A 143,668-nucleotide genomic window follows, 5' to 3' on the forward strand; every position below is an offset into this window, starting at 1 on the left:
GAAGTTTAATGGGACATTGGGGGCCATGATACGTAAATTCGTGAATGAGCATTCCAATGATTGGGACCTAGAGTTACAGCAGTTGCTCTTTGCCTAGCGGGCCGTACCACATCCCAGTTTGTGGTTTTCACCCTTTGAACTTGTTTGTGGCTATGAAGTTAAGGGGCCTGTGATGGGTTTGGTAACAGAGCTCCCCTTTGGACTGTCACCTGATGTGCTGAGATTACCTCTGAGCCCATTTTATCTGCCAGTTTGGACTTTCAGAACTCTGCTTTGTCGAGCCAGACACACTAGCCTGCTGCAACACAGACCCAGGGTCTGAACCACGCCCCCAAAGCTGGAGACTTAACTGAAAACAGCTTAAAAAGTTCTCCTGTCTTCAGCACCCAGACACCCAGCTCCTCATGGGATCCAAACCCCAAATAAATCCATTTTACTCTGTATAAAGCTTATACAGGGTAAACTCATAAATTGTCCGCCTTCTATAACACTGATAGAGATATGCACAGCTGTTTGCTTCCCCCAGGTATTAATTACTTACTCTGGGTTAATAAGCAGAAGTGATTTTACTAAGTATAAAAAGTAGTATTTAAGTGGTTAGAAGTAATAACGGAACAAATTGAGTTACGAAGCAAAATAAACCAAAACACGCAAGGCTAACTTAATACACTAAGGATCTAGTTACAAATACTAACTTCTCACCCTAGATGTTATCTCAGGTACAATCCTTTTCAGACCAACATTGTAGTTTATGGCCTGGGTCCAGTAATCACTCACACCCCCGTAGCTACAATCCTTTGTTCCAGTTTCTTTCAGGCATCTCTTTAGGGTGGAGAGGCCATCTCTTGAGCCAGCTGAAAACAAAAATGGAGAGGCTTCCAGGGCCTTTTATATTCTCTCTCTTGTGGGAGGAAATCCCTTTGTTCTTCTGTGTAAAATCACAGCAATAAGATGGAGTTTGTAGCGACCTAAGCAAGCCACATGTCCATGAATGAATCAGCTTTTTTCAGGCCGACGCCATTGTTTACATGTTAGTTTGAACATTCCCAGGAAAGCTCAGATGTGGATTGGCATCTCCCAAAGTCCATCGTTCGTTAAGTACTCCCAATTACTAGACTAGCCCCTTCACAATATGTTGGCCAAACCTCCCTTATGTGTTTCCTACAGCAAACACTTCAAATACAAGGATAGAGCCAATGCTCGTAACTTTAGATATAAAAATGATATGTGCATACAAATAGGATGAATATATTCAGTAGATCATAACCTTTGCAAAGATGTCACATGCCATATCTAGCAAAAAGCACATTCCAGTTATGTCATATTTACACTCACAAGCATATTTCCATAAATATATGGAGTGCAATATCACAGGGTTATTACAGTTCATAAAGCAGCAGTGGGAGGGGGTTACATCTTCTCCAGGAACTAACATTTTGGACTTTGTAACCAACCTGAAAAACACCCTCAAAGACTCTCTAGCTCTTGCTTGAGAAAATCTACACGATGCTCAACAAGAGCAAAAGACCTGGCCAGAGAGCTTGCCAGAGAGCTTTCCTTCAGAGTAGGTGACCAAGTCATGGTCCTAAAAGTGCTCCAGGCCAATAAGACGGAAGTGTCATGGGAGGGGCCATTTATGGTCAAAGAGAGCTTGGAAGCTGTTAATTACCTCATAGTGTTCCCAGACCCTACCCTAAAACCTAAAGTATACAATGTTAATTCTCTAAAGCCCTTTTATTCCTGAGAAAGCAAGGTTCTCCAGTTTACAGCCCAGGAGAGAGACAACGCTGAGTGGTCTGAAGGAGTCTACTGTGAAGGAAAAAGCAATGGTGGCGTAGAAGAGGTGAGCCTTTCCATCAACCTTGGGCGTAAGCAGTGACAGCAAATCCAGGAGCTGTGCACTAGTTTCAGGCCCATGTTTTCAGCCACCCCAGGAAGGACAGAACGGGTGTACCACTCTATTGACACAGGTAATGCTCGCCCATTTAGAGCCCAACCCTAACGGATGGCTCCTCAAGCCAAAACCAGAATAGAAATGGAGACTACGGACATGTTCCAGATGGGTGTAATCCATCCCTCTGAGAGTGCATGGGCCTCTCCAGTGGCTCTCGTTCCCAAACCGGATGGAGAAATCTGCTTTTGTGTGGACTATCATAAGATAAATGCCGTAACTAGCCCAGAAAACTACCCAATGCCATGCACAGATGAGATATTGGAGAAACTGGGATGTGCCCAGTTCATCTCCAACTTAGACTTAACTAAGGGTACGGGCAAATGCCGCTAGATAACCCAGCTGAGGAAAGGTCAGCCTTCATCACCCACATAAGGCTGTATGAATTTAATGGGTTCCTTTTTGGACTGCGACATGCACCTACCACCTTCCAGAGACTGGTATATAACTTTCTGGCTGGATTTGGGGAATTTGCTGTCACCTACCTCAATGATGTGGCCATAGTCTCAGATTCATGGGCAGAACACCTGGAAAACCTCCAAGCTGTCTTCCAGCGCATAAGGGAGGCAGGCATAAGTGTTAAGGCCAAAAAGTGTCTAATAGGCCTAAACAGGGTAACATACCTTGGACACCAGGTGGATCAAAGAACTATCAACCCCCTACAGGCTAAAGTAAATGCTATCCAAAATTGGCCTGTCCCTAAGTCAAAAAAGCAGGTCCAATCCTTCTTGGGCTTGGCTGGGTATTACCGACAATTTGTACCACACTACAGCCAAATTGCCACGCCACTGACAGACCTGACCAGGAAAAAGCAGCCAAATGCAGTTCAGTGGACTGAGAAGTTATGCCTTTAACCAGCTTAAAGCGTCATTTATGTCTTGACCCTGTACTGAGGGCCCCAGACTCCAACCAACCTTTTGTCATAACTACAGATGAGTCTGAGAGTGGTGTAGGAGCAGATTTAATGCAGAAAGGACCATATCAACAATTCCATCCTGTCGTGTTTCTCAGCAAAAAACTTTCTGAGAGGGAAAGCCACTAGCTGGTCTCAGAAAAAGAATGTTATGCCATTGTGTACGCTCTGGAAAAGCTACATCCATACATTTGGGGACGGAAGTTCCACCTGTGGACTGAGCATGCTGCACTGAAGTGGCTTCGCACAGTCAAAGAGTGTAACAAAAACCTTCTTTGGTGGAGTTTAGCTCTCCAAGGCTTTGATATTGAAATACAACACATTTCAGGAGCCTCTAACAAAGTGGCTGACACACTCTCCCGGGAAGGTTTCCCAGAATCAGCAGGGTAAAAATGTCCCTATATTCTAAGTCAATGTAGTCCCTGAAATGTAAAAAGTACTGTTTAGTTCTTCATGTAATTATTAGTAAAATTAGAGGTGCATTAATCTTATTAACTCTGTTTCCTAAACCTCCAGGACCTAACCAGGCGGGCCAGCACTGTCTGTGATTTGGGGGGCATGTGATAAATAAAGTGTGTGTGGGGTGGATAGCTCTCTTTGATGGACACCCAGCCAGCCAGTTAGCTGTAAAATCCCTCTTGGTTAGCTTTTCTTTACTTGCTTTACCTGTAAAGGATTAAGAAGTCCCTCAGGTAAAGAAAAAGTAAAAAAGTGGACACCTGACCAAAAGAGCCAATGGGAAGTCTAGAACTTTTTAAAATGGGGAAAGAAACTTTGCCTTTGTCTGTTGTTCTCTGGTCTGGAGGGACAGAGCAGTCATGCTATAAGCAGCTTTAAGCCAGATATGGTCATAAATAATCAGATCATACCTAGAACTACTTATCTGAACTCCAAATGTGTAAGTAGATTAGAATGTTTAGCTAGATGTGATCAGGTTTATTTCTGTTTATTTTTTAAGGCTTGTGGATCTTCTCTGTGCTAACTCCTGATGCTTTTGTTTGCTTGTAACCTTTAAGCTGAACCCCCAAAAAAAGCTGTTTTGGATGCTTAATTTTTGTAATTGTTTCTTTTAAGATCTAGGGGTGAAAGGGCTTGAAGGTACTCCATAGGGAGGAATTCCCAAGTGCTCCTTCCTGGGCTCAAAGGGTTTTTTTTTGCATTTGGGTGGTGGCAGGATTTACAAAGCCAAGGTCAGAGAAAAGCTGTAATCTTGGGAGTTTAATACAAACCTGGAGTGGCATATATACATTTTTAAAATCTTCGTAGGCCCCTATCTTCTGCACTCGGAGTGACAGAGTGGAGATTCAGCCTTAACATCTGCAGTGAGCCCATCACCCCACACATTGTGGGGGGCGGTCTAGCCCTTTCTCCAAACTGACCCTATCACCCCACACAGTGCAGGGGGTCTGGCCTCCACTGCACTGACCTCATCACCCCACACATCAAAAGGTAGTCTGACCCCTCTACCACACTGTCCTCACACATCGCATGGGTATCTGGCCCCTCCTGTGTATGGTCCCCATCTCCCCAGACATCACAGCTGGGTCTTGCCCCTCCCCCGCAATGACCCAATCACTCCACACATCGCAGGGGGGGGGTCTGGCCCCTCCCCCGCAATGATCCTGTCACCCCACACATTGTGGGGGAGTCTAGCCCTTCCCCAACAATGACCCCTTCACCCCACACATTGCAAGGGGGTCTGGCCACTTCCCCAAAGTGCCCCCATTACTGCAAACATCCCGGGGGGGGGGTCTAGCCCTCCCCCTCAATGACCCCATCACCCCACGCATCGTGCGGGAGTCTGGGCACTCCCCCAAACTGACTCCCTCACCCTATAACTCCTGGGGACATCTGGCCCCTCCCCTGCACTGACCCCATCACCCCGCACATGGCAGGGGGGTCTGGCCCCTCCCCCCGCACTGAACCTATCTCCCCACAAAGCGCAGGGGGGTCTGGCCCCTCCCTGGCGTTCTCATCTCCCCACACATCATAGTGGGGTCTTGTCCCTTCCCCACACTGACCTCAACACCGAACACTTTGCGGGGGGATCTGGCCCCGCCCCCATAATGACCCTTTCACGCCACACATCATAGGGGGGTCTCGCCTATCCACTGAACTGACCCCATCACCCCACATATCGCAGACGAAGGGGTTAGCGTGCTCAGTGGCTTTTCCGTCTGGGGGTAGTGCGGGTGGACGAGTTTGGTATGTTCCGAGGGACTGGCAGGCCTCGGAACGGCGGAGTTAGGGAGGCGCTGGTGGGCGTCTCCCCCCGCTCGGGTAGAGCGATGGGTGGGGCCGGGGGCGGGTTCCCGCGCGTTGGGCGGGGCCGCGGGCGTGTCCTCGTCTGTGGGGCTGGGCGGTTGGGCGCCGGGTTGGCAGACGCGACTGAGTTGCGCCGCGCTGTGATTGGATGTGGCGTGCTCGTGTCGCCGGTTGCTAGGTGCCGTGCGCCGCCCCTCCCCTAGGTACGTGCCCGCGCGGGGTCGCGCTCGCTCGGTGCTCAGCGCTCGGTTGGTGCCGGTGGTGGCCGGTCCCCGGTAGGGAGCGGCCTTTTCCGGGTCCGGCCGGGGCTGTCTCAGCGGCTGCCGCTCTGGTGAGGGCTCTGCGCGGGCCGGGCCTGGGGAGAGGAGGTAGCTCCGGAATTTGTGGCGGGGCCCGCAGCTGCTGTGCGGGGCCGGGCCCGATGGGTTCAGGGGGCGGCTGGGGCTGTGCTCGCCCTGTCCCGTGGGGTGTGGCCGGGGTCCGTGGGGAGCTGGCTGGGGCTGTGCTCGTCCCGGGGGTGGGGGTTGCTCTTCCCCATTTCGGCTCTGGGCTGGAGTTGGGCCCTGTGCGCGCCTAGGGGATAGTGCTCTCTGCCTCCTTCGGCAGTGGCGTGTTGTCGTTAGTGCTGTGCCTTGTAGCGGGGGGATTAGCAATGCTGCGAGGGCAGTCACCTGAACGGGAGGGCTCAGGATTGGGGAGGGGGGGTTCTATCCCTCTTCCCTGGCCACTAGCAGATATTCCTGCACATCCTGTCTAGCCTAAGGCAGGATTAGGGTCTTAAGTGTTTCCTACATTCCCATCCCCTCCCATTTTATGCCCCTGTGTCTTAGGGTGCAGCCCATCTTGAGTTACCCTGCACATGCCCTCTTTTAGAGTCCAGGCATAAAACTCACCCCTTTCTACTTAGCTTGAAGTGCCTCGGGCTGCATTTGGCTTGAGGGACTGGGCTCTGAGGTCACCTCTGTATTTGGATACCCTGGCGATGGGCGTGGTAGACATACTTGGTGGTCTTATTTGGTATTGAGCTGGAAATCCCATCTTCCAGCTCTTGTGACAAAAGTTATCATGCTCTTGTGTGCAGTAGTTACCCCCTTGTCCTTCTAGTTGTGTGTTATAGTTAGGATTGGAAGGATTCGTTTTTTATTGGTATATGTCCGCAAACATCGATTTCACCATGCATGCCAAAATATTTTCCTCAATAATAGGTGAAATTTGCCTATCGGCAAAACAAGAAAAATGCTGCCTGAGAACTTATTAGAGTTTGATTTATGGATATTTGCTTTTTGTTTTGACATGTGATGTTGACAATTTGTGTTTTAACTGTTATAAAACTTTTAACTTTTTGAATCTCAGCATCTCCTGTCATTAAACAGTTATTGTCTATCCTGCCATAATTTCCTGAAACTGTTAAAATTTAAATGAATAAAAATTGAAGAAAATCTTAAAAATAAACCTATTAATTATCAAAATTATAAAAAATAAGAATTGAATTTTGCCAAGGCTGATTGTAGCGTGGCAGGGCCCTACAGTCTGTGCACAGTCCGTCATGCTTGCTGTTCTCTGGTTCGGTTGTGAATGTGGCAAGGTTTCTCTATAAGGACAATAGCTATAACTCTTCCCATCATGTTTGTAGAATCATATTGTCCTGTTCACACTAACAAATGCTGTTAGAATCTGTCTGCTCCTGATTATGGTAGAGCTGTGCTAGTGCAACGAGGCGAGTAGGGGTGGTTGGCTCCTAACCTAACAGTTTTCTCAAGGGTTGACATCTTCATTTCTGTCTGGGGACACCTTGTCCAATGCCATGTTCTGGTTAGTGGTGTTACACTTGTGCACCAGTGCCCACTGGTGCCTAGCTGAGAGCTACTGAGAGGAGAATCTTCCCACCCCTACTCTATCCCTTGTTACAAGGCTTCTCTTGATGTTTATAAACTGAGGGAGGGAGGAAGTCCTGGCCCCTCCAGTCCCAAAGTAGCTCTTGTCCTCTTCCTGGTTATTCTTCATGGAAGATTTGTTGCATGAACCTGTCCAAAATTGGTTTGTAAGAAGTTTTTTACTTGTCAGTTGCTGAGCCACAGATTGTATTAATAATAAGTCAGTGTAGGGCAGGGGTCTCAAAGTCCCGGCCAGCAGGCCATCTGCAGCCCAAGAACCTCCCCAATGTGACCGGCCAGGCTCCAGCAATTTTGGGGCTAGGTCTCTCTCTTGGCCCCACCTGCTGCCCGAGGGCCCCCCAGTGTCCCCTGGGCAATTTAAAACGGCTCGGGGCCCTGCTCACCACCAGCAGTGCGGTGGAGCTGAGCAGCTTTCTGTGCGCTCGCTCCACGGGGCTGCCAGCCCCTCCCTGTGGCCCTGGGGCTGTGCCTCCATGCGGGGCTGTGCCTCCATGCGCTGCCCCCACCCCGAGCACCCCTGCGGCCAATGGGAAGCTGTGCAGGCGGTGCCTGGGGGCAGCAGTGTGTGGAGACCCCCCGGCCTGCCCTGCCTTGGAGCCCCAGGTAAGCACTGCACCCCCACCCCTTCCTCACATACCCCCTCCCCACCCTCCAAACACCCTCCCAGAGCCTGCATCCCCTCCCCACCCCCCAAACTCCCTCCCAGAGCCTGCAACCCCACCCCCTTCTCCTGCACCCACACCCCGTCCCCCAGCCCAGAGGTAGCACCCAAACTCCATCCCAGAGCCTGCACCCCAGACCCCCTCCTCCACCCAAACTACCTCCCAGAGCCTGAACCCCAATCCCCTACCTCAGACGTCCTCCCCCCACCCAAACTCCCTCTCAGAGCCTTAGGCAGATGGGGGGCAGAGTTGGAGGGTTTGGGTTCTGGGTGCCATGAGTGACATTATTGGCCCACTGGGAGGATTTGAGGACTGGCCCTGGCCCCTAGTGTAAACTGAGTTTGAGACCCCTGCTGTAGGGTGTGCGGTGGCAGCAAGAGATGTTCTTGGGGACTTGAAAGCATTTGTCTTTCAGACCTATGTCTTACAGTACAACTGAGGCCAGCACCAATAGACATCCTTTCATGGCTTATTGCTCTTCTAGCCATTCTAATGGATGACCTGGCTTTCGCTGTGGAGATGTACAGATGAAGGTGCTAAAGTGTGTGTTCCTTTTGAATGCAGGGTTTGGTAGTGGCAGAGAGTTTCTTCCTTTTGATATAATTGGATACAGCTTCTTTAATTTTATTAAAGACCTAACTTACACACATACCTGTGCCTTCCGTTGCATCTTTTACCTCTTGTGCCTAGTCTTTTCTTGGACTTCTGCATAGTGGCAGTACCCCTGGGGATCAGTTGGGAGAACTGAGTCTGCGTTCTTGACTCTCGTCTCCTGAGTTTGGTGCAGTACTGTAGGGACTTCGTGTGGGAGTGGAGTTGTTGCACTGCACTGAATGGTGCTATGGCATGTATGAGTCTCCCCTTCTGTCAAACTTCTAGGGTTCATTGACTTGAAAATATCACTGGAGGTGAACTTCTGCCTTCTTGGTTTCCCCAAGCTCCTTTGATCAACTTGCACTGCCCATGCTGCTCTAGTGGAGTCCCAGTTCCAAAATACTTGCTGGCCTTATACAAACTTCCCATTATAACTACTGAGCATGTTGAGCACATATCCAGTATATTTTTCAGTGTGTGGTTTCTTACTCCTAGCTACTTTGGCAAGCATATTGATCTCAAGCCTTGATCCGGCTCTTAATATGGAAGGTAATTGGGAGTGTCTCTGTTCCCTTATAACACAGGCAGATTTTCCAAGATATGTGGTGGCAATGTGTATCTGAATTCTGAAGATATTTCCTGTTTAGATTCTTGGAGTGATAGGCGCCGACTTTTGGTTATCCCTGGGGGTGCTCCATCCCTGCTCTGCCCCTTCCACAAAAGTCCCGCGCTCACTCCGTCTCTCCCATCCCTGCTCCACCCCCTCCTTGAGGCCCCAGCCTGCCTACTGCTTTCCACCCTTCCCCAAACCCCTCCCCGAGCCACTGATCAGCTACTCCAAGAAAGAATCTGATCTGGATCATTTTGGGGTGAATCCTAATACTAGTGATTTCTAGAAAGTAAATAAAGTGCAAGTTTCATGATGTTTTGTTCTTAAGTGGACCATGAGGTAGGGTTTTAGTCACTGAATCTATAGAGTATTCCAGTTTGCATGTTCATTGCAGGTGATGGCATCACAGATCATGTTCGCCAAGAAAACCTTCAGCACTCCACAGGGGTCTCCTCGTAGATCAGTCCAGAGATATGTTTATGGCTTTGCAGCGAGCTGAATAGCTAGCTTTGTTAGCCTAGTACCTTCTGATGGTGCTTAGTGCCACCCTTCCTGAGTCACTTACTACTTTTGCCAGGTCCAGACATCCTAGTACTACTTGCAGACTGTATGTGCTTCTGGATTCTTTGCCTCAAACTTTAAAATACACTTCCATTCTGAAAATGACTCAACAGAAGTTATTGTTCTGTGTTTGAGGTAAAAAGGATTCACTGAACAAGAAAAGGTTTTTGTTTTTTTCCCCAACCCTGCCAAGTGCCAACCCTGCAAACTCTTTCCTGCCCCCCTCATCCCAAGGCTCTGAGAATTAAGCCAGGTTCTTTCCATGTTGTGCATGGCCAGTAGTCAAGGCTCTGCAGGCTGTATTAGACACTTTGTCTTCATTGGGTTGGCACAGATGTAACTGATTGGATCTTAGGCCTGGCCTGTGCAGGGGTTCGAACTAAGATACTTTGACTTCAGCTACGCTGTTCACGTAGCTGAAGTCAAAGTATCTTCGTTCGACTTACCTGGCCATCCTCAACGGCGGCGAGTCGACCGTGGCTGCTCCCCCGTCGACTCTGCTTACTCCTCCTGGTGAGGTATCTAGATGAGACATGATAAATCAATCCCCAATAGATCAATCACTACCTGCCGCTTCAGTGGGTAGTGAAGACGTACCCTTAGTAAACAATTCTGTTGCACAAGAAGGAGTAGATTCCAGTGCTCTCCTTAGGTGTGCTAGCTCATCAGGAGTAAAGGGCAATAAAGCTAATCCCTAGTCAGCAAAGTCTAAATCTGTAGCCCCTAAAGCTAAGCTCTAGTCCCTTCAAATCAGCAGACCTGACTCTGGTGGTGTACGTGCATGGGGCAGTTGTAGAGCAGGGAGGTGCTATTTCTTTGTAGTTGCTTTTCAGAATAGCATTGCTCTTTAGGAATTGGCTGAAGGCAGATAGCAGAATTCTTTGCAAATGGTTAGGATTACCCTGAGCTTTGCTGCCAATGGCCTCTTGCTGGTGGTCCAGGGAGGAAGAATGTAGAGGAAGCCTGTGTTGCTACTGGGAAGAGGTGTGTCGTCTGGACAGTAGCGTGCTCCCTAGATGCTGGCTGAACAGTGTCCTTGGCTTGTAGCCCTGAGAACTGGTGTTGACAGACATTTCCTCTCCTTAAAGCATGACAAAACCCCCTTTTCTAAATACCAAGCACTTACCTAGTTCACCTCAACCCTTCCTGGCAGGAGGTCCTGCTTCTCAGGTGCCCCCTGTGTAATATGGCCTCCAGTGCCTTTTGCCTCAGGCATGCTGCTGCTGCTCTTGTTTATATTTTTAGTTTATATATTGTGCTGTTTTTAAAAAGTTTTAGTTTGATGAATTCCATCCCACCTCCAGGGTCCTCAGTTTAATAGTCTCTAATTGACTGTGAAAAGAAAAGGAGTACTTGTGGCACCTTAGAGACTAACAAATTTATTTGAGCATAAGCTTTCGTGAGCTATCGCTCGCTTCATCGGATGCATCTGATGAAGCGAGCTGTAGCTCACGAAAGCTTATGCTCAAATAAATTTGTTAGTCTTTAAGGTGCCACAAGTACTCCTTTTCTTTTTGCGAATACAGACTAACACGGCTGCTACTCTGAAACCTGTCATTATAATTGACTGTCGGTTTCTTTGCAAAGTGTCTTCTGCTGCTTCTACTCCAAGCATCCTAAACCACTTATTCATTCTTTCTGATACTTGTCATTGCACTCTCCTATCCTAAATATAGGGTAGTGTGCCAGTCCAAAAAAGAAAAAAAAGAATGATAGAAAGATGAAGTGTTTGGAACTCCACTACTTAGAGAGATAATCAGCAAAGCCTAACTTACTGGGTTTTGAATCTTACTTTCTCCTTGGTGCAGGAATTTGCCCTTAGATTCCTGTGAGTGTCTGAACTACTCTTGCATTAGAGGAAAAATTTTTAGCGGGAGCATGTCAGTTTGCAAAATGCACATCTCTCCAATCAGTATATAAATGTAATAAATTCTTGGTAACAGCACTGGACTCACTCTTGAGCTGGAAAAACATGTGCCAGTGGGCTGATACATCAGCATTTCTGCTCTACATTTTGTGGTATAGATTTTGTATGGAATTTTTGAAATGTTAGCACTTATTTGGCGCAAGAAATGGCCTGTTTTCATTGCAGATAAAACCCATTACTAGTTGTCCTACCGTGGAGAACAAATGATCCCTGTCCTCTTTATAACAGCCTTAACATACACCTCTACCCCAATATAATGCGGTCCGATATAACGCAAATTCAGCTATAACGCTGTAAATAATTTGTTCTAGTATCTTTCCAAATACCGAAGTTAGGCTGACTGGTTTATAGTTCCCCTTTTTAATGACAGGTACTATGTTTTCCCTTTTTCAGTCCTCTGAGACATCACCTGTGGTCCATGAGTTCTTGAAGATAATTTGTAACAATTCCAATATTGCTTCAGCTAGTTTCTTAAGCACCCTAGAATGAATTCAATTAGGCCCTGTTGACTTGAATACAGCTAACTTATCTAAATGTTCTTTAACCTGTTGTTTCGGGTTGGCTTCATTCCCTCTTGTTGCTATTAGTTGTGTTAAGTATCAGGTCACCATTAACCTTTTTATTGAAGACTGAAGCAAGATAAGCATTGAACACCTCAGCCTTCTTGATGTCCTCAGTTATTCGCTCTCCTTCCCTGCTAAGCAGAGGACCTACACTTTCCTTCATCTTTCTCTTGCTCCTGATGTGTTTAAAGAACCTCTTATTGCCCTTTACGTTCCTTTCTAGGTGCATCCGTTGAAGTGAGCTGTAGCCCACGAAAGCTTATGCTCAAATAAATTTGTTAGTCTCTAAGGTGCCACAAGTACTGCTTTTCTTTTTGCGAATACAGACTAACACGGTTGCTACTCTGAAGCTTATTTTGTGCCTTAGCTTTTCTGATTTTGTCCCTACATGCTAGTACTATTCTTTTGTACTCATCCGTAGATTTTATCCATGTTTTCACTTTTTCTAGGATTCCTTTTTCATTTTCAGGTCATTAAAGAGTTCCTGATGGAGCCCTATTGCCCTCTATCCTTCCTTTGCATTAGGATAGTTTGATGTTCTGCCTTTAACAATGTCTCTTTGAGAAACTGCCAGCTCCACTGAACAACTTTATCCCTTAGATTTTCTTCCAATGGGACTTTACTTACCAGTTCTCTGGGTTTGTAAATCTGCTTTTTTTGAAGTACATTTTCCTTATTCTACAACTTTCACTTCTTTAGAATCATGAAAGATCTATCATTCATGATTACTTCATCCAAATTATCGTACACCTTCAGAGTCACAACCCATTCCTCCGGAATCACATCTAAAATGGCTGTACCCCTGGTTATTTCCCCCATTTTCTGATACAAAAAGTTGTTCCCAGTACATTAAGAACTTATTGGAAGCTTTGTGTTTTGCCATATTACTTTTTCAACAGATGTCTGGCTAGTGAGCCTCTATATACTACCAGGTCTTGTGTTTTGGTTATTTGTGTTGTTCTGGAAATGCCTCATCCACCTCCCCTTCCTGATTTGGTTGTTTATAGTAGACCTATCATGACATCATCTCTGTTCTCTCCCTCCCCCCCCCCCCATATATCTTTACCCAGGGACTGTCAACTCTCTGCCTCTCATCTCCTTCTGGACCTCAGAACAAGTGTGTATATATACTTGAGATATAGTGTAATACCCCCTCCCTTTTTACCCTGCTTGTCCTTAATGAACAAGTTACGCTTCTCTATACCAATATTCCAGTGATGAGATTTATCCCACCAAGTCTGTGTTGCCAGTTGAGTTGTAATTTAGCTTATGTACTTATATTTCCTGTTTTTATGTACAGACAGCTAATATGCTGAGCAGACAGCCCCACTGATTTCCTTCTTGTTGCTACCATGACCTGATTGTAATATTCCATGTGTCTCCCCCTCTCCCCAACATGTAAGCCCCCTGTTAAAGTTATGTTTTTGTGCTTACCTGTGGGCTTCTGTCACATGCCCCCTTTGAACCTAGTTTAAAGCCCTCCTAACTAGGTTGGTGAGTTGGTGTGCAAAGATGCTCTTTTCTTTCTTAGTCAGGTGGGCCCTGTGATGTTGCACTCTACATGCTTTATAAAAATATGCTTGGAATGTGAATATAATGTAACTGGGATACGATTTATGCAAAAGGTCTCTTGTAAGGGTCAGGTGGGGTATGGGGGGGCGGAGGGCTCTCTGCCCACTGCCAGTGCCTGCAAGCCCCGCCCCCACAGCTCCGATTGGGCAGGAGGGAGCCGGTGCAGCATGCGGAGACCCCCCTCTGCCCCTGTGTCTAGGGGCTGCCCACACTACTGGCTCCTGCCGGTGGGCGGGCGCATGTGCGCCGCCATGCCAGCCCCAGGACTTCGGCGGTGATGGTGAGCAGTCCGTCCTCCATATTGGGACAAAGGGTGTCCCGACCAATGTGCGGTCAGGACACAGGACAAATGGGTTAAAATTGGGACTGTCCCGATGATAATGGGAGATCTGGTCACCCTAGCCATTAATGGTGGCTTGGAATCTTGATGGCTCCCATTAACTAGGACAATTGGTTGTGAATGGTTGTTTACTCGCAAACCTTCCTGGGTATGTGCAGGCCAACCCTGAAAGAATGGAGAATGAGGTCTTACAGTGACATGTGATCATGTCCATCTTAAACCTGGAATCCATCTTAAACCTGGTGCTTTTCCAGTTAGAAGAAAGGGTGGGGACCCAGAGAGACACAAGATTCCTGCCTTATACCAAAGATATAAAAGGGGGTGGAACAGAACAAAGGAGGTCCCAGTCATATGAAATCCCCTGCTTTTCACCTAAGATGTTTGCTGGAATGAACAAGAACTGTACCAGGGGAAAGGATAGGGCCCAGACTAAGAAGGAGTCTAGTCTGTGAAAGAAGCTTATTGGAACATCTGCAGGTGAGATTTACCTATATTCAGTTTCTTCATGTATTAGGCTTAGACTTGTGTGTTTTGTTTTATTTTGCTTGGTAACTTACTTTGTTCTGTCTGTTGTTACTTGAAACCACTTAAATCCTACCTTTTATACTTACTAATAAACAAAAGTGATTTTATTAAACCCAGAGTAAGTGATTAATACCTGGGGGAGCAAACAACTGTGCATATCTCTACGTTATAGAGGGTGGTCAGTTTATGAGTTTACTCTGCATAAGTCTTATACTGAGTAAAACGGATTTATTTGGGGTTCGTATCCTATTGGGAACTGGGTGTCTGGGTGCTGGAAATAGGTGACTTGCTGAGCAGTTTTTGGTTAAAGTCTGCGGCTCTGGGGGCATTGACCAGACTTAGGTCTGTGTTGAAGCAGACTAGCATGTCTGGCTCAACCAGGCAGGGTTCTGGAGTCCCAAGCTGGCAGTGAAAAATGGACTCAGAGGTAATTCCAGCACGTCAGGTGACAGTCCCAAGGGGGTCTCTGACCAAACCCATCACAGACCCGATCTCATCCTAGCAGTTGTCCTTCCCAGAACAGCATCCCATGGTTGAGAAAGCCGAAACCCTCCCATTGTGCCACTATCTGCTCAGCCATGTATTTGTCTCCAGAATGCAGGTGTCTCTGCCTGGGCCCTTACCCTCAGCCAGAAAGATGGACAAAAACACAACCTGTGCCCCCCTTCACCCTGGCTTCCAGAGCCCTGTGGTCACTGCTGATCTGCTCAGGGTCATACCTGGCAGTATCATTAGTGCCCTGGGGATAAGCAGCATGGGGTAGACTTTCCTGCTCTCCCTTTGCCACAGGAGCAATAGTCTTGTGAGGAATTCCTAGATTAACAGAATGAACTCCTGTAAGGGTGAGTCTACACAGGAAAATGCAGGCCTGTCATTCTCCTGCGGTGGTGTTTCATCTGTGTATTAATGGTGGGGATGCTGGTGTAAACAGGGCTCAGGCATTTTTGACGCTAACAAAAGCTAGCATGAAGCAGTGTTAGGCAGCAGGATGGTAAAAATACTTGCACCCTGGTCTACACTACAACTTGTATTCTGTTACTAAACTGTGCTTCATTTTAGACAAGTGGTGAATCTGACATTTCAGAGTACACCTTTACCCCAATATAATGCTATCGCATATAACACAAATTCAGATATAATGCGGTAAAGCAAAAATGGTTTTCTGTCTCGTCTACAACATTGGTTCTCAAACTGGGGGTTATGAGCCCTGACCCCAGCACATGTCTGCAAGTTGCGAGTCCCCACCCCTGCACCAGGTGTGAGCCCCGATCGTGACGCATGGCTGTGAGCCCCGACCCCTGTGTGGAGCTGCGGGGCTACGAGCCCTGACCCAGGCGCCCGGCTGTGAGTTCCAACCCTGACCTCCTGCACCGGGCTGCGAGCCCCGGCCCTGGCAGGGATGCGTGGCTGCAAGCCCTGGCCCCAGGCTTGATGTGAATGACAACATCAGATGCACCCTTTCTAAAACAACACCAAGTATAAAACTTCTTATGTCAAATACCGTATTAATAACGGAAATGCTTGAGGCCAAAGCAAGTTTGATATAACGCGGTTTCACCTATAACGTGGTAAGATTTTTTTTTGGCTCCCGAGGACCGCGTTATATCGGGGTGGAGGTGTATGTTGTGGAATCTGTTCAGATGTCAGAGCTTTAAACTTTGTCTACTTCCTAAAGCTTTCCACACTATCTGATTTGTACTATACAGGCTGCTTTGGTCTTATACTTTGATGCCAAATAGTAGTCCCTTGTTGAGTTCTTGGAACTCTGAATGGCAGTGTGGAAGAACACAAATATGTGGGTAATCAGATTGCCATAGCATATCCAAGGCCGTGGGATGCTGAGAAGGTAAGTTCTGCTTATGCTATTTGCTCAGTGTGGAGAGCTTTGTGTATTGCACATGATTCATAAATTTGATAATCATCCCTTAGACTGGGAAAAATGACAATGATTCCTAAAAGCTTGGATTCTAGGATGTTTAGTTTCTGTGGAAAAGGATAAGTTTCCAGCAGGGGCTACTAGAGTGTTAGGAGCATTAACTTACAACTGCTCCTCTGCCTAGGCTAGTCTTATGACAGTAATGCTATTCTGTAGCTCTCAATCTTTTCCTTGTGGGTTTGTGCTTTGGCTCAGATGAACTCGAGTTATGCTTTTCTGGGACATAATTCTAAACTGCTGATAGAAAATTCAGTAATATTGATTTAAAGTATAAAGAATCCCAGAATAAAACCTGAATGTTTGACCTCTAAGCCTTCAAATTAGTGATGGAAGAAAAGCTTTTTTTGTGGGAATGTGTTGCTGTCTCTCTCATGTAGCTAATGTTGTTTTTCGCTGTAGTTAAACCTGTGAGTTTCTTGCATAATTATAACTGACTCCTGATTTGCTAGCACACAAACAGTTTCAATACTCTTCCTTTCTCAAGCAATTTGAAGACTCAGTCTCTGTTTCCTCTGTGTGTCTTACTCATGGTCGCTTCAGTCAATCGGAGGCACAGTCAAGAGTCCAAACCTAATACCTTGTGCACAGTAGGAAATTTTAGAGAAATTTCAAATGATGCTACACCAGTTCAACTGCTGCACTAGGAGTTGCAGTGTAGACAAGCTTCCTACAGCTGGAGATGTTTTTACCATCATATCAGTTAAACCTGGTGAGGAGCAGGTTTAATTAACACATCATGTGTTAAAAACACTAGAAGATGCTAGACACTTCGCTATGTTAGGTAACACAAGTGCAGCTGATCTGCTGGTAGTGCTGGTGGAAACTTTTCTAAAATTCTCTACACTAGACCTGGTAGTCTGGGAAGAAGTCCCGGCCAACTTTGTAGGTATCATCACACAAGTGGGTCTTAAGAAGAGTTCACTTTCCTCTGAGGCATTCAAAGTTAATCAGTAGCCATGTACTGTATTATACTAAGGTCTTGTGTATTCAGTGGCCATGTAATCAACCCCTTGCTACAGGATTGTGCTCCAGAATCTAAGCTTTCTGTCTTGAAAACAAATAATTTTATATAGCTCCTGTGGTTATGAATAAAGCCTTCAATACAAACTGAGTGTGACTGATACAGTGCTATCCACAGGAGTCAGCAAACAGCCAAAAAAGAGCTAATGCGATCCTGAGATGCATAAAAACAGTAGGAGTAGAGAGGTTATTTTACCTCTCTATTTTACCTCTGATGTGACCACTGCTGGAATAGTGTGTCCAGAATTCAAGAAAGATGTTGATAAATTGAAGAGGGTTCAGAAAAGAGTCATGAGTATGATTAAAGGATTAGAAAACATGCTTTATAATGATAGACTCAAGGAGCTCAATCTATATATTTTAACAAAGAGAAGGTTAAGGGGGGATTTGGTTACAGTCCAGAAGTATAAATGTGGTGAACAAATACTTAATAATGGGCTCTTCAGTCTAGCAGAGAAAGGTATACATGGAAGTTGAAACCAGACAAATTCAGACAGGACAATAAGGTGTAAATTTTTGAGAGAGAGTAATTAACTATTGGAACAATTTGCCTAGAGTCATGGTGGATTCGCCATCAGAGATAACTTTTAAATCAAGATTGGATGTTTTTTCTAAAAGATCTGCTCGAGGAATTATTTTGGGGAAGTGTCTCGGAGTCATAGGGTCCGGTCTAAGCTTCAGCCTGTAACCCGTAACCCGTCTCTTGGGAGTGACCACTTAATGTGTGGGGCCCTCAAAACCCACACAGTTCTGAAGGGGCAGGCCCATGGCCTTCAAGATTGGGCCTTTGGCACCAGCGAATGCTGTCTCACTCCATGGTTCCCTGCTGCGAATCCAGCCAGGCCATAGTCCTGAAGGATGCTTTTACTGTAGCCCTTCAAGGCACAATGCTCTCAGTATTTGCAATGACACAGGCAGCCTTTTGAGAAAAAGTGAACCATTTATTAGTCACCTTGCTAAAGAATCTTATAGTCCCTGAATGTATCTGATGAAGTGAGCTGTAGCTCACGAAAGCTTATACTCAAATAAATTGGTTAGTCTCTAAGGTGCCACTAGTACTCCTTTTCTTTTTGCTTATAGTCCCTAGCTTAGCAAAGTGAGGCAGAAGTTAAGCCATAGTCCATTTGGCCATGCCAGTGCCATGGTGATCCAGCCAAGCTGTAATGGACTCCATCTCTTGCTCTCTCCTCAGTTCCCCTTTTGTCTTCTAGCTGTGGGCTCCTGAGTCCCTCCCCTCCAGTCACCTGACAACTTGTTCCCAAGCCTGCTTCACAAGGCCAGCCTGAGCGTTTCCTGCTGCCAGATGTCGATTGTTTAGTTGGTGAGGTGACTTTGTCTTGCGGGACCCTCTGTTGATTTGAACCAGTTCTTTAATTATTCTATTCATTCCACCCAGATGACACACACCCCTGTCCAGGGGTGACAAATGGGTGTCCATTCAGGCTTGACAAAGCCCTGGCTGGGATGATTTAATTGGGGATCGGTCCTGCTTTGAGCAGGGGGTTGGACTAGATGAGCTCCTGAGGTCCCTTCCAACCCTGATATTCTATGATTCTATGATTCAGGGGCAGTGTGCCCACTTTTGCACCCACTGGATAACAAAGCAGTGTACAGGAGGAAACTTCAGGTATGCCTAGAATTTGTACAAATATTACAGAAAATTTCCACTTTGTCACAGGAAGTTTTTTGGCTATACAGGAGGTCCGACTACATCAGGGGACAGGACAATAAGGTGTAAATTTTTAACTTTGAGAGTAATTAACTGTTGGAACAAAACTTTTGGTGGCCTCAGAGTGCAGCCACCAACTCTTGCTGGTGCCTGCTCTGACACATTTTGCTAAAATACTTAATTAACTTTAGGGAAAAACAAATAAATATGCACATGTGCAAATCATTTATTTATTTACACAGGTTGGGTTTTTTTGCAGGCTCAATAATAAAAATAATGTACTGTTGTATTTTGGTATCCTGGCCCCCGCCACCTCCCCTGGCCCCGTACCCATTGCCTCTCGGCCCTGCTGCTTCTCCCCATTGCCCTGAGGTCCCTTCCATGGCCACGCACCTCACTCCTTGCTTCTTGACCATGGCGCCCGATAAGGCCAGCCCTGCTGAAGCCAGGGGATGTGTGGGCAGGGGGAGCTGAAGCCTGGAGCCCTGAAGCTGGGGCGAAGGCTAAAGCCCTCCTGTGGAGAACCTGGGTGCCGCAGGAAGCTGCTACTGCTTTGCTCCCTCCCCATCTCTGCCTAGAAGGCTGTCGTGGCTGCAGGGAAACCCGCTGATGGCCGCATTTGAGAAACACTGGACTAGATGATCACAAGGCCTTGGAATCTATGAAGAACTGGCTGAAAACACACTGCTCTGAAAATCCCATTGTGAGTGGACATATGAACTTTGTGCATGAGAGAATCAGAATTTCCAGTCTGCCCCACCAGTTTTGCAGAATACCTTGCCACAATATATGCTTCATGGTACAATTTCTTTACAGCCAGTACCACTGCTGAAGTTAGGTGCACTTCAAAGCTAATCTAGGCTACCTAAATCTGCTGCTTTATATGCCAGCAAACTTGCACTATTGTTTGTTTAACTTAATCTGTAGTGTGATGCTTAGTGGATTATTTTGTAATGTTCGGATGAGTACTAAATACTGCGCACGATACATGCATGCCCCTGCCTGCCCTGGAGAGCTCTCACACAAAGGATGGATTTGACAGATAGCTGAGAAATAACATTAGGAATGGGGGTGGGGGAAAGGACCCAGGCTGTAGTAATATGAGGGGTTATTTCTTTTAGGGAAGTGTACTTCTAGGTCGGTGCAGGGTTTTATCTGTGTGCACACTAATTTCTTGTAGGTGGGGCTGTAGGAGTTAAATTTTAAAAGTGATTTGGGTGAAGAGAGGGTGGAAAGACTTTTCTCTTACTGTCTAAAACAGTGGTTCTTAACCAGCGGTCTAGGGGGCCTCCAAGCAGGGCCAGCATTAGACTCCCTGGGGCCCAGGGCAGAAAGCCGAAGCCCCACCTGTTAGGGCTGAAGCCCAGGTCCCTAAGCCCTGCCACCCAGGGCTGAGGCGAAGCCTGAGCAATGTAGCTTCTTGGAGTCCCCAGTGGCATGGGGCCTCAGGCAGTTGCCCTGCTTGCTACCTCCTACCGCTGGTCCTGGCTTTTATATGCAGAAAACCAGTTATTGTGGCTTAGGTGGACTGTGGAGTTTTTATAGCATGTTGGGGGGCTAGAGGGGGAGAGTTTGGGGGCTCAGAAAGAAAAAGGTTGAGAACCTCTGGTGTAAAAGACATTTGTCTGGCAAACAGAGCAGTACACAAGGTGCTACACATCTGCTGAAGGTTCCAGGAAAATATGTATTGTGATAAGCAGTGTATGCTGTGGTTAATATGGACTGTAGCATTGTGCTGCATAACATATGGGGGCAGAATTAAGGTTGCACAGGTGACACTAATTGGTAATTCCTAGTTCTCAGGTGCTGAATATGTAACTTTAGCATTATCTTAATGTAGTTTTTATGCAGTCTCTTGTGTTTTGTGGGAGGGCTCCAGGTGTATAGACCCTGCTATTGTCACCGACTTCTTTCAGAAGGTTCATGCTTTGATAGTGTATCATTGGGTAACAGTTGTCTTGAATAGCAGGGTCTAGACTAGAGGTAGTCAATTATTTTTTTTATCAGGATCCAAATTTCTTGGTCAAGGTATAGTTAAGGTCCAGACTCCAAAGAAATATTTTCCATGCTGCAACATCAATAACAATAATGATTGTGATAATTAAATACAGTTCTTCTTTGAGTGATTGCTCATGTATATTCCACAGAACGTGTGCGTGCTCGCCATGTGCACCGGTGCCGGAAGTTTTTCCCTTAGCAGTATCCGTACAGGGGAGCACCGCTGCGACCCCTGGAGTGACGCCTCTAATATTGCGCTATAAGGGGAGCTGCACACTCCCCCCACCCTCAGTTCCTTCTTGCTGCCAGTGAAGGTAGTCGGAACTTTTGCTCCAACTCTGCTGCAGCCTTTTCCAGTGTTCTTAGTAGTACCTCTAGTTAGTGTTAGCAGTTAGTAGTTTTTAGTTGTTAGTGGGCTCAGGGTATGCCCCTAGCTTCAAGTTGTGTGACTCCTGTCATTCTTCCATGCCAAGGAGTGATCCGCATGCTGAGTGTCTCCGCTGCTTGGGCGAAACTCACGGGAGTGAACACTGCAAGATCTGCAGGTCATTCAAGCTGCAGTCTAAGAAGGAGAGGGACATCAGGCTTCGCACTCTCCTTATGGAATCGGCGCTGGCCCCAATTCTGGCACACTGAGCAGATTCAACACCCAGCACCGCGTCTTCTGTGCGCAGTGAAGTCCCCTCCTCCAGCTGGCACTGCTCCCCCTCCAAGAAGCAGGGGAAGAGCTCCCCTGTCCTTCTCTTGGTGCCTCTGTGAGGCGGAGAGGCTGGTCCTGCGTCGGGCAGCCCTCAATCCCTTCTGCTCCCCCCCCCCCCCCCCCCGGGCCCGAAGCCTCTGACTCATGATGAGCGGAGCAGTCTGGCACTGTCCGCGCGTGCGTCTCTGGCAGTCAGGATGCCATCGACGCCAGAGGCTCTCCAGGCCGCGCGAGACATTTTGAGTTTGCTGGTACCCGGGGCGCCACCAATGACAGGCCCTCGGTCTCGCGGCAAGCCGCCTCTGGGTGCTCACCAGACCTCCCCGGTGCGGCGCAGCTCCCACTCCGAGGACCGCTCCTTGCCTCATTCGACGCGCAGTGGCTGGTTGTCTCACAGCCCTCACCCACCCTCCATGCCAGTCAGGCTAACAGGTTCACCACCCGGGCAGGAGTCTCGAGGTCCCTCCATGCCACGCAGTAGCGGACGCAGTCACTGTGACAGGCGCCGTAGACGCTCCTCCTCGAGGCACAGATATTGCAGCTGGTCCTGACAGCATCGACGTAGATGCTCCCGTTCCAGTTCCCACTCTGCCAGACGTCGCACACAGGACTCGCCAGTGAATTACGAGGAACTGGAGTGAGTACTGGAGCAGCACTTCCGATGGGTACCAGTCCTCGACATCGAGGTCCCGGTCCCGTGAAAGATGGCACCGCAGGCACCATCGCTCCTGCCGCTCCTATGGGGCCATGCGTTCGAAGGTGACCTCAGCCTCGGCACCCAGCTGCCCATCACTGGGTCGCGGGGCTCAGACGGACCAGCCGGCACCGCCAGGGCCCCAACTTGGTCGGGGCAGTGGTGCCAATGGGCACCGTGGCCACAGATGCCCGCCCAGACGGGAACCCCTTCAGTAGCCAAGGCGTACCAGGCCCCATTGGCCTCTCCATCTTGGCCGAGGGACAAGTCTACAGGTCATGAGTCAGCAGCCCCTCGCCCAGACTCCGACCTGGGGGGTCGATTCCTCGGTACCACCAGAGGCCCACGGCTCCGGGCCAGCCCTCTCTCTGGCACCGGATGATGCCATAGCGGCACTGCCGCCCATTATCCCACAGGAGGATTTCATGGCGCATCAAGACCTTTTAAAGCGGGTGGTGTCCAACCTCCAGCTGCAAGCCGAGGAGCTGGAGGGCCCGTCTGACACACTCTTTAATGTGCTGTCGTCCTCGGCACCGGGCCGTCTGGCCCTACCTGTTCACCAGGGAGTAGCCAACACTTTCAGCACCTTGTGGCAAACTCCCTCTTCCTTAGCCCCTATTTCCAAGAAGGCTGAGAGGAAGTACTTTGTGCCGGCTAAGGACCACAAGTACCTCTATTCTCATCCGACACCTAACTCTCTTGTGGTGGAATCGGTAAACCACGGGGAACGACAGGGCCAGCCCACGCCCACCCCGAAAAACAAAGACTCCAGGAGACTGGACTCCTTTGGTAGAAAGGTTTATTCCTCGGCAAGTTTCCAGCTCAGGGTGGCCAATCACCAGGCCCTACTGAGCCAATATAACTGTAACTTATGGGGGTCTCTTCCAAAGTTTGAACCACTCCTCCCGGAGCAGGAAAGGAAGGACTTCAAGGCTCTGGTGGAAGAAGGGGTGGCGGTGGCCAAAGCAACCCTCCAAGCAGCATCCAATGCAGCCGGTACGGCAGCTCGTTCGATGGCTTCTGCCGTATCCATGCGCAGAGCATTGTGGCTCCTCCTGTCCGGGCTGTCGGCAGAGGCCCAGTCCGTCATGCAGGACCTGCCGTTTGACGGAAAAGCATTGTCTGCAGATCAGACGGATGTCCGTCTGCAGGGAATGAAGGATTCCTGTACCACTCTGCGAACCTTGGGACTCTATGTGCCTTCGGCTAAGGACGAGGTCAAGACGCAAACATTGGCTCAACCTGCGCGGAGCAGATATTAGCTGCCGTATAAGAGGCTGAGAGACCAGAAGCGTCTGTCTCAGTGTCAGTCCCGCTCTGCCCCACAGCCCGGGCCCTTCAAGGGCAAGAAGCAGGGAAAGAGGCAGTTTTGACTATCTGCAGGGGGGTACCAGGGCAGTTGCCGGGGAGATCCCCCTATTAATAAAGTTGGTGTTCTGCAACTCCTTGTCTGCTTTCCACATAGCGTGGTCCCGTATAACATTGGACCAATGGGTCCTCAACACCATCTCCAGGGGCTACACGTTGCAGTTTGTCTGACCCCCGTCCAACCACCCACCCCCCGTCCCCCGCCAATGGGCTCGGGGGACCCGGAACATGCCCAGCTCCTAGGGCAGGAGGTGGAACGACTAATGCACCTCGGGATGGTGGAAAGAGTAACGGTAGAATTCCAGGGAAAGGGGTTTTACTCCCGGTATTTCCTGATCCCCAAGGCAAAAGGGGGTCTCAGGCCCATCCTGGATTTGTGGGATCTCAACCGCTTCCTGGTCCGTTCCAAGTTCTGCATAGTGTCCCGGGCCTCTATTATCCCCTCCCTGGACCCAGGGGACTGGTATGGGGCCCTGGACCTTCAGGACACATATTTTCACATTTACATTTTCAAGGGGCACAGGTGCTTCCTCCGCTTCCTAGTGGGGTTAGATCACTACCAGTTTACGGTCCTTCCGTTTGGCCTATCTACAGCTCCCAGGGTTTTCACAAAGTGCATGTCCGTGGTGGCAGCCTACCTCAGATGGCCAGGGGTACAAATCTTCCCATACCTGGATGATTGGCTTCTCAAGGGCAACTCTCGGGCCCAGGTAAGGGACCGTGTGGAGCTGTTCAGGTCCACATGCGCGGATCTCGGCCTAGTGGTGAACGAGACCAAATCAACATTAGTTCTGGTACAGCACATATAGTTCATTGGGGCGCCGCTGGACTCCTCCAGGGCTGCAGCATCTCTCTTGCTGGGCAGGTTCGAGGCCCTACGAGACCTCATCGCCTTGGTCACGTGGTTCCCGGTGGCAATGGCGAGAGTGTGCCTTCGGATCCTGGGACATATGGCGGCATGCACGTATGTGGTCTGCCATGCCAGGCTACGTATGAGGCCCCTCCAGCTCTGGCTAGCCTCCCAGTTCTGCCAGGCTTGGGACGGGCTAGACAAGGTTCTCACAATCCGGTCCCCAATACTTACGTCCCTGCATTCGTGGTTTTACCCGAACAATATGCTGCAAGGGTTTCCTTTCGGGAGGTGACCCCGTCATTAGACCTGGTGTCCGATGCGTCGGACTTGGGCTGGGGAGCTCACACAGGGAGCATGCAAACCCAAAGGAGTTGGTTGGCCTTGGAATTGTCCCTCCACATAAATGTGAAGGAACTCAGGGCGATTCGTTTGGCGTGCATAGCTTTCAGCATGCACCTTCGCGGCAAGGTGGTCAGGGTCCTTACGGACAGCACCGCAGCAATGTACTACATCAACAGACAAGGCGGGACTCATTCCTCAGCCCTCTATCTAGAAGACCTGAGCTTATGGGAGTTCTGTATAGCCCACGATATCTCCCTGCGAGCTTTTCACCTGCCTGGCATCCGCAATGCGCGAGCCAATCACCTCAGCAGGATTTTCTCCCCCCAGTACGAGTGGTCACTCCACTCGGAGGTCGCTCACCTGCTCTTCTGAGAGTGGGGAGTTCCCCAGGTCTACTTCTTTGCAACCTGCCAGAACCGGTGTTGCCCCAAGTTCTGCTCCAGAGGAGGAGTGGGGAGGGGGGCGATCTCGGACGCCTTCCTCCTACAGTGGTCAGGCCAGCTGTTCTACGCCTTCCCACCATTTCTTCTCATTGGCAAAGTCCTGCAAAAGATAAAAAAGGACAGGACGTGTGTCATCCTCATAGCCCCAGCGTGGGCCTGCCAGCACTGGTGCGGGACCATCCTACACCTCCTAGCAGCCCCACCTGAGGAAGTTGCTGCTTCGCCCGGACCTCCTCTCATAAGACTGAGGCCGTCTCCTCCATCCCAATCTATACGTGCTCCACCTGACAGCATGGCTGCTCAGTGGCTAGGCGAAGAGGAGAGAAGGTGCTCGGAGTAAGTCAGGCGGGTCCTCATAGAAAGCAGGAAGCCGTCCACATGCCAGGCATACCTGGCGAAGTGGTCCAGATTTTCCAGATGGGCAGGAGAGCGGGGAGCCTCCACATTGTCCGCATTGCTCCAGCTTATCCTTGAGTACCTCCTGTCCCTTAGGACCCAAGGGCTGGCACCCACCTCTGTCAGGGTACACTTGGCGGCCATATCGGCTTTCCACCTGTCTGTGCAAGGCCACTCTTTTCCCACTCTGACTTCTCATTTTCTGAGAGGCCTAGACTGTTCATTCCTGTATGCTAGTTTCCCCATACCGCAATGGGACCTAAACCTGGTGGTGTCCCATCTCACAGGGTCCCCCTTTGAACCCCTGGCCACGTGTTCCTGGTCTTACCTCTCATGGAAAGTAGCATTCCTTGTAGCAATCACGTCGGCCCGACGTGTTTCAGAGCTCAGGGCCTTGACCTCGGAACCCCCATATACAGTCTTCCACAGGGATAAAGTCCAGCTTCGCTCACATTCCGCATTCCTCCCGAAGGTGGTCTTCACCTTCGATATGGAGCAGGACATTTTTCTTCCAGTGCTGTCCTAAGCCCCATTCCTCCAACGAGGAACGCCGCCTTCATGTGCTTGACGTGCTTGGGCGCTGGCTTTTTATCTAGATTGGACCAAGCCCTTCTGGAAATCCTTGCAACTGTTCGTTGCCTTGGCCGAGCGTATGAAGGGGTAACCCATTTCCACCCAGCGCCTTTCTTGCTGGATCACCTCATGCATACGCACATGCTACGATCTGGCAGGGGTTCCCCCGCCACCAATTGTCCGGGCGCACTCTACGAGGGCTCAGGCCTTGTCAGCGGCTTGTGTAGCCCATGTCCCTATCCAAGACATATGTAGGGCTGCCACTTGGTCCTCAGTCCACACATTTATGTCGCATTATGCGATCGTCACCCAAACTAGAGATGATGCCGGGTCGGCCAGATACTGCGTCCTGGGAACTCATAAACTCCTACCCACCTCCAACAGTTACCTGTTCCGTAACTGGAGTTCTTTGAGATGTGTTGCTCAGGTGTAATCCACATCCCCCGCTCCTTCCCCTCTGTTGGAGTTGTCTGGCAAGAAGGAACCGAGGGTGGGGGGGAGTGCGCAGCTACCCTTATAGTTTGATATAGAGGCGCCACTCCAAGGGTCGCAGCGGTGCTCCCCCGTACGGGTACTGCTAAGGGAAAAACTTCCGGCACTGGTACAAGTGGCAAGCACACACACCTACTGTGGAATACACATCTTGAAGCATCTTGAAGAACGCCAGTTATGGAACAGGTAACTGTCCTTTTTTGTGGTCCATTCAAAAGTGTGTGGTGGTCCGGATTTGGCCATGGTCCACCTATTGACTACTCCTGCTCTTGACTTTAGAGATCAAATCTAATCTTTCCAAAGAAATAATTGCAACTAGAAATAAATATGAATCCTTTCCAGAAGTGCATGCTGCGAGGGGATGCAACCCCATCCTCTGGGTATTCTTAAACATCTGACTGCCAGAAGCTGGGTCTGTACAACAGGGGATGGATCACTTAATAATTGTCCTGTTCTGTTCATTCCCTCTTAAGCATCTGGCACTGGCCTCTGTCAGAACACAGAATACTGGGCTAGATGGAGCATTGGTCTGATCCATTATGATCATTCTTATGTTCTTAAGAAGCCTTATACAGCACTCTTTTGAAGTTGTGCTTTCTTTCATGGAAAATACCCCTTACACCCATTGGATGTGGGAAGGAATCCATCACTCCAGTATAATGTAACTTTACCCATGTTTAGCTGTGGGTCCAAGCTGTCTATTGTGGTAGTAGATGGGGTTGGTACGACTCTTTACTTTGGTATATAGAAATGAGCTCCTTGTGGTTTTGTTGGTTAATTTAGCATTTGGGAGGGTTTGATAAAGAATAACCTAGGTCCTAGATGGGAAGGAGCTCCTCCATATTGAATGTGATCCAAAAGTAGAACTTCAAAGGAAGATTGCATTGGTACCTAAACTGACTTCTCAGTTTGCAGTTGCATTGGCCAAAATATTCAAAAACCATGGAAAGGAGGGCTCGTAAGACCAGATTTAGGTGTATAACCACGGTATTTTAAACAGTGCTTAAGTTAGGAGCACAATTCTCATTCAGGTCAATGGGATTTGTGCTACTAAATCACTTAAGCCATTTCCACATACACTCAACATCTTCAAGGCGGTTGCCAATTGGAATGGCTTCAAGAACTAAACTCGTGGACAGGGCAGCTGGGTTCATGCTGAAGAAAAGCAGAGTCTTCTTTTTGGTGCTGAAAAGATGGTTCTGCTCTGCAATCCTAACTGATGCGATATCGGAGGAAAGGGGAGATGTGTTATCTTCTCTGTCTCCAGGCAAGTCATTCCCAGGTTGAGAAAGTGGCTGCAAAGGTTCCATCCACAGTGTAGCTTGAAGGCTTGAACTTGATGCTAACAAGCTTGTTTGGCCCTCAGTAGGCACTTCATTTCTGCCTTTTGAGCTGACCCCAAACACACTGAGAGGCTTATGAGCATATCATTAGCAACTTTTAAATTAATGAAACAGGCACAAAAGATGGCTGAATCCCAACTTGGGGAGTGGGAGGAGGGGTCCCAGGGTCCCATGACAAAGGCATTGCTCTGAGGAGCCATGACTAAATGGAGGTGAAGAGAATTTGCTTTCTAAAGAGATGGGGGTGAGGGTCAGGGTCAGATCAAAGTATTTACACCCAGGCTAATGTCTATCTGGTTTGGCTTTGAAGCAATATGCAAATGGAGCTGGTTTGCAAAAACTTTCAAAGGCGAACAATTGTCCCATTTACAGTACTCCCCTCCCCCACCCCCTTACTGGAAAGAAATTAGCTTGTTCCCGTGGATAGGAATGTTATTCTCTTTGGTAGACTGGAACTTTCTGGAGGACCTGCAGTGAGCTCACACACTTGAATTCTTTGGGAGTGGCTAGCTGAAGTTCCTGTGATTGCTGCTGTCTTAGAGCAGAAACATAACTGGAGCAAAACCTATTTCCAGGTCAGCTTGTTGGTGCTATCTGCCACCTATATTCTGAAAGGAAATTTGAGTCTTGCTATGTAGTGGTCTTTGGACAGTGTGGTGTTTCCTGAGCAATTAGTGTTTAGCACGCTGTCCTCTGTTCACTCATTCCATGTGGCTGTACTATACAGCAGGGATTCTGAAACAATTCCATAATGTGGCCCACATCTTTGTAGAAAAAGGGTCTTAAAAGCTGCTTCCTACCCTCTATTCACATTCACACATCACTGTGGCAACTATATGCTTACATGGAAAAGCAACAAAGTATTTAATATATTTAGCTGTCCTTAAAGCTGTTTAGCATCTAGAAATAAAGAGAAGCCAACGCCAATTGACTAGCCGCTTCTACACAGTCTGCTCGCAGGTGATTGAGTGGACTGCTTGTGGTCACCAGATCTGGGAACTTCTGCTGTAAAGGAATCACTTCATACGCTGCCAGCATGCAGCCATTTCTGTGAGGCAAGTGCATTACCAGTGCATGCCACTTAGATGCTGGCTTAGGGTAGGAATGGAAGATGGGTATTACACCCCACTGAAACTGCAAGTGCTCCTTATATATGCAACATGTACCATCATTACTCAAGGCAGAATTTAGCCGGGTCACTGGGACTGTTACTCCTCATGTTCGTGGAATGTCATGGGGTTTTGGTCAAGTATTCAGAGACTTGGCTTGCTGTTTTGTGGGAAAGATGACAGCCCCGCCAGAAGTCTGTAGTAGCAGTGTTTCGTTAGCGACCCCTGCAGGGGTAGGTTGGATCAAAGGCATCTTGTTACTATTATTGCTTGTTTGGAATGCCTTAGTTTTCTTGGACAGAGTCCCATCCAACTATTGTGTAGTCCTGATCCTGCTTAGCTTGAGATGTAACAAGATCACTGCCCCTGAGGTGCTACAGTTGCTTGCTTTTATACTGATGTGAGCTTCTTTTTGACATATAAAGAAAAGGAGTATCTGTGGCACCTTAGAGACTAACTAATTTATTTGACCATAAGCTTTCGAGAGCTACAGCTCACTTCATCGGATGCATTCAGTGGAAAATACAGTGAGGAGATTTATATACACACAGAACATGAAAAAATGGGTGTTTATCATGCACACTGTAAGGAGAGTGATCACTTAAGATGAGCTATTGCCAGTAGGAGAGTGGGGTGTGGGGGGGGGGAGGGGGAGAAAACCTTTTGTAGTGATAATCAAGGTGGGCCATTTCCAGCAGTTAACAAGAACATCTGAGGAACGGGGAGGGAGGGAAGGAATAAACAAGGGGAAATAGTTTTACTTTGTGTAATGACTCAACCACTCCCAGTCTCTATTCAAGCCTAAGTTAATTGTATCCAGTTTGCAAATTAATTCCAATTCAGCAGTCTCTCGTTGGAGTCTGTTTTTGAAGTCTTTTGTTGAAGAATTGCCACTTTTAGGTCAGAAATCGAGTGACCAGAGAGATTGAAGTGTTCTCCGACTGGTTTATGAATGTTATAATTCTTGACATCTGATTTGTGTCCATTTATTCTTTTACGTAGAGACTGTCCAGTTTGACCAATGTACATGGCAGAGGGGCATTGCTGGCACATGATGGCATATATCACATTGGTAGATGTGCAGGTGAATGAGCCTCTGATAGTGTGGCTGATGTGATTAGGCCCTGTGATGGTGTCTCCTGAATAGATATGTGGACACAGTTGGCAACGGGCTTTGTTGCAAGGATAGGTTCCTGGGTTAGTGGTTCTGTTGTGTGGTTGCTGGTGAGTATTTGCTTCAGGTTGGGGGGCTGTCTGTAGGCAAGGACTGGCCTGTCTCCCAAGATTTGTGAGAGCGATGGGTCGTCCTTCAGGATAGGTTGTAGATCCTTGATGATGTGTTGGAGAGGTTTTAGTTGGGGGCTGAAGGTGACGGCTAGTGGCGTTCTGTTGTTTTCTTTGTTGGGCCTGTCCTGGAGTAGGCGACTTCTGGGTATTCTTCTGGCTCTGTCAATCTGTTTCTTCACTTCAGCAGGTGGGTATTGTAGTTGTAAGAATGCTTGATAGAGATCTTGTAGGTGTTTGTCTCTGTCTCAGGGGTTAGAGCAAATGCGGTTGTATCGTGAAGCAGGTCCTCAAGGAATCCATTTTGAAGCACTTGGAGGAGATGAAGGTGATCAGGAACAGTCGACATGGATTCACCAAGGGCAAGTCATGCCTGACCAGCCTGATTGCCTTTTATGAGGAGATAACTGGCTTTGTGGCTATGGGGAAAGTGGTGAACGTGACATACCTTGACTTTAGCAAAGCTTTTGATATGGTCTTCCGCAGTATTCTTGCCAGCAAGTTAAAGAAGTATGGATTGGATTAATGGACTGTAAGGTGGATGGAAAGCTGGCTAGATCATCGGGCTCAACGGGTAGTGATCAACGGCTTGATGTCTAGTTGGCAGCCGGTATCAAGTGAAGTTTTGTTTGGGACTGACTGGCTAAGCGGCAGTTCTTCAGAAAAGGACCTGGGGATTACAGTGGATGAGAATGTTGACTCATATTCAGTGGACTGAATATGAGGTCAACACTGTGCCCTTGTTGTCAAGAAGGCTAAGGGCATATTGGGCTGCATTAGTGGAAGCATTGCCAGAAGATCGAGGGAAGTGATTATTCCCCTCTATTCAGCACTGGTGAGGCCACATCTGGAGTATTGCGTCCAGTTTTGGGGGCCCCACTACAGAAGGGATGTCGACAAATTGGAGAGAGTTCAGCGGAGGGCAACGAAAAGGATTAGGGGGGTGGTACACATGATTTATGAGGAGAGGCTGAGGGAACTGGGCTTATTTAGTCTGCAGAAGAGAAGAGTGAGGGGGGATTTGATAGCACTGTTCAACTACCTGAAGGGGGTTTCCAAAGAGGATGGAGCTAGGCTGTTCTCAGTGGTGGCAGATGACAGAGCAAGAAGCAATGGTCTCAAGTTGCAGAGCGGGAGGTCTCGGTTGGATATTAGGAAACACTATTCCACTAGGAGGGTGGTGAAGTACTGGAATGGGTTACCTAGGGATGTGGAGGAATCTCCATCCTTAGGTTTTTAAGGCCCAGCTCGACAAAGCCCTGGCTTGGATGATTTAGTTGGTGTTGGTCCTGGTTTGAGCCAAAGCTATAAAAGGGGGTGGGACAGAAAAAACGGGGCTGCCAGTCATGAGAAATCCCCTAGTTACCACCTGAGCTAGAACTAACAAGGACTGTATGGGGAAAGGATTGGACCCAGACTAGAAAAGGAGTCTGGTCTGTGAAAGAAGCTTATTGGAACATCTCTGAGGGTGAGATTTACCTGTATTCAGTCTCTTAATGTATTAGGCTTAGACTTGCATGTTTTTGCTTTATTTATGCTTGGTGACTTACTTTGTTCTCTCTGTCACTTGAAACCACTTAAATCGGACTTTTTAGACTTAATAGAATCACTTTTGTTTATTAACAAACCCAGGGTAAGTGATTAATACCTGGGGAAGCAGAAAGCTGTGCATATCTCTCTATCAGTGTTATAGAGGGCGGACAATGTATGAGTTTACCTTGTATAAGCTTTATACAGAGTAAAACAGGTTTATTTGGGGTTTGGATCCCACTGGGAGCGGGGTGTCTGGGTGCTGGAGACAGGAGTACTTGCTGAGCTGTTTTCAGTTAAGGCTGCAACTTGGAGGCACGGTTCAGACCCTGGGTCTATGTTGCAGCAGGCTAGCATATCTGGCTCAACAAGACAGGGCTCCGGAGTCCCAAGCTGGCAAAGAAAATGGGCTCAGAGGTAGTTTCAGCACATCGGGTGACAGTCCCAAGGGGGGTCTCTGTGACTGAACCCGTCACAGTAGTGGATTCTCCATACTTAGAGGTTTTTAAGGCCCAGCTTGACAAAGCCCTGGCTGGGATGATTTAGTTGAGGTTGGTCCTGGTTTGAGCAGGGGGTTGGACTAGATGATCTCCTGAGGTATCTTCCAGCCCTAATCTTCTATGATGCAGCCCCATGCTCTAGGTGGCCCTAAGTCTGTTTGCCAGAAGCTGGGAATGGGCGACAGGGATTGGATCACTCGATCGCCAACCCTAATCTTCTATGATTCTATGCGGTCCCACTACAATGCTGTGGCAAAAAGGACTAATGAAATTGTAGGATGTATAAACAGGAGAAGGTAGTAGGAGCAAGGAGAGGTGATTTTACTCTGCATATGGCATTGTGTGCAACCAATGCTGGAATTCTGTGTACTGTTCTGGTGTTCACAAAGGATGTTGAAAACTATAAAGGTAGTGAGTAAGCCTCATATGTCTGGGCTATGAGCTGGGATCTAGCATGGGCTTGGGAAGTTAACGGCTTTCCTGATATGCTGCTGCATTTCTCACCTAAATCAGAATCCCCCAAAGTTACTCTTCTTGCTTTAATTTTAGCCTAGATTTCTGAAGCTGAACTTTAGAGCTGGAATGTGGGAGTTAGAGGAAAGCAACCTTTGTAGCTGGACAGATGCACTGTGGGGACTACCATGGAGTCAGTGTACTCCATGAGAAACATGCCTCTGCATGGGTACGTTAAAATCTTGTTAAAGCATCGTTTGGTCCCTCAACTCTGATACTATAAGTGTTTAGGAGAATGTCAGATTGAAGAGAGTGTTTCTTGTCTCTGTCAGGAGTTCCTTCTCGGCACGTAACAAATGGGCTAGGAATCTCTAATGGGAGGGATAACTTTGACCTGCGGGTTTTCGTTTGTGGTTCTGAGTGGCAAGGTCCATATTGTATGCTGGGCTGTGCTGGGGTGGCTGTTCGTTGGCATTTTAGCCCAGGGATGTTTTTAATGCACCCTAAGTAAATGCTGGCAGTTTTCAGGCTTATTGGAGACTCTTCTCTTGTCCTTTTGCAGAGTGTGTACATAAATAGGTTAGCATTTGCTTAGGGTCAGGCTGATCTATGTTTGAAAGCTATGTTGTGATTAAATTTATGGCAAGATTCTTGTGTAGTGGTGTCTTGCTTTCTTTACTCCAGAAGCCTGTTTTGACTAATTCAGAATCCAGAGGCGGCAGATGCTACCTTTGGACCCCAAAAGATTTAATTAGATGGGACTTCAGAAGAAGGGATTCTTGTTTGGTGTGACTCAATCAAAAAACTTATTTCAAAACTAATTGCCATCTGTGTAGGAAGAAATCTGCCAAGTTTGCTTTGTTTTCCCATGAGTTTGTTGTGACTGCAACATTATTTAGCACTAGTTTCATCAGTAAACACCCTTTGAGATGGGTGTTTTACTTCTGAAAACTATCCAGCCAAGTAAGAACTTCAGACTTATTTCTAACTTTACTTAAACAGAAACTGCCTTGCTTCTAATATAAGGTAGGGTGGATAAAATCAATTAAAAATCAATAAAATCTGACCTCATTTAAATTAGATTTTTTATTTAAATTAAATACAGGGTGTTTTTAAAATAAACTTGCTTAAAATTAAATTTGAAATTAAGCAACCTATGTTAAGGCCTCAACTTACTATAATCTATTGCAGACATTTAAATTAAATTAAAAAATAACATGCTTCCAAGTTTAAAAGAGTCAAGCCACTTAACTGGTGGAAGTCACTAGCTAATCCTGGAATCTGAGTTTTAAGTGCTTAACCAATTTTTAACTGTGCTCCTGCAGGTGCAAAGACACAATTTTCTTCATTTCAGTTCATTCAACTAGTTCAGTTCAGTGACTAGCTTGTTCACAGTCAAGAAAAAGCAATTTGGAGTTGAAAAAGGAGGAGTGCTTGTTTTTCCTCTTTCAATCCATGAATAAAAACTTCATGTGAGAGGATGAGATCTCATCTAAAATCTTGAAGGATGCACATGGTAACCAGAAAGAATCAAAAAAAGAAAAAGGAGTACTTGTGGCACCTTAGAGACTAACAAATTTGTTTGAGCTTGTTAGTCTCTAAGGTGCCACAAGTACTCCGTTTCTTTTTGCGAATACAGACTAACACAGTTGCTACTCTGAAACCAGAAAGAATCAGTTCACTAACTACAATAATACTTCCTCTGTTTAATAAATCAGGTAGTTTTGAATGCAAAACATATTTTGATAGTTTTTTAAATGTATCCAACACACTTAAGGTAGTTTTATTTACTTTAAAAAAAAAAAAGCTGATTTGTGCACTTACAATTGAATTTGAATTTCCATCCAAATAGTTTAACACAAATCAAGTAAAAAATTAATCTCAGTAAATAAGAAATGCATCATTCACCATTTTCTAACCATACAAAATGTAAAAAATAAGAATCTGCATAGATGTAAGTTAAGCTATATAAATGTGCATAGATGTAGTGTATTCTCCTGGTTAGCAAAAAGAAGCATCAAATTTAGTGTAAAATTCTATATTTAGTTGCAAATCAATATGTTTTAATGATTATCAACCAAGGAGAACCACCCTTTATTTAGGAAAAGAACTAAAGTACAAATGCAAAACATGATTAAAATTAGTGATTTAAATCAGGGTTTCCTGCTTGCTTATTTAAGTCATGATTAAAATTGATCTGAATTGCTTTGATGTAAATCAAAGCGCCCTGGTTTAATGGGGCAGTACAGTGCCTGTCCATTTGCCCAGAGGGGGAAAACTGAGCCTAAAAGCCCAGCATTCTGACTTTGTTTATGTCTATACAGCTCACAGAAGCGAGCTTCCCAGCCTGGGTCAACAGACTGGCTCTAAAGCCTGGGCGTGGGGTAGACTTCAGATCCCAGGCTCCAGCCCCAAATGCAACTTCAAAGTGATGTCTACACAACTAATTTTAAAGCACTAGCATGAGCCCTGCTAGCTCAGGTGTGCCAGCTCAGGCTGGGAGGCTACGCTGCATAGACATACCCTTGAGGCAGGCTTGGGAGTTCCTAGAAATTCTCCCGCCAAAACGCACCATCTGTTTCTGCTGTGGTTTAAGGTTTAGGTATTTTTATAGCTAACCTATGAAGATTTTGTCTGCAAAGTGGAGGTCCTGGGAAGGGAGGAAAACCAAACTATTTTTACTGTCACAAATATGGCCTGCCATGTTTATTTTAGTCTCTGGAGTCACTCAGGCCAATGTGAGGTTTTTATATTCTCCTACTGTTACAACAATATGCTAAATATATATTATAAAAACACTGGGAATCAGAAGAAAATATTTGCCACTTATGGAAGCTGAGGTACTGTGTCCTGTTGTAGCGAAGAGCCCGGGAAGGAGACTGCAGGAGGGTTCAGTAATTAAATGATACTTTTGCATTCTTCTGTGTTGTGTGTAGCACTCTCATGTCCCTGGCTCATTAAGGGCCCCTCTGCTAGGCAGCTGGCCTTGATGTCAGTTATGCTCTGTATATGTGCATTTCCATGGCGCGCTCCTCCCTGCAGAGAAGGGACTGCAGTGATAGACGCTGCAGTAGGACTTAAAAATCCATTTGCTAGTGACAAGTAAGTAAACTTTCCCTAGTGCATAGAGAAAGGGTGGAGCTTGGCTATCACTTCCGCAGAATTTAAACTTTCACTTTTAAAGTTCCTAGTTCTGATTGCAAAGAAAAATGTCCAAATGTGATCTGATGTTGTGCTGTCTCCCTGAGTCTCCACACATTTCAGTGTCTCTGCTGCAGCTCAGAGCTTTGCCAGACAGCAGGAGAGTTAATCTATTTAATTGCTGCTATTGAGAACCCTGCAGGCAGCGTGAAAGTGACTATCAGGTCAATTTTACCCTGCTGCTTGGCTAAGTTGGGAGGACTCAGAAACAGATCTCCTAGGTATTGCCTTTGGACATCACTGGTTAGGGATTTTCCTTCATGTGTTTTGGCCTGGCAAGTGGTATCTTGTAAATTTAAGGATTATACTGCCGCTCTCAAATGCTCTCCAAATTTCCTTTTAACACTTGGATCCTGGCAACTACAGGTCTGCTCTTAGTATTGCAGTAGTGCCAAGGGATCCATAAGATCAGGACTTCACTGTGCAGATATGGAACAAAGATGGTCCCTGCCCCATGGAGCTTACAATCGAAACTGCATTGTTGCAAGATGAACCATCAACCCAACTAACATTACGTCTGTGCAGAACACTTCTTCATGAAAGAACCGAGATGTGAGCAGACTGAGGCTATGTCTACACTACAGCCGATGTTGGCAAACTTTAGGGGTGTGAATAGTCTCCTGCCGACAGCTTCTGCCACTTGTAGAGGTGGGTTGTTTATGCTTATGGGGGAACTGTAATGATGCTGCCGTTGGTGGGACACAACTGAGAGTATCAATTCAGGACAAATTGCTCAGGGCAGTCACGGCCCAAGGCTGGGTGTCCATTATTATTAAGGCATGCCAAACCAGCCAAACAGAGAAAACTTTGGTTTTACCCCACTGGCTAACCATAAGTCACACAAGCAATTCCCTTAGATAGTCCAGTTTCCCAGTATCATCACCAGTGCCACTCATTATGGGGATGATTGGTTATGAAAACGGATACCCCAGTAAAAGAAAAAAGAGTTCTCCTGATCCCAAAGGTCCGAGCCCCAGACCCAGCTCAAATGATAACTTAGATCTTACCCAAAATACACGCTTATAGACCATTCTTATTAACTAAACTAAAATTTATTAAAGTAAAGAGAGAGAGAGTTGGTTGAAAGATCAATATACATACAGATTTGAGTTCAATTTCTTGAGGTCCAGTTACATAGTAGAGATGGTGAGTTTGTAGTTGCCAAAAGTTTTTAGAAATAGTCCATAGGTTATAGTCCAATGTCCATATTCAGGGTGACTCCAGTCAGTGACTGGGGATCTCAATTCTTATGGCTTAGGGTTTCCCCTTCTTGAAACCCAAAGCAGATCTGAGATGAAGAAGGATGGTGTCCCAGGATCTTTATACATTTCCAGCAGCCTCTTGGCCTGAGAAAACAATAGGTATAACTTTCCATCTCCCAAACATCATGGCAATTAGCACAGGATAATTTATCCATTAAACAGGTCAGATACAGGTTACCACAACCTTCAAAGAGAAACATAGACAATAATACTATTTCACTCAAGTGTCTTCCTAAATGTTAATACTCATTTTTTGATCTTTGAATCAAAGTCATAGTAATAGACAAGACTTGTTTACTTACATCACAAGACCTGAACAAACAGCTACCCTTCTATCTCTAACAATGCAGGCTTGCATTTCAAAGCTCTATTCATTCACATAGCTTCCTAAAAGGTATTTAAAGTTCGGCCATGGGTCATGTCAGACTGTGAGTTAATTAACTCTTTCATCATCTGGACCCATGGAAAAGAAGCCCTTGAGGAATTCCACCATGATTTCAACAATTTCCAGCCCACCATCAACCTCAGCCTAGACCAATCCACACAAGCGGTCCATTTCCTGGACACTACTGTGCTAATAAGCGATGGTCACATAAACACCACCCTATACTGGAAACCTACTGACCACTATACTTACCTACATGCCTCCAGCTTCCATCCAGGACACGCCACACGATCCATTGTCTACAGCCAAGCTCTAAGATACAACTGCATTTGCTCCAACCCCTCAGAGAGAGACAAACACCTACAAGATCTCTATCCAGCATTCTTACAACTACAATACCCACCTGCTGAAGTGAAAAAACAGATTGACAGAGCCAGAAGAGTATCCAGAATTCACTTATTACAGGACAGGCTCAACAAAGAAAATAATAGAACGCCACTAGCTGTCACCTGCACATCTACCAATGTGATATATGCCTTCATGTGCCAGCAATGCCCCTCTGCCATGTACATTGGCCACACCGAACAGTCTCTACACAAAAGAATAAATGGACACAAATCTGACATCAGGAATCATAACATTCAAAAGCCGGTAGGAGAACACTTCAGCCTCTCTGGCCACTCAGTAAAAGACTTAAGGGTGGCAATTCTGCAACAGAAAACCTTCAAAAACAGACTCCAAGGAGAAACTGCTGAGGTTGAATTAATATGCAAACTAGATACCTTTAACTTGGGGATGAATAGAGATTGGGAGTGGCTGGGTCATTACACATATTGAATCTATTTCCCCATGTTAAGTATCCTCACACCTTCTTGTCAACTGTCTAAATGAGCCATCTTGATTATCACTACAAAAGTTTTTTTTTTCTCCTGCTGATAATAGCTCATCTTAATTAATTAGCCTCTTACAGTTTGTATGGCAACTTCCACCTTCTGTGTGTGTGTATATATATCTATATCTTCTTACTATATGTTCCATTCAGTGCATCCGATGAAGTGGGTTGTAGCCCACGAAAGTTTATGCTCTAATAAATTTGTTAGCCTCTAAGGTGCCACAAGTACTCCTGGGTTTTTTTGCGGATACAGACTAACGCAGCTGCTACTCTGAAACTTAACTCCTTCTGGCTCTGTGTCACCTTTTAATGAGATTATATTACACTCAGAACCTCACAGGAGAGCTCTCACCTGTCAGCATAGAGCATCTTCACCAGATGTGCTGCAGCAGCACTGCTGTGTTGGTACAGTTGCACTGCTCCAGCGCTGTATGTATAGACATAGTGTGCACCTAGATTTTTATTCTTGTGCCTTTAATACTAGCCTAGAGCTTGAAGAGTAGAGACTTTGTGGTAACGATTGCAGGACTGGAAGTCTTTCAGCTTGGTTAATCTGTCTGCAGAAGTCTGGCCTCCAGAAATGTGTAAGGCTACCAGGCTCCAAGTGTTTGTTCTTTAACAGATTAGATTAATATTTATGGTTGGCTCCAAATTAATCTGCTGTGTGTTTTGGATTAAGGAGGTCTGGTCTTAATTGTAAATATTATTGCTTATGTAGTGTGAAGTGCCTATAGGAGCCCACATTCCTAAAGTTAAACTGCATTCAGCTGTATGTCTACTTTGCAATAACATAGCAGCATGCATGTAGTGAAGAGCAGAACTTGTTCCGAGCACTGTATTCCCAATGTGATGGGAATGGGATGGGAAACTGACCACCAGTTTGGATACCTTGTCTGCTCGCAAATTTACCCGTTCTCGTAACCTTGCATTGCACTGAGCGTTTGAGCCTGTCCACTGCTTTCAGGGATTCTTTGAAGCCTGTCCTTATTCAGCCTACTAGGCAAGTGTCATTTCTTGGGGGCAGGTGAGAGTTGTCATGGAACAGTGGAAGTTTGGTGTCAGCATGAATTGAAGCAGGGCTGGATTAAGATAATCTGCGATGCTAGACATGCTCCCATATAGTGGTGCTGTAGCTTTGACTCCTGCCACACCCTCTCTTTAGGGTGGTGGTGGCAGCAAGGGTCACCAGCACAAACTTCTGCTCCCTCTTCTTCCTCCTCCTCCGCGCGCCCCCCCCCCCCCCCCCCCCCCGCCCTCATAGCTCCCTGTCTTCAGGCAGATGGGGGTCCAGGCCAGGATTTGGAAAGCTTCAACTTTCCCCACACACATACCAGCAGACAACCTTCACTGCCCCAAATAGAGGGGTGCTCTCTGCTGGGGTGGATGGTGGTTAGCCCCTCATGGCTGCAGCAGTGGTGAGTTGGGGACAGGACAAACTGGCCTGAATGGAGACAAACTGAGGCTTCATATTTTATTCTTGTCCACCCAAAGAGCTGCAGCAGGGCAACACCCTCTTCCAGGCCAGCACCCAATTGCAGATGTGGAGTGGCAGATCTCCAGGAGGTAGGGGAAGGATGTCCTGTTGCTTGGCTCTGGAACAGACTAATGCATCTCCCTATGGGCTCTAGGCTGTATGTGATGTGAGGCACTTGCTTTACCCCTCCAGCGTCAGGTGCAGCTGCTGCTCTCGGTCTCCCCCTGCTGTAGAGTAATGTAAGCCTCTGTCCAAAGTCCTCCCTTTCTGGGTAAAACAAGTCTCGAAAGCAAACTGCTCCAGTAAAACGGTCCTTCCCCCAGCTCCTCACTCCCTGGGCTGCAGCCTTCAGGAGTTCACCTCTTGTGGTGTAGGGTGGTAAGCATAGTTCCTGTGGGAGAGTCCATGCCCTCCCTCTACCACAGCCTCCAGCCCGAAGGCCCGAACAGGGAAGTGGGCAGCCACTTCAGCCTCAGATGTTTGCCTGCTCTTCCCTCAGACCTACTTCTTGTGCTTGTCTCTTGGGCACAGGAGGTCTGCCAGTGGTGGCTAAACCCCAGACCCTCCCAGGTTCCTTCCCTGGCTCATTCCAATCCCTGGAGATTCTGGCAGCAGGCTGCTGCTCCCTCCCAGTGTCTCATCCTGCGCAGCAAAAGGAAGCACTACTTGCTTCCCCACCAAGCATTGTTTGCAGCCCACGGCTGCCAGTCCCTGCATAACAGCAGTCCCCCAAATGCCTGTCCTGAAAGAGCCAAGACCCAGTAACAAGTGGTGGGCCTGGGCCTGCCCTTAGAGACAGCACGTCCTGCTGTAGGGACTCCAGAAACTGGGGCAGAAGCCCAGTTTATGGTGGTCTGGAAGCAGCTGGAATTGATGCCTGTGCAGTCATGGCAGAATAAACAGGCTTCCAGGGGGCCTCAGTGAGTAGGTCTGTGGCTCTCCTGAAGCCACTGGATGCTCTGCTTTGTGAAGAGTGACTGTTCAGACATTTGGATTATATTGGGGCTATTGAGAGGCAAAATGTCAACTAGCTTGCTATGGACTGAGAATGACTTGGGTTGCCTGGTGAGGCTGGTAGCACTGAAGTATTTAATCCTAAAGGGCCTCACCTTTTCTTTCAGCAGCATAGTTCCCTAAATGCAAGTGCTGAGAGCTCTTGAGGCAGTTCCTAGTCCAATGGTCCCAGGGCACAGGGAGACCTTTCCTGACCTTCAGGAGCGCTGAGACAACACTTAATTTATGCATAGTTAATTTATAGAAAGTTCCTGATTAAATTTCCTCCAGTAGCCCCAAAACCACAGTCTCACATCAGCCAGCTAATCGAATTCTGCTAACTGACTAATGAGTCTGTCTCCTCCTCCCCCCCCCCCACCCCCCCGCCCCAGTAAAGTCATCTCTCTAATGAACTTATCAATTATGCAAGAGAAGTGCAGTCGAGGGCTGACTGGGAAAGCTGTCCTGTGAACAAGTTGTATCTCTAGTATTGAGATTAATATCTGATTCTAGGGTTTTGTGTGAATGAACTGGGAGCCTGCTTGTTAAGCCTGCTGCTGTGATTGGACTGCTTCTTCCAGACTTGAAAATGAATCCAAGGCTGGGAATTAGTAAGATGGGCTATGCACCCTTTGTGCCTGACTTCTGCAGCTTGTACAACTGGGTGTACAAGGTTGCACGTAGACCCATTCACTGGCATCATCTTCCTCTAGGATCTTCTGCTTGCTCATATTCCAGGTAGGGAGAAACATGTATCTGCATGGCCGAAACACAACAGCTAGCCCACTTCAGGTAATGCCTTTGTTAGGCCACGTCTACATTGCTGCAGTCGATGCAGCTGGGGGTCGATATAGCGGGTCTTCACTAGAGCGTTCTCCAGTACTCCACCAGAATGAGAGGCATAAGGTAAGTCAATGGGAGCATGTCTCTCGTTGACTCAGCGCAGTGTACTCTGCAGCAAGTTGACCTAAACGACGTCGACTCCAGCTACATTACGCACGTAGTTCGAGTAGTACAACTTAGGTCAATTTACCCTGGTACTATTGACAAGGCCTTAATGTCACTTTACAAGAAAGCAAGTATCAAAAGTATCTGGGTGTAAGGGAGCAATTGTCTTTAAAGGGCACCAACTTGAAATCTAGTTAATCTTTTTTTAATGGTCAAAAATAGTTAAATGTTCTCCCCGTGTTTCTGAACACTCAATACCAGTTCGAGGTTTTATAGTTTTCCTTGCCCTGGCTGCTGTGTGAAAGACCTACACAAAGGGGAAAAGACTGCAGACTATCTCCAGAGTTAACAAACTGAAAAAAGAGAGCTGTTTCTCTGCTCTCTTTTAGTCACAGGAAACTTGGGTGCTATTTGTCAAAATGTTTTAGGCAGGAGTGTGCTGTTTAAGGTCTCCACCCTTCAGAGCTGGATGGAGAATAACAAAGCAGATACAAATGTTGAGATGCTGTGAATTTCTGACTTTTCTTGTCAAGAATCTAAACTGCAGCTCCAAAGCTGCTACAGACTCAGGTTCATCTAGCTGCTAGGGTGCCTCTGGAAGGTGGGATGGGGAGAGAACTTGTAAGCTGGCCTGCTGGAGTGGGCTGCTCTGCAGCTGGCCTTCTTGCTTTCCCAGCTGTTGGGCAAATTGGCCCCTTCATGCTGAGATGCCTTCGCACCCTCCTTGGGAGGGGTGTGATTTTTCACGCTTATCTCCTTTTGTTCAAGGGTGTGGTTGAACAGTGCAGAAATTAACTTCACACTAGCAGCTGGAGAGTGGAGAGACTGTCTGCAGGGATTTTTAAACAGGTATGTAGGGAAAAGAATGATCAAAAGGGGGGGAATGACATTTAAACTCTCATTGTAACTTCTTGGCAGGGACATGAGAGCCACACAAAAGGCAGCTGTTCAAGAGCCTACCAGGCCCCCTGGAATAAATCCACTTCAGCAGCTCTTCCAGCCTGATGGAAAGGAAGTTTGTTTGGCACACTTGTGACCTGGAATTGCTTAACTTTTTGTAAGCTGGGCCTGCTCCTTCCCCTTAAATCTCTTCTGCATCAGTTGATAAGCAGTTTCTCTTTTCTGTCAGGGAAAATGCTGCAGAAAGAAATGCCAGGAATGCAGACAGCAGGTGGGGACTGACAGATGTGCTTATCAATCATGACAGACTTGGTCACAGAGTGGTTTATTTATTTAAATAGCTACTGTTTGCCTCTGGCACAGTCTATACGGGGCCTCTCAGTCCTTTTTTAGCATATACTGGGGTTCAAGAATGAAAGGCCCTGTATTGCTGTGCCTCCCATCTGAGGGTGAGCTTCCAGGCTTCACCTACTAAAGGAGACTAAGTGAAATGGAGGATTTGGTGAGTGTACTTCTGCCTTGGCTCAGCCTGTGTCCAGCAAACCTCTCACACCATACCTGTCACATCTTAATAGCATGTTTATTTGAAAGCAAATAACGTGGTAGATGTTGGAAGCAGGTTATGGGAAAGATTTGCCTTCCAGAGCAGCAGTGTAGGAGGAAAGAAAATTTTGTTGTGAAGCAAATTACAGTTCAGTGAACTAAGCTCACTGGACTATCTTTGTCAGTTAAAACACTTTCACAGTGGTTAGCAATCCCAAGTACATTTTTTCTACAAGGTGCCCTGTTTTTCAGTGATAGAATCATAGAATATCAGGTAATTAGTTAAATTACATCCAAAGTTCCCATCCGGGGGCAGCCCAGCACAGTCACTTGCACCCCAGTGATTATTTGCCAATTCTTGGGGCTTCCACCACAGGAGGAGTCAATCATTACACTAGGAGAGTCTCTAGGTGCTTCCACTTGCCTTTTCAGGGGGAGGAGGTGAGAGGGGGGGATCTCCTCCCCCACCCCGACAGCTCTGTCTTGTAAGGAGATGCCCACTATGCTACCTTTTAGGATCTGGAGCCTAAATCAGCAAGCTTCTGCACTGGGCACTGCCAAAGGTGCGACAACTAAATAACTCGGGTCCAAATTGTGATCTCTGGGAGGGGGAGAATTCCAGCTATCCAGTTGCCCAATCCCTAGGTTTCACTGTAAGGAAGGCGAAAAAACCCAGCTAGCTGTAGCCAGTCTGGTGGTATGAGGAAAAATTCTTTCCAGCCTCAACACAGTGACTAGCATAGCCAACAACAACCTAGATGAGGGAGGATGCGTTTACTGCTGGAAACCAGCAAACAGGAAGTGGCCCTGAGCAGATGGTTCAATATCTTGTGCCTACCCTGGAAGTCCAGTGGGGGCTGGAAACTTTGTGGGACTGTCCTGTCCTGTCCTGTCCTTTTTGTCTTCTCCCATCGTGGAAACCACCAAAACACACCCTTTTCTAGGTTCGGGGGCCCTCTTACAAGTGGAACAAAGCTAAAGGGGGAGGGATAGCTCAGTGGTTTGAGCATTGGCCTGCTAAACCCAGGGTTGTGAGTTCAATCCTTGAGGGGGCCATTTAGGGATCTGGGGCAAAAGTTGGGGATTGGTCCTGCTTTGAGCAGGGGGTTGGACTAGATGACCTCCTGAGGTCCCTTCCAACCCTGAGATTCTATGATAAAGGACAAGTGACTCTAGAAACTTTATTTGAGCATAAGCTTTTGCGAGCTAAAGCTCACTTCATCGGATGCATTCAGTGGAAAATACAGTGGGGAGATTTATATACATAGAGAACATGAAACAATGGGTGTTACCATACACACTGTAAGGAGAGTGATCAGGTAAGGTGAGCTATTACCAGCAGGAGAGCGGGGCGTGGGGGGACACCTTTTGTAGGGATAATCAAGGTGGGCCATTTCCAGCAGTTGACAAGAACATCTGAGGAGCAGTGGGGGCGGGGGGGGGGGAAGGAGGGGAAACCTGTAAACATGGGGAAATAGTTTTACTTTGTGTGATGATCCATCCACTCCCAGTCTTTATTCAAGCCTAAGTTAATTGTACCCAGTTTGCAAATTAATTCCAATTCAGCAGGAATTCATGAATGCGGGTCACTAGTGCAAAGCGAGTGCAAACCAGTGCAGTAGGGGTCTGACCCTGTGCCTGTCGGCATCCATGGTCATGCTCCCAATGACTTCAGTGGAGCAGGAGCAGGCCCGGAATGCAGCAGGCACAGGGTGACGGAGAAGTGGGCACAAGGGGACTGCTCACATGCACAAGTGTCAGGATCCGAGCAAGGCAGGGTGCAAGGCTGCGGAGGATCAGGTCCAGGGAGAGTGCGGGAGTGTCTCTCCCATGTCCCCAAAGATTCATTCCTTCTGCCCTCTTGTGTCCGCTGGAGCCTGGGATCAGAAACCTGTAATTCGTTACTGTGCCATGGCCTCTCCCTTTGTACCGAGTTCTCCCACTCAGCCAGTGCGTGCGTCTGGAACTCTCCACTCAGTGGATGCTAGAACTGGCCGTTCATCTCTCCCATGGGCCTGTATGAATTCTGCCTATCAAATATTCCAGAAAGACCAGTAGGATGGTGGGTGGTAGCATATCCTGGAAGCTGATGAGAAGCTGCATATGTCCGACTGTTCCTCAGATGTTCTTGTCAACTGCTGGAAATGGCCCACCTTGATTATCACTACAAAAGGTCCCCCCCCGCCCCCCCGCTTTCCTGCTGGTAATAGCTCACCTTACCTGATCGCTCTCGTTACAGTGTGTATGGTAACACCCATTGTTTCATGTTCTCTATGTGTATAAATCTCCCCACTGTATTTTCCACTGAATGCATCTGATGAAGTGAGCTGTAGCTCACAAAAGCTTATGCTCAAATAAATTTTAGTCTCTAAGGTGCCGCAAATACTCCTTTTCTTTTTGTGACTACAGACTAACACCGTTGCTACTCTGAAATCAGGAAACTTTGTTTCCACTCAACGTCCACTCTGACTTACTTGCTGGTACTAGACCCTGAATGAGTCTCTGATCAAAGTGAAGCCCTGTAAAACTAAACTTCTAGACAAGCCAGAGTGGCCCACAGACTTGCAGATGAAGTGACTAGAAGAATTCTCCCTTTTAGATGATTTTCTACATGTAGGCCACTTCAGCCTGTCCGGACAGAAGTCCCTCCTGAGTACTTCCTGCAGTCTTGGAAGGAAACTTGACTATCTTTTGAAAGCCATCAATGTCTGTAGAACTGAAAGGGGCACTGATAACTTGAAATCTAGTCTTTGTTATTTAAAAACTGTTCAAGGTAGTTTTTCACCACACCTGTTCAGAGTCCCTCTACCAATTTTTGTGGCTTTGCAATTGCATTTTTTTTTTTTTTGTAAAAACATCTCATTTGTGGCTGTGTGGAAGACCTGTAGAACAGAGGAGACTAATTTTCCCATGCAGCAGGGGAAGCAAGGAACATGAGTAAACAAAGTACTGTCAAATGCAGCATATTAAGACAAGGACAAAAGATAGCAAGTGTAGCAGCAGATCAAAAGCATTTTCAGGGCTCTGATTTGTTTGAGATGGTGACCCTGCAAACTTTCATTTGAAAAAGTTTCTATCCCTTAAGATTGCCAAGAGCTTTTCAAAAGTGCCCTTGTGCAGCTCTACCCTTGAGTCTGCAGGCTGGCTGCTCTAGGGTTTCTGTTCAGAGCCGCTGCCCAGTGTCTTATGGAGCACAGTTGGGCAGCAATTTAAAAAGTAAGGATAATCATACTGTCATTTGCCCTGATACCCACGTTACCCATTATATTCCATGCCCTGCTCAAAGTTGTCAATCAGCAGCAGAAGGAAATGAACAAAACTGCTCAGTTTCACAACTGCTGTGGCCAGTAGCGACACTGCAGAATCATCAGTTTCACTGTACTGCTGCTAGGGAAAGTGCTGAAGATGAGCAGAGGCACCCACACAGAGCTATTTTCAAGACAAGATCCATCAAATGGAAGTTGGGAAGTGGAGCAGCGGTTGCTGTTCCAGCAGCCAGAAAGGGCCACCTGTTCAGAGGTTTAGCTATAGCTGCCAGGCAGGGCCCAGAGATTATACTCAGCATCAGATTGGAATCTAGGCCTCTCACCAGGGTGTTGATTGCTCCCTAGAGCTCCCTAGTGGGAGCTGTTCCATTGGCTTCTGATTAATAAGTCATTGTCATAGAGTGTAAGGCCAGAAAGGACCACCAGATCATCTAGTCTGACCTCCTGTATATCACAGACCACCAACACTAGCCCTCACATGCTACACTCAATAACTGAAACGAGACCATGGTATAACAGACCACAGGAGATTGTGCCAGAGGCAGGGAATAGGAAGGACTGAAGTACACCAGTGTCAAAGGCCACTGCAGTGGCTGGGAAATAATTGAATTGTCTGGTAAACTTTTCAATCCTGTTCTTAAACTACTTTGCAAATGATCAGTGTTAGAGCTTATCACGGAGTGTGGGGGAGTCAGGGCCCTGCACTTCCCACTTCCTGCAATTCACTGTGACTCTCAGACAGCCAGTAAAACAGAGAGTTTATTAGGCGACAGGAACACAGTCTAAAACAGAGCTTGCGGGTACAGAAAACAGGACCCCTCAGTCAGATCCCTCTTGGGAGGTGGGAAGCCCAGACCCAGGTTCTGGGCCTCCCCCCATCTCCCCAGCCAGCTCCAAACTGAAACCCTTTCCGACTGCCTCACCCAGCCACATGCCGGCCCCTCCTCCAGCCTTTGTCCAGTTTCCCAGGCAGAAGGTGTCACCTGGCCCCAACCTCTGGCTCAGGTTACAAAGGACAGCTGCCATCATTTACGTGCTGGCAGTCAAGTATCATCCCTCAGTGAAGTCACACCCTTATTTCCCATCACCATCTAGTACTGGTGCAGTACCCCAAGGAAACAGAGGCACTCTGTGTGTTAGCAGAAAACCGTAAACTAATAAAACTCTCATGAACATTACCAGGTGACTATGCCCTACTCTGTCACAAAGCTCCCTCGAAGGCCTCCTGTATATAACGCTGAGGTCAGGGGGCCTAGTTAAGTTAATGTAGACAGAACCTAATCCTGTTGCTCTAATGGGTTAAACTCTGAACAGTCCAAAGTTTGACCTTGGCTACACTATGGTGTCGTGGCTCAGTTATTGAAATAGATACAGAAGTTTTATCTTCTGATTGCAATTTGTATTAGAGGGGAAGCTGGTAGCACCACTTGTAATTAAGTTTGTCCAGCACTTCTCATTTAAGACCTTGCTTTCTGTTGCTTCTAACTTTGCAAACTGTAACTGTTAGGGCTGGAATTTCCTCTGCTGGGTGTCTGCCTCTTGCTTAGTTTGTTTCAGCAAATACTGTTCAGCCATTTCCAAGAATTAGGGAAAAATACATTATTTTGCCCATGCTTTAAAAAAATAAAGTCTTACAACAGTTTTGTGGAGAAGCTGTAGCACCTTCATGTTTGAAATTTGGCAGTTGGATTGCCCTGGTATCAGGGATCCGTCTTTTGCCAGCGTCACAAAAACTCACCCAAATTTGGCCAAGTTATAAGCATCTGAAAAATTTGAGTTTGTACATGCTCGTCATAGACTTGTTAGTAAGGCAGCTAAATTCTCCAGCAATTCCATCTGCACTGGAAATTCTCCAGGCTGGGGGTGCAGAGCAACTTTCCCTCAGTTGCTGCTCATGGCAGCTGGGGGCTGTTCTGGCACCATGCACTGAACTGAGAGCAGGGAGCTTCTCTCATGTGCTCTCAGTGCTCGTAGAGCTGGTGCCCAGGTAGCATGGAGGAGGAAACAGCCTCATTTGAATGTAGAGAGGGCAGGAGCAAGATTGACGGCAGTGAAGGGGAATGAATTGTGACAAAGGGGTGCAGGTTGTTAAAAGCAGGCAGCAGGTGGCTACTGCAGCAAGTTGCACGGGCAACCTTAATTCTGGCATTTCTGAACTTTTGAGTGCTTGACTTTGCAATCTTAAGGTCTGCTTTCAGTGGTTGTTGTATTAGATCTGAGTATGTCCTTGTGAGAATGCTTTAGAACAGGGGTGGGCAAACTTTTTGGCCTGAGGGCCACATCGAGGTTCTGAAATTGTATGGAGGGCTGGGTAGGGAAGGCTGTGCCTCCCCAAACAGCCTGGCCCCCAACCCTTATCCGCCCCCTCCCACTTCCTGCCCCCTGACTGCCCCCCTCAGAGCCCCTGACCCATCCAAGCCACCCTGCTCCTTGTCCCCTGACCGCCCCCTCCCGGGACACCATCCCCTATCCAACCCCCCCTGCTTCCTTTCCCTGACTGCCCCGACCCCTATCCATACCCCTGACAGGTCCCCCAGGACTCCCACACCTATCCAACTGCTCCCTGTCCCCTGCTGCCTCCTGAACCCTCTGCCCCTTATCTAACCCTCTCGTTCGCTGTTCCCTTACCATGCTGCTCAGAGCAGCATGTCTGGCAGCCACGCAGCCCGTCTGGAGCCAGCCGTGTCACCACACTGCCCGGCAGGAGCTCGCTGCCCCACCACTCAGAGCACTGGTGGCATGGTGAGCTGAGGCTGCAGGGGAGGGGGAATAGCAGGGGAGGGGCAAGGGGCTAGCATCCCTGGCCGGGAGCTCAAGGGCCATGCAGGACAGTCTTGCAGGTTGGATGTGGCCCACGGGCCGTAGTTTGCCCACCTCTGTTTTAGAGGCTCTTGTGGGTTTAGGAGTGAATGGGAAGGAGGAATTAGATGTTTGAGACCTTCAATAAAGGCTCTGAGGAAATGAGCTCCATTCCCTCATTCCTGGGTGTTCTTGCTGGGAGAAGCACTGTGGTTGCTTTTGGATGTGTTTTCTGCGCTCTCTTTTGGGAAGGTCCATGGATATGTCCTGGCTGAAGTTGCTGTAGACTTGACTCTGCTACTCAATTTCCATTCCTTTGAGGACCAGGCTTCACTCTAACCTGTGATTAGATATGAGAAGTCCCAATAGTGCAACATCCTCTGCCTTTATTTGCTTCTTTCTCCTTATACTCAGTATTGCTGTTGTAGCCATTTTTATTTATTGCTTGTTGCAGTGCCATAGTTAGCCAAGGCACTTTCCAGACATCAGAGACAGGATCTTGTCTGAGGAATTCACAGTCCAAATCAGACATAACAAAGGGGGGAAGGCAAGGGTGCGCTTGCACAGTGACCTTGGTTAGATAAGGGAGAAGTGGATTTTTAAACAGGTTGCCAAACACAACTAAGTGCTGTTCAAAAATATTCCCACCCTGTGTAGGAGCCTGTTAAAAATGTTAGCTGCATGTGGTCATAGCCATCAGTGCAGCAGGTAGCAATGGCGAAGCACTAGCATAGACAGGGCCAGGAACACCTTTTTCTGACCAGCAAGGGGGCAGGTATTGAATGTTCAGTGAGTCTCAGTAACCTGTGAAGCTGAAATTATTTTTGGTGTAATCTGGCACATTTGGGGATTGGGGGTGGGGGTGGGAGGGAGATTTCCTGATTGCGCACAACTCAGACTCTTCCTTTATGGAACCAGTTTGGAACCAAAACTGGAAAGGGGTAAAGCAGCATCCCAGAGTTTTGATGGGAAATAGGTTCTTAGGTGAGACCCAGTTTTGTAGTCTGCTGAACTAGTTATACTGCATAGTTCTCCATCATGCAAGTCTGTGTTCATGGCTGGATCTACCATGCTTAGCAGTGCAGACGTCAACCCTGCCCTGCATAGGGTGACCAGATAGCAAGTGTGAAAAATCGAGATGGATGGGGGGTAATAGGAGCTTATATTTAAAAAAAAAAAAAAGCCCAAAATATCAGGACTGTCCCTATAAAATTGGGACATCTGATCACCCTGGCCCTGCAGGACAGGAGCGATCTAGCTGGAAATACTTTAGCTCTTGCCAGTACCTGTAGCTCTTGCCAGTACCTGCAAATCTTGTAAAGCCAGCAAGCTGGGGAAACATTGCACAACCATTGGGGGAAAACAGGGTAATCTGCGAATCTGTGCTCTTAATGAGTACCTAATTCCTGCTGCTGCCCCCCAGGGGATTGGAATCCCACTCCAGCACTGCAAAACCAGAATGGGCCAGCGTGCAGTAAGTAGGTTCCTTTGGTTTGAAGCATATGCAGAAGGGAGTTGTAAAAAGAAAGGAAGCTAAATAGACCTTCAGTGGTTGTTGGTTTCTTCTCTAATGTTTGTCCTTTTCCATCTGTAGCTGTATTCTTCCTGTGAGTTTTCCTGAGCACCTGGAGGGTCACTGCCTGTATAGCCAGGTCTGCATACTCTTTGAATGTCTAGTTTGCTTCTGTCTAATATTATTTTCAATGGTGCAATGTGGTGGTAGAAGTGCTTCAGACTCATTCAAATTGACTTACCTGTGAGCTCTGTCACATGGGCCAAAAACTTGTGGTAGGAATATAAACACAGGGCAAAGAGCAGTGGGGAGGGTGCTGGTAAAATAGGTTTCCTCTAAGTTAATGGTTGGGGAGAGGGAGAGAAGCAACACCGTAGATCTGTAATGTTGCGACCAACAAGGACAGAACACTATGCCAGGGAGTTTAGAAATACAGATAGGAAGCAAAGCAAGATTAAATGTGGGATGGTGGGGGGGGGGGGAGAGAGATGAACTAACAAATCTGTGAGGGCAATAAACAGTGAGTAAAAGGAAGAAACCTGGAGGGCAGCAGTGCTAAGAGAAACCTGTAGTGCTTGTGGACACCGCTCCGCATTGTGCTTGGAGTATATGCACCCAAGGATAATAATTAGGATTGCTGTGTTTTTTGTTTTGGCTGCCTCAGTACCAGAAAGATGGCAGCTAAATGAAAAGAATTCAAAAGAGCAACAGTAATAAGGGGCTATGGGGGGAGGGGTGGCTTACGAGGAGAGATTTAAAGACCTAAATGAAGAACTTTGCTAAGACACTGGGTGGAGAGTGGAGGAGGGGGATGGATGGCCACAAGAGCCTGTAAGTATTTGAAGTATGTAAACAGTGAGCTTGGAAAAGGCTAGGGAATGGTCTGACTGGGAGTGACAGGATGAAATTGCATAAAGAAAAATCTAGGCTGGCTGGCAGTAGAAACTTCCTTACAGTGTAGCTTGGAAATTGTGCCCTCCCCCTTGATGTTGAATAGTGGGGAGCTGTCTTGTGACTTCTCTTACAGTCCTCGCGATGGCACATCAGTTTAATTAGACACAAGGAGAGTTACCAAATGCTTAATTTCTTTCTATCTCAGTGTTGGGGGAGAAGTTAGCATGTACACCAGGACTGGGGTTGACAACTTTTCAGAAATGGTGTGCCGAGTCTTCATTTATTCACTCTAATTTAAGGTTTCGTGTGTTAGTAATACATTTTAATGCTTTTAGAAGGTCTCTCTCTATAAGTCTATATTATATAACTAAACTATTGTTTGTATGTAAAGTAAATAAGGTTTTTAAAATGTTTAAGAAGCTTCATTTAAAATTAAATTAAAATGCAGAGCCCCCAGACCGGTGGCCAGGACCCAGGCAGTGTGAGTTCCACTGAAAATCAGCTCAAGTGCTGCCTTTGGTATGCATGCCATAGGTTGCATACCCCTGGTGTACACTCAATGCATCCGTTGCCTCTCTGCCCATTACCTTCCTTCCCACCTTTAAAAGAAGTCCGTGCTTTAATTAGGTAGAGCCAGCTTGAGTTGGAGCACCTCTCTGACCAGGGAGAAGACACAACTACCGAAGAGCTGAGTCCTGTTTCCTGCCTTCTGTCTTGTCACAGCTTTCCGCTTTGGAACCAACATGGAGGAGGAACTAAGAGGATAGTAGTTCATATGTGGATGGAGGGGAGTAAATGATCTGCTCTTTCATGAAACCCTGACTCTCCTCCCAGGGTTCTCTAGGAAGATCACAGTTTGATATCAAGGTGCAGAGGCACCGTGTTGTGCCCTCAGCATAGATTAAAACCTCCAGCACCAGTCTTTACTGGCTTGCAATGGAACTGTTGGAACACTTGGTCTTCTGACTCGCCAGCCTCATTGTCTGCTGCTGGAAATCTTTCTGGCCAGAGCTCCTCTCCGTGGAGATGTTACTAACCCCTTCTCGCCCCTCCAGCAGAGATTGGGTGAGACTGGGAGCTAATATCCTGAAGGAGTTTTACAATTGTCTCTTGCCCTGCAGGTGGACCTCGCCTTCCGTCTTCATAGTCTCTTAGGTGTTGTACCACTGAGCTAAGGTACTGGAGTAAAGCAGAGTAACAGAGAGACCTAGATTCAGTCTCCTACCACAGACATGCACCTTCTAAGTTTAAGAGGCTAATGGAACTGGTTGGGCTTCAGATTGCTCTGAGGAAGGCGACTTGTTAGTGTCTGAGCATCTTCTTTGGCTCAGTCATCTATGTAGTCTTCCTGCTACACGAGGAGCCTGTAGTCTCTGAACAGGTAGAGGCGAGAGTGCCAGTGCACATGGCAGTCAACCCAGCCCATCAATTACTGAAACCTCTTGCTGTGGCTGTGTGCGAGGAGGCTTTTTACCCCCACCAGCATCCACATGAATCCTCTCCATGGAACTGTTCTTGGTGGTGAACAACCTGTTTAATTCAAGCTGTCTCCTCTCAGCCAAGTATTGAATCTCTCAGCTCCACAGCTACCAGGTAATATTCATGTGGACAGGCTTTATGCTTGAGTGGCTCTGTTCTTGGAAGGGAATCAAAGGGAAGTGCTGTGTCCTGAGGGAGGTTCACTCTGTGTGTTTGAGGCTGTGGTGATGTCCATGAATAGCTCTACAGTGATATTTTATTGTATCCTGAGGTTGCAGTTTGTTAGCTTCCCCATTGTCTATCAGAGAACAGGGTTTGGAGTCCTAGATCATTTGAAGTCCAAGGACCATTGTGATCATTTAGTCTGACTGTATAACCCAGGCCAGAGAACGTCCCCAGCCCGTTTCCTGGGGCAGATCTTTTAGAAAAACATCCAATCTTGAGTTAAAAATTGTCCGTGGTGGAGAACCCACAACAGCCTGTGGTAATTTTTTCCAGTGGTTAATTACTCAAGTTTTTGCAAGTTTGCAGATGACGCTAAACTGGGAGGAGTGGTAGATATGCTGGAGGGTAGGGATACGATACAGAGGGACCTAAACAAATTGGAGGATTGGGCCAAAATAAATCTTATGAGGTTCAACAAGCACAAGTACAGAGTCCTGCACTTAGGAAGGAAAAATCCCATGCACTGCTACAAACTAGGGACCGAGTGGCTAGGCAGCAGTTCTGCAGAAAAGGACCTAGGGGTTACAGTGGACGAGAAGCTGGATATGAGTCAACAGTGTGCCCTTGTTGCCAAGAAGGCTAACTGAATTTTGGGCTGTATAAGTAGGGGCATTGCCAGCAGATCGAGGGATGTGATCATTCCCTTCTATTTGGCATTGGTGAGGCCTCGTCTGGAGTACTGTGTCCAATTTTGGGCCCCACACTACAAGAAGGATGTGGAAAAATTGGAAAGAGCCCAGAGGAGGGCAACAAAATTGATTAGGGTGCTGAAGCACATGACTTATGAGGAGAGGCTGAGGGAACTGGGATTATTTAGTCTGCAGAAAAGAAGAATGAGGGGGGATTTGATAGCTGCTTTCAACTTCCTGAAAGGGGGTTTCAAAGAGGATGGGTCTAGACTGTTCTCGGTGGTACTAGATGATAGAACAAGGAGTAATGGTCTCAAGTTGCAGTGCGGGAAGTTTAGGTTGAATATTAGGAAAAACTTTTTCACTAGGAGGGTGGTGAAGCACTGGAATGGGTTACCTAGGGAGGTGGTGGAATCTCCTTCCTTTTCAGTAATAGTGTGCTGTGATACTTTTGTATTTTTATGTCCAATTTTGAAAGCAAGTAGTTTCTAAGTGAGGTGAAACTTGGACAAATCAGACTCCTGAAAGGGGTACAGCAGTTGAGAGCCACTGTGCTAGGGTACTTGCACTAATGGCTCCTAGGCATGTATGGCTGAGGCAGGATGCTCTCAGTGGAGAGGAGGCCGAACCACCGCTGACATTCCCTAACAAATCTGAATGGTGCATCCTTGAAAAGGACAATAAGCTCTCAGATTTAAAAATACTTCTGAGTGAGGATGGAGATGGTCAGGCATTTCACTGAAACCATGCACCCATAGTGGCTGTCCCAGCCTTCCCAAAATGGGCATCATGTCTTGCTGACATGGCTGATGCCATCAACTGCCTGGACGAAGCGTTAGGCAGGAACAGAGAATTACTTTTAAATGATCTTACTCCCCTACACTGCATAATTCAACTCCATTACGAGGTTAATGCTGTATGAATGAGCTGAAGATCCTGTTAATTACATTAGCGCCATGAATGCCAAACTACTCACAAGCTTTCCTGGTTTCAGGAAGCCAGTAATCCCAGATAGACACTTGTGGTAGCTGGGGCACCCTGAGGCTTTCCAGGATGCTACATGCATAGTCCTACAAGCAGAAGGTTTAGATTGCCCTGTGGGTCACTGGCTAATGCTTTAGAGAAGCAACAGCAGTGACTGACATTTATGGTTTCAGAAGAGTTGAGTACTGTGTCTAGGTTGCTCCTCAATGCTGTTAGCTGTGTGGTGACTTCCTGGCTCCTTACATGTGCTATTGTGGTATGAGTTTTGATGCCCCTTTGTCTAAGACTGGAGAGACTCACTTGTTAGCCTCTGGATCTTTCCCTCCAACTGCCCATTCAGCCAAGCGGGGAGCTATATACTCCCCCTATGTTCCAATTGCTGGTGTGCTCATGGCATTTCACTCTAGTCCACTCACTGGTAGCCAAGGAGCATGCTTCACCTATGCTGAGATCTGCTGTCGAAGGCCATATTGTTAGTTACTCATGAGGATATTCTGCTCCTAAAAAAACAAAAATTCTGTGCACGGTATTTTAAAATTCTGCAAATTTTATTTGTCAAATAAATGTGGAGGCTCCAGCATGGCGTTGGGGAGCACAGGGCACTGGCTGCACAGAGGTGGGAGATCATTGTACAGCTTCCCCCTTCCCCCTCCCCCACCCCAACATGGATTCAGTGGTAGGGCTGCACGCAACCCTGACACAGCGCTGGGACCAGGCCTGTCCCAGAAATACCCAGAGCCCTGCTCCTCTGTGCCAGGTGCACCAGGTGTAGGCAGGCAGGATCAGCAAGACAGGATTCAACTGTAGAGGGGCTTAGTGTGGGGGGAATCCAGGTGTGGGTTGAGGAGGTTCTGTGTGGGGCAGTCTGGTTGCGGGCGGCTCAGTGGGGCATTGTGTGCAGGGGGGATCTGGATGCACAGGGGCTTGTTGGGAGGTTCTGGGTGCAACGGTATTGGGACTCTGCAGGGGGGTCCAGGTGACAGTGGTTGGAGCTCAGTGTGTGGGGGATAACGTTCAGCAGAGAGGTCTGGGTTGGTGGGGGCTCAGTGGGGGAAGTCAGATGCTGGGGGAGCGGGGCTCAGTGGGTTTGGGATCAGTGTTCCCTCTAACTTTTCCTACTCATATGCGGAATTAATTTTTTTATGTGTACCAATATGGAGGTGATATTCATGTGAAATTCATGTGGTGGGGGTGGGGCCAAGCGGTCTGGAGTGTGGGAGGGGGCTTAGGGCTGGGCCAGAGGGTTGGGGTGCAGGTATGTGAGGGCTCTGGCTGGGGGTGCTGGCTCTGGGGTGGGTCTGGGGATGAGGGGCTCGGGTAGGGCAGAGGGTTGGGATGCTGTGGTGTGAGGTCTTTGGCTGGGGGTGTGGGCTCTGGGGTGGGGCCGGAGATGAGCAGTTTGGGGTGCAGGAGGGTGTTACGGGGCTACAGCGGGGAGAGAGGACTCCCCGCAGCAGCAGCACCTCCTGGGCACGGCAGCTCTGGGGCTGGGGCTGCAGGATAGTCGCAGCTCAGTTCAGGCCAGGGGAGGGGTGCCCTGGCTGGGGTAGGTAGACGCTGGGGGAGGGGCACCCCTCCCCTGGCCATGGCAGGTCCCCGGGTGGGTTCCCTGAGCGGCAGTAAGAAGGCTGTTGCGTGGCCGCGCAGCTTACAGGAACTTAGTTTGGAATTCAGATGCAGCTGGTTGGGGCTCAGTAGGGTGGGGATCCGGATGTGGGTGGCTCGTTGGGGTGGTTCAGGTGCAGGGGGAGTGGGACTTGGGGGGAAGGGGAGGAGTTCTGGGTATGAGGGGGATGCACGGGGGTTGGACAGATGGGGGAGCAGCTCCCTCTACAATGATCCCTCCCCCTGTAGCTGAGGAGCGGTGGGTGCAGGAAGTGCTTGAGGGCAGAGTTTGCAGAGTTACTACAGCTGAGGGAGAAATCGGGTGGTAGGTCTGACCCGGCCCTGGATGCTGTGCAGGGGAAGAGGAAGTCCTGTCTTCCCCAGCCCAGCCAGGACTAACAGCTGAGCCCGGTGCAGGGTAGGAGCCACCAACTGTCTTCCCCAGTCCCACCCCACATTGATTTACCTCTCTGCTGGCTGTCCTGGGCACCCAAAACATACATTAGTGCCTCTCCCTTCCAAGACAGTAGAAGTGGCATGCCCCATTACCTTCCTGATGGCTTGGGGTTTATTCTTTACCAGTTGTGGTAATGTTAAGGCCCTGGTTGGATGCAAGGAACTATTACATTAGCAAGTCTCTGAGGGGGACTATTTCCTTCTTCTCTTACGATTCATGGCCAGCCCCCTCACCTTGGAGGTTGGGCTGCAGTATTTTATCTAGGAGATCCTTGCTAAGTGGTCTGTAATTCTTTCTACACACCGTGGGTGGAGAGTGGGTTAAATAGGAGTGTGATGGGCTGGATCACAGAAAACCCCTTGGGAACTGCCAGCGGATGTGCTGAGACTACTTCTAACCCATTTTCCCTGCCAGCTTGGGACTCCAGAACCTTGCCAGTTTGAGCCAGACACGCTAGCCTGTTACAAACCCAGACCCAGGTCTGAACCACATCGCCCAACAGCTGCAGGCCTAACTGACAACAGCTTAAGGAGTGTTCCTGTATCTAACACTCAGATGCCCAACTCCCAATGGGGTCCAAACCCCAAATAAATGTGTTTTACCCTGTATAAAGCTTATACAGGGTAAACTCGTACATTGTTCACCCTCTATAACACTGAGAGAGATGCACAGCTGTTTGCCCCCCCCCCCACGTATTAATACATACTCTGGGTTAATTAATAAGTAAAAAGTGATTTTATTAAATACAAAAAGTAGGAATAAAGTGGTTCCAGGTAATAACAGACAGAACAAAGTAAACTACCAAACAAAATAAAATAAAACACACAAGTCTAAACCTAATACAATAAGAAAGTGATTACAGATGAAATCTCACCCTCAGAGATGTTCCAGTAAACTTCTTTTACAGACTAGCCTCCTTCTACTCTGGGTCCAGCAATCACTCACCCCAGTGGTTACTGTCCTTTGTTCCAGTTTCTTTCAGGTATCCTTTGGGAGTGAAGAGGCTCTCTCTTAAACCAGCTTAAGACAAAATGGAAGGGTCTCCCAGGGGCTTAAATAGACTTTCTCTTGTGGGTGGAGACCCCCTCCTCTCCCCTATGGAAAATCCAGCTCCAAGATAAAGTTTTGGAGTCACATGGGCAAGTCACATGACCATGCATGACTCGGTTTTTACAGGCATCAGCCATTGCCCACATGCTATCTTCAGTATCTCCAGGAAGACTTCTTATGTGGATTGGAGTCTTCCAGAATGCATTGTCAGCTAAGTGTTTCTTGATTGGGCACTTAACTTGCACATTCCTTTCTCAAGAAGCTGACCAAATGCTTTACTAAGGCTACTTAAACTCAAACAAGTACACAGTCCATATTCATAACTTTGAATACAAAAATGATACATGCATATGAATAGGATGAATATATTCAGTAGATCATAACCTTTACGTAGATTTGTTACATGGCATATGTAGCATAAAACATATTCCAGTTATGTCATATATATATTCATAAGCATATTCCCATAAAGCACTATGGGGTGCAACATCACACCCTCCTCCTGAACTTACTGCCAGAGACTTGGACACTGTCCATGGCAGAGGCAGTACATGTAAAATCCCCTGGTCACCCTCCCTTTTAATACTTTTAAACCATATAATGTCATTCAGAAGTGTTCTAGCAAGTTTTGGGATTCCTGGTCCCTGGGTGCCTGAAAACAAGTTGGGGTGTAGTATTGCTAACAGAATGTAGCCAGCAATATCTGTTAAAGTGTAGGTGTCTTGGCATTTAGCCACCAATGCCATGAGGCGGTGTGCCTCCATTTCCCCTTCCACACAGCAGCAGGGGCCTGTTATGCTTTTGCTGCCGTGCCAAGCTTCCAGCCTGTTTACAGGTATAAGCTGAAAAGTTGTCACCATTCCTAGCATGTACAAAAGTTTTTTTCCACAAATCAGGTATGTTCCACATCTTTAAAGTGTTTACCACTAGTATTAACTTCTTTGTTTTGACCCATAGATGAAGTAGTAAAAGACACAAGATTAACAGCAAATCTACAGCGGACAGGCTTTGTTCACACAATTTAGCTTGTTTAGTGTCCATTGCATTTCCCAATTTCTTTGTGAACTGAAAGCCCTGCCAGAAGGGTTTAAAGGTTATTGTGCTGACTTACAGGCCACTATACTGAAGCTGCTGAACTTTTTGCCCTCTGCTAACCAGCAGGGAGATGTCGCCCCCAGGAATACAAGCACCTGTACGCTGCAGGTCAGACTGGCTTTGGCAAGAGGCTTCCTTCTTGGGGACTCCCTGGATTCCTAGCAATCCTTGGGGATGTGCTACCCAGCTGGCTGCTCATTGCCCATGTGGGAGACTGTCAGCTCTTTCTCTGGATTTGTGCTGTAGTAGGAGTGGTTCTACATCCCATTGGGATAAGTGTCCACGTGCTGATTTAAAGTCAGAACACTCAGACATTTGAAGTCTTAGCTTATTTGGCCAGGAAAGTGTTTTTAACCCAGTCCATATTCAATACTGAAACTTGCAAACAAAACGGATACCGTGGCTGCTCTGAGTGCACCAGTTGAAGGTAAATGAAGACTGCTGAGAGTTCCTTAGTACAAATAATGTCCGGGCTGTTCAACCCAGTAAATCTAGGAAATGAATCTTGGTGCCCCAGTCCTCGTGTTGGGATGTTGTGGTAGTACTGGTGATGAAATCTGTCATGGAGTCACTGGTTAAAGGCTCTGGAACTACTCCATATGAAGCCAGTCAGGACTCTGGGGGAGCATGCCTCCTCTCTCTAAGCATACTGTCACCAAGGCAAGAAGCTTACACAGCTTCGACTTTCCTGGGTCTGAACTTTGAGCATTCAGCATCCCCTTCGTGCGCTTCCTGCAGCAAGTCTGCCCAGGAGGGGCTCCTGGGGAAGCCAGAGGGCCCTGCACTCCAACTCCACAGTCAGATGTGACTCTCTGCCAGCATGTAGAACAGAACAGTTTATTAGTTGACAGGAACACAGCGAAGAATAGAGCTTGTTAGCACAGAAATCAGTGACTTTCAGCCAAGTCCATATTGGGGAGTCCTGTGCCAGACAGCCAGGACTCCCCCTCTTCCAGTCCCCCCAAGCACACTGCCCCGCTTCCAGCGAACCAACCTGCGACACCCCCCTTGCTTCTCCTCCTCCTCTTTGTCCTGCTTCCCTGGCAAAAGGTGTCACCTGGTTGCACCCTCCGCCTGGGTCTCAGGTTACACATGTGCAGACAACTGGGCAGCCTCACCTGCCTCGATGGCCTCAGCAAAAATTCCTACCACCAAAATATTGGTGCAATATACAGGGAAATGGAGGGGTACACAGTATTAGTACAGGACAGTAAGACTCACATGCAACATAAGATGAATAAAACCGCACTTCGTCACATCTCTCTCCTCTCTTGAGACCGAAATGAGTAGGGCCACTTTAGCCAGTGGCCTGGCGAAGTTCTGGCCCCCCCTTTCCGGGACAAAGCATCTGCTATAACCTTGGCACTCCCCTTAACATGAACCACCTCCATGTCACAATCCTGAAGCTGGAGACTCCACCTCAGGAACTTGGTATTAGCCCCTTTCATCTGGTGTAGCCACGTCAGGGGTGAGTGGTCAGTGTACACAGTGAAGCGCCACCCGAATAGATAGATATAGCTGCAGCTTTTAAGGGCCCACACCATGGCCAGGCATTCCTTTCCTATGGCTGCATAGTTTTTCTCCCGGGAAGGCACCTTCTTGCTCAGATAGACGATGGGGTGTCTCTCCCCCTTCTCATTAATCTGCATCAGCACCACACCTAGCCCTGTGTCTGAGGTATCGGTGAACACCATAAAGGGCTTGTCAAAGTCTGGGTTTACCAGCGCCAGGCCGTTGACCAGAGCCGCCTCCAGAGCACAGAGAGCCCTCTGGCACTGCTCAGTCCAGACCACCTTATGTGGCTTACCCTTCTTACATAGCTCAGTGATGGGGGCAGCTATGGAGCGAAAATGAGGCACAAACCTCCAGTAGTAGCCAGCCATCCCAATAAAGGCCTGGACCTGTTTCTTAGTCTGGGGAGCAGGCCGATCTCTGATCGCCTCCACCTTGGCCGGCTCTGGCTTTAGGCAGCCGCTCCCCACTTCGTGGCCCAGGTATGATACCTCTGCCAGCCCCGCCTTGCACTTCCTAGCTTTTATAGTCAGTCCTGCATTCCGGAGCCGGTCCAGCACTTGTTTAACCTGGGACACATGGTCCTCCCAGGTCTGGCTAAAAACACAGATATCATCAATATATAGGCCAGGGCAAAATTCTCCATCCCCTTGAGTAACAGGTCCACCAGGCACTGGAAGGTGATCCTTTAGGCAGAAAGGTAGGACCAGGAACTTGTATAGCCCCAGAGGGGGGATAAAAGCAGATTTCAGCCTGGCATCCAGATCCAAAGGTACTTGCCGGTAGCCCTTGGTGAAATCCATAGTAGTGAGATAACGAGCCCCCCCTAGCTTGTCTAGGAGCTCGTCAGGCCTAGGCATGTGGTAGGTATCGAACATGGTGATTGCATTAAGCTTCCAGTAGTCCACACAAAACCAGATTGACCTGTCTTTCTTGGGGACGGGCACCATGGAAGAGGCCCAAGGGCTGGAGGATGGCTGGATCACCCCTAAAGCCAGCATGTCCTTGACCCCTCTCTCCAGGTCCTGGGCTGTTTTCCCAGTGACCCAGAACGGGGAGCATCTTACGGGAGGGTGGGCTCCTGTCTCCACCTGATGGACAGCCAGGTTAGTGAGCCCAGACCGGTTGGAGAACAGCTGCTGGTTGGAACCCAGCACCTCTCGGACCACTGCCTGCTGCGCAGGGGTTAGCTGTTAGAGGGGGAATTGATTCCAGCGAAGGGCTGGCACCTGTCTCAGGGAATAGATCCACCAGGGGATCATCTTCCTGCTCCTCCCACTAGCCATGCATGGCCAGAACCAAATTCTCCCTGTCAAAGTACGGCTTCATCCTGTTGACATGGTACACCTGGTGGCTGTGAGCCCAGTTAGACAGTTCCACCACATAGTTCCTCATTCAGCTGCTTGATGACCTTAAAGGGCCCATCCCAGGCAGCTTGTAGTTTGTTTTTTCTCACAGGAATGAGAACCATCCCCTGGTCCCTGGTGGTATAGGAGTGGGCATGTGCTGAGCAGTCATACCAGACCTTCTGCTTCCCTTGGGCCCGGGCTAGATTCTCCCTAGCCAAGTCCATGAGCTCAGCGAGCTTTTCCCGGAAAGTCCACCACTGATTCTCCATCGGGAGAGGCATTCCCTTTCCATTCGTCCCTCACTCTCCTCCCGTACAGCAACTCGGAAGGAGAGAACCCTTTAGATTCTTGGGGCACTTCCCAGTATGCGAACAGCAGGTGGGGTTAAATATTTGTCCCAATCCTGCGGGTGCTGGTTCATAAAGGTTTTCAGCATCATCTTTAGGGTCCCATTGAATCTCTCCACCAACCTTTTGGACTGAGGATGATACGCCAAGGCCCAGGTGTGTTTGACCCCACAGTTCTCCCACAAGTACCGGAGCAGGGCTGACATGTAATTGGAGCCCTGGTCTGTAAGGACCTCAATGGGGAACCCTCTGCTGAAAATGGTTAACAGCGCGTCTGCAACAGGTGTCTGCCTCGATAAAGGACAGAGCCACTGCCTTGGGATAATGAGCAGTGAAATTTACCACTACAGGAATGTATTTTTTCCCTGTCCTAGTTGCCTTGCTGAAGGACCCTGCTATGTCCATGGCCACCTTCTGAAAAGGCTCCTCTGTGATGGGCAGGGGCTTCAAAGCTGCTTTCCCCTTGTCCCGGGCCTTCCCCACTTTCTGGCAGGGGTCGCAGGACCTGCAGTACTGTTGAATGGCATCAAAGACCCCAGGCCAGTCAAAGTTCTGTGACAGCCTCTGCCTGGTGCTCTGAGTTCCCTGGTGTCCCCAAAGAGGGACATTGTGGGCTGGATACAATAGCCTGTGGCAGTTCTTCTGGGGGACCACCTTCTGATCCCCCACTGTTCCACTTCCCCTTGGGGAGTCCATTCCCGGTACAGGAATCCCTTCTCCTGCAGGAAACTTTCACAGCAGCCTTCCCCCAGGTGTTTTGCTGCGCTATGGCCAGCAAGTTCCCTCAGCTTCTCTGAGGAGGGATCCTTCACAGCTTGGCGTGGTATTTAGCGGCTGGTGAAGGGATGGGGACCTGCTCCCTCTCACTGGCTGGGTCTGAGGCCGCAGCCCCGCCAGGTCCTGTCTGCAGGGGCTCTCTTCTTGCCAGGGTGGGGTCCCGTGCCCCGTGCAGGGTACCCCCTCCCGGTGTCATGGCAGAGTGCCCTTTGCTGCCTTTGGCTCTTAATGGCTAGGATGCTCTGGGGACTGCCTGGACAATCCACCAGGTTCCCCCCCCCCCCCATCAGCATCTCGGTTGGCAAATGATGGTGCACTCCCACGTCTTTGAGGCCCTCCTTTGCCCCCCATTTCAGATGAACCCTTACCATGGGTACCTTAAACAGGGGCCCGCACACGCCCTTCAGGGTGAGGTAAGTGTTGAGCACCACTCGGTCTGGGCCACCACCTCGGCTGGGCCAGCATCACCTCAGCACCCGTGTCCCAGTACCCAGTAACCTGCTTCCCATCCACCTCCAGAGGAATGAGGCATTAACTCCTCAGGGGTCATCCGGCACCCACCGTGTAGACTGAGAACTTTGAATTTGGAGCATCAAGCCTCCCTGAGGAGCTGGCCTAGGAGACTCCTCCCTCTTGGGCCATTGCTAAACTGCCAGCCCCTTCTGCCTGGAGAGCCAGCCCCTCCTCCGGCTGGGCCCCCACCCAGTTAACCCTTTGGGGGCTCGGTTTGCTCATCCTGTTCCTGAGCATTTGGCACCGAGCCCATCTGTGGCCCCTTTGCCCATAGTATTTATACCTCAGGTCCTGTTTGTCCCCGGGGGCCGGCCAGTCAGCTCTGGTATTGGCTGTGCCTCTCGAGGGATTTATCTGAGTCCCCCTTCTGGGAAGCCCCTGGGTAACCCCCCTTCTGCACTGATGTGGGCCTGTCCCCCTGGAGTTCCATTCTATATCCTGACCTGCTGTCTACAAACTTGTCAGCCAGCAGCCCTGCACGGTGCAGGTCCTTCAGCCTCTTCTCCACCAGCCACGTCCTCTGGTCAGGGGGACAGAGTTCATATAGTCGTTCCAGCCCCATCAGTTCAATCACGTCCTCCTTGATCTGGGCCCCGGCCCCATTCACCTACTTGTGGTTGTATTCCCCTATCAGGTTGGCCAGTTCCAGATAGGTCATCCCCTGGGTCTTCTGTGTGCCCCGGAACCTTTTCCTGTACGCCTCAGGGGTCGGCTCAAATTTGTGCAGCAGGGCTTGTTTGAACAGTTCATAGTCCCCTGCTTCCACCCCATCCATCTGGCTGAACATCCCTATGGCCTTGGGACCCAGTAGGAGGGTGAGATGTCTAAGCTTATCTGCAAAGTCAACCTGGTGCACATTGCAGGCCTTCTCAAAGGCCGTGAGGAAGGCATCTATATCATCCCCTTCCTTAAACTCAGGCAGCACTTTTATATCGGAGTTTCCTGCAGGCTCAGTCACGGTGGCCCAACTCCACTCACCCCAGCAGGGGGTCTCTGTGCTTCTCAGCTCCATCACCAGTTCATGCTGCCTCTGTCTCTCACGGTCCTGTTGTTCCTTCTCATGGTCCTCCAGCTCTTTCAGTATCAGTTCCATTTCTAACTCCAACTATTTCAGCTCCACCGACTGGGAACTCAGCTGTGAAGATCCCCTACTGGTTGGGTAGGTGGGTCCTAGGATCTCCTGACTGCTTTCAGCCCCTCCCGCTGCCCTGGTTGGGTCGGTGGCTAGGGTGACCCCTGGGGCTGCCTGGCTGCTCCCAGCCTCTCTCGCGGCTCCAGCTGGGTCACGAACCAGCTCCTTAGAGAGATCATTCTCCTCCAACTGAGCAATCAGCTGTGAAGGTCCCCTGCTGGTTGGGTAGGTGGGTCCTGGGATCTCCTGGCTGCTTTCAGCCCCTCCCGCTGCCCTGGTTGGGTCGGTGGCTGGGGTGACCCCTGGGGCTGCTTGGCTGCTCCCAGCCTCTCTTGCAGCTCCAGCTGAGTCACGAACCAGCTTCTTAGATCATTCTCCTCCAACAGAGCAATCAGCTGTGCCTTGGTTAATCTTCCAATGCACAGCGCTCGCGCGCTCTCTCTCTCTGCACAGTTCTGCAATGCCCTTCTTAAGGAGATGGTTATAGGCCATCCGCATGCTGTTCCCAAGTGGTCACGGACTCGCAGACCTGTGCTGTCTCAGCTCTCCCTGGTCCCTGGGAGGAACCCATTCAGTGCAACAGCCCTTCTTGGGGGTCCACTCTCTCTCAGGGTTAAGCCGTAGCTCCTCTGGCTCTTGGAACTGTGCCTCTCTGAGCCTTCAGCATGTCTGTCTCTCACTAATCCACCTTCGTTCTACTGTTCCCCAGTCACTTACTGCAGGATGCTCTGTCCACATGGCACAGTTTATCCCCCCTCTGCCACCAGTTCTCAGAGTCACCCTGGTGATGCTCTGGAACTACTCCATACGAAGCCGGTCAGGACTCTGGGGGAGCATGCCTCCTCTCTTTGAGCATTCTGTCTCCAGGGAAAGCTTACCCAGCTTCCACTTTCCTGGATCTGACCTTGGAGCATTTAGCATCCCCTTCCACACCGAGTCCACCCAGGCAGGGCTCCTGGGGAAGCCAGAGGGCCCTGCACCCCAACTCCACAGTTAGATGTGACTCTCAGCCAGCATATAGAATAGAAGGTTTATTAGTCAACAGGAACACAGCATAGAACATAGCTTGCTAGTACAGAAATCAGTGACTTTCAGCCAAGTCCATCTTGGGGAGTCCTGTGCCAGACGGCCTGGACTCCCCCTCTACCAGTCCGCCAAGCAGACTATCCAGCTTCCAGCAATCAGTCCCCTGACACACCCATTGCTCTTCCTCCTCCTCTTTGTTTTGCTTCCGGGGCAAAAGTTGTCACCTGGTTGCACCCCCTTCCTGAATCTCAGGTTAGGAAGGGCACCACCATAGCATATGTGCTGACCATTGGGCAGGCTCACCTGCCTCGAGGGCCTCAGTAAAAATCACACACCCAATTCCCACCACTGAAATATTGGTGCAGTACCCAGGGAAACAGAGGTACACACAATATTAGTATAGGACAGTAAGACTCATGCAACATAACAAAATGAATAAGAGCCCACTTCATCACATCTTCATATAGTTGTTTCATAGATTTCATAGAATATCAGGGTTGGAAGGGACCTCAGGAGGTCATTTAGTCCAACCCCTCCTCAAAGCAGGACCGATCCCCAATTAAATCATCCCAGCCAGGGCTTTGTCAAGCCTGACCTTAAAAACTTCTAAGGAAGGAGATTCCACCACCTCCCTAGGTAACACATTCCAGTGTTTCACCACCCTCATAGTGAAAAAGTTTTTCCTAATATCCAACCTAAATCTCCCCCTTGCAACTTGAGACCATTACTCCTTGTCCTGTCATCTGCTACCACTGAGAATAGTCTAGATACATCCTCTTTGGAACCCCCTTTCAGGTAGTTGAAAGCAGCTATCAAATCCCCCCTCATTCTTCTCTTCTGTAGACTAAACAATCCCAGTTCCCTCAGCCTGTCCTCATAAGTCATGTGTTCCAGTCCCCTAATCATTTTTGTTGCCCTCCACTGGACTCTCTCCAATTTTTCCACTTCTTGTAGTGTGGGGCCCAAAACTGGACACAGTACTCCAGATGACGCCTCACCAATGTCAAATAGAGGGGAACGATCACATCCCCCGATCTGCTGGCAATGCTACTTATACATCCCAAAATGCCATTGGCCGCCTTGGCAACAAGGGCACACTGTTGACTCATATCCAGCTTCTCGTCCACTGTAACCCCTAGATCCTTTTCTGCAGAACTGCTGCTGAGCCATTCAGTCCCTAGTCTGTAGCGGTGCATTGGATTCTTCCGTCCTAAGTGCAGGACTCTGCACTTGTCCTTGTTGAACCTCATCAGATTTTTTTTGGCCCAATCCTCCAATTTGTCTAGGTCCCTCTGTATCCTATCCCTACCCTCCAGCGTATCTACCACTCCTCCCAGTTTAGTGTTGTCTGCAAACTTGCTGAGGGTGCAATCCACACCATCCTCCAGATCATTTATGAAGATATTGAACAAAACCGGCCCCAGGACTGACCCTTGGGGCACTCCGCTTGATACTGGCTGCCAACTAGACATGGAGCCATTGATCACTACCCGTTGAGCCCGACAATCTAGCCAACTTTCTACCCATCTTATAGTGCATTCATCCAGCCTTTACTTCTTTAACTTGCTGACAAGAATACTGTGGGAGACAGTGTCAAAAGCTTTGCTAAAGTCAAGAAACAACACATCCACTACTTTCCCTTCATCCACAGAACCAGTTATCTCGTCATAGAAGGCAATTAGATTAGTCAGGCATGACTTGCCCTTGGTGAATCCATGCTGACTGTTCCTGATCACTTTCCTCTCATCGAAGTGTTTCAGAATTGATTCCTTGAGGACTCCATGATTTTTCCGGGGACTGAGGTGAGGCTGACTGGCCTGTAGTTCCCCGGATCCTCCTCCTTCCCTTTTTTAAAGATGGGCACTACATTAGCCTTTTTCCAGTCGTCCGGGACTTCCCCGGATCGCCATGAGTTTTCGAAGATAATGGACAATGGCTCCGCAATCACATCCGCCAACTCCTTTAGCAATGTGCCTGCTAACAGCTCACCTAATTTTTCTGGCAAAAAGTGTATAAATGATACCACATCTGTACTTGCCAGTTTTCAGTGTTTCATTTGATCTTCCTGCCTCAAGTTGTATTAGGCTTCGTGTAGTCACTTAAGGTATGTCCATGCAGGAATGAATGCCCATCGGATGGTGCTCAGAACTCTTCCAGGACCATCTTTAACGCTTGTAGATTTGTCTTAGTAAACGGGCTGTCTTGCCAGCAAAACCTTAAACAACATCACGGCTTCCTTTTGCTGCTCGCACTGTTACTCTTACCATAGATGTGAGGTGCCTGCCAAACCTGTACTGCATATTTCTCACCCTGAATGTGCAAGTACAATCTTTCACCCCCTCAAGTTCTCTTGTTTCCTTTGGTCTGGTTTATGCTTTACTTAGAACTAAGATTAGCAAGGCTTATGTTTGCACAGTGACCCCAGCTCTGAAACTTCCCAGGGAAGTTTTGTATACAGTTCCCAGGATGCGTAGCTCTAGTCTGAGAATCTTAAGTACTTTGCCTACCTCTGTTCCTCGAGGGCTGAACTCAGAGGAGGGGGTAAAGATATTTGTTTTGAGCCATCTTGGTTGTCTTGGAGGCAGCACTGGAGCTGACATCTAAAGGATTGATTTCAGAGTAACAGCCGTGTTAGTCTTACGCTCAAATAAATTGGTTAGTCTCTAAGGTGCCACAAGTACTCCTTTTCTAAAGGATTGAGTTCTCTTTAGGACAAAAGTAGAAGTTTGCTTTGAGCAGCAAATATTCCCTTCAGGGGAAGGAGAGCCCCAGCTGTTTTGGAAGGAGTGTGTTGATGTCACTAGCAGTAGTGGCTTTAGAGCGCTGTTCTGGGCTCTACCTATGACAGCTCTGCAGAGTGCAGTTTGATCCCCTGGGACAAAGCATGGGACAAACCTTCTTCCCAAGCTGCCTTCCTGATCTGTCATTCCTTATAGTATCTGCATCAGGCACCTTCTGGAGACTATATAGAGAGCCTAAACCTCTTTCACTCTCAGAGGATTGTCTTCCTTCAGCTTTGCTGAGAGCTAAAACTACTCCATTCACTAGGTGAACTGTCCTGGCTGGGGACGTAGTAACATCCTAAACACAGATAGTCTATCTGCTTCTGACACCTGCAAGCCCTTGCTGGCAGTGCAAATAGCAGCTTCATGCACCTAGCAATGGCTAGTCATTGCTACTGGCAGCCTCTTCTCCCACACTCCCCAATATTCTGGGGACGCTTGGAAGAGTGCTCCTTTCAGGAACTTTTCATTGTCTTTGCTGTGGTTCTGTAATACTACAGTAAAGGCAGTCCCTGGCTCTGCTGGCCAAGTAACCTGGCTCAGAAACCACCTGGCTTTGACCATAACACAGACACAGCCTGAGCAGCATGCATGAATGCATGTCTTGATGCCCCAGACACCTGAAGGGTAGGATTCAGGCTACGGAGTAGTGGGGAAAGGAGCTGCAGGTGTAATGATTTCCATGCCTTCTGATCTTGTGGTTCTGTCCAGGTGCTTTAGGAAAATACTTGCCTGGTGAGACACACCAGAGTACTAGAAGAGCCATGCCCTGATGTTGTGTAATCCCCAGTCAGTCCCCTTCAAGGAGCAATTATAAGTGACTTGCTATTATTGTACTTGTGTTTCTTCTCCTCCAGGTCTTCATCTCCTTTTGCTTTGCCTGGTTGCAGATCCCTTCTCTGCAGCATCCTCAAGCTCTAGCTCTCCTGACTGTAATGCTTGTCAAACAGATTTGAGACACTCAATATCTTTAACATCTGTTGGTGAGTTAGTCCAATACAAGTTATTCCCCCACCCACCCTGTGTCTCTAATATCCTGGAGCTGACACTGCTACACCACCACAGTGACATCTGAAGATTTCAAATCACTTAAACGTTAACCCTTGCAGCCATGCTCAGTAGGGACCTATTAATCTTTGCCCAGATGGATAAAGTGAGCGAGACCCATCACCGCTGGGTCTGTCTATATACAAACATGCTCTAGTTTAGTTAAACCAGTGCAAACTCCTATGTGGACATTCATACTGATTTAGAACTTGTTTACCACCTGTAAATTGATAGGGTCAAAGGAAATGGATACAAGTCACACTTAAATTGATTTAAGAATGTTCACACACACAGCCACACCGATTTAACAACATCAGTTTAAAATAATATCTTTAGTTAAACAGGTGCAACAGCGTAGACCCACCCTAAGTGACTTGGCCACTGTTGCCTATGTGGCAAGCCTATTGAGGAGTTGAGAATACAACTCAGGAGTCCTGTCTCCAGTCCCTTGCGCTAGATGCTAGAAATACTTCCTGTAGCTCACAGCATATGTGCAGTATTCTGCATGCCTGCCTTCCCCTGGGCACTAGGAAATGAGACCATAACACTGCTGGCTCCCCAATTACTTCATGACCCAATTTGAAATTGCCCTCCCCCTCCTCCTCTTTTTTAAAAAAAAAAAAAAAAAAAAACAGCAGACTTGCACTTGTCTACACTAGAAAGGATTTGCTGGGATATGCATACCTAGTGGAGATGCAGTTATAGTCTTTTGCCAGTATCAGCTACATCTACACTAGGCTTTTGCCAGCACAGCTATAGAAGTTGGGGGTGTGATTTGTTTTTTTCATACACCTAACTGACATAGCCATGCTGGTAAAACTGAGGTCTAGACCAGGCCTTCCTCTCCTCCTGGCCTCCACTCTGCCCACTCATAGTTTTACCACTGTGGGTGCAAAAGCCTTCTCCTGTGCCGCATGCTGCATCTAGCATAGCCTTCCCTTCTGTCTAGTTTATTGGCTTATTGACCTTCTTCTAAACATCACCTGAAAACATCTTCCCTTCCTTGCCTTTGCCTTTTGATTCTCTTTATTAGAAGGAAAGCTCCAGTGTTTCTATTTCAGAATTAACTTGTATCAAGCAGGATCAGTGACGTATGAGGCATCCTTACAACAGAGAAACTTGCTAGCCAGAAGTATATTTCTTGCTATGTGGGCACTGTTGATTATTTTCACCAAGGCTTGCATGTGCCTCCAAGCCAGAAAGTCTGTATCCTTCAGTCCTAACTTAGAATTTGTGGGTGTTTTTAGAGCTGTTGTATGAATACTTCTCATACCCAAATTACGTTGTATTTTCATATTTGAATCTCATAGTTGTTACTGTCACTGATGGGGGGAGGGATAGCTCAGTGGTTTGAGCATTGGCCTGCTAATCCCAGGGTTGTGAGTTCTAATCCTTGAGGGGGCCATTTAGGCATCTGGGGCAAAAATTGGGGATTGGCCCTGCTTTGAGCAGGGGGTTGGACTAGATGACCTCCTGAGGTCCCTTCCAACCCTGATATTCTATGATTCTGTGTACTTTAATACTTGCCTCTGCTTGCCATCCTTTGAAAAAATATTTTTAAAGTCAAGTTAAATATAATATTTCAGTTTAACTTTTCCGTTTTGTTACCAGACAGAACCCAGGCGTGAGAAATAGAAGTTCTTGTGCAGTGTCTGGCAATAGAATAGACATTCACATTAACTCAAAACTAGATTTAACTGAGCACATTTAAAGAAATATGTGCCGAAAATGGCCTCACACAGTATTCTGAGCCCAGTGCTATTCCTGTTGAGTTCTGTGCAGATTGAGTTTTTCTCTGTCATTTCTCTACTTCCTGCAAGTTGGCAGGAAAATGATGGCCTCCATGGAATAAGCTTAGTGCCCACAGTTGAGAGGTATCTAAATATTTGTGTGTACTGCTTGGCTTATTTATCTACCTAGACTAAGTCTGGGAGGAGAATAGCAGTGTTTTCTCATTAACTCACAGCATTTGAGGATACAGTCGCTGTGAAAAATATTACACACAGTTGCGGTGTGGGAATAGCAGTGAAAGCTGATAGACTATTGTGATCAGGATTTGGAAAATGTACCCAAAGCCTCACATGTACCCAAAATGTTTCACCAAGCCAAAATACAGCAGTGCTCCAACCAATACCCCTTTTCCTTGGTCTGTGTTGGGCAAGAAATTTCCTGTTGCTTTGGCCCAAAGACCCCAGCCTTCTCTTGGCTGACATTTATGCTCCCATCCCACCAGCAAAGAGCCGAGATGAACAACGCTGTCTCTCTGCAGACTCAGGAAGACTTGGCTTCAGTACACACTTGGTCCCGTTGGGAAGGTTTCTTCAGCTTTCAGAGCTAGACACGTAGGTGCCGACTTCCCCTCTGCCCAATGGGATGCTCACCTCTTCCTGCCCCGCCCTTGCCCCACCTGCATTCCACCCCTTCCCCGAAGTCCCCACCCTGCCTTTTCCCACCCTCTTCCTGCCCCCATTCCACCCTCTTCCCCCACGTCCCCGCCCCGCTTTTCTCCGCCTCCTCCCCTGAGCACACTGTGTCCCTGCTCCTCCTGCTTCCTCCTGGAAAGTCCTAAGCGCTGCCAAACAGCTGTCAGGCAGCCGAGGGAAGGTTGGGGGATGGGAAGCGCTGGGAGGGACGGGGAGGAGCGGGGATGCAGCGTGCTCAGGGGAGGTTGGAGAAGGAGGCGAGGAGATGGGAGCTTGGCTGCCAGTGGGTGCAGAGCACCCACTAATTTTTCCCCGTGGGTGTTCCAGCTCTGGAACACCCACGGAGTCAGTGCCTATGGCTAGACGTGCAACCGTTCTCAGTGGAAAGGTGAGGTTCTGTAGAAATTGATGGCAGTGCAGGGGGAAGTTTCCTTCGTCCCCTGGGCAAATGGACTTCTCAATCCCTGGTTGTGGTGATTTACATCCTCGCTGCTGCTTGGTTAAACCTGAGCAGAGCTTGTTCAGCCAGGCTGCTGCTGTCCTTCACAGGGATGTAGAACCCAGACAGTTTGTTAGGGACGGTTTCAGGGCCAACTTGTAAGTCAGCTCAGCCCTTGCAGAGTAAAACACCAGTTTTGAGCTGCTGATGCCTTTTATGTGTGACCACTTCCGCTGTCAGTCACATATTCGCGTGAAGCTGATGCTGCTGGCATGCCGTGTGCAGAATGTTAGACATAGAAGGTAGTGATTTAGAGTTTGCGACTGGGTTTCACGTAAGCAGTAACTTACCTGTTTCCCTGTCTGGAAACAGGTAAGTTCCAGTAACTGCCTGTTTCCCTGTCTGGGACATGTCATTTAAGCAGGGATAGTAATTTCTCTTTCTAGATTGTTCCCACAGTCAGATTTTCGTGTTGCTGGCAATGGATATGCTAGAATCGAGCAGTGTGAAATGAGTAAAGTATGGTTTGACCAGGGAAGAGATTGTGAAAATGGCACTTTATTACTGCATATATCTGCTGAGCTTGATGCTAGGTGTGTACTCCTCAGCACTGCAGAGCCAACGCAGCTGTGGAAGAGTACACTGAAATCCAGTATGGGAGGCAAATGAAGCAGGCAGAGCACAGCTTGGCTGGCAGGATCCAGGCTGAGCTTGCAATGATTGGAGACAACAAATTATGGTTTAACTTGTAAACTCAGCCAGTTCACTGTGGTCAGTTTGGGGTGGCAGAATTCTTGAGCTCCCAGCTGCCGCTGTGCTTCAAGAATGAGTATCCTAATTCTTGTGGTACTGGACTCCACTATGATTCCACTCTGCTGATCTTTGAAGCCAGAGGAATGAAACAACCCAGAAGAATGCAGAGCATAGGCCAGTGGGTATTAGTGCACCTGACCCTGGGGGAGCTGCCATCCACATGGATTCCTGGTAGTCTGTGTGTGGGATAAGACCAAGATTGTCAAGCTAAGCTGTTCTGACTATTCTAGGAAAGGGATGTCTGCCAGGGTCCTCTAGTGGAGCCCCGGAGGTCTGCTCTTCACAGACACAAGAGCTTCTCCCTTGAGCCACTGCTCAGGCCATTTCACAGGAGTTCTGGTAGTAGGCTACATGTAAAGCTTTTTAGCCAGCATGTGTGGGGTAACTAGGAATTCCGGCACCTCCAGGCTTCAGTATAGAACTGATCCCAACTGCAGTCGCTGTTACTCAGAGCGGAGAATTCAGATCCAATCTCCTGGGGCTGCTGCTTCTCGAGCTCAGTGACGTGAATCTGCTGACAGCTATCAGTTATTGTGACCCACTTATGTGAATTCTGCACCTGGGCAAATGGCTTGAGTGCAGTGCTGGAGCTGGCCTATCACCCTCTGGGTCTTGCAGGAACAGCCATGTAGTGAGTAGCAAAGGAAGGGGCTCTTGGGGCAGCCCTGGCCTTAGCCCTGCTCTGCACCCGGGTGGGTAGGTCGATCTAGCTTACGGAGCTCAAGGCTGTGACAAACTTAAAGCTACCACACTAGCTTATTGCTAGGGCTGTGGGAACCACTCCCAATGCAATGTATTGATTGTACTGAGTACTGCAGCAAGGCAAATTAGTGGAAACTAGTCTGGTTCAGACCCTGTGTGGACAGGGCCTCGGGCTGACTCAAGCCATTCTACAGCTGTGAGCGTGCATTTACGTGGTAGCCTGACAGCAGGTCTGCTCTCCAGCTTGTCATACTGCTGCAGAGCACAGGGCTCTTTGTATCTGTGTCAAATGAGATGTGGGTTGAGGCAGCGGGCTCGCGTGCACATGAGCTGTAATGGTTTTGCAGTAGTGTCTGTTGACCCGCTTAGGCGTCATCTGCATGTCTGTGTCTGAGGCTATAGGAGGCCATGCAGTTCAACACCACTCTAGTTCCTCTTATCGTCGCATGGCCAGAGTCGGAACACCTGTTCCTTGGTGCTCTTAGCTCTGCTAATTCCCGGAAGGAGCATAAGGCTAAAGACTGCTTTGAGCTGCAGGTACCTCCTACCGCTATGGTTGTCGGTCCAAAACCGTCAACGCCGCTCGGACCTTCCAGACTGTCATGCCCGGTTCCCTGCATGCCAGCTCACCTGATACAGCTGATGCCCATGGCAAAGCTGATGCTCCCATACGCCACTTCACCGCCTCACTCCAGCCCTCTGGACACCTCGCTGCTTTCCACTATGGCAGATGAACCTCTCCTACTCCTCCCAGAGTGGCGCACTTCTTCCCCCCAGGCACTGCCGTTGATGACGGTTCTGCCTCTGCCAGACCTATCCTCTGAGTCTGAGTGGTTTTCCAAGCCACACCCCTCCTTGACATCTGCGCTCTCTCGCAGTCCGTTTCCCTGGCAAAACTCAACCTATCCACCTGCATATGAACCAGAGCCGTAGTTCATTCCCCCTGGGGCCCGTTGATGCCCAGTGACCCCTATGCTTGGCCCTACTGGTCTCCCTATGACTCTGCCAGGACTATGGGGTGCTGCTGCTGCCATCTTACCAGCTGTCCCCTGCCTGCACCGTGCCCCCTGCAGATATGAGGAGCCAGAAGAAGACATCTGTCCTGGGCAACGCAGTATGGGGAGGAGGTGAGCAGCCCTCAGTGGTGAAAGAACAGGTTAAGGACTATTTAGAAAAGCTGGACATGCACAAGTCCATGGAGCCAAATCTAATGCACCCGAGGGTACTGGGGGAGCTGGCTGATGTTATTGCAGAGCCATTGGCCATTATCTTTGAAAACTCGTGGCGATCGGGGGAGGTCCTGCATGATTGGAAAAAGGCAAATATAGTGTCCATCTTTAAAAAAGGAGAACCCGGGGAACTACAGACGGGTCAGCCGCACCTCAGTCCCTGGAAAAATCATGGAGCAGGTCTTCAAGGAAACTATTTTGAAGCACTTAGAGGAAGGTGGTCAGAAACAGTCAGCATGGATTCACCAAGGGCAAGTCATGCCTGACCAACCTGATTGCCTTCTATGATCAAATAACTGGCTCTGTGAATATGGGGAAAGCAGTGGACGTGATATATCTTGACTTTAGCAAAGCTTTTGATACGGTGTCCCACAGTATTCTTGCCAGCAAGTTAAAGTATGGATTGGATGGACTATAAGGTGGACAGATTGTCAGGCTCAGTGGGTAGTGATCAATGGCTCGATGTCTAGTTGTCAGCCGGTATCAAGCAGAATGCCCCAGGTGTCTGTCCTGGGGCTGGCTTTGTTCAACATCTTCATTAATGATCTAGATGATGGGATGGATTGCACCCTCAGCAAGTTTGTGGATGACACAAAGCTTGGGGGAGAGGTAGATATGCTGGAGAGTAGGGATAGGATCCGGATTGGGCCAAAAGAAGTCCAATGTGGTCCAACAAGGACAAGTGCAGAGTCCTGCATTTAGGACGGAAGAATCCCATGCACCGTTACAGGCTGGGGACTGACTGGCTAAGCAGCAGTTCTGCAGAAAAGGACCTGGAGATTACAGTGGATGAGAAACTGGATATGAGTCAACTGTGTGCCCGTGTTGCCAAGAAGGCTAATGGCATATTGGGCTGCATTAGTAGGAGCATTATCAGCATATCGAGGGAAGTGATTATTCCCCTCTATTCGGCACTGGTGAGGCCACACCTGGAGTACTGTGTCCAGATTTGGTCCCCCCACTACAGAAAAAATGTGGACAAATTGGAGAGAGTCCAGCAGAGGGCAACGAAAATGATTGGGGGGGGTGGGGCACATGGTTTGAGGAGAGGCTGAGGGAACTGCAGTTATTTAGTCTGAGGAAGAGAAGAGTGAGGGGGGATTTGACAGCAGCCTTAAACTACCTAAAGGGGGGTTCCAAAGAGAATGGAGCTAGGCTGTTCTCAGTGGTGGCAGATGACTGAAGAAGAAGCAATGGTCTCAAGTTGCAGTAGGAGAGGTTTAGGTTGGATATTAGGAAACACTATTTCACTAGGAGGGTGGTGAAGCACTGGAATGGGTTACCCAGGGAGGTGGTGGAATCTCCATCCTTAGAGGTTTTTATGGCCTGGCTTGTCAAAGCCCAGGCTGGGATGACTTAGTTGGTGTTGGTCCTGCTTTTAGCAGGGGGTTGGACTAGATGACCTCCTGAGGTCTCTTCCAACCCTAATCGTCTATGATTCTATGGTCATCATGCAGCTAGCACTGCCAGAAACACCAGTCCTCACCAGAGCCTCATCATCTCAGATGAGGCATTAATTCCACCTTCCCTCTCCCCTCTGGACAACCATAACCAGTACCACAACCTACTTTGGCATGTAGCAAAGGCTCTCGAGCTCATGGTAGAAGAAGTCCAGGACCCACAAAACCAGTCCTGGATATTTTCCAACCACTGGGGCCCTCCCATACTGCCCTTCCTATCCACACGGCCATCCTACAACTGGCAGAGTTGGTCTGACACACTCTGGCCTCCTGTTCCCCTACTCTGAAGCACCTTGAGTAGCAGTATTTTGTCCCATTCTAGGGTATGGACTTCCTGCTCTCACACACCTGCCCCATAACTCCTTTGTGGTGCACGCAGCGACTGAACGGGCTCAACAGCAACACCTTAAGGCCACACCACACCCCTGCATGGGGTGGCAAAGAAGCTGGACCTTTTAGGGCAAAAGGTTTATTTCTGTGGGACTTCAGTTCCGTATTGCCAGTTACGAGGCCCTCTTGACAGAGTACAGTTTGTTCATATACCTGAAGCTTATTGACTCTCAGACCTTTCTCTGGGCGGACAAACAGAATCTCCAGGCGATCCTGGATGAGGGCAAACTGGTCACCAAGATGACCCTCCAGATAGCGGTTGGTGCTACTGACGCTGTGTCCTGCTACCTAGCAAACAGTGTCCTACTCTGCCAAGACTCCTGACTTCAATCCTCCGGATTTCCTAAGGAGGTTCAGATCACTCTCAAGGACCTTCCCTTTGACAATCAGAAACACTTCAGTGACAAGATGCACGGATCCTCCCGCTCCCTCGAGGATTTCCACGTCATACTATGGTCGCTTGGTATCTCTGCCCTGATCTGCAGGCAGCAACAGTCATCCTTGGTCACTGTGCCCTATCAGCCCTATTTTCAATGACAGCAGGAGCAGTCTTGCCAGCGTCCATGCACTCAACGACCCCATTACCCGACCACTACTACTTCTGCTCCCTCAACTCTTCCACAGCGTCACTCCAAATGGCCATTTGACTCTTCCATTGAGACCCACCAACGTCCTCCCATGCCTACCCTGGTCATCCTTGGGGGCATCTCACCCTGTTCGCCCACACTTGGGGCAAGATCACCACCGATTGCTGGGCACTGGACGTCATGGAGTACTCAGTAGAGTTCCTCTCATTCCCCCCTCATCACCCACCCCATGGTGACGTGGAGATCCCTCTCATTGTGACTGGAAATTTCTCCATTTTACAGTGGGACACTCCCATTATCAGTTCTGGGTCCTCCCCTTCGGTATCACCACCCCTCCCTGCGTGTTCACAAAAGTTTTCACCGTTGTTGCAGCCCACATACAACACTTCAGCCACTCAGTGTTTCCCTACCTGGATGATTGGCTCCTCATTGCGACATCCATGCACCTGCCTCCTTTCCACTATCTAGACCCTTCGCGATCTCCTCACCAGCCTGGGTGTCTATATCAACAAGGAAAAGTCAGTCCTCATCCCTGTCCAAGAGATCACCTTTATTTGGGTGTGCCTGGTCTCTATCGTAGGTCGCACTTTCCTCCTGATGGACCTCTTTGCCACCCTCACCTCTCATGACGCCACTACACCACAATCCGCACACACCTATCCACCAATACCTTTCCCTCCATGGCCACATTGTGGTCTGCACCTCTGTAATGCCCCAGGCACACCTCTGTATGCAGTGCCCTCAACTTTTGCTCCAGTCAATCTACAGACCTCAGACAGATTGCTTAGACAAACCAGTCCCGCTTCCCCGATTTGTCCTGGCTTCCTTCAAGTGGTGGTCTGAGCCATCCAACATCTTGGTCGGCATCCATTCACCCTTCCTGCTCCATTCTCACCACAGACACCTCCCTCACAGGGTGAGATTTCCATCTGGATGGTCACACGACTGAGGGCCTCTGCACACCACAAGAGGTGAGGATGCACGTCATCTTCCTGGAACTCCAAGCTGTCTGCTTTGTCTCCCCCTCATAAGATCACTGCACTTTCATTTGCTGTCAGACATGTCAGCAGTTGTGTATATCAACAAGCAAGGCGGCACCAGGTTACCCTCTCTGTGCAGAGGCTGTCCAGCTCTGGAACTGCTTCATCAAGAACAGGGTCCCGTGGCACACCATGCACCTTCCAGGCACCAGCAACTCCTTGGCAGACACACTCTTGTATGCCAGGGGTGGCCAACCTGAGCCTGAGAAGGAGCCAAAATTTACTAATGTACATTGCCAAAGAGCCACAGTAATATGTCAGCAGCCCCATATCAGCTCCCCCCCCACCACCACTTCCAGCGCTTCCTGCCCACTGGTAGCCCTGCCAATCAGCACCTCCCTCTCCCTCCCCTCACCATCCAATCAGCGGTTTCGTGGCTTGCAGGACGGGAGGGGGCAGGGGGAGGAGCGAGGGCATGGCAGGCTCTGAGGAGGGGGCGGGAAGGGATGGAGTGGGGGCAGGGCCTGTGGCAGAGCCAGGGGCTGAGCAGTGAGTACCCCCTGGCACATTGGAAAGTTGACACCTGTAGCTCCAGCCCCGGAGTCGGTGCCTATACAAGGAGCCACCCCTGTTCTATGCAAATCACGAGTGGGAGCTCCATGATCCCACACTTCACTCCGTCTTCCACCGGTGGGGGACCCCACGCTGGAACCTCTTCACAACCAACGAGAACCAAAAACTCCTCCTCTTCTGCTCCAGACGGGTCCTCTGGACTAGCTCACAAAGCGACGCTCTTCTCCTGCCACGGACTGTTGAAGTCTGCTATGCCTTCCCACCCATTCCTCTGCTCCCACAAATCCTCCACAAGGTGCAACAGGATCAAGCAACATTCATCGCAATAACCCCCTTTTGGCCTCACCAGTGTTGGTTCACTGACCTCCTTCACCTCGCCGCTCTCCCTCTGATCTGTCTTCCCACCCACCTGGATCTCTTCACCTAGGTGCAGCAACGCTTGCAGCACCCCAACCTGGGCCTGCTCCGCCTTACAGCTTGGTGTTTGGATAGGGCTCATATATAGACAGAACGTGCTCCACCCTGGTGCATGACGTCCTCATGCACAGCAGGCCAAGTGAAGTGGGCGCATTTCACCATCCAGGCACACCACCACCATTATCCACTGGAGACTCTCTCTATTCCCATCCTCCTGGACTACACTCTCCATCTTAAGTGTCGGACCTCATTCACTCATCCATATGTGTCCACCTGGCGGTGCTCAGTGCCTTCCTCCCCGCCATGGATGGTTCCTCCACCTTCACTCACCCGACCACCATTCGCTTCCTTCAAGGCTTGCTCATTGCCTTTGCACCAGTATGGAACCCCTACCCCATCTTGGGACCTAAATATAATCCTCTCTGCCCTCACTAAACTGCCCTTTGAAGATCATCTTGATGGCCATCACTTCAGTGCAGCCCATTAGCGACCTGGTGGCTCTGATAGCTGACCCACCCCCCACCCCTCCCCACAATATGCATCTTCCATAAAGTTTCCCTGCACCTGCACCACAAGTTTCTCCCCGTTCCACCTCAACCAAAGCATCCACCTTCCAATCTTCTACCCAAACCACACACCACCTCCAGAACAAAAACACTGCATTCTCTCAATCTCCAATGCAACCATGCCTTTCAGGCTTCGCCCAGGCTCTTCGTCACGATTGCCAGGGCCTCTCTTCTCAACATATCTCTAAATGGATCTCCCATTTCATTGCAGACTGCTATGCTCTCTCCTCCGCCTCTTGGAGTCCTGGCTCACTCCACGCAGGCACAGGCCATCTTGTTGGCCTACTTTGTGGACGTGCCTTAGCAGAATGTTTGCAAGGCAGCGACATGGACCTGGGTCCACACCTTTACCGCTCGCTGCGCCATTGCTGGGGATGCGTCTGTCGGCCGAGCTGTCCTGCCGACTGACTTCACGCGAGTCCATGCACCCACCTCCACGCTGAGCGCTGCTCCCTACTCACCCACATCTAGCCTCCATGTAGGGACCATCACTCAAAGAAGTTCTCTGAGATGTGTGGTCCCTATTTGGTTCCAATACCTGCCCTCCATCTTCTCTGCTGTGGATTCCATTGCTTGCGAGTAAGAGAACTGGAGCATCGTTAACCGCATGGCCTCTTATAGCCTCAGACACAAGCATGCAGGTGGCTCACATAGAGATCAAGAACACTACTAGAAAATCACTCTGTCGCATGGCACGCATGCACACGCATGTCTGGAATCCAAATAGGGACTATACGTCTCAAAGAACCTCCAGTTACAGTAAGTAACTTCTTCTCGGGTCTGTCAGGAGGGCTGACGTCAAATGGCACAGCTGGAGTAGATTCACTGATAACTTACAGGCTGTGCTCAGATCTGGCAGTCACAAACACTTGCAGCTTGTCTCGGAATGGCTGTGAGGTGCTCCTCCCTGGATCGAGAAAGGGATGCTGGAGCCCCTGTCAGCTGCTTAGCCCTGAAGAAAGCCTCATCCCTTAGCAGTGTCTCACAGGGCTAAGCAGCTTCCCCTTGAGCCATTGTATCCTGACTCTTGGCCTCCCAGCCCAGCATAGAGCACTGCCCAATCTGGCATCAGGGGATGGGGGGGGCCTGCTTCTTCTTGTGACACCTTGCGGTAAAGACTCCCAAGGGCTTCCCGAGGGAAGAAGCTGTAGCACAACACGAGTGCAGTGGAGAAACTTATTGGATAGACACAATTCATGGCAGGAACAGCCATGGCATGGGGAGCTGCGGCATGGGGAGCTGCATTGGAGATCTCTGACTATCACTTTGGGCCTACACAAGCTCTGAGCACTAAGGGGAAGGGGGGAGGGAATGGAAGGAAGAGGGGAGCAAAAGATGGGAGTTAGGGCACCAAAGAGGAGAGAAGGGAACACAAAGGTGGAGGGAGAAAAAACAAGCTGCTAAATAAGAGACATTGAAGGCAAGTCTGTGTGAACACGGAATGGATAGAACCTGATCCTTGCACAGCGCTGGAAAGGAGCAGTGGTGCCCACCCTATGTTGAAGGGGGGCAGGACAGCATACAGGGAGGAGTGGAGTGGGGACTGGGGGGTACGATAGGGAGGGGAGCATCCTGCATGTGTAGGGAGGGTGTTGAGGGGCCCAGTGCATGCTTTTTGCCCCACACCAGGTTTGGCAGTGCATTGCTAGCCAAGAGGGTCCATTCTGCACACATGCCCAACTCTGAAAGCTAGAGTTGGGGGCGGGTCTGGTTGTGGGGGCTCATGGGCCTTCGAAGCAGAATCATCTGTTCTGCCCCAGGCTGTCAAGGTGGCAGCTTCCTGCTCACACTAGTGTACATCTCTTCAGGGGCTTGTTCTGTGTAATTAGCATTTAAATTCATTGATATCCTAGCTTAACTGCAGCTCTCTTGGAAAGGTCACCTAGTTCCAAAGTTCTGAGACTGCATTGGTTCCTCCTGCTCACACTCCAGGGTGTTCCTCATTGAATCACTGAGCGCTCAGGCACCAGCAGTTGGTGGCTGAGAGTGGAGAGGAGGAAGGATCCTTGTTTCCATTGAGTGGCTGTACTCCAGTGTGAGCATGGGCTGCTAAAGGCTTGCTCTCCACTGGGAATAGGCCTCTTGCATTTGCACAGCAGAGCTAAAAGGGTGGGAGGGCAGAGGCATTAGGCAAGTGGGCTTCTCGGCTATTCTTCAGTGCTCTTAAACGGGCATCTTTCATGTGCTGACCTGGCCTCTTCTTTCTCTCTCAGGTTCGGGAGACTCCCAGGATGAAGCTGCTGTGAGGAGCTTGAGGAGCCAGCACACAGGCTTTCAGGGCTCCCTTTCTGAGTGGAATACAGTATTGGAGTCTGCAAGAAAAATGACTGTGGGATTTGTACTGCTTCCCGCTCTGCTGGGGAGGACTTTGCTTATGCTGCTGCTGGTGGCTGCCTCTGTTCAATGCCATTGGCCCAGTGAACGCTCTGAACTTGCACAGAACTGGGAAAACCAGTTAGAGGCCTCCATGCATTCTGTGCTGTCAAATCTCCGTGAGACGGTCCCAGCAGTGGTGGGGATTCCAGACAGCTCTGCTGTGGTGGGACGCTACTTCAGAGTCACCATCCCCACAGATTTAATTGCTTCTAATGGAGAAATGGTGCAGGTGAGAAATGCATCCGCCTGCCTCATACCTCACAATCCCCTTCCTTGCAGTCATGCCTGTGGGAGGGACTGGGTCTGTCTCCGTGCCAGTGTGACAAATGGGTTTGAACGGATGGGTCATAGATGGTGCTATGATTCAGACTCGGGGGAGGCTGTTGGATTTGGTGATAGATGAGTGGAAGAAACTTCCATTTCCCTCTTCCGGAACATCACTGTTTATTTCTTACTGGATTGAACGCCTTCATCCTAGAGTGAAGAATAGAGGCGGTCTGGTCCCCTCTGTAGGAGCTGGTTTGGTTCAATGTCTGGTTACATTTAACCTGCGTGCACCCAGATGCCCAAGCAAGGGGCACATGAATCACTGAAGGACAGTGACCCTCAGCCTCCCATAGCCCAAGTCCTGGAATGATCCTTTGACACCATGGGGTGATTTGTTTTACCATGGGGACAAAATATTGGGCCACTGATGTGATGCCATAGCACAGATCCTGTTGTATGGCTCTGGCTCTTGACTCCATTTGACACCGTGTTTTCCTCCCCTCGCCCTGTGACCCGTGGGGAGAGCTGGGGACACTTCTCCTTGTCTGAGAGGAGCTATGATCAATCCTGTGGCTCCCAAGAGAGCTACATCTGCCTGTCCTCAAGCTTTGTGTCTATTGCCTTCAGGACTTCTAGGTGCTGTAGCTGCAAGATATGGAAGTGTGAAAGTGACACCAGCTAGGCAAGGAAAGGAAAGTGAGAGAGACTGTCAAGGTGTCACTATTCACTACTAGTGAGGAGTCCTCTCCAGGCTGGGTGCAGGGAAGACTGCTTCTGCTTCCCAGGCTTTTCTAGATTCATTGACAGATGGGGCTGGACCATTTCCCAGTCTAAACCTGAGAGAATTACGTGTTTGCTCTTTTTCAAGTGGTCAGAAGGGATCTGGAGGTGAGGGGGGAGGAAAATCTTGGACTTGCCAACTTCTCCTTATAAGCGGGTTTGGTGTAGAGCCAGAGGACACAGATCACAGCGCTAAAGAATCTAGATCAAGAAAGTGAAGTGTGAGTGGGTCCCATTTGCACTACTAAGAGTCCTGGCCCTGATGAGTGGCAGTGATAATCTGGGGATCTAAAAGGTGCATCTGGCACATCTGGAACACCTGGATTCTGAGTCGAGTGGGGAGGAGAACGGTGCTGGATGAGTTCCATGTTTCGAAGAGCTAGAGGACTGTCATCTGCTTTGAACTGAAGGCTGCAGCACTGTGGTGCTGATGAAACTTGCCCAGGTGGAAGCTAGGACATGCCATGGTGGCCTTAGTCATGCTGCCTGCTCTCTTCATATGACCACTGCCATGTGAAAGTCTGGTTCTTGGCTGCTTAGTACCCAAACTCCAGGGAGTCTGGGGAGCTGCGGGTGCTCGGCAAATTGACAACTAGCATCATCTGTTTTATCAACAAAAATACAAGTGCAGGCCAACTGTCAACTTTGGATTTTTGTCTCTAAATGCACAGACTCCTGCTGATCAAATTCCCAGGCTTCCCAGTGCAGCCCAAGGTGTGAGCTGTGCTCTAGGAACCCCTATCTGTCTGAGAAACCGCTTCCTGACCAGTGTCTCATACTGGCTGCTTTACCGAAGTGTACACCTCTTTAGCTAGGACTGCACAGCAGGGCTCTGACCCAGTGTTCTCGGAGGAACACGTGTAGGATTGGGGGTAACACTGACCATGTGAGGGTGGGGGTGTGGCAGGTTTGGGAGAGCACTGGGCACACGTGCTTGGGATTGAGGGGTACGTAGAGCATGCAGGGGTGACTGAACCTGCACGGAAGCACTAAGGGGTTCCGTAGCTGGACGTTGTAATGCTTCCCTGCCTCCCAGGGAAAGTGCTTCCAGCTCCTCAGCTGGAAAGTGCTGGAGGAGGGTTACTAAGCTGTGGTGCAGTGAAGCCTGAGTGGTTTTCAGGTGTCAGAGGACTAGTCTAAACACAGAAGTTGCACTTCAACTTAAATTGATTTTAAAATCGGACTTAGGCCTTGTCTCTGTGAGACTTTCATGGGTTTTTACCCTACATTGGTTTAATACAGATCTCTGCGTTGGTAAGGATGCATCCATACTTACTAAGTGTGGAGGGCTTCCTTCCAAAGGATTCCACATAGGAGAGGGGATTCCTTATGGAAGACATAGGTAGGCAACTTCAGGTGTGAGAGGGCATCAGCAGTTTCCACTTGTTTTGCCGGGGCACTTTTGGCCTGGACAGATTCCCTATCTGAATCCATCTCTCGTAGAAGTTAGGAAATCCTGTGGGCTAGGTGCACCTGAAAGAACTCTGGCATTTATTTGCTGTTGCATCTCATGCAACCCTAGACAATTTGTGCTGCTCAGCTGGAGCTTTCAGCAAACCAATGTTTGTCGCAGTTATGGACTCAGACGAGCCAAGCCCTTCGTAGCCAGTACGTAGGGAGCTCAAGCCCTAATTAAAATCAGGCAAAAATAGCCATTAAACGTCTCCCAGTTGTGGCAGTAAAGCAGATCAGAAAGACAATGACCTATACTCCTGTTCTTCCTGGTCTCCAGGAGGTCAGGAATGATATGCTGGACCGAACAAGCTCCTCAAAACCACAAAAAGAAAAGGAGTACTTGTGGCATCTTAGAGGCTAACAAATTTATTTGAGCATAAGCTTTCTTGAGCTACAGCTCACTTCATCAGATGCATACAGTGGAAAACACAGTATGCATCCAATGAAGTGAGCTGTAGCTCACGAAAGCTTATGCACAAATAAATTTGTTAGCCTCTAAGGTGCCACAAGTACTCCTTTTTTTTTTGCAGATACAGACTAACACGGCTGCTACTCTGAAACCTGTCAAAGCCACAGTTCAAGATGGAGACATTTAAAGCCTCCCTAGTAGCTAACTCCCAAGGGGTTTTCTATCTTATAGATCAAAATGAGGCATGTTGCCACATCCCTATGTAATAGTTCTTTGAATAGTCCATAGCTGTGTTTGTTGTGGTCAGTACTTCCACTATTCCTACACTTCCACTGTTCCAGCAGCACTCACAGGAAGAAGTTCACATTAACTTCTTCCTCCTGTCATCACACCAAGCTGCTCTCATGTGCTGTCTGTTGTTGAGGTCACTCTCTGCTGATGGGTGAAGGTCAATAGAACTGCAGGCTGCAGAATTTCTGAACTGGAAAGAATCTGTGACTTCCAGGCATGGGTCTAGAGGGCTGGGAGCACATTACCAGCAGAACGGTGATCAAGGAAACATTGTCACGCAGAGGAGAGCACAGCATCAGCTGGCTGGAGCAGAATGACATGTGACGTGGTCTCAAAGCACAGCCTCCCCTGAATGCACCAAGAGTGTCCTAGTAATGATGAGCATCACATCCACCACGATGAGTATTAAATGAGGGGACCTGATCCCCTTCCTTACAAGTCTCTTACTTTCCTAGGCAGGAGAGTGTCTCATGCCTGTGTGCACTTCATACTAAAGGAGAGCTAAGCACTAGAGCAGACTAACAGGACACTAATAGAGCTGGCTGAGCGGGAGTGTGTCTATTTTGAGAGTTCCCCCACCTAACTGTGCACCTCGGCAAACTGCCAATGGACTTTTACTCCCAGATTTAACAGTAAGACCCCACACTCTCCCTTTCTCCTGAGAGGGACCAAAAAAGTGCCAAAGGCTCCTTCCTGAAAATGTACCAGAGTGCCTTCTGCATACCTTTCCTCTTGTCCCATTTCTGTCCAGAAGATCAAGGAGAAGACAGCAGTCATATGGATGGCCTTCTCTGGCAATGTTTGGGGCTATGACTTTCAAACCTAGTCAGCATGACTCTATCCCTCTCTCAGGGACTGGTATTCCATCAAAAACCAGGAAAGCTGATCCTAGCTGCAAAAAGACAGGGTATTCACTCAAGGTCCTTACTCCCAGTCTGGCTTCAAGATGTCCCAATGCTTCATCTGACTTGGTTGGGATTTTTGCATTCGTGTAGAGACCACCCTCAAATGCTGTCTTCAGCCAGAATGGGACACCTATTGAGCTCCTATAGGGAGGGTTATCCATGGCTCTAAAAGATCATTCTCATTAACATTGCGGTAGAAGTAAGTAGGAGAGAGCTGGACAACAGATGGCTCTTTAGGTCAGCCTCACACATCAGTTTACCCTGCAGTATGTGGAGCAGAGCCCTGGGATCACGGCCGAATGTTAAATGTTCTCACAAACATGCATCTGAGTCACTGAAGGAGGAAATTCTCTTCTTTCAATCTCTGGCATTCTTAATGAGCGGCCACCTCAGAAGAGCCTGTAGGTGGGAGCTCTATGCATTGAACCCCATTGTTGTATGTTCTTCACAGAAAAGGTTGGGTCTTCTAGTAAACCTGGTATTGTTCTCCAGGTACACGTTCTTCCTCAGACTGCAGGAAGATCATGTTTCCCCATTCTGTCCTAAACCTTTACACCTACTGGAAAGATGCTGATGCCACAGGATCTCCAAGAGGTATCCTGATCACCTGTCACTGACAATGCAATACCCTAACTGCACTCTCCCCATGGGGAAATACATGACAGTTTCAAAGGCCTCATTCAAGGTGGAGCGGGAAGAGCACGCTGGATGGATAGTCCAAGTTTTAACTCAACCTACCAATGCCACCATGCATTTGCTGGGAGCAGTGTCCACAATGTGGGCTGAAAACATGTATGTTTTGTACAACGAGATGCGAGGCAGCTTCCTGGCTTTCTCTCTGTACCAGCATGAAGGTCTACAAGCTAGGCATGTGAGCATCAGAAAAAAGGCTGTTGTATGCAATGAGACTAAACTCTTAAATATTTATTTATCTCCGTGGCATCATACTTGCTGCTGATTCGCAGTCCCACTGAAGAGATTGGTGGCCCTTTGTCCTCAGCAGAAGAGGAGAATTTCTGTGCTTAACCAAAATGTTCTTCTGGTAGGAAGTTGCACAGATCCAGCCTAGCACAGGCTGGGTGAAATAGAATCAATAGCGAGTGTGGTGGTGAAATAATTTGTAGTCCTGCAGCAGACAAGTTTGTGTACTATAGTTTGTTGCTATCAACAGAAATGTTGCATCTCTTTAGTACTATAATCTGAACATTGATCAAGATAGTCTTTGCTGGCAGGCTCTGGGAAGTGGGTGTGCCAAGTGTGGGACTGTCTCTGGCATGGCAGTGAGACTGCAGACCTAGCATAAGATTCTGGTTCTATGGACTGTCCTACCAGTAGAAAGGAAATGACCACTAGTACAGATCCCTTTTTCTATCTTCCGTTGTCCAGTCTGTAGCTCCCGGTAAAGGGTCCTTTCCAAAGTGCATAAGGTCAGCAGCACTCTGAGAAGGGTGTTGTTGGTGCACAGTGAGACAGCCACTCACAGCTCTGTGCCAGTGAGTCACGCTGGATGACATTGACTCCTTTAATTTTGTGGATTAATTTACTTGATTCTGTTAAATGGCGTTTCTGTGGCTGTTGGAGCATTTGGATATAAATCTGTGCAAAGCAGCTTTGCTCCTTAAAGAGGAGGCTGCTTTTGACAAGCCCAGTGAATACTCTGTTTGCCATCTGGTGAAAGGACTTTTGTTTAACGGGTTTATTATCAGATATTAGAGAGTTCATTCTCTTAGTAGGATCTGTAGGGACTGATTTGCAGAAATCATACTAGATTTATTATCTGCTGTAAGTGTGGTGTGTGCACCGGTCCCCTGCCTGTCCCTGGTAATATAACAGTCTCACTGAAAGAGGCAGACTTCTGAAGCATTTAGACTTGTTGGTGGGTGCGAGTTCTGCTGGATTCCTTGAAAGTAAGGTCTGAAATCATTCTATTCTCCCTCTAAGGAGCTTCGTGCAGGGATTGCTAATTGAATGTGACCCATTAGCCAGCATTTCTTGGAGGAGGTTTTGGTACAGGACAAAAAGGATTACCAGTTGGAGCAGTGGGCAGGTGTTGTGCTAAGTAATGGTGGCTTTAGAGTTAGGGACACCTGGGACCAGGAGAATAATTCTCCCTGATTCAGATGTAAAGAGCAGTGCTGCAGTAGCTTCAAGAGCATCTGTGGCTGTTTACTCACGTATATTTTGGGCTCAACAGTGGTCTCTGGTTGGATCTGGTCACAGGAGCTCTTGGGAAGGGATCTGCCTAACTATAATCCTGCCATCCATGAGATAAGATTTGTTGATAGTGGTTCATTGCCTGCTTTTCTGTAGTGAGCCAGGGTGAGGGAATTGAGCATTTTCAGTGAACTCTCAGTAACGAGCTCTGGATTTGGAGGGCTGGAAAGTATGACTCAGTCTAATTATAACCAGCTTCTCGGGCAGGCCTGGAAGTTCCTTGTTTTGTCTCAGCACTGCTGTTACGGATTGCTTCCTCCAGTATTTGGGAGGATGAGAGGGCGGCCAGTGGGGAGTAGAACATCCTAGTACACAGGCTGGCTGAAGGTCACTGGTTTAGGCTTAGCTAACCCTACTGCCAGCTCACACATCAGCCTGCTGCATATCTGCTGAGCTTGTAGTGAGTGCGGGTTAGCTGTGAGATCACAGTACTTGGCACAGGCATTGTGGGGTAGTTCTGCTCTCCTCTGGCCTTTGGCTTATTAAAAGGCCGTGACTAGAAAAGAGACAAATTTCCCTTTCTGAAAGCTGTTCAGGGCTTTTCCTGTGCTATTGTTCTGTGAGTGAGAAGAATCAGGGTGTGGGCAGGGATTTGAACTCCATGCAGGCATGCAGCTTGTTCCAGTCAGAACAATGCAACTGAACAAACCCTTTTCAAGTTGGCAGTGTGAGCTGCTGAAGGGAGTTTTTCTGGGGACACTCAATGTTTTGTAGCAAGCTCCCTGTGAAACAGCTGCCCTGTCCTCCCACCCTGGCAGAGGGAATCTTTGTACCCTGAATAGTTCCCTTACAGGAAACACGAACACATCTGGAAAATGAAGGCGTCCTAGTGGGAGTGGGTGAGAAAGGCATTCACTGGGGCACATCTATTCCAGAACTTTGCCTGTTCAGTTGTGAAGCAGAACAGTCTGGCAGGAAGTTGGTGTTCCAAAAAAAAAACAAAACCCAATGCTCCTTGCATACCAAAGAAGTGTGTGGACACAATGAAGTCTCTCACTGACATCTGTAAAAGGGTGCCTTCCACGGGAGGTGCGGTGTCAAATAGCAGGCATGTGGCTGCCATTTCATTTTGCCATGAACGTGTGAGGGTAAGGCAGTTTCTTTAGGCTGCCGTAATCGTTTGGTTCATGAGGGACTTGCTGCATTTCAAGTCCCTTCCCTCAGTTAAAAAGCCTCCAGCTCCAGGGTTAGTAATGTGGTCCTTAGAACTGATGGACGGTCCTCTTTGAGCCCTTCGGCTCCTGAGAGCTCAGCTTTCTTACCAGCAGGTTTTCTTCATAGGCCGTGACTTCAGTTTGTGGAGTGAGCAAGGAGGCCTTTTCAGGGTTGTCATGGCTAGCACAGATGTGAAGATGCTCCCAGCCCTTCCTACTCACAAGAGAAGTGACTCTTCTGAACTAGCTGGAGCTTCTAGAAAGCCTTGGGTAGAGATAGTCAAGCCCTAAAGATTGACGAAAGCCTGTATGACTGAGGTGAGGTGTACTTCTGAAAACTGGTGAAATCTCTTGGCCATCTGTAGATATGAGGGGAGAGGATGAATTTCTATATGAAAGCTTGTTCATTTTCCAGGGGGTCTCTGGGCATGTTCCATTTGTGGGATATGGTGCCCCAGCCTGGAGCTGTAGAACTGCCAAGAAGAGCCATGTCCTTTTGGGGCAGAGTGCATAAGATTTCTTATGATGTGAGTAACATCGCCCTATTCTGTATCATAGAATCATAGAATATCAGGGTTGGAAGGGACCTCAGGAGGTCATCTAGTCCAACCCCCTGCGCAAAAGCAGGACCAATCCCCAATTAAATCATCCCAGCCAGGGCTTTGTCAAGCCTGACCTTAAAAACTTCTAAGGAAGGAGATTCTACCACCTCCCTAGGTAACGCATTCCAGTGTTTCACCACCCTCCTAGTGAAAAAGTTTCTCCTAATATCCAATCTAAACCTCCCCCACTGCAACTTGAGACCATTACTCCTTGTCCTGTCCTCTTCTACCACTGAGAATAGTCTAGAACCATCCTCTTTGGAACCACCCCTTAGGTAGTTGAAAGCAGCTATCAAATCCCCCCTCATTCTTCTCTTCTGCAGACTAAACAATCCCACTTCCCTCAGCCTCTCCTCATAAGTCATGTGTTCCAGACCTCTAATCATTTTTGTTGCCCTTCGCTGGACTCTCTCCAATTTATCCACATCCTTCTTGTAGTGCGGGGCCCAAAACTGGACACGGTACTCCAGATGAGGCCTCACCAGTGTCGAATAGAGGGGGACGATCACGTCCTTCGATCTGCTGGCTATGCCCTTACTTATACATCCCAAAATGCCATTGGCCTTCTTGGCAACAAGGGCACACTGTTGACTCATATCCAGCTTCTCATCCACTGTCACCCCAGGTCCTTTTCCGCAGAACTGCTGCCTAGCCATTTGGTCCCTAGTCTGTAGCGGTGCATTGGGTTCTTCCATCCTAAGTGCAGGACGCTGCACTTATCCTTGTTGAACCTCATCAGATTTCTTTTGGCCCAATCCTCCAATTTGTCTAGGTCCCTCTGTATCCTATCCCTGCCCTCCAGAGTATCTACCACTCCTCCTAGTTTAGTATCATCCGCAAATTTTCTGAGAATGCAATCCACACCATCCTCCAGATCATTTATGAAGATATTGAACAAAACCGGCCCGAGGACCGAACCTCGGGGCACTCCACTTGATACCGGCTGCCAACTAGACATGGAGCCATTGATCACTACCCGTTGAGCCCGACAACCTAGCCAATTTTCTACCCACCTTATAGTGCATTCATCCAGCCCATACTTCTTTAACTTGCTGACAAGAATACTGTGGGAGACCGTGTCAAAAGCTTTGCTAAAGTCAAGAAACAATACATCCACTGCTTTCCCTTCATCCACAGAACCAGTAATCTCATCATAAAAGGCGATTAGATTAGTCAGGCATGACCTTCCCTTGGTGAATCCATGCTGACTGTTCCTGATCACTTTTCTCTCGTGTAAGTGCTTCAGGATTGATTCCTTGAGGACCTGCTCCATGATTTTTCCAGGGACTGAGGTGAGGCTGACTGGCCTGTAGTTCCCCGGATCCTCCTCCTTCCCTTTTTTAAAGATTGGCACTACATTAGCCTTTTTCCAGTCATCCGGGACTTCCCCCGTTCGCCACGAGTTTTCAAAGATAATGGCCAATGGCTCTGCAATCACAGCCGCCAATTCCTTTAGCACTCTCGGATGCAACGCGTCCGGCCCCATGGACTTGTGCACGTCCAGATTTTCTAAATAGTCCCTAACCACCTCTTTCTCCACAGAGGGCTGGCCACCTACTCCCCATGCTGTGATGCCCAGCGCAGCAGTCTGGGAGCTGACCTTGTTCTTGAAGACAGAGGCAAAAAAAGCATTGAGTACATTAGCTTTTGCCACATCCTCTGTCACTAGGTTGCCTCCCTCATTCAGTAAGGGGCCCACACTTTCCTTGGCTTTCTTCTTGTTGCCAACATACCTGAAGAAACCCTTCTTGTTACTCTTAACATCTCTTGCTAGCTGCAGCTCCAGGTGCGATTTGGCCCTCCTGATTTCATTCCTACATGCCCGAGCAATAGTTTTATACTCTTCCCTGGTCATTTGTCCAGTCTTCCACTTCTTGTAAGCTTCTTTTTTAGGAAGGGCATCCACACTTCTTTCTCCGCCCTCATAGATTGTGAACAGAACTCACCATCATGTCCTCAGACTAGACCTTTCCTACAGGATAGCTTAGTGTAGATAGCCCTTCTCTTGGGCCACTTAGTGAGACCATAGCTGGCCGGGAGCCTGTAAGGTTTCAGGAGCTGCACTTCCTGCTCATCAGTCATAAAGACATGCTTACATTCAGTGCCTTCTGTGCCTGTGCCAGACCCACTTGGTAACTCAGTGTAGAGCAGAGAGCCTTGAGACGCCAGGATCATCAGTCTGATACTAAGTCTGTCAATGGTACCAAGACCAGCCTCCATGTCATAAGTCCTGCGTCAGAGGACCAAGATGCACTATGCCACTCTGGCTTTAGTGCCATCTTCTATCACAGCCTGGAGACCAGACTCTCCTCTGCCCTGTACTGGGAGTGAATTCTTCACCCAGCACTGACTACTGAGTTTTCAGTAACCTTGGTGGTGATCCAGGAAGCACCCACCTTAGCACCTCTTCCCTCAGCTGGCACCATCGTCCTTCACACAGACTTCAAACCTGTTCAGTGATGCCAGGTTTGTCTTGTCACTGCAAACCCACATAGAGGTCTGTCTGGGTAGAAGGAGGAAGCACGTATCTCCACAAGAAGGGCATTAACAGAAGAAAAGTTAAGAAAACCTCTCCACCCCCTTTCATACTCTCTGAACTGGGAAGGTTTTGAAGAGATCGGAATCTGTTCTTAGCTTTACGCTAATTAATAGTTTTATCAGTGACCTGGAAGAAAACATAAAATCATCACTGATTAAATTTGCAAATAACATGGATTTTGGGAGAGGTAAATAATGAAGAGGACAGGTCACTGATAGAGCAATCTGGATCACTTGGTAAACTGGGCACAAGCAATTAGTATGCAGTTTAATATGGTTAAATGTAAATGTATATATCTAGGAACAAAAAATGTAAGACACTTACAGGATGGAGGAGTCTATCCTGGGAAGATAGTCCTCTGAAAAAGACATGGGGTCATGGTGGATAATCAGCTGAACAGGAGCTCCCAGTACAATGCTGTGGCCAAAAAGGCTAATGCGGTCATTAGATCCATAAACAGGAAAATATCAAGTAAGAGTAGGGAGGTTATGTTATATTTGTATTTGGCACTGTTGCTGGAATCCTGGGTCCAGTTCTGGTGTCTACAATTCAGGAAGGACGTTGATACATTGGAGAGGGTTCTTCAATCTAGCAGACAAATGTATAACAAAATTCAGTGGCTGGAGGTTGAAGCTGGACAAACTTAGACTGCAAAAGGAGCACTTTTTTTACGGTGAGGATAATTAAGCACTGAACAATTTACCAACGGGTGGGGTGGATTCTCTATCACTGGCCATTGTTACATCAAGAGTGGATGTTTTTCTGAAAGATCAGCTCTAGTTCAATTCAGGGCAGTTCTTTGGCCTGTTATACTAGACATCACACTAGATGATCACCATGTCCCTTCTGATCTACAAAGGCTCTCAGACAGCACTGGTGACACTTTAATTGGGAGAGCGATTGACCATTGGAACAAACTACCAAGGGAAGTGGTGGATTCTGAATCTCTCTTGATTACTTCAGATCCAGACTGTATGCCTGTCTGGCAGAGACGCTCTAGCTCACAGTTACTGGCTCAATGCAGGGGTAGCTGGTGACATGCCACAGGAAGTTACTCGATGAGCCAGTGATCCCTTCTGGTCTTCAACTCTGTGACTCTACAAATTTATTCTTGTAAAGTTCCTGTCTGCACTCCAACTCTTCACCCTTCTTTCCATCTGCCTCAGAACAACTGTGGTTAGGGAGACGGCCCAGAGGGGACTGTGGGGGGTGCACTTCCTTATATCGGGTCAGCTGAATATCCCTTTGAAGCTATGTTTGCACTCAGGTGGACTTTCAGCCTCCGTTTTCTCTCCCCCCCTTCCTCCCCCCCACAATTCTACAAGTAATTGTTTGTAGAAGCTTATTTGGGGTGCTAAGTAACCTCATAGCAAATGTTGAACACCTTCAGCCAGGGTCTTAAACACAGTTCACTGTCTGCCATGCATCCGAGTTTAAAGAGAAGGCTCCAGTATTTTTATACTTGATGTTAATTCTACTCTACATCAATAAGAGTTGTCAGACTTATTCCATCTGTCACAGCCACACATGGACAAGGGACCACATCATAGAGTTACTCAGTGGACATGCTCACATCTTGATGATCTGCCACTTCAAAAAAAAAAAAATCTTAATCAGAAGTTTTGGAAGGATTTTACTGGGCAAAGAAGGTGGCTTGCAGCAGGTGTTCTTTGTATAAGAGACATAATACAAAGTTCGGTATTGGTCAAGAATACAGAACAAACTTTACCCGTAGGTGCTCAGTAGAGAACAAGTGAAAATAACTGGCGGCAGTATCTTGAAGTTCAGTCCCAAACACTTAGTTTTACCTCTTTCTCCAACAAAATCTTCCAGAATTGAAGCAGTACGACACAGGGTAGACTACAAGAAATTTTCTACCTGTATTCAAAAAAGGATCAAACTAGTGGCACTAAGGGTTGGTAAATTCCCTCGACAGGAACAGATGAAAGCTGCCTGCTGCTGGTGGAGCACTCTAGCGCTCTTGGAACGCAAGGTGAGAGTCCCCTCCAGTCCCACCCTGGGAACACACACCTAGGACTAGGGCAGGGGTTGGCAACCTATGGCACGTGTGCCAATTTTTAATGGCACGCTGCTGTCTGCTGGACCTGGGCTGACAGCAGCGTGCCACTAAAAATCCTGCCCAGCCCACTGTTTTCCGCCCACCACTCTCTCCTTGCAGGGCAGGCAAGCTTCCCCCTCCTCCCACCTCTTCCCCCAGCATGCAGGGTTCCTGCCCCTCCTTCTCTCCCTCCCTGCGGCCGATCAGCTGATGGCCCTTGCCAAGGAGGGGGAGAGGGAAAAGTGGAGCCACAGCACGCTCTCTGCTCCGGGGACCTTTGGGTCAGGGGTGGAATCAGGGCATATCCCCTCCAGCCCCCTGCCGTGAGCCGCAGGGGGCTGGGAGCACCTCCACGACCCCAGCCCACACCCCCAGCCCTCTGCCCTGACTCCTGCACCCCCCCCACACCCCAGCCCTGACTCCGGCACCCCCCCCCACATACCCAGCGCCCTGCCCTGACTCCTGCACCCTCCTCACACATACCCAGCCCCACCACACCCCATGCCATGACTCTTGCACCCCCCACTCCCACCCTTAGCACCAAACAGGAGCTCCTGCACACACACACACACACACATTCCCACCTGTACGCCTCGCACCAAATGGGAGCTGCCCAGGTAAGCGTTCCACACCCAAACCTCCTGAGCCCCCTCCCTCATTCTAGCTCCTGGCCAGACCCTGCACCCCAACCTCCAGCCTGCTTCTTCACCCCCAGCCCTGTTCTCAGCACACTACCACCCTCATCTCAGTGCAGAGAGAGGAAGAGAATGGCTAGAACCAGGGAACTAGGTAGGTACTTACTCTGTGTGGACAGGGCCAGGACTCCAGACTGGCAGTGCTCAGCCCACTGCCGGTCTGGGGTTCTAGCTGCCTGCCCCAGCCCCCAGACCCTCAGTTCTGATCTGCAGAAATGAGGGGTACCACTCCCCCATAGTCACCTCGGGAGGACTCCTCGTCTGAGTCCAAGGTGGAGCCTTACACCCATCCCAAGAGCTGCCACTAGTACCTGTCCTACATCCCACTGAATCCCGGTGCGCGTTCCCCCCCACCGGTAACTGGCCAGGTGGACAGTGGTCTAGGCCCTATACAATGGCCATTCTGGAACCCATGAGGGTTTCCTCTGGTACCAGGTCCATCTTCTCACCGGTCATACTCAGTTGTTTCCGAGAGAAAGGCCCCTGCACCGCTTCACTCGGCACCGGACCCTGACTCAGGTACCGAATCCAGTACTGATACACAAGACATGGGCCACGTGGAGGTAATTGAGGCTGAAGAAGTTGGGCCGAAAACAAAGGAAGCAGGATCCAAAGTGGGACCCTCAGCCGCACCTTCAAAAGCACCCTCGGCCGCACCTTCAAAAGGCCTGCTTGGGCCCACCGGAGTACCTATGCAACCCTGGCACTGAGACTGAGGTGGTAGAAATGCAGTGTCCCCCCTGGACATACCTCTTCCTCCTCTTCCTCCCCCTCCCCAGGCGAGGCTGTCTCAAGATGACTTTCAAGCCCATCAGGAGCTTCTAAAAAGGATAGCGGCTGCCCTGGGGCTAGAGGTTGAGGAGCTCAAGGAATCATCCCACAGCTTCATTGACATTATGGCTGCAGCTGCACTATCTATGGGGGCCCTGCCCATTAATAAGGTGGTAATGGGTGAGGTCAGAGACCTGTGGCAGACCCTGTCTTCTCTCCCTCCCACTTCAAAGAGGGAAGAGAAGAAATACTACATGCCAGCCAAAAGGTACGAGTACCTATACTCTCACCCCCCTTCTAGGTCCCTAGTTGTATCGGCAGCCAATAAGAGGAATAGACAGGGCCAAGCAAGTTGCTACCCCCAAGCAGAAGGACACAAAGAAACGTGATCTATTTGGGAGAAACATTTATTTGACAGGTGGGCTACAGCTACGTATCTCAAACCAGCAAGCCCTGCTGGGGAGATGCAAAATTACAACTTATGAGACTCCTCGTCCAAACGTAAAGACTCCATGCCTCAGGACTCAAGACAGGCATTCTTTGCCCTCTTAGAGGAGGGAAAGACCATTGCCAGAGCCTCTTTCCCAGCAGCCCTGGATGCAGCCAATGTGGCAGCCAGGCCAATGGCTTCTGCAGTGGCCATAAGGCAGTGCTCTGGGCTGCAGTCCTTGGGGCTACCTCAGGAGGTCCAGCAGTCAATTCAGGAACTCCCTTTCGAAGGCTCCTCGTTTTCGGAGCAAACAAATACAATTTCCACGTCCTGAAGGACTCAAGGACTACCCTCAGGTCCCTGGGCCTCTATGCTCCGGCCCCTTTGAGGAAGCACTTCAGGCCTCAACAGTTAGCCTGCTTTTTGGGGTTGCTAGACTAATCAGTAGCACCCCCACTACTGCTCCCACTCCATCCGGACCTGATCTCACAAGGCATTGGCCGTATATTCCACCCGAACGTCTGGTCCCTCGCATGACCGCAGGGAAGCTCCATGGCTGAACCTGGAGGAGCAAGCTTGTTCAGAACAAGTTCAGCAGGTCTTGCTGGGTAATAGGAAGCTGTCCAGTAGGGCTATCTACTTTGCCAAGTGGAAGCATTTTTCAATAGGCCTCGAGGGGATGGCCATTTCTCAGACTGTCTTCTCTTCAGTTTATTTTGGAATACTTGCTCCACTTAAAACAACAAGGTCTGGCCCCTGAATGAATCAAGGTGCACCCAGAAGCAGTTTCAGCCTTCCTCCCACCAGTGGGCAGTAGGTCAGTTTTATCTCACAAAATGACAGTCTGATTTCTTGAGGGGTTACCGACTTTACTGTCATGTTTGCTAACTGATTCCTCTGTGGGTTTGAACTTGGTTCTGTTGAAACTCACAGGCCCTCCCTTTTTGCTGCTAGCATTGTGCCCTCTGCTCTTTCTCTCCTGGAAGGTTGCCTTCCTGATAGATATTACCTCAGCCAGAAGGGTCTCTGAAATCAGGGCCCTTTTGTCAGAAGCACCATACATGGTGTTCTTGAAGGACAAGATTCAACTGCACCCCCATCCGGCCTTCCTACCAAAGGTAGTCTCACAGTTCCGTAGCAACCAAGCCATTTTCCTGGCAGTTTTCTTCCTGGAGCCACACAAGAATTCAGAAGAGCGATGGCTTCACCCATTGGATGTTAGGCATGTCCTCACCTTCTGCATTAAGAGGACTAAACCCTTTTACAGATCCACACAAGTTTTTCTGGCAATAGCAGAGAGGATGAAAGGCCTACCTGTTTCAACCCAGAGCATCTCATCCTGAGTAACCTCCTGCATTTGGGCATGTTATGAGCAGGTAAATGTTCCACTACCTGCCATCCTGACCACTCATTCCATGAGAGCTGAGGCCTCTTCAGCAGTGTTTCTGGCCCAGGTTCTGATTCAACACATCTGTAGGGCCGCAACCTGGTCATTAGTGCAAACCTTCTCATCCAGCTATGCCAGGGCGGCAAACTTTTTGACCCAAGGGCCACATCTGGGTATGGAAATTGCAGGGCGGGCCATGAATGCTCACAAAATTGGGGATTGGGTGTAGGAGGGGGAAGGGCTTCGGCTGGGGGGTGTGGGTTCTGTGGTCGGTCCAGAAATGAGGGAGTTCAGTGTGCGGGAGGGGGCTACGGGCTGGGGCAGGCGGTTGGGCGGGGGGGTGTGAGGGCTCTGGCTCAGGTTGCAGGCTCTGAGGTGGGGCTGGGGATGAGGGTTTGGGGTGTAGGAGGGTGCTCCGGGCTGGGATCAAGGGGTTTGGAGGACAGGAGTGGGATATGGGCTGGGGCAGGGGATTGGAGTGCGAGGGGGGCAGAGGGTGCAGGCTCTGGGCGGCGCTTATCTCAAGCAGCTCCCAGAAGCAGTGGCACGACTGCCCTCTGGCTCCTGCATGGAGGTGCAGTTAGGCAGCTCTGCACACTTCCCCGTCTGCAGATGCTGCCCCTACACCTCCCGTTGGCCGTGGTTCCCAGCCAATGGGAGCTGCAGGGGCAGCACTTGGAGTGGGGGCAGTGTGCCAAGCCCCTTCGCTGCCCCTACCTGTAGGAGCTGGAGGGGGGTTGTGCCACTGCTTCCAGGAGCCGCACAGAGCCACGGTATGCAAGGAGCAGAGCAAGCCCCCGACCCCGCTCCCCAGCTGGAGTGTCGGAGCAGGGCAACCCCAGACCCTGCTCCTTGGGGGAGCTTAAGGGCTGGATTAAAATATCTGAAGTGCCGGATGCAGCCCCTGGGCCTTAGTTTGCCCACCCCTGTACTACGCCATCACCAACAGGCTCGAGATAACGCTGGGTTCGCGAGAGCAGTGTTGGAGTACACATGTCCATGAACTCCAACCCCACCGCCTTAGGTACTACGTATGAGTCACATAGTATGGAATAGATATGAGCAAGCATTCAACCAAAAAACAGTTACTGATATTACATAACTGTTGTTCTTTGAGATGTGTGGCTCATGTCCATTCCATGACCAATGCTCCATCCCTGCTACTGGAGTTGATGGCAAGAAGGAACTGAGAGGGTGCGGGGCCGGTGGAACCCCTTATACCGGCACATATGTGCGCAGCTCCAGAGGTCGCTAGAGCCAGCCCGACGGATACCACTGAGGGAAAAATCTCCAGCAATGGTGCACGCAGCACGCACATACCTAATGTGGAATGGACATGAGCAACACATTTCGAACAACCGTTACCAAAGATCTGTAACTGTCTTTTTCTGTGTTAGATGGGTCTTTGGTACGCCCCCAGGCTTGTGTGATCTTTAGCTACTAAAGGCTCATTTATAAGTGTCTCCAAAATAACTGGAAAATGAAGGCAGCCTTTTTTCTCTCAAGTAACAGAGGAGGTATTTCAAAACTAGAACTCTTAAAGGAAATGGTAGAGTTTGAATACTTGGCACTGAGATTGTGTACAGAGCAAACTGGAAAGCTTCTCTTGATGAAGTGATCTCAAATCATTAACAGTGTGTAGCCTTAACAAATACATTTAAATGGTATTTAAAACCCATTCCTAGAGCAGAGTCCAGGGTTCTCTTTACTCTGCTAGTGTTCATACTGTCACAAACATGACAAGGGAGTGCAGAAAACACTGTGCTCTGTGCACTAGGGGCATGATATCAGAGTGCCTCGAGGAGAACAGAACTCTGAACTGGACCAAGGTGGCTAAGTTAAGGACTCCCAGTTGAGTGTTACCATTTATAAATTAGTATCAAAGTTTATATTTACATATATTCCTTCCTTTAGTTTAGCGACCAGAGTCTGTTCTGAAGTCCAGGCTCAGTGACTTCTCATCTAAGATTTAGCTCTGTGTTCCAGTAATTCTCCACGTCTAACCTTTCATAGAGAAAGGAGGATGGGGAGAATCCAAAGTGTGCTAACACTGAGGTCCAAAAGCACACAAAGTTTAAGCATGTGCAAAGTCTGAAAAGAAAGATGCCTGGAACTGGGTGTGCCGGGGTCTTGCCAGTCCATCAGGTTCTGGGCCACCAGCAGAGGCTTCTGTGAATCCAGGGAACTTTGCTTTGAGTTCCTCAGTTCCACTTTGGGGACCTCTTCTTTAACAGAACAGGAATTACCACAGGCCTCTGACTTCTTATGGCCCAAATACCTTGCAGTACAGTTTTACTGACTCAGACTCCACGGGTAGGTCTCCAGATCCTTAAATGGCAGTTGTCTACAGCACCCTGGTTTTGTGTGCTGGACACCTTTCGTGAAGAAATGTCCTTCAAGAACAGTGAGAGCTTTCAGGCTCTGTCTCTCATCGAGTTAATGCTCTGGCCACCATTTCTGCTGTCTCCTCCTGTCCTCCTAGTCACCACTTCCTGAAGTAGGAAACCATGAAGCTCACAACCCCAGGCCCTAGGATAGCATGCCCCCTAATGCCAGTTCTGTCACTGCGACATGTAGGGTTCCACTACGTCCCTCACAGTGCCTCTGGGCAGAATGGATCTTTTGAGATGAAATTATTCCAGAGTGTGGAAATGCTTTTTTTCAAATCAATTCCCCCCCCTCCACCCCAGGACATTACATTTGAAAAACAGTGTTAATGTTCAGCTCAGGAAGGTTGAACAAGAAATGATCTCAAGTTGTGGTGGGGGAGGTCTAGGTTGGATATTAGGAAACACTATTTCACTAGGAGGGTGGTGAAGCACTGGAATGGGTTACCTAGGGAGCTGGTGGAATCTCCATCCTGAGAGGTTTTTAAGGCCCAACTTGACAAAGCCCTGGCTGGGATGATTTAATTGGGGATTGGTCCTGCTTTTGAGCAGGGAGTTGGACTAGATGACCTCCTGAGGTCCCTTCCAACCCTGATAGTCTATGATTCTAAGGCTAGAACTCTGGTAACTCTCACATTTAAACTCTGCCCCAGACATGTATACATTACTGGTACACCTGAGTACTGACCATTTATCAAACACAGTACAACATCCAGCCATGTAAGGTTCATCTCGTGAACTGTGCAGTGAAAGAGGCAACATTTGCTTTGCAGCTTGTATAGAAATAACTTTCTTGGACATTCTGGCATGGCCAGAGTGGTCCACAGTCACAAAAAAAGTAGGGTTACAGGAAAGATTGTATGTTGGAGTAATAGCATGTGATCATGTAATTAGAATGTATTGTCATGTGCACACAAGGGCCGTAGTTAAAGTTGCATGTGCAGCCTTAATTTATATTTCCCAACATGTGTTAACCATGAACTGTAAAACTCTCTTATCCTCAAGTTTGTATATTGGAATTTAAATAGTTTGAAGCAATGCTGCCAGAAGAACCAGGTTCTTTAGGCTGCCATTTACATGCTTAAATTTACTAACAACTTTGCCCTAACTTAATCAGAGTTTCTGCCCTCCCCCACTCCATATGTAGCCTCTTGGAAGTCAGTGGTGAATTTTATCATGAATAAGGGTGGTACAGTCTGACTCAGGCTTTTGCATTCAGTGTAAACTAAATCTCATTATATTTTCTCTTCCTGGCTTCTGAACCTTGTGGAGACAATGCAAAATTCCCCTTACTTTTGTGAAAGGCACACATGGGTAAGGTGGCTTCCCTCACATCCTAGATGTGAGGTAGGGGACAGTAACCTCAGCCACTCCTCCCCCCTTAACTTGTGGCCTCACTCCCTTTTCGTGACTCTGCTTTCTGGCAGGCTGATAACGTGGCTTAGGGTGGGGGACAGGAGACATTCCGCTACAGCTGACCCATCACTAACTTCATGGACCATGCTGCCTGTACCTGGTATCTTATGGTAACCTGGCAATGTGCTGCACAGATGCTTTACCTGGGGACTAGAGCAATATCTTGGGCCTGTGCTTTTTGCAGGCTGCAGTTGCCATGCTGAGCGCAGGTAAAGAGCAGCACTCCCCTTCAGGCTGGGTGTTTCTCTGCCTTGCTGCAATGCACATGAACGGTGGGAAAATTGCCATAAAAATGCCTCTTTCCCCAAGGCAGATGGGCAGCTATACAGAGGCTGGATTAGGGCATGATCTCCTATGTCTACACATCTCAGAGCTGAATTCCAGGCAGCTAGCACAGACTGCTCACTCCCCACCGTGACTTAGAATCATTGAATATCATAGAATATCAGGGTTGGAAGGGACGTCAGGAGGTCATCTAGTCCAACTGCCTGCTCAGAGCAGGACGAATCCCCAACTAAATCATCCCAGCCAGGGCTTTGTCAAGCCTGACCTTAAAAACCTCTAAGGAAGAAGATTCCACCACCTCCCTAGGTAACGCATTCCAGTGCTTCACCACCCTCCTAGTGAAAAAGTTTTTCCTAATATCCAACCTAAACCTCCCCCACTGCAATTTGAGACCATTACTCCTTGTTCTGTCATCTGCTACCACTGAGAACAGTCTAGATCCATCTTCTTTGGAACCCCCTTTCAGGTAGTTGAAAGTAGCTATCAAATCCCCCCTCATTCTTCTCTTCCGCACACTAAACAATCCCAGTTCCCTCAGCCTCCCCTCATAAGTCATGTGTTCCAGTCCCCTAATCATTTTTGTTGCCCTCCACTGGACTCTCTCCAATTTTTCCACATCCTTCTCGTAGTGTGGGGCCCAAAACTGGACACAGTACTCCAGATGAGGCCTCGCCAATGTCGAATAGAGGGGAACGATCACGTTCCTCGATCTGCTGGCAGTGCCCCTACTTATACATCCCAAAATGCCATTGGCCTTCTTGGCAACAAGGGCACACTGTTGACTCATATCCAGCTTCTCGTCCACTGTCATCCCTAGGTCCTTTTCTGCAGAACTGCTGCCTAGCCATTCAGTCCCTAGTCTGTAGCAGTGCATGGGATTCTTCCATCCTAAGTGCAGGACCCTGCACTTATCCTTATTGAACCTCATCAGATTTCTTTTGGCCCAATCCTCCAATTTGTCTAGGTCCTTCTGTATCCTATCCCTCCCCTCCAGCGTATCTACCACTCCTCCCAGTTTAGTATCGTCCGCAAATTTGCTGAGAGTGCAATCCACACCATCCTCCAGATCATTTATGAAGATATTGAACAAAACTGGCCCCAGGACCGACCCCTGGGGCACTCCACTTGACACCGGCTGCCAACTAGACATGGAGCCATTGATCACTACCAGTTGAGCCCGACAATCTAGCCAGCTTTCTACCCACCCTATAGTGCATTCATCCAGCCCATACTTCCTTAACTTGCTGACAAGAATACTGTGGGAGACCGTGTCAAAAGCTTTGCTAAAGTCAAGAAACAATACATCCACTGCTTTCCCTTCATCCACAGAACCAGTAATCTCATGATAAAAGGCGATTAGATTAGTCAGGCATGACCTTCCCTTGGTGAATCCATGCTGGCTGTTCCTGATCACTTTCCTCTCATGCAAGTACTTCAAGATTGATTCTTTGAGGACCTGCTCCATGATTTTTCCAGGGACTGAGGTGAGGCTGACTGGCCTGTAGTTCCCAGGATCCTCCTTCTTCCCTTTTTTAAAGATTGGCACTACATTAGCCTTTTTCCAGTCATCCGGGACTTCCCCGGTTCGCCACGAGTTTTCAAAGATAATGGCCAATGGCTCTGCAATCACAGCCGCCAATTCCTTCAGCACTCTCGGATGCAACTCGTCCGGCCCCATGGACTTGTGCACGTCCAGCTTTTCTAAATAGTCCCTAACCACCTCTATCTCCACAGAGGGCTGGCCATCTCTTCCCCATTTTGTGATGCCCAGCGTAGCAGTCTGGGAGCTGACCTTGTTAGTGAAAACAGAGGCAAAAAAAGCATTGAGTACATTAGCTTTTTCCACATCCTCTGTCACTAGGTTGCCTCCCTCATTCAGTAAGGGTCCCACACTTTCCTTGGCTTTCTTCTTGTTGCCAACATACCTGAAGAAACCCTTCTTGTTACTCTTGACATCTCTCGCTAGCTGCAGCTCCAGGTGCGATTTGGCCCTCCTGATTTCATTCCTACATGCCCGAGCAATATTTTTATACTCTTCCCTGGTCATATGTCCAACCTTCCACTTCTTGTAAGCTTCTTTTTTATGTTTAAGATCCGCTAGGATTTCACCGTTAAGCCAAGCCGGTCGCCTGCCATATTTACTATTCTTTCGACTCATCGGGATGGTTTGTCCCTGTAACCTCAACAGGGATTCCTTGAAATACAGCCAGCTCTCCTGGACTCCTTTCCCCTTCAAGTTAGTCCCCCAGGGGATCCTGGCCATCCGTTCCCTGAGGGAGTCGAAGTCTGCTTTCCTGAAGTCCAGGGTCCGTATCCTGTCTGTATCCGTATCCAAATGTCTCATGCTGTCCTTTCCTGCCATGTCTGCTCTCACAAAAATGGAGGCCCACTGTTCCCCACAAGTGGTAGCAGTGGTGCAAGCTGTGGAGTGGAGAGGGAACAGGCTCAGTGGCTGTGGTTTAAATCCTGTGCTCATCTACACTACAGTTTCCATCATTGCTATTCCCGGGGGAAATTGCAGATCCTAATTTTACTCCAGTAGACTCAGCCATGTAAGCCTGTGTTGCCCCCAGTAGCTACTATGGTGACATCGCGGGACAGAATCAGGCTGTGACAAACCAAAGGGAGCCACATAGCTGCATGTAAGGGGTGCGGCAGGAGCAGCAGCCCCTTGAGGAAAAAGGGGAATGTCTCAAATACCTGTGAGGGAAGGAGAGAGAACTGATCAGGGGAAAGACAACTAACGTGAGCAGCACCTCTCTGCAGACTCTCAGAGACAGTAGGTCACTGGGAAAGAGGTGAACATCCATACGACTTGGATCTCTGATGCTGCTCACTGCTGCCATTGGGTGAAGAGTTGGGTTGTGTATTGTGGGAGGCCTTCATGAAAACTCAAACCCCATAGTAGCAGCTGCTATTTTCTTGGAGCTGAGATCCACTCAAAATGTGGGTAAAATTAAGATCTGCATCCAAAAAGAAATGGTATTAAAAGAACATTAAGGCTGCACAGTCAAGCTCTTAAAAGTTAGGAAATGCCAGAATTTGGGTTGCTGTTGCAACCTGAAATGGCCCCCTATGCTCCAGTCTTTTAATTATAGGATTGCATCCTGTTTTTTATACATTCAGTGCACAGCATTGATGGTGAACGAGGCAGAGCTGGGTAGTGATTCCAGAAGCCAATATAAGGTGTAGGTGCTCAGCCCATCGGAAGAATCAGGCCCTGGGGGTCTCAAGTTACACTCCCAAAATTAGTGAATACTTTTGCAAATTTTGACCTTAATCTTGCTGTAAAATGGAAATAACAGAATTGTGACAACAGATTTATTGTTTGTGAGATATTTGTACCACAGTGATGAGTGCCACAGAGAAATCAGTTCTACATTCAGTGCAGGTTTCGGGTGGTGTGCAGTATATAAGATATTGGAGCACACAATGAGGATAAAATGAAATATTAAGCAGTTGCCTCATTCTCTGAACACCATCCATATTGTGCACTGCTTGAGGCATGGGTCCTGTGGAAAAAAGTGATTGTGTAAGTAAAGGCTGTATCCAAATTGAATAAACACGAGGGCAGAATTAAGGTTGTACAGGCATCCCTAACTCTGGCACTTCCTAACTTTGGAGCACTTGACTTTTCAGCTCTAATATTTTTAACATTGTTATAAGCACAGCCATACTGGGTCAAACCAATGGTCCATGTAGCCCAGTATCCTGTCTTCCGACAGTGGCCGGTGCCAGGTTCTTCAGAGGGAATGACCAGAACAGGCAGTCATCAAGTGATCCAGGCCCTGACGCCCATTCCTAGCTTCTGGCAAAGAGAGACTTAGGATCACGCAGAGCATGGTGTTGCATCATAGAAGATGAGGGTTGGAAGGGACCTCAGGACATCATCTAGTCCAACCCCCTGCTCAAAGCAGGACCAACCCCAACTAAATCATCCCAGCCAGGGCTTTGTCAAGCCGGGCCTTAAAACCCTCTAAGGATGTAAATTCCACTACCGCCCTGGGTAACCCATTCCAGTGCTTCACCACCTCCTAGTGAAAGTTTTTTTTTCTGATATCCGACCTAGACCTCCCCCACTGCAACTTGAAAATATTGCTCCTTGTTCTGTCATCTGGTACCACTGAGAACAGTCTAGATCCATCCTCTTTGGAACCCCCCTTCAGGTAGTTGAAGGGTGCTATCAAATCCCCCCTCACTCTTCCATGCTGCAGGCTAAAAAAGCCCAGTTCCCTCAGCCTCTCCTCATAAGTCATGTGCCCCCGTCCCCTAATCATTTTTGTTGCCCTCCGCTGGACTCTCTTGGATATCCCTGCCCATCTTGGCTAGGTAAAATCTATGGAAAACATAATACATACAAATAAAATGTTATGTTGAGACTTAGCTTTGTATTTAAAGACTTGACTTCATGTGTCAGATCTGCTCTCAGGGGACAGCACTTTGCAGCTAGCTGCCAGAACGTGTATCCAAATTCTAAAACTAGGTAGAAAGCTTAGGTCAGCAGGAGACGAGGCCTGTTAGCACAGGCCCATCACTGCCACTGGGTTGCTGCGCTTTCTCTGCTTACAATAGGGTACAAAGCAATGTGCATAATTTCACTGTTAGTTGAGCAGCGGAGTAAAGAGCTGTGAAAACTCAGAGGTAGCAAGAGTCAGACCCATTGGTTTGAATTGCAAATGGAAAAGGATTTCTGTTAGTCCAGCTGCTAATCATTGATACTCTTTGCTCTGCTTGCTGCAGTCTCTAGGGCTTTTCAGTGTTGCATGTCATGTCTGCTCTTGTCACACATGAAGGGAATTGTCACCCTGTAGCTCACGAAAGCTGTAGCTCACAAAAGCTTATGCTCAAATACATGTGTTAGTCTCTAAGGTGCCACAAGTACTCCTTTTCTTTTTGCTAATATAGTCAGTGAATAATGACTGATCTTGGTGCTTTTTCATTCAGCTATCTAAAGCAAGAGACCTCGTGCTTGGTAGCCAGCTCCAGCATTCCAACCCTCTCTTTTTCAACTGCTCTCAAACCTCGTGTGCATTCCTACAGTCTGCAAGGCTACCTTGTCCAGCTATATGTTCTGACAGATTATGAAATATGTGTAAGCTTTACAGAATTGCAGAGATATGAAAATGGCCTTCTTGGAGAGAGCTTAATCACATCACTGCATTAGGCTGCAGCAAACCCAGCAGGCTTGAGGGAACCTGAGTATCTCCCTGTGCACGGGGACACCTCGCAGTGGCGAAAGGAAGCTGCTTGTAGCATTAGAAACTGCAGGCTGGAGTAGTGGGTGCTGCAACTTAATTCTTGCATCACTCTGCTGCCTCCTAGTTCTCATTGAGCTCTGTGTAGGCTTTCCTAGGTGTTAAAAGAACAGGAGTACTTGTGGCACCTTAGAGACTAACACATTTATTAGAGCATAAGCTTTCGTGGTCTTATGTTAGTCTCTAAGGTGCCACAAGTACTCCTGTTCTTTTTGCAGATACAGACTAACACAGCTGCTACTCTGAAACTAGGTGTTAAAGTGCTGCTTGGGGAGGGGATCTGCTGTGAATTGTAGCTGGGGCACCATGTGGTTCTCAGTTCTTCAACAACAGACTCCACCACTTGCTGCAGAGTCATGTTTCAGCATCTGCGTTGGTGTCTTCAAAGCTACAATTCTTGTCCTTCCAGAGGTGAAAGACTCCTCCACACAGCCAGTGTAAAGCCAGCATGCATGCGATGCCCTGTACCAGTATAGGAAGGGATGGTGTGCTCAGCTACACAGAGAGCTTGCAGTGTAACTATGGGATTTAATCCACTTAATATCGAAATAAATAATGAGAGGGAAATGGCGCCAAAGTAGCCACTTCCTTGTTTGAGTCACTGCAAACTGCCAGTTCGCTGCAGAACCCCAGGGCTTGCTGCATAGTCAGAGGGAAATGGGAGTGGCAGTAGCCTTGCAAACAGCGCGTCACAGTATGTCAGGCCTGCTCTTCATTGTGAATGCAGGTGCAGTTGGTGTCCCGTAAGTGGGAGCCAAGTACCTGGGCTTCGGAGCAGGCAGGAATGGGTACAGAAGTAGATACTGTGGCTTTGCACATGTGGTTTTTCCTTATATGTGGGGGGAGGTGGAAGCACTTTGGCATCTCTCCAGACTGTCAGCTGTGCTGATGACAAACAGCTTGCAGTGAAAGCAAAGTCCTTGTAACATAGAATGATTGGCAAAGTAAGGCATGCTGTCTGCTGGCTGACATTTCAGAACAAACTCAGAACTTCTCACTAAATGAACAAAATGGCTAGGAGAACTTGGGGGAAATAGCTTTATTTATGTCTCTCCCCTCCTGTGCCCCACATGAAGACGTGTATGGTCAGGGTTATCTGAGAGCTGCAGGGCAGGTGTGTTCTGGGAAGATGGGGGTGGAAGACTGGTAGGAATCACATCAAAAATACACTGGAAAGAGCTGGCGTGATTAGGTGCACTTACCTTTAACTTGATCTTCCTTCTCAGCACATAAGCAGTTCCATCTTCACTTACATTAACTTTCCACTCCTAAATTACATAACAGGATTTCAAGGAAAGACTCAGGTTAGTGATCCACTAACCATGGCCCCAAGTCAGTCAACAAATAACAAAATAGCGTCCAGTATTAACTTACAGGAAAGCAGCAAATGAAATGTTCTGAATTCTCGGGTGCAGGGGGCCAGGCCGGAGCACACCTTTGTTTCTGTTCTAGGAAAGTCAAACTCCTGAATAGTAGGCTCGTTTTGAATAGGAGGACTGACTCCTATCAAATGGCTTGAACCTTTTGTACAAACAAAAATGATTGTCAAGTACAGGTTAACAGCGATCAGTCATGCCACCCAGTTTCATTCTCCACTGCTGTGTGCCTCTGCACTTCAGAGGTAAGTGCTGCCATGCTGATCTGGTGGCCCTCATTTTGTCCTAGTGTAAATGGCCACACAAGGAGTATGGGGAGGCAGTGGAGAGTCAGGCCTCTGGTCCTCTCAGGAGGATGGAAAGCCAAGGGCAGAACCTTTTCATTGGAAATAGCAGCATGGTGTTAATGATTCATTTCTGCTGTTATCAAGAGCTAAACGTGAAAAGGGCAACTGGCATGTTAGTCGCCCCAGTGACAGGAGATCCTTGTGAGCCTCAGATGAGGGCATGAGCTAAGTGGATATGCAATATTTTCCTTCTGGACATCTTAGGTTTTAGAAGACTTCAGAAAGAAGATGAACTGTGACAAAGTCAGAAAACTTACTAGCTTAATCAGTACTATTGTGAGAAAGATCTTTCTTTAATGGCTTAATTCAGAGCCACTTGGACTCTGGCATCTGAATTTGTGGTTCTACTAGGTATTTGTAGCTCAGATAGTGCTGGAATAATAAAACATTTCAGCTTCATAGTTCTACATATCAACTAAACACTTTTGGCTGGCCCATGCCAGCCAACTCAGGCTCATTGGTCTTGGGCTGCAGGGCTGTGTCGTTGCTGTGTAGACTTCCAGTCTCCGGGGCTGTGCAAGGTGGAAGGGTCCCAGAGATCAGACTCCAGCCTGAGCCCAAAAGTCTACACAGCAATGGAATAGCCCAAGCCCTGCGAGCCCGAGTTGACTGTCAGAGGCCAGCTCTGGGTGTCTTGCTGTGTAACCACACCCTGGAATTGCACTTGTGCCTTAGCAGAAAATAACATACTTATCCCATATAGTGGTGCCTACTGGTGCTTGGGAGCTTACATCATGGAGACGAGCCCTTTGACAAAGTATTTTAAAATACCTACTGGGTTTGCTCCTCTGTTCAGGCCACTTCAGTGTTTTGGGGGCAGATGCATGCAATAAAAATCAATCATGGTATTCTGGCTAGAAATTTACCTTTTACACCTGTTGTGCTTACAAGATCAGTTGTTGATAGCCTGTAACGTAAACATTAATTGTGATCAAACTAGTCTCTTTACTAATTTCTAAAAGGCAACAGTACCTTACCATACCTCTCCTTCTCTTCCATAGATATCTGAAGCGGGGAAAGACTCCTTGCCTTCTTGGTTGCATTGGGAACCGAAGAGTAGCACCTTGGAAGGTCTGCCCCTGGATACTGACAAGGGTGTGCATTACATCTCAGTGAATGCAGGGCAGCTGGAGCCCAATGGAAGTTATGTGCCCCAAACCATCAATGTCTTTTCCATTGAGGTTCACCCTGAAGACCACAATGAACCTCAGTCAGTACGAGTGACTTCCCAAGACCAGAATGAGGCAGCACCATTCATGTGTGGCACAGAGGAACCAGTCACAATCCTAACTGTAATTTTGGATGCTGACTTAACAAAAATGACACCAAAGCAAAGAGTTGAACTTTTAAACCGAATGAAACGTTTTTCAGAGGTGGAACTTCATAACATGAAGTTGGTTCCTGTTGTAAATAATAGACTCTTTGACATGTCAGCCTTCATGGCTGGGCCAGGAAATGCAAAGAAGGTGGTGGAAAATGGGGCCTTACTCTCATGGAAATTGGGATGTTCTTTGAGCCAAAATAGTGTTCCCAACATCAGCAATGTTGAAGCTCCTGCTAAAGAAGGTGCCATGTCTGCCCATCTTGGCTACCCTGTTGTTGGCTGGCACATTGCTAACAAGAAACCTCATCTTCCTAAGAGGATAAGGCGGCAGATTAATGCCACCCCTACACCTGTCACTGCCATCGGGCCACCTACAACTGCTATCCAAGAACCACCAACCAGAATTGTTCCCACTCCCACATCCCCAGCCATTGCTCCACCCACAGAAACAACGGCTCCTCCAGTAAGAGAGCCTATACCGTTACCTAGGAAACCTACAGTTACTATTAGAACAAGAGGAGCCATTGTTCAGACACCAACTCTAGGACCAGTTCAGCCAACCAGAGTAGTAGAAGCCACCAGTACTATCCCTGGGCAGATTCGCCCAACGATGACTGGATATGTAGAGCCTACTGCTGTGGTTACACCACCCACAACCACTACTAAGAAACCAAGAGTTACCACTCTGAAACTAGGCACACCATCAACAACAGATTCCTCTACAGCTACAACTCGAAGGCCTACCAGAAGACCCAAAACTCCTCGACCTACCAAGCCCCCTGGCACGACCAGATCACCAATCACTAAGTTGGAAACCCCCTCTCCTCCAACCCGCATACGCACTACCATTAGTGGTCCTTCCCGTGTGTGGGAGCCAAATGAGCCGCCAAGGCTGACAAACCACATTGACAGGGTGGATGCATGGGAAGGCACTTACTTTGAAGTTAAAATACCTTCCGATACATTCTATGATAAAGAAGACACCACTACAGATAAACTGCAATTGACTCTAAAGCTGAAAGAGCAGAAAATGGTGGAAGAAAACTCCTGGGTCCAGTTCAATAGCACTAGTCAACTAATGTATGGAATGCCTGATCACAGCCACATAGGTAAGCATGAGTATTTCATGTACGCCACGGACAAAGGTGGCCTCTCTGCAGTGGATGCTTTTGAAATACATGTTCACAAACGGCCACATGGGGACAAGTCTCCAGTTAAATTCAAAGCCAAATTCCATGGAGACCACAATGCAGTGGCCACTGACATCAATAAAAAGATTCAGTTGGTAAAGAAGCTGGCTTTTGCGTTTGGTGACCGGAACAGCAGCACCATTACCTTACAAAACATCACCAAGGGCTCCATTGTAGTGGAGTGGACAAACAACACTCTGCCTCTGGACCCGTGCCCGAAAGAACAGATCAGAGCCTTAAGCAAAAGAATCTCTGATGACTCTGGTGGTCCTAGCCCAGCCTTTTCCAATGCCTTAGAGCCAGAGTTCAGGCCCATAAACATATCTGTGGTTGGCTCCGGCAGCTGCAGGCACATTCAATTTATTCCAGTGGCTAGAGATAGCAGGATTATCTCTGAAGCCACCCCGACGTTGCTGGCAGGTAAAGACCCCGAGAAGAGCAGTGAGGATGACGTGTACCTGCACACTGTGATCCCTGCTGTGGTGGTTGCTGCTATCCTGCTGATCGCTGGCATCATTGCCATGATCTGTTATCGCAAGAAGAGAAAAGGCAAACTCACCATTGAAGATCAGGCCACCTTCATCAAGAAGGGAGTGCCGATCATATTCGCAGATGAGCTGGATGACTCCAAACCTCCCCCTTCCTCCAGCATGCCCCTGATCCTTCAGGAGGAGAAAGCCCCTCTCCCCCCTCCAGAGTACCCAAACCAGAACATGCCAGAGACCACCCCCTTGAACCAGGACACCATCGGGGAATATACTCCATTGCGGGATGAAGACCCCAATGCACCTCCATACCAGCCTCCCCCACCTTTCACAGCACCCATGGAGGGTAAAGGCTCCCGCCCGAAGAACATGACCCCCTACAGGTCTCCACCTCCATACGTCCCCCCTTAATGAATAAAAGATTCTTTGCGGAGTAGGGGCCTCTAGTCCCGTGCCAGGGTTGTCTGTAGGGACTGATGGCCTGCAAATCCATTGCCAACCAGAAACACCACTCAGAATCCCAAACCGCAGCCAGCCCCTCTCCGGAAATGTTCGCTCACCAGAGTGCTGGGGAGACTTTGGGACACTGATTTTATTTTTGCCTAACAGCTTTTATTTTATTTTATTCATAGAAAATTCTTCTTGGCTCAAATGTATTTCTGATGGCAGGCTTCTCGACGCGTCCGCGGACTGGTGAAAAGGGAGAGAGATGGCTGGATGTGCAGGCAGCATAGGGGGTGGCACTCTGAGGCTCTGCTGTTTGCCTTTAACACTAACTGTACTGTTTTTTTTTTTCTATTCACGTGTGTCTAGCAACAGGACATAACATGAAAGATAGCCTACAAATAATGACATTTAAGGGACTTTCTGAAGTCAAGGCTGAGTTTTTACATTTATTCTGCTGTTTACCTAAAGTTGTCTGTGTAGTTTTTGGGACGGGGGAGGGGAAGTACTTTGCTAAAAATCAGCTCCAGAGGTGTTTCAAACCCAGTTAGAGGATGGACCTAGCCAGTGTTTTTATCAGAGGAATCCTATTTTTTCACATATTGTAAAATTGTCATTAGCCTGGGTGTGGGCACCCTTTGCCAAGCGGCCAGGAAACTCCCTGCCTCCACATAGGCTGTTGCTGGCCTGCCGAGATCACCCTGCCCGTCCCCATGCTGCTGGAGAACAGAACTTGGTGCCTCAGAACAGCCTGGAAAACATCCATTGGGTAACAGAGAGTGGGGCTCAGTCAGGCTCAAAGGGGCAGCATCTCCACGGTGGGCTGCATGGTTGTGGTGTGAGCAGGCCAGCAGTGGGGGGCTCTGCCAGGAATGGGGGAAGGTTTTATACTGCCCCACTTCTCCATGTAAGTAGCAAGTGCTGGGGTTTGACACACTTTGAGGTGTTTTGGCAAAGATGCAATATTTTTATGTAGTGTGTTGCTATCTCCTCACTTCTCCTTGAGCATAGTATTGGCACAGCTTCTCATCCATCCCCTCTTGCTGTCCCAACCCACTTGTTCTGCACCACCCTCACACTCGCGCGCACATTACGCTGGCGGTTGGGATCTCCGAAGTGCCAGAAATGGCTCAGAGTAAAACTCTCAAATCTAATTTTTTACTAAATTTTTGATAAAGCCTCAAATTGTTTTATTAAAAAATAATTAAAAATGGTAACGCTGACAGCAGTTTGTATGAGCTTAGCTTCATAGTATCAACTCCATGGGACTGGCTGCTTTGCTCACTTTGAGTTCTGTCTCTTAGTCATTGTTAAATAATAGAGCCATGTCTAGGTTTCTTGCCTTTTTAAAATGAACTTCCATCATTTCTCCTGCAAGGTTGGGGTTGCCCTGTAGGCTGCTCCTGTGCTTTTTTCCTTTGAACTAAATCATTTTAAGCATGGATTTTTCTTGACCGTTTGAGAACTATTTTTGGTACATTTAGAGGGAGGAAAAACCCTTTGCAATAATGTGGCCCTGCCCTGGCCAGGGCTGGCTGGGCAGGTTCTGGCTGACTTTGCACACCAAACAGACACTTTAAGCCATATTGACTGTTTTGCAAAGTATGTTTGTGTGCTGACGTGGCCAAGTTACACACCAGTAGGTGACTGGAGAAAATGACCTTCACCTCTTAATTGCTAGGCTGGCATTTCCCATCATCCCTTTTCTCGACTTCAAGGGAGTTTGCCTGTCAAAAGCAAACACTAGTCTAATCTTGTTAGGGCCTTAGCTCTGCACTCTCTGCTTCTGCACCTACAGGGGCATGGGAGGAGTGAGGTCAGGGTGGCTGCAAAGTGCACCTCAGGCAGGGTTTTAGTGGTGCTGGCTTTACCCCACACCAACTGTGACTCCTCCCCCACTCCCCCCTTGCAGGAGTGCTGAAGCTGAGCAGGCTTCCTAAGAGAGCACTGGCCCATCTTTTCCTCTCTGGCAGTAGGGGGAGTGGGAATGTCGTCACCCAGATGCTCTGCTGGCTTTGTGCTGCGCCTAGAGCTGTGTCTGGAAGCCCTTTGCAGCTGGGAGTAGATTGGGAGGGCTGAGCTGGCAGCGGCACATTTTGGGTGCCTCTTCAGCAGTCCTGAAGTTATCCCCACATGCGCAAGTTGGAACAGACTCCCAAACAGTGCCGTTGTCCCTAGCAACCGCAGCCTCTCCATACTGGCCATGCGCAGGCGCACATATGTCAGGCCTGGGCCTACCTGTCACCATAGAAACTGGAGGCGAAGGGGCAGTGAACAGAATAATAATAATGGCATTCTCAGCGGCCGCCTTCCCCTTAGCACCAGTGCTGTTTGTTTATGCCACTAGACACTGTAATGGTGAGAGAGACTTGTATTAAAAAAGTGTTCACCAACTACTGCTGTGTTTTTATTCCTTGTATGATTATTTTAAAGATGTTTTCTGTATTCTGTAAAGAATCCGATCAACTAAATAAACCCGTGTACTTTACTACACCGCAGTGGGCTCACGCACTCTTCCTCCGCTGCTGGCCGCAATCGTGAGGCGTCACCCACCCAGCAGGCTCCTGGGGCAGAGCAACTGCTGTGGTGTAATTCCAGGCCCAGCAGAGCTTGGGGGCAGCTCTCGGAGGGTATTCTGCCGCTAGCTGTGGGACGTGGGGGCTTTTACTAAGAGCTGCTGGCTTGCCCTCAGTTGTGCCTGGCGCTGCAAGGCGGGGTGTGTAACTCTGTCTGTTTAGATGAGAGCCTCTCCCATTTGTGTGCTCTCTAGGAAAGAGTGAAGCAGACAGAGAATACAAGCACTTGAGTTACTGCAGGGAATCCCAGTCTGCCACCAGCATGCAACCGAGAGGTGCTGGGTACACATCAGACCCACCACTGCCCTTAGGGCCACGGGTGTGACTCCCACTCATCCATCTGTGCAAGTCCATGGAGACTTGAGCCCTTAACCCTTTATCTCCAGAGCAGAGCATGGGCAGCAGTGATGCCAATTCACCCCCATGCCATGCTGGGCCTTAGTCCTGGCCTGAGGGGCCCACTAGATGGAGACAGGAATCCCAGACGGGGTTTGAATGAGATTTTAACCAGTTCAGTGAAGCACTGATTTGAACACAGCCCAGTGGGGCTCTGTTCATGCAGCGGCTATTTGGCTGTTGTCACTAACTCAGCTGCCCACAGAAAGTCGGTGGTTGCTCTCCACAGGGAATTGTACATTTGCTTTCTCTGTGTGCTCACAGCACAAACCTTGCTCGTCCTATCAAAAACAAGACTGTGACCAATCACATTAAAGTAGCTGGGATTTCAAATGCTTGGTTACATTTTGAGAAAATGAGGATGAGTTTGTGCATCAATCACCTGTTTGCAGGGACCCACTCGGCTCTAATTCAAGCTGCTGAGCACCTGGCATCTCGGGCCCACAGTGCTTGCCGGTCCATGCCTGACCCCCAGCTAATCAGAGCAGCTGGGCTGTGCCCTGGCAAGGCAGTGAAGGCCTAGCACACGATCAGTTCTGCCCCTGCCCTAGACTCAGACAAGTGGGGTGAAGCAAAAGGTTCCATACATCCCATTACTTTTCTCCACAACCTTGTGTACTCTGAACATGGCTTCCATCCATTGTGTGTGTCATGATACCAGCTCTCCTGAACTACAGGGAAGCGTAGACCGAAAACTTCACTGGCACCAGAGCACTAGTAAAAGGCAAGTTTGAGTGGTAGGGAGAAGCCGGATGTGAGGAAAGGAGAGCTGCTGCCATTAGAGCAGGCAGAGAGAATCACTTCCTACTAGAAAAAAGAAAAGGAGTACTTGTGGCACCTTAGAGACCAACAAATTTATTTGAGCGTAAGCTTTCGTGAGCTACAGCTCACTTCATCGGATACATGCCAGCTTATGCTCAAATAAATTTGTTAGTCTCTTAAGTCTTAGTTGCCACAAGTACTCCTTTTCTTTTTGCAGATACAGACTAACACGGCTGCTACTCTGACTTCTGACTAGATAACTTGTCGGTTTCCCAGGCTGAGGTTAACTAAAAAGCTGGAGAGACTGCGGCAGGGCCTAACTTCCCAGCCTTGCAAAGACATTGCACAGATGTTTCTCTGGCTGCTGGGCAGCAGGCTAAGGACATGTGTTTTAGCCTGTGGTGTTCATTCCATGTCAGGACAATATGGACTCTGGAAAGGTGGGTAGTTGACAACCCAGCACAGCTGCTGCCTGCTGCATTGAGCCACAGCAAGCTTGAAACTTTCTGCTCTTCTCCTTGGTGTATGGATCCTGTTCTCCCCGGAGCCTGGGCACTAGATTGGTCAGCGGGCGTTTAATCTTGCTGCAGCCAGAGAAAGGGAAGGGAGACTGAGAAGATGGAAGCTTAAAAAATAGTTTTTCAGCATTGTCTGTTACAGGGGTGAGTGGGGCACCCTGGGGCTGCTGTCTAAGTGTGCACCCCACTCCCCCCGCTTGTTAGATTATAGATATTCAGGCCTGCCTGTAAAGGTCTATAAGAACTTAGGTGTATTCTTATCACTTTGCTAGTTCTAGAGGTATAAAAGAGAGAATTACTGTCTGACTGTATAAGGCCTTTTCTCACTGTAAAAAGAAAAGGAGTACTTGTGGCACCTCACGAAAGCTTATGCTCAAATAAATTGGTTAGTCTCTAAGGTGCCACAAGTACTCCTTTTCTTTTTGCGAATACAGACTAACACTGCTGTTACTCTGAAACCTGTCATTTTCTCACTGTGACAGTCTGAGGCCCTGTTCTTAGGCTGAGGCCTTTGGCTAAGCAGCAGAGGCAGCCGTAAACTGGGAAGCATATGGTCCTATCCTCACATTCCAAACTTTGAGTCCCATTGAAATAAGGTGCTATTGGGCTGTTAGGCATTCTCAGGACAGGATTGTATTTCTATCACCACCAGATAAAAATGGTTAAAGAAAACTTAGTTTGATAGCATCCTATCTGGCAAGAAATCACTTCTCAATAGTTGTGGTTGTGAAACCCTAATTTCTGTATGTTTTATCTTTATGGCCCCGATTTTTCTATTGTTAATCTGTCCTCTAATTGTTTCTATCTGCTGTATTACTAATTTTGCTAGGTGTAAGTTAATTAGGGTAGAGGGATATAATTAATTAGAGAATTATGTTACGGTATGTTAGGATTGGTTAGATAGATTTCAGTAAAATGACTGGTTAAGGTATAGCTGAGAATATTATATAAACCGGGGTCAAACAGGAAGTGAGTGGAAGGGGAAATTGGAATCATGCTTGCTAAGCGGGGAGGGAGGTAACGGGAATAGGGAACAGGGACACAGGCAAGGCTCTGCGGCGTCAGAGCTGGGAAGGGGGACACTGGGGAACAGACTCTATTGGCGTATAGAGATAAGTCCGACTGGTATGAAGGGCTTCAGAATATGTTTGCTTGGAAATTAATCCCAATAAACATTGCATTGTCTGCACTTTGGACTTCTGGTCTTTTGCTGCTTGCTGTCTGCATGACAAGAACCGGGGAGGAGGGTTGAGGGAAGACCCTCTAACATCTTGATGCCATGACTTGGATGCATCACGTTGGACAGGTAAGTAGCAGCCACGTAAGTCCCCCACCCCAACTGTCCGCACAGCTGCTTGGAGGGGGTTATGGCAGGCTCTCATGATGGTAGTTGCAGGTCCTTGCGAGCTGGGGTAATGGTCTTTTTGGATAAGTGGTTACGAAAGAATCTGGGCCCATTCCAGGTGTGGGGGTCAACCTGGGATGAGATTAAGAAGGAAATGGGAGCAGTGTTGGAGACCCAGAAGGATGGGGGCTGGCTGAGGAGCCCACCTCCATGATAAATGGGTAGTGGAAGGAGGTCCGTACCCAAGGGGCAGGATGCCTTCCAGGGAAAGGAGTCACTTAAATCCACTTGTAAGAGGTTTGAAGTAAAGGCAGCATTATGGGAAGCTGCCAGTAATCTTTCATGTTTGGTGCTACTCCAGCAAAGGCTACTGGAGGATTGTGAAATAAAGTTAGGAGCAGTTAAAGATGATTTGGCAAACAGGGTTTGGAGTTAAAAGCAGAGTTAACAGACCACCTTAAGAGACAGGAGCTGGGACTTGCTCCTAGGGGAGTGGAGAGGGAAAAAAAGTTTCAAAGTGAAAAATGGCAGGGTTTGCAGGAGCAGGTAACAACCTCCACTCTTCTCCAAGAGCCAGGATAAAAACCTGGGGGTAAGGGTTCCCAACTGTTTAAACTTAGGGAGCCCTACCCTTTGCTCAGAGCTAACTATATCCTTTTCTTCTTTTTCTTCTCCTCCTCAGTTTGCTTAATTTGGTTGGAAGTTGTGAAAATGTTAAAAGGTAATGGTTGTGAAGCAAATTACACAAGGGGGTCAGGTGGCTACTACCACCACTATGTTTTTGTCCCCAGGAGCCTTTATAGCTATTCTGAGGGGAAATAGGCCCTTTTCCCACAGAAATGGTCTGTAAAGGACTGCTTCAGGCACCACGCCAGCCAGATACTCTGATCTATATTATTTGACTATTGGACGAGTTAATCAAAATCACTAAATGAATGTAGGGGGTTTCCATTAAAACTTGACTGTCTCCAGTTGTACAAGATGGAGATGTAATCTGGGTACCGTTGTGTAAAAATAATAAAAGCAGTGTGTGGGGTGTTGGGCAAAAGAATTTTTGTGTGCGAATCTTTTTGTGTAATGTGAGGTTTTAAGGACCAAAACCAACACTCATGGTTTGTAAAATCCTGTTTGTAGATTTAAGATTAATTGTTTTGGTTTGGTTTTTAAACAATGGCACTAAATCCATTTGAATCTTTCATTCAAAGTTGCAAAACTGACAGACACTTTTTGCCAGACACAGGTAACTAATGTTGTTTGACTTTGGTATTTAGCATTTAACCCTTAAGGAACCTCAATGCTTTATAAAGTTTAATATGTTTCTAAATAAAGACCAAAGTTGTGGCTGTGGTGGGAGGCGACCAGGGCCAGGGGATGGAGGAGACAGCCTGGATCTTTTTTTGCGTGTGCACAGGAAAAAGAGAAGAAAAAGGGGAGCAATGATGGGAACACTGACCCTTGGGGTGGCTCTGCGGGATCGGACTGTTGCTTTGGTGGGGGTGCATGAGAACGCTGTGGGCACGGGAGGCAGTTACACCTTCTGTGAAAGTTGATGTGGCTAATATAATGTAAGGTAGAGGAAGGAGAGAACTGTCCATAAATGGCAGCACAAAGGAGCTGCAAAAAATAAATATACCTGGTCAGCAAACAAGATTGAAGACTTAGATTATGGCCCTCCAGGATAGGGAGGTGGGAAAACAAGTCAAGCCTGAAAATAAGAGGGGAAACGGAGGTATACTACCTCATGAATTTCATGAATGAACAGTGGGATAATTCACAAGCCCGCCTATAGAACAAAACAAGGAAAATGTGGAAGTAATTCTTCTGTTTTTCTTGCAGTTAGCAAGATTTGTAAAAGGAAGGAGTATTTTTAGGCACTAATCTATCCCTACCCAGGGGCCTGGGAAATGTTTTTTGTTTTTCAGACACTCTACAAGCAAGCTGCTGCCAGCAGACAAATAACCCAGAGCACTGTGGGTCTACTGTTGCGACGAAGATTGTGGTGGGTGTGTGTGTGTGTGTGTGTGTGTGTGTGTGTGTCTTTGTTTTGTTATTACCGTTATTTTGGTTTTTGGTGGATATTCTACAATGGAGAATCAGTGGTGGAGTATGTACTGACTTTCCTGGAAAACATTGCTAAGCTCATGGGTCTGGCCAAGGAGAACCGGGCTAGGGCCCAAGGGAGGCAGAAGGTCTCGTATGACCGCTTAGCCTATGGTACCAGGGACCAGGTGAGGGTTCTCATCCCAGTGAGGGAGAATAAGTTGCAAGGTGCCTGGGATGGGCTCTTCAAGGTCAAACAGCTGAATGAAGAGAATGATGTGGTAGAACTGCCCAGCTGGGCTCACGGCCACCGAGGAGATCAGGTCAACATGATGGAGCTGTACTGTGACAGGGAGAGGCTGATACTGGCCGTGTGTGGCCAGTGGGAGAAAGGGGAAGATCCCCTGTTGGGTCTCTTCTCTGAAACCAGAGCTGGCCCCTTGCTGTACTCAGTTCCCCTCTCTCACCAGCTAACTCCCAGCAGGCAGAGATCAGAGAGATGCTGCATTCCAACCAACAGCTGTTTTCTAACCTGCCGGGGCTCGCTAACCGAGCTGTCCACTGGGTGGAGACAGGACCCAGCCCTCCCATCAGGTGTTCCCCATTCAGAGAAATGGGGAACACAGAGCAGGCCCTGGAGGGAGAGGTCAGAGACATGCTGGCTTTAGGGGTGATCCAGCTATCCACCAGTCCTGGGGGCCCCTCCTGTGGTGCTGGTCCCCAGGAAAAATGTGTCGATCCGATTCTGTGTGGCCTACCAGAAGCTCAATGCCATCACCATGGCTGGTGCCTGCTCATACCTAGGCCTGATGAGATCCTGGACAAGTTGAGAGGGGACTCGATACCCCATGACCAGGGATTTCACCAAAAGCTACTGGCAGGTGCCTTTGGATCCAGATGCCAGGTTGAAACCTGCTTTTGTAACCCCTTTGGGACTGTACAAGTCCCTGGTCCTCCCTTTTGGGCCTGAAGGAGGCACCGGTCATCTACCAGCACCAGGTGGATCAGTTACTGAGGGGGATGGAGACTTTTAACCTAGCATACATTGATGATATTTGTGCCATTAGCCAGACCTGGGAGGACCAGGTGTCCCAGGTGAAGAGGGGGCTGAGTCACCTCCAGGATGCAGGGCTGACTGTAAAAACTGGGATGTGCAAGGTGGGGATGGCAGAGGTGTCGTACCTGGGCCACAAGGTGGGGAGCAGCTGCCTAAAGCCAGAGCCACCCAAAGTGGAGGCGATCAAAGACTGGCCTGCTCCCCAGACTAAGAAACAGGCCCAGGCCTTTACTGGGATGGCGGAGCACTACCAGAGGCTTGTGCCCCACTTTAGCTCTGTGTCAGCTCCCATCACTGAGCTATGCAAGAAGGGTAAGCCAGACAAACTGGTCTGGACCGGGCAGTGCCAGAGGGCTCTCTGCACACTGAAGGAGGATCTGGTCAAGGGCCCGGTGCTGGGAAACCCAGACTTTGACAAGTCCTTTATGGTGTTCACCGATGCCCCAGACACAGGACTGGGCACGGTGCTGAGGCAGGCCCATGCAAAGGGGGAGAAACACCACATCATGTACCTGAGCAGGAAGGTGCTGCCCCAGGAGCAGGGCTCTGCAGCCATAGAGAAAGAATGCCTGGCCATGGAGTGGGCTCTTAAAAGACTGCAGCCGGATCTATTTGGGTGGTGCTTCACTGTGTACCCAGACCATTTACCCTGCTGTGGCTGCACCAGATGAGAGGGGCCAATACCAAGCTGCTGAGGTAGAGACTGTCCTCCCAGGATTATGAGAAGGAGGTGGTTCACGTTAAGGGGAGCTCAAATGTTATAGCTGATGTTTTGTTCCGGAGAGGGAGACCTGAACTTCCCCAGGTCACTCTCTAAAGTGACCCCACTCAGTTTGGTCTTGAAGGAGAGAGAGAGGTGACGAAGTGGGGATTTTCCCTTGTTTTGTTCTATGTGATTCTTTCTGCTTTGCAAGAATGCTGTGTGTGTGTCAGTTTCTCTGTGTATTGCACCAATGTCTTGGTGGTAGGAATAACCACTGCTATAGCTTCCCCTTCATAACCTGAGACTCAGGAGGGGGATGCGACCAGGTGACTCTTGACCTGCAAAGCAAGGCAAGGGCTGGAGGAGGAGCAATGGGCAGGGCAGTCTCAAGCGTTTTAGGGTACAGGGGGAGGGCCAGAGTCCTGGCTCTGGGCTCCCCTCCCTCTAAGAGGGACTTGGCTATTTCATAGTAGGCCAAGATTTTTAAAATGCATTATTTGCCAAGGTCGTTATCTCACAACATTGCTATCTCAAGAGGTCATTATCTTGGGGAGTTTCTGTACTAAACTTTTTTATTATAATTATTCTTATGTAAGAATGGCCATACTGAGTCAGACCAATGGTCCATCTATCCCAGTATCCTGTCTTCCGATAGTGACTATTCCAGGTGCTTCAGAGGGAATGAACAGAACAGGGAATCACGGAGTGATCCATCTCCTGTCATCCACTCCCAGCTGCTGGAGAACAGAGGCTAGGAACACTCAGAGCATGGTGTTGTATCCCTGCCCATCCTGGCATTTTTCAGTTTTTACTATAGTGCCATACAGCCCACCTTTGCCCCCGCAGTCTGAACCCTCGTTGGCCCTCATCCCCTCCCTGCCCCCGAATATTCCAGCAACCCCCCAATTTCAATTCCTGGGGAAAACACTGTCCATGGCCACCTCCCCTATGTGCAGGGAGGTGGGGAGTATCTCTCTGTCCCACTCAGCTCCAGGGCTCTGGTTACAGACAGGCAGGTATCTTGAGCTTAGCAGCTCCTCCCCACTGCCAGCCAAGTCATTTGCATTTTCACTGACTGCTTCAGTCTCAGTCGATTGGTTCCCTGGATTCAAATTCAAATCCTCGGCCATTACAAGAACAGAGCCTGGATCCTGTCCCAAATAGACACAGTCATTCCCCAAGAGGAGGTCACAGCTGATATCTTGGAGAACCCCAACTACCAGCTGGCATGACCCCTCCTGTGTCTGCACAGGGATCTGACCCATAGGCAGGTCAAGTGGCTTCGTCTCTGGGACCTTCACCCAGGTCACAGAGCCCCTCAGCATCTGGTGAGGCAGCACCACCCGGGGACTGACAACAGTTCTCTCTGTCCCAGGATCTCACCACCCCAGGAATGTCTCCCCATTGACCATCACCTTCCGCTCCCTCTGGGGGTCTGAGGGCCCTGAGCCCAGAGAGTCCATGCAGACATATATGCTGGGGCCAGGAGTGAGAGCCAGTCTGCCACCCCGCCCATCTGGTGAAACAGCTCTATGGCCTTGGGACCCGGGAATGGGGCTAGACAGAGGAGCCTTTCCACAGGGCCAGCCTGGTTCCAATTGCCAGCCTTCCCAAAGGCCGCGAGACAGGCATCTATATCTCCGCCCTCCTTAACATGGGGAAGCAATTTAGTGTCAAGGTTCCCTGTGGAATTGGCACCCCGGGGTCCATCCCCACTCACCCCTGGACTGGTTCTTCTGCCTCTCAGCTCAGCCATTGCCAGTTAGTGTTGCCTTTGTCTCTCCTGCTGTTCTGCTTCATGCCTTCCCTGTCTCTAATGGTCCTCTGACTCCTTCAATCTCAACTCCAATTCCATCTGTCTCAGATCCACCAACAGGGAGCTGGAGAGGTGGAGCTGGGAGGTGGAGACCCCCTGCTTGTTGGGGACAGTGGCAGAGGTCTCAGCCCGCCTGCTCCCAGCCTCTCTCACGGCCCCAGCTGGGTCAGGAACTGGCTCCTTAGAGCGATGCTCCTCTTTCAACTCAGCAAACAGCTGTGCCTGGTCTACACTGGGGGGGGTCAATCTAAATTACGCAACTTCAGCTATGTGAATGATGTAGCTGAAGTCAACATACTTAGATCTAAATTACCGCAGTGTCTTCACTGACGCTCTCCCATCAACTCTGCCTGCACCTGCACCTCTCACCCTGGTGGAGTACTGGAGTTGGCGGGAGAGTGCTCGGCAGTCGATTTATCATGTCTAGACTAGACGCGATAAATCGACCCCTGCTAGATCGATCGCTGCCCGTCGATCCAGTGGGTAATGTAGACAAGCCCTTAGTGAGCTTTCCAATGCACAGCTCTCTCTCTCTCTGCACAGCTCTACAATTTCCTTCTTAAGGAGGTGGTTATAGGCCATCTCCACGCTGTTCCCAAATTGTCACAGACTCACAGGCCTATGCTCTCTCAGCTTCCCACGGTCCCTGGGAGGAACCCCTTCAGTACAAGAGGCCTTCTCGGGGGTCCACTCTCTCTCGGGATTAAGCCATAAGATCCTCTGCCTCCTGGAACCGCACCTCTCTGAGCCTTCAGCACGCCTGTCTCCCACTCATCCCCCTTCTTTCTACTGTTCCCCAGTCACTTATTGCAGGATGCTCTGTCCACAGGGTACAGTTTATCCCACAGCTACCACCAGTTGTCATGGAGTCACAGTGCTCTGGAACTACTCCATATGAAGCCAGCCAGGACTCTGGGGGAGCATGCCTCGTCTCTCTGAGCATACTGTCTCCAGGGCAAGAAGCTTACACAGCTTCGACCTTCTTGAGTCTGACCTTGGAGCATTCAGCATCCCCTTCCACACTGTGCGCTTCCCACAACGAGTCCACCAGGGTGGAGCTCCTGGGGAAGCCAGAGGGCCCTGCACCCCAACTCTGCAGTCAGATGTGACTCTCATCCAGCCAGTAAAACAGAAGGTTTTTTTAGTCAACAGGAACACAGCGTAGGACAGAATTTGTTAGCACAGAAATAAGTGACTTTCAGCCAAGTCCACCTTGGGGAGTCTTGGGCCAGAAGCCCTGGACTCCCCCTCTTCCAGTCATTCCCACCACCCCCACCCCCCCGAAAATTGACAGCTTCCAGTAACCTGATCTCAGACACCCCTGTTGCTCCTCCTCCTTGTCTTTATCTCACTTCCTGGGCAAAAAGTCACCTGGTTGCATTCCCACCCTGGGTCTCAGGTTATGAAGGGCACCTGTCATAGCATATATGCAGGCAGCTGGAGTAGCCTCACCTTCCCGAGAGGTCTCAGCCAAAGTCACACACCCCTATTCCCACCAATGCGATATTGGTGCAGCACACAGGGAAACTGAGGCACACACAGTATTCATGAAAAAAGATAAAACTCACATAGGCTCAACAGTAGGGTCATGGCTACACTTGTGAGTTAGAGCTCATTAAAGCAGCCCAGTGTGCTCTAACTCACGATGCGTCCACACGGGCAAGGCATGTAGAGTGCTCTGACTCCACGGCGAGAGTGCTCCTGGTACTCCATCTTGGCGAGTGGAATAACATTTGATGCGCCCGCACTGGAGCGCCATGGTGCCAGTGTGGATGCCCTGGTCTGTTAGTGCACTCTGATCGGCCTCCAGAAGTGTCCCACGATGCCTGTTCTAGCCACTCTGGTCATCGTTTTGAACTCTACTGCCCTGCCCTCAGGTGACCAACTGTCAGACCTGCCCTTTAAATTCTCTGAAATTTTGAAAATCCCCTTCCTGTTTTCTCAGCCAGGCATGGAGTGGTATCAGCAAATCTTTCCAGGTGACCATGCCTCCACACGCCAGGCGATCCCCACTGAGTATGGAGCAAGGGCCAGGTGCTGGACTTCATCAGTGTTTGGGGGCAGGAATCTGTCCAGTCCCAGCTGCGCTCCAGCCATAGGAATTACTAGACGTTCGGGCAGATATCAGGGGACATGATGGAAAGGGTCATGACTGGGACGCTCTGCAGCGTAGGGTTAAAGTGAAGGAGCTGCAGAATGCCTACCACAAAGCCCGCAAGGCAAACCACCGCTCCAGTGCTGCCCCCACAACCTGTTCTTTCTACAAAGAACTGGACGTGATACTTGGGGGCGACCCCACCTCCATGCTGAGTACCACCATGGACACTTCAGTGCAACAAGGCAGGAGGAGGAGCAAAGCGGGACCGAGGGTGCTAAGGCAGAGGAAGACACCCCGGAATCCCTAGATGCATGCAGCCAGGAGCTGTTCTCAAGCCAGGAGGAAGGTAGCCAGTCGCGGCAGCTGGTGCTTGGGGAAGGACAAACGCCAGAGGAGGTTCCCGGTAAGCGGCTTTTATTTTGGGAAGGAAGTTATTTGGTGTTGGTTCTTGGGGCGAGAAGGGTTAGAGCTGCATGTGTGCCTAGATGCGGAATAGGGCGTTGATGTGCTCTCTCACATCACAGTAATCGGCCTCAGTGATCTCTTCAAAGGTCTCATCTAGAACTTGGGCAATGCGCTTGCGCAGGTTTATCAGGAGAGCCACTGTGGTCCTTGTCCCAGTAAGAGTAACTTGTCCGCGCCACTGTGCCGTGGGGGGCGGGGGAAACCATTGCTGCACACAGGCAAGCTGCATATGGGCCAGGGCAGAAGCCTCATTGTAGTAGAAGACTCTTCCTTGCTTCCCAAGTCACCCTCAGCAGCGAGATATCTTCCAGGACTAATTCCTGTGGAAAATGTGGGGACAGTGTTCAGTATAGGAGCCCCCTGCAGCTGTTGGCTCTCCCCAAGGCACAGAAACCCAGAGGATAGTACAGCCATGAAAGAATCAGTCCCCCTGGACCCTGTGCTTACTCACCATTTTGGGGCTCCCGTGGGTTATGTGTGCTCACTTTGGGATGGGCAAATTATGCTATTGTGTAGACTGTGCTTGCCCTTAAGTGCGGGGGAATCATTGCTCTGTCTGGTGTGAACAATGCTGCCTCTGTTAAGTGTTGGATTTTGCCTGTACAGATGCAACCTTGAGATCTCAGCTGTCCATGTCATCACCGGCCGAGAGGCTGCAAAGAATCAGGAAGAGGCCACGTAGAAGCAAAGAGGACATGCTCCATGAAGTCATGCAGCACTCCCTTAATGAAAATCAAAAAGTGCAGGAGTGGCAGGAGAGTGAAAGGAGGGTCTGCCAGCAGAATGTGGATCACCGGCACCAAAACCCAGAGAGGCTGATAAGCATCATGGAGCGCCAAGCCGACTCGATCCAGGTGCTTGTAGCCATGCAGGCGGAGCACTACTATGCCCGCCTCCCCCCTGCAGCCCTGGTCCCAAAACTCATCCCCTTGTGCCCCCATGTCACCTCCAACCCACTTTCCCCATCCTCCAGGTTCTTATTGCCACCAACTGCCTCCAACACCTGTAGCTTCCCCACCCAGCGCGGAAAACTGTGACCCTTCACCACTGCACTCAACCCCCATCACCATGCAGTATAGCCATCCTGAAGTGCAGCACTCATTACACGGCACTCCAAACAGGACGGCTGAGTATGATAACAGGACATACGCAAACCTGTGATTGTACCATTCCCCACCCCAACCCCTTCCCTTTGTGTTTCCCAGGCAGTTGTGTTTCTTTTCAACGAATGAATTTTCTTTTCATTAAATGGATTTTTTTGCTTTGAAAACATTCTTTATTATTGCATAATGTAAAAGCTACCTTAGCCCAGGAAAGCAATAGGTACTGCAAGTCCGTGTATCATACATAGCAAACACAGATTCCTACGAACATTGGAACCACTGCACTTCACTCCCATGCAGGGCACCAGACATTACTGATGGCTTTCAGCCTCAAATTGCTCCCTCAAACGATCCCTAATCCTTGCAGCCCCGCGCTGGGCCCTCCTAATAGCCCTGCTCTCTGGCTGTTCAAATTCAGCCTCCAGGTGTTGAACCTCCGAGTTCCATGCCTAAGTGAATCATTCATCCTTCCCTTCACAAATGTTATGGAGGGTAAAGCATGAGGGTATAACCACGGGGATGCTGTTATCGGCCAGGTCCAGCTTCCTATACAGAGAGAGCCAGCAGCCCTTTAAACAGCCAAAAGCTCACTCCACAGTCATTCTGCACCGGCTCAGCCTTTTGTTGAACTGCTCCTTGCTGCCGTCAAGGCTCCCTGTGTAGGGTTTCATGAGCCACGGCATTAAAGGGTAAGCGGGGTCTCCAAGGATCACAATGGGCATTTTGGATGATCTTCTGGTCTGGGAAAAAAGTCCCGGCTTGCAGCCTCCTGAACAGGCCAGTGTTCTGAAAGATGAATGGCACAGTCAAGGAATTATGATGTGATTGGAATAACAGAGACTTGGTGGGATAACTCACATGACTGGAGTACTGTCATGGGTGGATATAAACTGTTCAGGAAGGATAGGCAGGGCAGAAAATGGGGGGGAGTTGCATTGTACGTAAGAGAGCAGTATGACTGCTCAGAGCTCAAGTATGAAACTGCAGAAAAACCTGAGAGTTTCTGGATTAAGTTTAGAAGCGTGAGCAACAAGGGTGCTGTCGTGGTAGGAGTCTGCTATAGACCACCGGACCAGGGGGATGAGGTGGATGAGGCTTTCTTCTGGCAACTCACGGAATTTTCTAGATCGCAGGCCCTGGTTCTCAAGGGAGACTTCAATCACCCTGATACTTGCTGGGAGAGCAATACAGTGGTGCACAGACAATCCAGGAAGATTTTGGAAAGTGTAGGGGACAATTTCCTGGTGCAAGTGCTGGAGGAACCAACTAGGGGCAGAGCTCTTCTTGACCTGCTACTCACAAACCAGGAAGAATTAGTAGGGGAAGCTAGAGTGGATGGGAACCTGGGAGACAGGGACCATGAGATGGTCGAGTTCAGGATCGTGACACAGGGAAGAAAGGTAAGCAGCAGGATACGGACCCTGGACTTCAGAAAAGCAGACTTTGACTCCCTCAGGGAACTGATGGGCAGGATCCCCTGGGAGAATAATATGAGGGGGAAAGGAGTCCAGGAGAGCTGGCTGTATTTTAAAGAATCCTTATTGAGGTTACAGGGACAAACCATCCCCATGTGTAGAAAGAAGAGTAAATATGGCAGGCGACCAGCTTGGCTTAACAGTGAAATCCTTGTGGATCTTAAACACAAAAAAGAAGCTTACAAGAAGTGGAAGATTGGACAAATGACCAGTACAAAAATATTGCTCGGGCATGCAGGAGTGAAATCAGGAAGGCCAAATCACACCTGGAGTTGCAGCCAGCAAGAGATGTTAAGAGTAACAAGAAGGGTTTCTTCAGGTATGTTAGCAATAAGAAGAAAGTCAAGGAAAGTGTGGGCCCCTTACTGAATGAGGGAGGCAACCTAGTGACAGAGGATGTGGCAAAAGCTAATGTACTCAATGCTTTTTTTGCCTCTGTCTTCATGAACAAGGTCAGCTCCCAGACTACTGCACTGGGCAGCACAGCATGGGGAGGAGGTGACCAGCCCTCTGTGGAGAAAGAAGTGGTTCGGGACTATTCAGAAAATCTGGACGAGCACAAGTCCATGGGGCCGGATGCACTGCATCCGAGAGTGCTAAGGGAGTTGGCGGATGTGACTGCAGAGCCATTGGCCATTATCTTTGAAAACTCATGGAGATCGGAGGGAAGTCCCGGACAACTGGAAAAAGGCTAATGTAGTGCCCATCTTTTAAAAAAGGGAAGAAGGAGGATCCTGGGAACTACAGGCCAGTCAGCCTCACCTCAGTCCCTGGAAAAATCATGGAGCAGGTCCTCAAGGAATCAATTCTGAAGCACTTAGAGGAGAGGAAAGTGATCAGGAACAGTTAGCATGGATTCACCAAGGGCAAATCATGCCTGACTAATCTAATTGCCTTTTATGAGGAGATAACTGGCTCTGTGGATGAGGGGAAAGCAGTGGACATGTTGTTCCTTGACTTTAGCAAAGCTTTTGACACGGTCTCCCACAGTATTCTTGCCAGCAAGTTAAAGAAGTATGGGCTGGATGAATGGACGATAAGATGGATAGAAAGTTGGCTAGATTGTCAGGCTCAACGGGTAGCAATCAATGGCTCCATGTCTAGTTGGCAGCCGGTACCAAGTGGAGTGCCCCAAGGGTCGGTCTTCAGGCTGGTTTTGTTCAATATCTTCATTAATGATCTGGAGGATGGCGTGGATTGCACCCTCAGCAAGTTTGCAGATGACACTAAACTGGGAGGAGAGGTAGATATGCTGGAGGGTAGGGATAGGATACAGAGGGCCCTAGACAAATTAGAGGATTGGGCCAAAAGAAATCTGCTGAGGTTCAACAAGGACAAGTGCAGAGTCCTGCACTTAGGACGGAAGAATCCCATGCACTGCTACAGACTAGGGACCGAATGGTTCGGCAGCAGTTCTGCAGAAGAGGACCAAGGAGTTACAGTGGACGAGAAGCTGGATATGAATCAACAGTGTGCCCTTGTTGCCAAGAAGGCCAATGGCATTTTGGGATGTATAAGTAGGGGCATTGCCAGCAGATCAAGGGACGTGATCGTTCCCCTCTATTCGACATTGGTGAGGCCTCATCTGGAGTACTGTGTCCAGTTTTGGGCCCCACACTACAAGAAGGATGTGGAAAAATTGGAAAGAGTCTAGCGGAGGGCAACAAAAATGATTAGGGGACTGGAACACATGACTTATGAGGAGAGGCTGAGGGAACTGGGGATGTTTAGTCTGCGGAAGAGCAGAATGAGGGGGGATTTGATAGCTGCTTTCAACTACCTGAAAGGGGGTTCCAAAGAGGATGGATCTAGACTGTTCTCAGTGGTAGCTGATGACAGAACAAGGAGTAATGGTCTCAAGTTGCAGTGGGGTAGGTTTAGGTTGGATATTGGGAAAAACTTTTTGACTAGGAGGCTGGCGAAACACTGGAATGAGTTACCTAGGGAGGTGGTGGAATCTCCTTCCTTAGAGGTTTTTACGGTCAGGCTTGACAAAGTCCTGGCTGGGATGATTTAGTTGGGGATTGGTTCTGCTTTGAGCAGGGGGTTGGACTAGATGACCTCCTGAGGTCCCTTCCAACCCTGATATTCTATGATTCTATGAGTGCGTTATGCACCTTTCCAGGCCAGTCTGTGTTAATGTCAATGAAACGCCCACGGTGATCCAGAAGCGCCTGGAGAACCATAGAGAAATAGCCCTTCCGATTAACGTACTTGGAGGCTAGGTGGGCTGGTGCATTTTGGAATATGCATGCCATCTATCAACCCTCCACAGTTAGGGAAACCCATTTCTGCAAAGCCAGCAACAATGTCATGCACGTTACCCAGAGTCACGGTTCTTTTGAGCAGTGATTAATGGTCCTGCAAACTTGCATCAACATGATTCCAACGGTCGACTTCCCCAGTCCAAACTGGTTAGGGACCTATCGATAGCTGTCAGGAGTTGCCAGCTTCCAGATTGCAATAGCCACCCGCTTCTCCACCGTCAGGGCAGCTCTCAATCTTGTGTCCTTGCACCTCAGGGTGTGGGGCGAGCTCCTCACACAGTCCCATGAATTGGCTTTTCTCATCTGAAAATTCTGCAGCCACTGTTCGTCATCCCAGATTTGCATGACGATGTGGTCCCAGCACTCAGTGCTTGTTTCCCAAGCCCACGGTGGTGAGCATGTCCGTGAATGAATGCCACAAACAAACTCGTGTCATATGCATTACTCAAGTCAATATCATTGTCGGAGCCCTCACTGTCACTTTGGATCATAAGGAGTAACTCAACTGCAAAACATGATGTGCTGGCGAAACTCATCAGCATACTCCTCAGCAATTCGGGCTCCATTCCCAGAGACCAAAAGGGAAGACAGAGCACGCAGTACAAAAAATGTTGAAAGATGGCACCAATTGTGGACGGAAGCAGAGGGATTGCTGGGAGGCGAACCAATGCATCATGGGCGTTGGGACAGGACCCAGAATGTCCCGCACCCTCCTGCACTGTTCCCACAAGCCTGAGCGCCAGAATGGGAAGAGGTGCTCTGTGGGATAGCTGCCCACAATGCACCGCTCCCAATGCCGCTGCAAGTGCCACAACTGTGGACAAGCCAGTGCGTTTGCAGCCGTCAGTGTGGACAGACTGCAGCACTTTCCCTACTGCGCTCTACGAAGGCTGGTTTAACTCAAAGCACTCTACATTTGCAAGTGTAGCCATGCCCTAAGACTCACATACAACATAACAAGGGAAAATCCCCACTTTGTCACAGGGGTACTTGGGGTCTAGAGATGGAAAGTGGGCAAAGGGTCTCTGTACAGCAGGGAGTACCTTAGGTCTAGAGGTTCATAGAATATCAGGGTTGGAAGGGACCTCAGGAGGTCATCTAGTCCAACCCCCTGCTCAAAGCAGGGCCAATCCCCAACTAAATCATCCCAGCCAGGACTTTGTCAAGCCTGACCGTAAAAACCTCTAAGGAAGGAGATTCCACTACCTCCCTAGGTAACCCATTCCACTGCTTCTACTTAAGTGAAAAAGTTTTTCCTAATATCCAACCTACACATCCCCCACTTCAACTTCAGACCATTACTCCTTGTTCTGTCGTCTGGTACCACTGTGAACAGTCTAGATCCATCCTCTTTGGAACCCCCCTTCAGGTAGTTGAAAGCAGCTATCAAATCCCCCCTCATTCTTCTCTTCTGCAGACTAAACAATCCCAGTTCCCTCAGCCTCTCCTCATAAGTCCTGGGTTCCAGTCCCCTAATCATTTTTGTTGCCCTCCTCTGGACTCTTTCCAATTTTTCCACATCCTCCTTGTAGTGTGGGGCCCAAAACTGGACCCAGTACTCCAGATGAGGCCTCACCAATGTCGAATAGAGGGGAACGCTCACGTCCCTCGATCTGCTGGCAATGCCCCTACTTGTACATCCCAAAATGCCATTGGCCTTCTTGGCAACAAGAGCACACTGTTGACTCATATCCAGCTTCTTGTCCACTGTAACCCCTTAGTCCTTTTCTGCAGAGCTGCTGCCTAGCCACTCGGTCCCTAGTCTGTAGCAGTGCATGGGATTCTTCTGTCATAGATTCATAGATATTAAGGTCAGAAGGGACCATTATGATCATCTAGTCTGACCTCCTGCACAACGCAGACCACAGACTCTACCCTTGTCCTTGTTGAACCTCATCAGATTTCTTTTGGCCCAATCCTCTAATTTGTCTAGGTCCCTCTGTATCCTATCCCTACCCTCCAGCGTATCTACCTCTCCTCCCAGTTTAGTGTCATCTGCAAACTTGCTGAGGGTGCAGTCCACGCCATCCTCCAGATAATTAATGAAGATATTGAACATTATCGGGGGGCTCTGTACAGCACGGGTTACCTAGGGTCTATGGGCAGGAGGACGGGGGGGTGTCTCTGTACAGCGGGGGGGATTTAATCCTGTTTCCCAGAGGGCCCCGGCCCCGGCCCCGGCCCCGGCCCCGGCCCCGTGGAGCCCGGGCTGAGGGCGGTTCTGGCCTGTGGATCAGGCCCGCAGGTGCTGGGGAAGGCGGTTCTCAGCTGGGAGCCCTCTGGTTTTGGCCGTGCTCATGCTTCTGTTCCGTGGGCGAGGAGCACAAAGAGCCCTTCACTGCTGGCATGGCATGTGCCCCACGGTTCAGCCCTGCCCAGGCCCCTGAAGCTCAGGGGAGTTGGCGGGCAGTGCGGCAGCTCTGGCATAGACAGTTCTCCCTGACCAGCTATGTCCCACTGGCAGGGCGCAGGGCACAGGGCCAGCCCCCGCCAAGGGTGCAGGTACTGAGAGCAGCCTCGCCCCCACACACTCCCAGCCCCAGCCACTTTACCTTCTGCTCCTCTGTGATGCAGGTCCGTGTATCCACACCTCAGAAGTCCTGGCCCTACTGGGGTTTACTGCAGCTGTGAGCTGGGCAGGCTGGGCTAGGGCACATGCTGGGAGCTCTGGCCAGACTGGCTGGTGCCACAACACCTGCTTCCTCTGGGCATCTCTCAGGAGGTGCTGTCACCCATAAACCTCGCTGTGCTCCTGGCAGCATGTCCAGCATTGCTCCCTGGCCCTTGGAGGGCATAGCTGGGCCCTGTCCCAGGTCGTGCCTGTCCCGCCACAGCAGGACCAGAGACACCCCATGGCTCCCAACCGGGAGGCAGTGGGATTGCTCTTGGATTTCGCCCTTGTGCTCGCAGGGGCAGGGCTGTCTGGGGAGGGGTGATTATGCCAGAGCTGCCCATGCCCTGCACTCCCTACTCACTGCTGCCAGCTAAGGGTGAGCATGGGCATACCCAGCTCTGCCCATCTTCTCCACCGCTCCCTGCCTCTACCTGGGGGGCTGTGGAGCTGCCTGTCCTAGCTGGGGGCACAGAGACATGAGCCCCAATGCATATTCAGTAGCCGGCATGGCCTCCCCCAGCACAGCCTGGTGGAGCCTTTTGTACCCCACAGCTGGCAAGGAGCCCTGAGGAGGGGAGCAGCTGAGACGCTTGTGCTAAGGAGCCTGCACCCAGACAGGGAAGGGGAAAGATGGGAGCAGGGTTAAGACCCTACCCCCGCCATGCTAGGCAGGCAAGTCTGGGCAGACACTGCACAGATTGTAATACCACCTGGGGGACACACCAAGCCTCTGCCTCCCATAGAGGCCCAGCATGCACCAGCATGGAGTGGGGCAAACTGGTGTGGGGGGAGGAGAGTGGCCCACCAGCCCTGGGGGGGCACCCAGCTGTGTAGAGGGGGCTCAGGGTGCCAGCAGAGGGTGGGGCTGGAGAGGTGCAGGCTCTGGGCTTTGCAGGGAAATCAGGGCTCCAGGCCCATCCCTTTGGTCCCTGGGCCCATGGCATGCTCCCAGCTTCGCTCTGGGCAGCTGGGGCAGCACAGTGAGGCTGTGTTCAGGCTCCAGCCGGCAGGGAGTGGCTGGCACAGGCAGCAGCTGCCCTGGCCCTGGGAAAGGAGTGGGGTTTGGCACCAAGGGCCTGACAGGTGTGAAGCTGCCCAGGATCTGGTGCTGACATGGCTCCAGGGAACAGCACAGCTGGTGGAGGCTTGCACAGGCCGAAGCAGGGAGCCAATCTGGGCCAGGGAACAGGCCAATGCTTCTTAACCAGCGTGGCCTGCATTCCCAGGGAGGGTTTGGCAAGAACTCGGCAGTGGGGAGCACACGCCAGCTGTACCAGTTCAGACCAGACCCAACAGCTCTGCCAGTGTTCCTCATTCCCAACCCGCAGCCTGCTGCTAGCCCAGCCCTGGGCACCCCCCATCGCTGCCGGTGCCCCTCACTCCTGACCCGCTGGAGGGGGGACTCTGCCCGACCTGCAGCCCCCTTCTGGCCCAGCCATGGGCTCCCCCTAGCTCTGCCAGTGCCCCTCACTCCCACCCCACAGACCCACAGGGCTCAGAGTCACAGCTTGAACACCCAGCCAATGAAGGTATCAGTTCCCACAGGAGGCCCCAGATCCACCCTCCAGACAGTCCCCCACTCCTCAAACCCAGTGCAGCTTGCAGGGGGCCTGTCCTTCCCAGTGTGCAGACCCCAGACACTGGCACCTCGTCCCCCAATGCCATCTGTCCAATGCCATCCCGCCTCCTCCCCAGATCATGGAGAAGCGTTAGCATATTGCTCAGGGCAGATCTTGAGGGAGAGAATGGGGATTCGCGGGGGAGAGGGAGTGGTGGAGGGTTCAGGGCTGCTGAATCAGAAACCACTGGTTAGCAGTGACAGGTTTACAATGGCTCCAGTGGCTCCATGGAGCCAGGTGCATGCTCAGAAGGGGCCCCGGACTGCTCCGCTTGCACTGCACCCTGAGACCCCACTGGTTCCCCCTGCCCATCACTTGCTCCTCTCTGCCTGCTTGCTGGCTGGCTGAGGGCTCCTCTCTGCCCCCTGACTCCAACCCTTGCTCTTCTCAGCCTCCTGGTCGGACCCCAGTGCACCTCCGGCTCTGGCAGTCTCTGCTTCCCACCGCCTGTGGGGCCCCACCTGTCTCCCCGGAGCTGAGCCACCTGGGGCTGGTGCAGAAATCGGCCAGGTGTGGGGGGAGACAGTGCAGAGGGCTTGGCTGGGCCCCTCCAGGCAAGTGCGTCTTGAGGGAGCCTGGCCGGGGCAGGCCCTGGCCTGGCTGATCGTGCCACTCCCGGGGGACCGGAGCAATTCCTGGCCCTGGGATCAGCCCTGGCTGCGCTGCTGCTCAGCCCAGCAGACACAGTCAACTCCCAGCAGGGCTGGTGAGTGCGGCCAGGAGGCAGGGCTTGGGGGAAGAGGGTCTGTGGAGGTACTGGGCTGTGAAGGGGCAGGGAAGATCTGTGTGTGTTGGGGCATTAGCGAGTGGGGGTTCTGTGGGGGGGTGCTTGGTAATTGTGGTGGGGCTGTGGGCAGGGGTGGTGTTGTGCAGGGCGCTGTGCATTTATGGGTGGGTCAGGGGTGGGGGGGGGGCGCTGGGCATAGTGGGTCCAGGAGGGCTCTAGCCACAGGGAGTTGGGGTTTTTTTGCGGAGGGGGGCTGTGTGGTGTGGCATAGGCCCACCCCCGAGGGGTTGGGGCATGCTGGCAGCACAGGGCCTGGGAGGCCACTATGCGTCTGGCAACTGCTGATTTGTAAATAGTGCCCTTGCATTGGGAAGAGCAGGGTCACCCCTGCCTGTCATGCCCCATTGCCTCTGGCTGGCCCCTCACTCCGGGGACTGACCTCCTCACTCCATGCTCCATTGCCTCCATGGGGCCCACAAATATGTTTGATACTGGGCCCACAAAAGGTTAATCCAGCCCTATTGGGCAGTTTGGAACAGCAACTGGGCTGAGCCAGCGCCCTGGGCCAGTGCTACATGTTCTGTTTGCCAGGAGGGGGCACTCTTCATAACTGTCCTCATGCACAGCATCTATCCATCGCACTCTATAGGCACCAGCTATCTTAAGTCCATAGCTCTCTCTCTATCTAACCCCATCCATCCCCCCTCCCCCATCTCACTCTCAGCACACTCATACCCCAGTCAGCAGGGCTAGCCCAGCCCAGCCGACAAAAAGGCATGGCTGACAGGGTGAAATGTGCGAATGCTGGAGCCCTAGATGGAAAGGTCAAAGAGCTCATCATGAGCATCCAGCTCAGGCCAGCCCTGCCCCCGCTCCCGGCATCCTGCATTGGCCCCTGACTCCTGTGGACTCTTGTCAAGGTTTCCAGGGCTGGCGCCTGCAGGTTATGAACCAACTGACAATTAAAGAATCTGCCTTTAATCTCACAGGGCAGTTTCTGAAAGGCACCCTGCTCAGTGCTGGGGAGGTGCCCCAGGGAATGGAGCCCTTAGTCTATCACAAGGGGAGGTGGGTAGGGGAACACATGAAGCATTCCCTACTCTGCCCCTGCCTCCCAGGACCACACAGCCCTGCTTTGGGGCTGCTTCTCCAGGGGCCACAGGGCAACTCAAGTCCAGACAGTTCTTGGCCTCTCTGCTGAGTCTGCCCTTAGTGGCAAGCAGGCAGAGTGGAGAGCTGGAGCTGAACCCCAAGACACCTGCACTGCTGTTGGGTAGGTGGACTGCACCACTGGACTGATGTGAATGCTGTGAGATTCCTGTGGCAGCCAGTTCCCGGGAAAGGGCAGCGGGGGCGGGGTGGGTCAGGGTCGTGCCACATATGCACATTTACAAAATATAAAGAAACCTCACACCCATGCAGGGCCCAGAGCCAAGCACTCCAAAGCTAGCCATGCCTGTGTGACCTTAGCTCTTTCCCTGGGGCATCTGTGCTTAGGGACAGGTTTTCACGACAGGGTCGCAGAGTATTTTTTCTCCCAGTAGTTATGATCAGAGTTTGAGCCCAGCACTTTCAGACCCATAGCACAGTCCCCTTGTTGCAGTAGTGAATATAGGTCCCAGCTGACCCAGCACCTCCTCAGTTCCTTCTTACCGCCAGTGACGGTCACTGGAACTGCAGTCACTTGCTTCACAAGTGCTTGCCTTAGCTTATTCTGCTTGTTACCTGTTATAGTTTAATAGTTCTTAGTTTTATAGTGTTAAGTAAAGTTAGTTAGTGACAAGAGTAATTGGAGTGGGATACTTTCCCCCACCCCATATCCTTCCCCTGGGTGCCGGATATGTCTCGGTTCCACAGGTTTAAACCCTGCGGAACCTGCCATTAGCCCATGCCAATGGGCTACTCCCACAACTCTTGCCTTAAGTGCGTCTTTTCCAGACACCACACAGAGAGATGCAAGATTTGCAAGGCATTCTGCCCGAGGACGAAGAAAGAGCGGGACTTCAGGCTCAAGCAGCTCCTGATGGAGGCAGCTCTTTGTCCTCAACCGGCCCTGGACCAGCAGGATCTGACACCAAGTGCATCTGTGCGAAGTGCCCCAGCCTCTGTACGTTACACGGTGCCGAGGAAGGACTCTGGCCAAAGAGACCCTCAGCACCGGTGCTCCCCGGCACCACAGACAGTGGAGGCAACCCAGCACTGCTCCCATTCCCCAGTGCCACAGGAAGATGGGACAGGGGCTACTCCCCTGGGCCGAAGTCAGCCATGTCGGCTGCCATGACCGGGGTGTGTTCGTTGCGGGAATACCCGGTGCAGAAGTCATAGGAGACAGCACTGTCAACTTCAGTCCCTCAAAGGGGGCTGTCGAGTCTGGTGCTTGCAGACTCTCCTGACTGAGATTGCTAGGCAGAGGAGTGAGAGCTTCCCTCCACCCTGGAGGCTTTCGAGGCTACGAGGGATCTGATTGCCATGACAGCACCTCAGTCCCTGGCTGGCAGAGACAGACCTCCGGTGCCGCACGGCACCGTCCAGAGGCAAACCTGCCATGATGAGGTGGTCACTATTACCAACAAGGCACCACCCCCCATAGCACCGCTCCATGACTCCTCCTTCATGGCACCATTCGCCAACAACGGCCTCCAGATGGGGTTCCCCGGTACCATCTAGACAATGCTCCCCATCTCTGGCACCAAGACGACTATCTCTGGTGCGGATGGCGCAGCACTGGTCTCTGGCTCTGGCTGAGTGGCACCGGTACCCAACACTGATTGAGCAGCACTGATCCCTGGCGCCAGTTGAAAGGCACCAGCCACTCGGCACTGCTCCTCAGCGCAATACCACTCAGCACCACCATGGTCCTCACGATCCAGGTCCAGATGATCGGACTCTGATGCCAAGTCATGTTACTCACAGTGCAGCCGGTACCAGTCTGACAGGTGCCGGTGCAGGCAGGATGTGGGCATGGTGCCCTGGCAGCCACAGTGGCAACTGCCCTCAAAATGGCTCTTTTGGACCCCCTGGGCCTACCACCAGGCACACAGCTCCTTTTCCGCGGGCTCACAATTGGTGGTCTCCGAGGGACATGCACCCCCGCTGACCAGGGATCATCCTACGCCTTGGGGTTCCGGGACATCGTCGGCCCATGGCACCTGGCCTGAACCAGTGCCTGAACCCACACCCGGCATGGGGATGGGCATCAGCACCGAGGGCCACAGTGCCAAACATTACGATGCCAGAGAGCTGGAAGGACAGGAGGGCCCAGCACCACCTCTGGCTTCATCATCTTCATTGCCGGACAAAGCAGTGGCAGGGGCCTTGGCCTTGGGACCACCACCTATTGATAGCAAGGCCTATCAGGCAGGGGCAGCAGGGACTGACCGACTCCAAAATCCAAGAAGTCGAAAAAGATGGACCTTTTTGGCAGAAAGGTCTATTCGACTGGGAGGCTGCAGCTGAGGATAGCTAACCAGCAAGCTATCCTCAGTAGGTACAACTTCAATTCATGGACCTCCATGTTCAAGTTTAAGGAATTGGTGCAGCCAGACTCAAGAGCAGAGTTCATGGCAATAGTGGAGGAGGGCAAGGCAATGGTACAGAACTCTTTACAGGCCTCACTGGATGATGCGGACTCTGCTGCGTGAACCATGTCCTCGGGCATTGCCATGAGGAGAAGCTCATGGCTTCAGGCATCTGGGCTTCCCCTGGAAGTGAAACAAACACTGCAGGACCTGCTGTTAGACAGTGCAGGCCTTTTTGTGGAGCAAATAGACTCCAGGCTGCATAATCTTAAAGACTCCCGGGCTACTATGAAGTTATTGGACATGCACGCACCGGCAATCCAACGCAAACGCTTCAAGCCCCAGCCGCAACAACACCCCATCCTCCTCAGCCAAGGCAGCAGTTCTATAGAAAGAGGGGCAGGAATGGCAGGCACAAGCCGTACTATCCTCCGCCTGGACAAAGCCAGGGCCCGAAAGCCATTGTCAGGCTGAAAGCAGTCCTTTTGAAGATGCATCTGAGGAGGGCACACCAACCATAACTCCACATCCTTAACTATGTTTCCTGAATCATAGAATATCAGGGTTGGAAGGGACCCCAGAAGGTCATCTAGTCCAACCCCCTGCTCGAAGCAGGACCAATTCCCAGTTAAATCATCCCAGCCAGGGCTTTGTCAAGCCTGACCTTAAAAACCTCTAAGGAAGGAGATTCTACCACCTCCCTAGGTAACACATTCCAGTGTTTCACCACCCTCTTAGTGAAAAAGTTTTTCCTAATATCCAATCTAAACCTCCCCCACTGCAACTTGAGACTATTACTCCTCGTTCTGTCATCTGCTACCATTGAGAACAGTCTAGAGCCATCCTCTTTGGAACCCCCTTTCAGGTAGTTGAAAGCAGCTATCAAATCCCCCCTCATTCTTCTCTTCTGCAGGCTAAACAATCCCAGCTCCCTCAGCCTCTCCTCATAAGTCATGTGTTCTAGACCCCTAATCATTTTTGTTGCCCTTCGCTGGACTCTCTCCAATTTATCCACATCCTTCTTGTAGTGTGGGGCCCAAAACTGGACACAGTACTCCAGATGGAGGCCTCACCAATGTCGAATTGTCTGTCCCACTTCTACTGTCATTGGTCCCAAATAACATTGGATCGCTGGGTTCTTTGCATGGTAGAATTCTCTTCAATTCTGCTCCTTGTCTCCCTCCCACCCTCCTTCCCCATCCCTCTTCAGGGACCCTTCTCATAAGCAGCTCCTCATACAGGAGGTGCAGATGCTCCTTGCTTCAGGGGCAGTGGAGGAGGTTCCTCAGGAGCTAAGAGGCAAGGGATTCTACTCCTAATTATTCCCTCTCTGGATCTGGGAAACGAGTACACCGCCCTTGACCTCAAGGATGTGTCCTTCCACATATCCATATGGCCTGCTCACAGATTATTCCTCCAGTTCGTGGTCAGCCACAACCATTATCAGTTCACAGTCCTCCCCTTGGCGTGTCAACAACCCCACGAGTGTTCACCAAATGCATGTTGGTCGTAGCAGCCTTCCTCCATCGGAGCGGGTGCAGGCAGAGCCGTCCCTTGGGTAGGGCAAATTGGGGCAACCACTCCGGGCCCTGCACTTTGGAGGTCCCCACGCGACTGGGGTCTTGGCTGCTGCCCTTCACGCCCGGGGTCTCGGCTGCCACCCCGTACACCCAGAGCCCAGCCATCAATGCAGAGCGAGGCCCCCAAGCCAGCAGGGACTGATTTGTCCCGGGCTCCGCACCCCACTAGACACGGCCCTGTGTGTAGGTATACCCGTACCTTGACAACTGGCTGCTCAGGGGGTGTTCCAGGGAACAGATGGAGACTCAAGTTCACTTTGTCAGGTCCATCTTCGACATGTTGGGTCTCCTTCTCAGTACGAGCAAATCAACCATATTACCAACCCAAAGAATAGAGTTAATCGGGGAGGTGTTGGACTCAGTCCATGCGAGGGCATTTCTGCTGGAGGCCCACTTACAAGCATTGACTGACATCATACAAGACCTCAGACGGTATCCTACTACTACAATAAGGGGGTGCCTGAGTCGTCTTAGACACGTCAGCATGCATGTACATGGTACGGCATGCCAGACTGAGGTTCAGACCTCTCCAAGCTTGGCTAATGTTGGTCTACTGTCCAGGTCGCGATGGCCTGGACTCTGTGATCACTATTCTGGCCCAAGTGTTAGAGTCCCTCCAGTGGTGGCTCGACCCTCAAATGGTGTGAGAAGGAGTCCTCTTCAACAGCCCCCAGGCCTTTCTGTCCCTGGTAACAGATGCGTCAGTGCTGGGATGGGGCATGCACCTGGGAGACATCCAGACACAGGGCTTCTGGTCTCAGGACAAGCTCTTGTTTCATATCAAGATCAAGGAGTTGAGGGCATCTGACTAGCGTGCCAAACCTTCCAAGTTCGTCTGCAAGGGCAGTGTGTGGTGGTTATGACAGACAACATGACTGCCATTGTTTACATTAACAAGCAGGGTGGAGCCCGTTCCTCTCCCCTACGTCGGGAAGCCCAGCAATTGTGGAAGTTCTGCATAGCCCATGCCATTCATCTGGAAGCATCCTACATCCGAAGTGCCCAGAACAAGCTAGCAGACTACCACAGCAGATCCTTCCGCAACCACGAGTGGTCCATCTGCCTGGATGTCATACACATCATCTTCCAGAGGTGGGGGGTTGCCCAAGTCGATCTGTTTGCCACACGAAGCAACAGAAAGTACCCGCAATTCTGTTCCTTCCAGAAGCACAGCCCGGGCTCGCTTGCTTGCTCCTGGATGAGACGTGCTTTACGCATTCCCGCCATTCCCATTCGTAAACAAGGTTCTACTCAAGATTCACAGGGACAGGGTAGTGGTTATACTGGTGGCACCAGCATGGCCTCACCAACACTGGTACACCACTCTGCTGGAGCTGTTGGTGGGTGCCCCAATTACATTGCCACTGTTACCAGACCTGATCACCCAAGACCATGGTCACTTTCAC

The 143,668-nt window shown here is 49.3% G+C and overlaps 1 protein-coding gene across 4 annotated transcripts; it reads left to right on the forward strand.

Moving 5' to 3' along the window:
• The first annotated feature begins 5,371 nt into the window (after positions 1-5,371).
• Positions 5,372-116,076, forward strand: DAG1 (dystroglycan 1). Of its 4 annotated transcripts, none has more exons than XM_077822170.1 (3): positions 5,372-5,460; positions 82,954-83,345; positions 111,142-116,076. In XM_077822170.1, exons 2-3 carry the CDS (start codon positions 83,064-83,066, stop codon positions 113,548-113,550), a joined length of 2,691 nt encoding a protein of 896 aa, XP_077678296.1. In that variant the 5' UTR covers positions 5,372-5,460; positions 82,954-83,063; the 3' UTR covers positions 113,551-116,076. The 4 variants fall into 4 exon arrangements, with proteins under 4 accessions (XP_077678296.1, XP_077678297.1, XP_077678298.1 ...); XM_077822171.1 differs by lacking the exon at positions 5,372-5,460 and adding an exon at positions 42,999-43,085; XM_077822172.1 differs by lacking the exon at positions 5,372-5,460 and adding an exon at positions 70,057-70,097.
• Positions 116,077-143,668: the final 27,592 nt, after the last annotated feature.

This window comes from Eretmochelys imbricata, chromosome 7, assembly GCF_965152235.1.
Source record: "Eretmochelys imbricata isolate rEreImb1 chromosome 7, rEreImb1.hap1, whole genome shotgun sequence".
NCBI classification, from domain to species: Eukaryota; Metazoa; Chordata; order Testudines; family Cheloniidae; genus Eretmochelys; species Eretmochelys imbricata.

Bases quoted from the DNA above. Each gene is read 5' to 3' on its own strand.
- DAG1 (XM_077822170.1), top strand. From the start codon at position 83,064: ATGACTGTGGGATTTGTACTGCTTCCCGCTCTGCTGGGGAGGACTTTG. The intron at 83,346-111,141 runs GTGAGAAATGCA...TCTCTTCCATAG, and splicing joins CTAATGGAGAAATGGTGCAG to ATATCTGAAGCGGGGAAAGA.